The 122,294-nt window shown below is 32.0% G+C and overlaps 8 protein-coding genes and 1 long non-coding RNA gene across 11 annotated transcripts in view; 4 read left to right on the top strand and 5 right to left on the bottom strand.

Annotated features, from left to right (window-relative positions):
* The first annotated feature begins 604 nt into the window (after nt 1–604).
* Nucleotides 605–11,043, top strand: LOC139485433 (calpain-15-like). The gene is made up of 3 exons (XM_071269911.1): nt 605–6,150; nt 7,128–7,306; nt 10,684–11,043. The coding sequence occupies exons 1-3, from the start codon at nt 6,127–6,129 to the stop codon at nt 10,862–10,864; spliced, it is 384 nt and encodes a 127-aa protein (XP_071126012.1). The 5' UTR covers nt 605–6,126; the 3' UTR covers nt 10,865–11,043.
* Nucleotides 11,044–18,827: 7,784 nt separating this feature from the next.
* On the bottom strand, nt 18,828–27,213 carry LOC139485432 (complement C1q tumor necrosis factor-related protein 3-like). The gene is made up of 3 exons (XM_071269910.1): nt 27,024–27,213; nt 21,587–21,661; nt 18,828–19,438 (listed from the first exon to the last, which is right to left on the bottom strand). The coding sequence occupies exons 1-3, from the start codon at nt 27,100–27,102 to the stop codon at nt 19,050–19,052; spliced, it is 543 nt and encodes a 180-aa protein (XP_071126011.1). The 5' UTR covers nt 27,103–27,213; the 3' UTR covers nt 18,828–19,049.
* Nucleotides 27,214–29,016: 1,803 nt separating this feature from the next.
* LOC139485431 (calpain-15-like) lies at nt 29,017–52,877 on the top strand. 2 transcript variants are annotated; one of them, XM_071269909.1, is made up of 13 exons: nt 29,017–29,098; nt 31,964–32,831; nt 34,262–34,461; nt 34,739–34,922; nt 37,863–38,007; nt 40,027–40,099; nt 43,031–43,156; nt 43,820–43,981; nt 46,855–47,013; nt 47,572–47,759; nt 48,580–48,734; nt 51,801–51,979; nt 52,568–52,877. In XM_071269909.1, the coding sequence occupies exons 2-13, from the start codon at nt 31,986–31,988 to the stop codon at nt 52,749–52,751; spliced, it is 2,601 nt and encodes an 866-aa protein (XP_071126010.1). In that variant the 5' UTR covers nt 29,017–29,098; nt 31,964–31,985; the 3' UTR covers nt 52,752–52,877. The 2 variants fall into 2 exon arrangements, with proteins under 2 accessions (XP_071126010.1, XP_071126008.1); XM_071269907.1 differs by lacking the exon at nt 29,017–29,098 and adding an exon at nt 29,981–30,023.
* Nucleotides 52,878–59,156: 6,279 nt separating this feature from the next.
* Nucleotides 59,157–62,138, bottom strand: LOC139484049 (uncharacterized). The gene is made up of 3 exons (XM_071267772.1): nt 61,171–62,138; nt 59,853–60,506; nt 59,157–59,607 (listed from the first exon to the last, which is right to left on the bottom strand). The coding sequence occupies exons 1-3, from the start codon at nt 62,136–62,138 to the stop codon at nt 59,157–59,159; spliced, it is 2,073 nt and encodes a 690-aa protein (XP_071123873.1).
* Nucleotides 62,139–62,598: 460 nt separating this feature from the next.
* On the bottom strand, nt 62,599–63,375 carry LOC139484048 (uncharacterized). Its single transcript, XM_071267771.1, has one exon. The coding sequence runs from the start codon at nt 63,373–63,375 to the stop codon at nt 62,599–62,601; it is 777 nt and encodes a 258-aa protein (XP_071123872.1).
* A 60-nt stretch (nt 63,376–63,435) lies between these two features.
* Nucleotides 63,436–64,245, bottom strand: LOC139484047 (uncharacterized). The gene has a single exon (XM_071267770.1). The coding sequence runs from the start codon at nt 64,243–64,245 to the stop codon at nt 63,436–63,438; it is 810 nt and encodes a 269-aa protein (XP_071123871.1).
* Nucleotides 64,246–70,923: 6,678 nt separating this feature from the next.
* LOC139485429 (medium-chain acyl-CoA ligase ACSF2, mitochondrial-like) lies at nt 70,924–72,845 on the bottom strand. Its single transcript, XM_071269904.1, has one exon. The coding sequence runs from the start codon at nt 72,738–72,740 to the stop codon at nt 71,052–71,054; it is 1,689 nt and encodes a 562-aa protein (XP_071126005.1). The 5' UTR covers nt 72,741–72,845; the 3' UTR covers nt 70,924–71,051.
* Nucleotides 72,846–82,182: 9,337 nt separating this feature from the next.
* Nucleotides 82,183–103,715, top strand: LOC139485430 (calpain-15-like). 2 transcript variants are annotated; one of them, XM_071269905.1, is made up of 13 exons: nt 82,183–82,266; nt 86,429–87,290; nt 87,633–87,832; nt 88,589–88,772; nt 89,639–89,783; nt 90,728–90,800; nt 94,536–94,661; nt 94,906–95,067; nt 96,098–96,256; nt 98,888–99,075; nt 100,052–100,206; nt 101,496–101,671; nt 103,077–103,715. In XM_071269905.1, the coding sequence occupies exons 2-13, from the start codon at nt 86,451–86,453 to the stop codon at nt 103,255–103,257; spliced, it is 2,589 nt and encodes an 862-aa protein (XP_071126006.1). In that variant the 5' UTR covers nt 82,183–82,266; nt 86,429–86,450; the 3' UTR covers nt 103,258–103,715. The 2 variants fall into 2 exon arrangements, with proteins under 2 accessions (XP_071126006.1, XP_071126007.1); XM_071269906.1 differs by having other exon boundaries at nt 82,203–82,295.
* Nucleotides 103,716–122,060: 18,345 nt separating this feature from the next.
* LOC139486982 (uncharacterized) overlaps nt 122,061–122,294 on the top strand; it is a 4,101-nt gene continuing 3,867 nt past the window's right edge. The window contains exon 1 of the long non-coding RNA XR_011655702.1: nt 122,061–122,187. This is a non-coding gene — a long non-coding RNA (uncharacterized lncRNA). The remainder of the gene's footprint in view (nt 122,188–122,294) is intronic.

The raw sequence follows: 122,294 nt of genomic DNA, 5'->3' as shown, positions 1-122,294 counted from the left end.
ACAGGAGAGACATATAACTGGGATCAAGTAATAAAATAAATGTATTTCGAGTATTAAAGAGAGATATACTGATGTTCACTGAATATTATGATCAACTTCAAAAGATTGAAAACTATATGATAAGTCGTAATCATAAACCACAATGGTATCTAAACTGAAAGATGCTAATAAAAAAGTTAGGTTGATATGAGGCTATCCTTTCCTTTGAAAGTTGCATTTGTTTTGAGTGAGAAGGTTGCATCAAAAATTTGAAAATAATATGAAATTATTAGCCCTTTTTTTTTTTTTTTTCTTCAGACAAAATTATTATGTTTAAATACAAACCTAAGATGTTCTTTTTTTTTTTTTTTTTTATCTTAAATCTGATTTATTGCACTATTGCTGTTATAATAAGTACCATGTCTACAGCATTTGACAGGGCACCCCTGTAGTGTTAGTTTTACTGAACAAACAGGGAGATTGTTCAGAAAATTATTAATAATAATAAATGGTTAGATTTACATGTAACAATATTATGTATACAGATTACTACAGAAATTAATTTCCGGAAAAAATTACATTCGTGAACCGCTTTGACTCTGTATATATGCTAGTTGACCTGGTCATGACCTATTGATCAAGGATCACACGATGGAGGCAAATTAACAGTCGAAGCAGTTTGTTATATATTAATTATGTAGGTGTACATACTTGGTTGCGAAATGAAGTACATTATATAAGTTTATTTATTTATGAATATGTGTTATATTACAAGAAGGATACTTCAAGAATAGTAGGGGTTTAATCTTTTATCACTGTCGCTGATCATGATCATGACGAAGTCCACAGCACGTGGTTTTAAGATTAAATAATATTGAGTCACATGTATTGCTGAATAAATATAGCATATAACATATATGCAAGAATAATAATTATATGTACAAGCTTACTTCTTTCAAAATTTTACCATGTTTACCACCTGAAAGTGTCGAAATATTTAAGTAGTTCAAAAAATCTTTTTTGAACAGGGCATACACATCTAAATGTGTAGTTTTATAATTTGAACTGTGGGTGCACTTGTGGATAGAAAATGTTATGAGTGTCACCAACAGATTTATATCATAATAATTAATATCATTGATTTTATATCCTATAATGAGATTTCTGTAGTTTAGGATATGATGACCTATTTTAACTTTATTCAATAGTATTTTGATCTTTTCCCAAAAAGTTTTAAAGTAATGAAATTCTAGAAAAAAATGTTTATAATCTTCTGTTACATTACATAAGTCACAATTACTGTCTTCTTTTATCTTCCATTGAAAAAGCAGTTGTTTACAAGGAAGGATATGATGCAGCAATTTCCATTTAAATATTTTTAATCTGTTATCTTTTAAATAAGTAAATACAAAGTTTAGCATTGATTTAATTGGGATTAAAGAATCTAAATTTAGAACACGTTTCCATTTAAAGAAACCCGAAGGTGTGTCTTCATTTCCACTATTAATGTGTGTGTGTATCTGTTTTGTTTCCATTACTTGTAAACTTATTATCTTATTTTTTTCTTTTGTATTAATGCAAAGGTTAAGTTTATTTTTTACTTTTGATTTTATTGATTTTTCTGATTTAAGTACCTGTAGCCATTCATTTGGTATAGCATATTTAAGTTTTGAAATTTCAAACATTAAATTGGATTTTGAGGATATTTTATTAGATATTATTTCTTGAGAGATATTACCATTTTGGTCAATTATATCATTAACATATATAATACCTTCTTTTATCCAATTTATAAAAACTAAACACTTTCCTTGAAATTTTATCTGTTTGTTTCCCCATAAGATTTGTTGTCTAATGTTTTTAAAATTCATATTGAGTTTGGTATTTTTTAAATTTTGTACTTTGAACCAAGACTTTACAATTTCTAAGTAGAATTTTGGTAAAGTTTTATATAGGTTTTGTATTGAGTAGATGTTGTCTAGATTCATGTAAAGTAGCATGAAATTAGCACCAAATTTATTAAAATAAAATGTCGGAATTACTTTTCAGTTAGCAAAATCATCTGCAGTAAGATTTTTGATCCATGCCATTTGTAGTGCAGTTATATAATTGTCTATATCTGTCATCTTAAGCCCTCCCTCAGTAGTATTTTTGCTTAGTGTGGTTCGTTTGACTTTTTCTCGTTTACCATCCCATATAAAATTGTAGATAAGAGTTTTAAACTGTTGAATGAATTCATGTGGTAGGTTTGTGACTGAAGCTAAATATGTAAGGTTTGGTATTAGAAGAGATTTTACAACTGTTATTTTACCTATCATTGTAAGATTTCTTTTTTTTCCAATTACTTATTAATTTGTCACATTTCTGTATTATTTTTTCAGTATTCAACTTATCACATTCAGCTCGATCTGTTCCAAAATAAACTCCTAGACTTTTTATTGGTCCTTTATTATTAGCCTTTGATATAACCATGCAGTGACATTCACGCTGGAATTCACATTTTAGTAACACCGACAAGTTCTTGTAATGGGGTTCAAGTTAAAATCAGTACACGTTTCCATAGCTGATATAAGAGGTACCAACAAGTTTATAAACACAACTTTGCTTATTCTATTCATTATCATAGAAATATCAACTAACATTGAGATGAGTAGGAGGAGGAGGAGGAGGAGGAGAAGCAGGCCAAAACTCTTTTAAGATATATTTATAACTGTCGTAGTGTCATCATTTAATTTGCCCATAACTAGGTACGGAAAGTATCATGTAAGATAATTAAAATTTGCATATTTAAATGCAAATATTTGTCTAGATATAAATTTATATCTGATTTACCTTTACAACTAAGTTGCTTTAATATCGTTTATTCAAGTACAAATGTAGCCCCATCGTTTGCAACAAGTTGAGGCATTTTTAGGCATTTACATGGCCTTGATTACACTTCATTCCTATACGGACCCAATTATTTTCAACAGTGTTGTAAAAACAAAATATGCAATCAGCATTCATTTTAATTTTTTTTTAACACTAGTTTTGATCCATCTATAAAGAAATATCAATTGCAAACATTATAAAATAACCAGAAGAGCAAATGACTTCCGTGTTATACAAGCTCTCTCCAAAATAGGCAGTCCCTGATGACGTAGATTTATTAACTATATTTACCCCACTGTTTTAAGATATTCTTTGTACTTGCTCCAACTTCCCCAATCTTATAGAAAATTCTTACCAAACTGACAAACAATTCTCATCTAAATTCTAATAATGTGCTTCTGTGTTTCGTATTTGTTTTTTTTTAGTGATAATGATTATAACACAATGTTGACATTTTTACCTATTGTTTTATTCATGCATCGTTGTCAATATAATCGTGTTTGATGCGACTGTCATACAAGTGAAAGATTTAGCTAGCTATAAATCCAGGTTTAATCTAGCCTTTTCTAGTGAGAAAATGCCACTACCAAGTCATGAATATGACAGTTGTTTCAATTCGTTTGATGTGTTTGATCATTTGATTGTGCCATTGGATTAGGGACTTTCCGTTTTGAATTTCCCTCGGAGTTCAGTATTTTTGTGATTTTACTTTATGGAATACTCACGCTAATTCTAGAAGTAAATATTCTAAATTTAGTTTTTGTCAGTTGAATATCTTCATAATAATATGTATTCAACTTCGAGGATTAAAGTATATTGAAATGATTAAACCCTTAATGCTGATACCTTATACATGAACAATTGTTATTGTTTATGCATAGTCACACATAAGCCTTTGTGTGCATTGTCATTAAAGACAACGAGGTTACTTTATATAATAAGACAAACTTATCATATGAATATTGCAAAAAGAAGACTTGAAGTATTTTTAAAACCAAATTATATTATGTTTAGTGTTTTTTTAAACAAAAAACCCGATTTTGGAGCTGCATTTTAAAATTGGGGTTCACTTGTAATACAATTTGCAGTTTAGAATGAGTAATAAACCTTTAAATTCTAAATTATTTTTTTTTAATGTAGATGTCATATTATAATAACAAGATCTTTATTCACATCGTTTGTTTTACTAAGTGGGGTTCGTGCTAAATCTTTAGTCTCCTATATAATTTTTATAACTTATTCATGTTTTTGATGCCATTAATTTTATGTCGCTATGTTGCCTGTATATCTCGGTTTTAAGTTTAAATGTCTTTAAGGTATCTCCCGTTAATTCTTTTTCAGCAAACCACAATTAAAAATTCATCTTTCAGTAAACGATAATGTAATATTGCTAAAATTCGCATTTATAATCTTTAGAGAGACCCTACGATCTGGATTTTCGTATCGCATGAACTGGCCATTATTAATAAATGTATTGTATCTTTAACATTATAACAAGTATCCATCGATCGAGATTATTTGATGATGTCTTTTCCAAAAGAGGATATAGTTGAACCAGGTACATTGAACACTTAAAACCATTTTTGTCTTTGAATAGGAGCAATTCAAATGAGAAAACATTACCATAAAGTAAAAAAATGCAAATTAAAATATAAATAAAAGTTATTACCACTTCTCTAATTGAAACTTCACATAAAATTCATGTTATTATATCCGATTAATAAAAAAACACTTTTAAAGAATGTTATTACATCCGACCCTTTAAATGTTCACTTATGCATTTTCAAGATTCATGATTACAGTTTTTTGTGTAAAGCAATGCTTTTCACCTGTTTTAAAAGTAAAGAAATTTTACCGATAAACATCTTTAAATGCTTCCTATACATTAAAATTTCCATTACCGTTTTTAAATGCATACATTTGCATTCTGTTTTTTATTCGATTGATGTGTTGGAAAAAAATATGTACGACAGTGATTTGGGTCATATAAACTGTTGTTCCATTGAACATATATCCACAACCCTTTTGATTGACAAATCTTCAACTTCAGAGTTGTAGCACAACGCCTCACATTATTTATAAAGGTAAGTGCGTATTTTCTTCATTAATTGCTAACAGTTGAAATTAAAAGGACATACATAAGTGATTAAGCAAAACTAATTATTTCAGAAAGTAAGCAATATGAAAAAAAAGATTGTTCATCTATATTTGTTTTTTCCTTTACATTATATCATAATATCGCGCTATTTTGTTTACACAAATACTAAACTTAATTCTGTTATCATACACACATGCTGTTGGTTCAGTAGAAGATGATAAGCCACAAAAATCTTCAATGGCGTAACATATTACTTTAATTATTTCTTAGATATATTTTCAATTGTTGGTTGAAAATGCTTTTGTAATGTACTAAGCTTTCAAACTGATGTGATTTGTCTAAAGCAAAGTGTCGGAGCACCAGGATCCTGCAGTGACAAAAAATATTATTGACACGCTCATTTCTGGTATATTGCTGTTGATTTACCACACGTAGTTTTAAGTTTTTGATAAGATCAATCTTAAATTGTCAAAATTCCAAGATGATATGCAAAGTCAGCTGTAAATACATTGGCAGTACAAACTAATGTTTTTTGAACTTCTTCTTTTAGGAATTTTGGTCCTCAATGCTCTTCAACTTCGTACTTTTTTTGTCATTTTTAACTTTTTTTGGATTCGAGCGTCACTGATGAGTTTTGTAGACGAAACGCACGTCTGGCGTATATACAAAATTTAGTACTGTATCTATGATGAGTTTATTTATCTTATTTGTGGGGTACCAATTTTTGTCAAATTCGTAGGAAAAGAAAAATAGCAAGATAAGATTTAAAACAGAATATATATTTTTATACGTTATATCCCTTGAAATCAAATATCCATTAAACACAAACCAAAAGTTGGTACACGCAAAAAATTTGTATTTTCCTTAAAGGGAAATTGAAATGGTGGTCTGTACATATTTGACAGAAACAAATTGGTTAAGGGATAATTTGCATTTTTTATAAATAGTAAGTAATTCTACAAGATAAATGTAACAACAATATACGAAGAAATTCATTTAAATTAATACTTGGAAGTGCAACATAAAAGAGATTTTTTTTTAGCAGTTACCAAACCTCCAGTACAGAGATGCAATTATGTGATGTCAATAAAATGTTCAAAATCATTAATGGTAGAGGAAAATTTCACAAAGACAAGGAAATATGAATATGCATTAACTGATGCCATATATAACTTGCTATGAGTAAAGGACAGAGAGAAGAGGTTTGTAGTAATGAAATTTGAAAATATATTTATATAAAATATTAGAAAAAAAAAGATAAATTCAGTGAATGTCAACACAAAATTACACACATAAATATCCTTGAATAACATCTTGTTAAAAACTATCAAATTGACAAGGCCTTAGCTTTCTTCTTAATATAAATGATGATATATCAAATTTGGACTATTTCTCAAATTTAATGCAAAAAAAAAGTAAAATCACCAAAATACTGAACTCCGAGGAAAATTCAACCAGAAAGTCCCTAATCACATGGCAAAATCAAATGACAAAACACATCCAAAACGAATGGACAACAACTGTCATATTCGTGACTTGGTACAGACAATTTCAAATATAGAAAATGGTGGATTGAACCTAGTTTTATAGCGCTAAACCTCTCACTTGTATGACAGTCTCATCAAATTCCATTATATTTACAACGATGTGTGAACAAACCAGACATAATAAATAAAATAGTCAAAACGTCTTAGGGAAATATGAAATTTAAACATATAAGAACTGATATCTTATGTTCAAATAACACATGGTTAATAGATGTGATTTGGTAGAATTATATTAAAGGAACCAAAACAGTGGCATTATAATACCTCCTCCTTCATCTGTAGGTTACAACAAAATCGTACAAATCATTTTTTAGCAAAAGGAGCAGAAGGAATCTAGAATACAAAAAATTAAATCATGATGATATTGATTTAGAATGTTCTAGTATTGACATCAGTATAACTGATATCTATGGAAAACAATTCATTTGACATGAACAAACATTTTACACATTTTTTTTTATTGATATTTAAAGAAACATCGAAGATTCATTTAGATATTTATTTTCCATTTAATATTCAAGGATATATAGAGAATAGTCTTTGGAACAGCAAACAAATGATACAAAAGACAAACAATAAGTCTTCTGTAAACAGATAATTTATCAATTTAATAATAATACTTTATCTTATAGATTCGGGAATCAGTAACAGTGTATTCCCTGATGCAAGGATGGTTCGGTGGTATGTATGAAGTGGAGAATAGATCCCCTGACAAATCTATACATGTGCAGTGTGACTGTAAAGAAAGCACCAATGTTGTATCAACCAGAGGCACCCTGACATCTGTAGATTCTATACCTCCACTTCATAGGTAGGTTAGAAAGGACATAATAAAATAGTACGATTCTTTTGTTTCTATACTATTTCACGTATATATAAGTCTTGTTAGAGCTTTTCCAGAAAAAAGAGTTTTCTTGGGGCCAGAATGCCCATGGAAGTTTTTGGTACGACCGATAGATTTAAATTATGTACTTTGTAGAAATGTACTTTTAATTTTCTTTTGCTTATAAAAATTGCCTCGTTGAACAAAATTTATTAAAATGTTACCCATATTTAATGGTGGCCATCTTGAAAAAGTTTGAATTTCAAAATCACGCCGAAATAAGTAGATCTCCCAAGTTGATTATTCGATGAAAATAAATCAATTGGTTTATAAAGTTTACATGAAAACAACTTTAAAAAGAACCTCCATGACAGACATAATAAGTGTCATATCATGCAAGTGGTGTCAATAAGGAAGTTGTCAGCTCAAATGTTCTCAATTGAAGTTAAAAATATCACACAATGATGGTCAATAAATAAGCTAGTCAAACCACACAACAGCTGTCTTTATCTATTATCTTCTATCACATAAGTATCTACATTGACACAGAATTGTACAAATTAAAACTGCATTCAAACAATTTGCATCATTCTCTGCAACTGTAACCTGTTAATTCAAATTTTATTAATTTAGCGCAGGACTCATATGCTTGCTGTAGCGATGTTCAGAAGGGTTACGATATAGTCCGATCTTTTTTAAACAAATATTCAGATGTTGGTGATACCCTCAAACTTTGCAGAGCTTAAGTTTTGGGTCAAAGGAAACATTATTAGGTATAGACACATTAAAAAGATTTCAGAAAATGAAAATGGTCTGCATTTGGCGGCATTTTAATAGCCGACATGAAATTGATAAAAAAGGTTTAAAAAAACTTCAGAAAAATAAATGGCTCCACCAATTTTGATTACACATAATGCATGTATATTCATCACAAATAACAAGTACTATCATACGACGACTTCATATACTGAAGGACTGGTAGCCATATTGACAACAATGATTTTCAAAATATCACTATTCGCTATTTTCATTAATTTGGATTTTGCATTTATACTTATCTTTTTTTATGCATTTACAATTTGGAACAATTGAATGAAGGCTATGGAACTGCAGAAGCATTCTAGAATCACAAAAGGGATAAGACCATCCTGACTTTCATTCTGTGTCGTTGGATTCTGTCTTATTTCCTTGTTGTACAGTTTTAACAACAATTTAGCATGATCCCGAGGCTCCTGAAGAAGTAAATCTCCAGCACTGAGATTGGCTACGAGAACAATAGTTTGTCGTTTAAATGCATAGTCATGCACTGACTTGTATGTCGATAATAAATGACAATGCTTCTTTAAGATCGTTAGATAGGTCACCACAAAATACTTCCTGCAGTCATTTTTCTTGTTGTTTCATCACAAATAAGTCTGGTTATTTTACTAGTATTTTCAATTGGTGACTCATCTTCAACTTCAGAAATAGGATGTCGTTTTTCCTGACGAAATATTTTGGGATGTGAAAATTTATCTTTGCGATTAAGTTACATTTTGCCATGTGATGCTTGAGTGATGCAAAATAGTAATTCAATACACAACATCTTTATATGCTTGCATCAAAGGACTGATACTAAATACTAACCAGTTCCAATGTTTATATCTGTTTTTTTGGTATCTGCCAAGAATTGAAAATCCTCATGTGTTCTCTTTTGGCGTTCACCTTTTTTCCAGTCTATTTGTTTATTAGATTTTTTAGCTTCAGTGATTTCAAAACTTAATTAAATAATATTAAATTCTGATTCTGTTATACTCGATATAAGCTAATATGGAGTTTAACAAATTTTTTTTTTTTTTTTTTTTAACTAGCATGGTATTTTTAACATGTGCATGCCTGATTTGCCCGCTTTGTGAATATCCCATATAAAAAGCAACAGTCATATAACAATGAATCGCAAAACGAGTTGTAAATGCATGAAAACATTAGTATAAATGCAAATAGCAAATTATCAAAAAAGACAAATAATGATAATTGAAAATTCTTGTTTTCAAAATGGCCACCATTCAAGATGGCCACCAGCACTTACATATCTGAAGTTCTCAGATGATAGTCTTTGTTATTAGTGATTTACATACCAAAGATTATTAAGATTGTAAAGCCGTTTACTTTTTATATTTCTTTTAAATGGTTTATATTGATTTTATGGCGGCAATTTTAAAATGTCCTCCCAGAGCAGCCATTTTGATTTTCTGAATTGGGTTCATAACTATAAATCTTTGCTATGACTATAACTAAAACTCTGCGAAGTTTGAATCTGAACAATGTTTCAAAAATCGACTGGACTACTTTGAACAAATGCAGATTTACCCCTTTTCTTCCCCCCAAAACAATTTTATAATGATGTGCCCCCGGAGACTTTTTCTTGAATAGCCCTTATTTAGCTTGATATGCATGAAGACTATCTGATGAGGGACCTGACTAATTTTGTATGCCAGACCAGTCAACAGTCTGCACAAACACAGGTGGAAGGCTACATAAAAATGGAAAATTGAAAACCATTGAAAATAATTCATTCCGAATAGTTTTGCCAAATACAAATATTGAAAGGACAATATTACTTAATATTTTCTGCTTTATATTACACAAAAAACTAAATATTGAAAGCACTAAAATAGAAACAGGTGTATATACAATGCACGTTAAGTCAACACTTATATAATAAAAAAATGTGTAGACAAATTTTATTTAAAAAATGTACAAATTGAATGATATTCGGATGAACAGGTAGCTGAAACAAATTTAGGACAATATATAGGTAATCATCTATAAAAAAAAATATTAAGGATTATACAGACATAATTTATAGAAAATCAACCTCTTTTTGAAATGTTTATGATTTGTTTTTTAATTCAAATATAATAAAATAACCCATACCAATAATAACCAATGAGCAAACTATTCACTAAAGACTTGAACAAATTAATAAAAGATCAGCAAACATCGTTAAATAATTACAGAAACCCATGTGTACAATATGATAAATGATATAAAACCATGAAAGACAAAATGAGAATGAATTTTTAAGAGACAACTGATGGCCTGAATTTAACGACTTACTTCAAAGCAACCAAAAGCAGACGACAACCAAGAACATCTAACTACCTTGTACAGGCTTAAGACAGACTCGTGTATAAATCAACTGTGTTAACCATAAGAGTTAGAACATCAAAACTAATGTTTGTAGTAAAGTGTATGCAAGTCAAATGCATCTAATCTGCTGATTTAGACAAAGGAATAAATTGATATGGCCAACTGTTATTCCAATATCATATCCTTTTGCATTAAATAGTACTAAAGAACATTTTATATATTTATTTCAACAGACAAGCTATAATGATTTTAACCCAACTGGAAAGAACAACACCCTTCCATGTATCAAGAAGACTTCTCCATTGGATGAACATGACACCAACAGGACTTGGAAACTGGGCTCCAGCTGGTGTTAATCATGAACCATACTTGACATTAGATGTAGAAGGCCTCCATGCACCAAGACCGTTGTAGTGAAAACCTTTGAATATGCAATTACATTATGAACAGTAAAATTCTTAAGAATTGCTGAAAATCGTTGTCTCATTCTACCTGTGATATTCAAACAGAGGATACAGCTAATAGACAGGGCTTCTTGTCTATGATAATTATCTGTTAACAGCAATGTGGAATTTAAATGATTTGTTTCACGAGTAGCGTTATTAAATGGCCGTGATATGCAAATTGAGAATAACAATATCAGCAGTAAAATCTGCCTAAACTTCAGAGAAAAATTAGGAGCAATATATCAAAAATTAGCTCATATAATGCAATTGTGCAATATAGTTCAGCGGCTACAATAAAATTGAGAATGGAAATGAGGAAGCATATTTCAGACGAATTGTGCACATCCTGCTACAAGCATGAACTTTGGCATAGACCTTCCTCAACTATTACTCTTTTATTTCAGATAGGGAGGCATTTAAAAAAAAAGACTCTCTTCCGGTAAAATCCAAAATGGCGGACATCATACTTAAATCGGCCCAATATCGTCGGCTAGTATGTGAAAAGGTATTATTATCATGCTGCTTTAATATATTTGGTACAAACCTTTGTTATGTACTACTTTTGGATATATTATATAGATTAGATGTCTTTAAAACCCTACTTCCGGTAAAATCCAACATGGCGGACATTGTACTAAAATAAGCTTATTTTTTAGGGAGGGTGATTGAAATGTGTTTTGACGTATTGCTACTATCATTAAATTGTACAGGAACCTTTCTTTGATGCTGCTTATGGATACAATGTATAAATAAAGGCAACAGTAGTATACCGCTGTTCAAAACTCATAAATCCATGGACAAAAAACAAAATCGGGGTAACAAACCAAAACCGAGCGAAACGCATTAAATATAAGAGGAGAACAACGACACAACACCGAAACGCAACACACACAGAAACAGACCAATCATCAGACAAAACACCACGAGAATAACAAATGTAACATGAAAACCAAATACATGAATTTGGGATAGACAAGTACCGTGCCACGTCTTATCTCAATATCTCAAAAATAAGAGAAAACACAAACGACTCAACGTTAAAATGCAACACAAAGAGAAACGAACAATATTATAACAATGACCATCTTCCTTAATGTCTTTAAAACCCTTACTTCCGGTTATATTCAAAATGGCGGACATAGAAATATCATTATTTTATTTTGATATTCAACTTCTTTTCAAAATGTAAAGAAAGTGTTTTTTTTTGTGGTGGTCATTACATTTTTGGCTTTAAGTAATCCTCTAAACCACTAATCATATTCTGTAGTTGATATTTAAATACAAAGTTAACACTTCCGGTAAAAAAAACCCCAATATGGCGTAAATGTCAAAAATGAGTTCTCAATCCATATCTTCGATGTAGAGTTTTGGATAGATTGATTAAAACGAAATAAAATCGCTTAAGTACTAAAACTTTTTAAAAATTACCACTATTTGGCCCAAAAACATGTTAATTCCGAGTCACCACAACATGTACACGACGCAGTTCACGGGAGACTTGATTTTCCACACTAACAACAACCGCGGCAAACTTTCTTACATCCACAATGTGCAAGCTTCTGATAAAATGATGAGGTCTCAGAAAGAATTTTTTAAAAGTGATCCTCTTTGTCCCTTCGTCATCCATTAGCGCCTGGAATGGGTAGCATAAGAGCTAATTTCAAGCTCGTCCCCTAAACGCGTGTCTTAGTTTATTGCACGTTTTGCATGCTGGAAAAGACTAGACTAATTTGAGGGAATAGCCACAATTAGCCTTCCCTTTTGCGTAAATAGTGATTTCTTGCATTGTTAACCATGCTAACTCAGTCTGATAAGTATGTGCGATTTTACAGTAAACACCGGTGATTTAGGCGGATCAATTATCATTCTTTATGTTAAAGTGACATCTTCAAATGCCATCAATGCCTCCCACGCAATCTTTTTTCCCCTTTTCAAGCAAACAGAGAACCGTATCACAACCGATAAATACACGGATCACAATATTTTTGTGTGATCACTCATCGCTAGTGCATTTGAAAGGTCATTGAAAGATATTTATTCAAAGCTTTTCCCCCTCCTAAACACAATCCATAGTTCGTCTACCCCTATGTCACCGAATAGCGAAACCGAAATGACAGCATCATCAGTAACGACTGTTCGAATAATGACTCGGTTAAGTTCGTGTTTCACTGCATCAGGCACATGCACCAGTGTCAGCCTTTTAATGTGAATATGGTGCTTAACTTGAAATACATCACGGGGTGGTTAAGATAGAATATCCTGAACATGTGTTGCTACAACTACCATATGCATCCAAGACCTCATCCACTCTAGTTACAGTTTCACGTTGTTTTTAAGGTAAGGGCATAATACCCTATCAGCATACTCGTTATGAAACACATTGAAACTGTAACAACAGTGGATGTAGTCTCGGATGCATATATAGTTATCAAAAGTACCAGGATTATAATTTTAGCATGGTTGACAATAGTTATCAAAAGTACCAGGATGATAGACGATACCGGTAGTTTGATGGCTGCTACAAGAAACAAGAGCTACATTTAGGGGAAAGGGAATACATAGACGAATCCAGGGTAAAAACAAAATTGGCAAAGTTTTCTGAGAGATCACGACATTAAGAAAGAACTTTTTAGTTTTTATTCACAGGGGCTTGCTCAATAGATTTTGAGGAAAAGGTAGTTGTAGCAACAAATGCTCAGGATGTTCTGTGTTATCCACCACATGATGATGTTTCAAGTTTAGCCCCATGTTAACATGAAGAGGCTTATACTAGAATCAAGATACATGTGTCTGATGCAGTGATACACAGACTTAACTGAGTCATGACTCGAACAGTCGATATTGATGTTGCTGTCATTTCTTTCGTTATTCCGTGACATTTAGATATATATCTATTCATGACCTTTCAAATGCACTTTTACTTGAAAGGGAACTTCGTTGTTGACATTGATGGCGTTTGAAGATATGACTTTATGATTTAGAATGATGATTGATCAGCCAACATCACCAGATATGGATTTGATAATGTCATTGATAAAACGATACGTGGTTTTGTAGTAAGATCGAACAAACTTATCAGATGGGGTTTACGAAGCAAGAAACCCTGTGTTTGGAAGAGGAAAGACTTATTGATGCTATTTGAACGACTTGGTCTAGTGATTTTCAGCATGTAAAACGTGCAATATACCATAACAGGTGTGGTTGAGTAACAAGCTTGAAATTGGTTCCTATGCTTACTAGTCCAAATGCTTATGACTGGCGAAGAGAAAAAATGTGATCCATTGGAACATTATTGGACAACCCTTTGTGAGGATGCTTCACCTTATCAGGAGCTTGTACATAATTGATGTAAGCAACAATACACGGTCTTTGTAAATGAGGAAAATCAGATCTCCGATTGTAATAAACATGTATTTGCGGCCATAAATCAGTAATTTTAAAGATGTTTTAGAACTTTAGTGATTTTATTTTATTTTAATTAATCTATCCAAAACTCTACATCGAAGATATGGACTAAGGACTCATCTTTGAAATTTACGTCATATTGGTTTTATTTACCGGAAGTGTTAACTTTGTATTCAAACATTAACTATAGAATAGAATAAGTGGTTTAAAGGATAACTAAAGCCAGAAGTTTAATGCCTAGCACAAAAAAAAACACATTTTCTTTACATTTTGAAAAGAAGTTGAATATCAAAATAAAAAAATGATATTTCTATGTCCGCCATTTTGAATATTACCGGAAGTAAGGGTTTCAAAGACATATGTCTTATACATTGTATCCAGCATCAAAGAAAGGTTCATGTACAATTTAATGATAGTAGCAATACGTCAAAACACATTTCAATCACCCTCCCTAAAAATAAGCTTATTTCAGTACAATGTCCTCCATGTTGGATTTTACCGGAAGTAGGGTTTTTAAAGACATCTAAATAAAGGCAACAGTAGTATACCGCTGTTCAAAAACTCATAAATCCATGGACAAAAAACTAAATCGGGGTAACAAACTAAAACCGAGGGAAACGCATTAAATATAAGAGGAAAACAACGACACAACACTGAAATGTAACACACACTAATCTATATAATATCCAAAAGTAGTACATAACAAAGGTTTGTACCAAATATCATTATAGCAGCATGATAATAATACCTTTTCACATACTAGCCTACGATATTGGACCGATTTAAGTATGATGTCCGCCATTTTGGATTTTACCGGAAGAGAGTCTTTTTTTTAAATGCCTCCCTATCTGAAATAAAAGAGTAATAGTTGAGGAAAGTCTATGTCAAATTTCATGCTTGTAGCAGGATGTGCACAATTTTCACAAAGCTGCCGGACTAATAATTTATAAAATTAGAATAAAAAAAACACATAATCATTTAAATATCATACCAATCAGATATGCAAAGTTCAAATCAGTAGTATTGCAACTTTGTGTGAAATTGATTCAGCAGATTCAAAGGAAAACATTTTTTTTAAAGTAAGCAAACAAGATGAACAAATTGTTAAAAAAAAAAACTGTGGACAATAACTCTTGAGGGTCAATTGACAACTTTGGTCATAAAGTCTTTTTTTTTAAATTTGATTCAGTAGTTGCAAAGGGGCAGTTAGAAAGCATGATATACAATTTGTGTAAGATAGTAATCAAAGGTCATCCTTTTTCGGTCAATTGACAATTTTGGTCATTAAAAATTATTTGTAGATCTTACTTGCTGAATATTTTTGACCTTTACAGTTTATCAGGTTATCTTTATCTATAACAACATTCAGGATAATATCCAAAGTCTGCAAATTTTCTTAAAATTACCAATTCAGTGACAGCAACCCAACAATGGCTTGTTAGCTTTCTCTTAAAATTTCAAGGGTGATAGAACTTGACCTACTGGAAATTTTATTCAAGGTAGGGACTTGTCTCATTTGCAATTACATTATGATGATACTACACCTCTGCTTGGTAGGTTACTGTCTTATTGACGAATATCCATCTCTTTCACAGACATGACAAAACATATTGTAAAATTTTTTTTTATAAAAAGGATGAATTAGAAAGTTAAAAAGTAGATTGTCTTTCATTCAGGTAAATAACATGGGATTAAAAGCAAGATTTATAAACAATAGACGAAAAACTAGTATAAACACAGCAAAAAATATAAGCCATTGCCTGAACCCCATACCCGTTACACCATCGCACTTTAGCGTGTCATACAATCGCACGTCAGCGTGTCATTTGATCACATTTAAAAAACAAACAACCATCCCACTTTAGCGTCTGACAAAATCACACTTTAGCGTAGACCATCGCACAGACGGAGTTTCTTAATCAAATTTGGACAAATTCAAATACTTTGACACTTGATGAATTTTGACGTTTCGCTCTCTTTTTTGGTATACACCTTACTTTACTATCGTCAGTTTTCTATGTTTATAAGAAGTGCTTTGTTCAGTATCCTGACAAAAGCACATTTGTTCCCGCCGACTCAGCGAGATCAAAGGTTTGCACTTTTGTTACTGTGGATGATTTTGTGAGAAAAAACTCCTCCGCATACAAACTCTTCTAGCTCCGACTAAAAATGTTTTGGATCATTTGTATCTCTTTTCTTGTCATGTAAAAAACCTTCATCTCTCAAACATTCTCGTTTACCGGCATATCCATTTTTGTATGTTCAAACGGTTTTTAGCGTCATATACAAACATCCACTCTTGCATTACAAACACACATTCGCGGAAAAACGCACTTTAGCGTACCGCGACATCGGACTTAAGCGTTGTTCATTTATTAGCACAGACCATCGCACTTTAACGTGACAATCGCAGTTTAGCGGCCCCATCGGACTGTTCGTCCTACATATATTACCTAAGGATCATTCAGCATAAATTTGGTTGGTATTAGTTCAAAGAATTGTGCTAAAGAAAAAGATCTTTTGAATAGGTTACACCCGAAGAACGACGGACAACTATGGACACCAAGTGATTGCAAAAGCTCACATGTTATCATCAGGAAAGATGAGCTTAATAAAATATCAGATTCAAATTCTGTATTTTCTTGACAACAACAATTGCATGTGAGACACAGAGTTACAATTCCATTTTTTTTATAAATAAAAAGTAGAATAACAAAAAAAATTAACTCGGAGGAAAATTAAACAATGAAAGTCACTGATAAAGTGGCAAAACTAAGAGCTCAAACACATCAGACGAATGGATAACAACCGATATATTTCTAACTTGGTACCAGCATTTTCTGAAGTTGAATATGATGAATCAACAAACCTGGTTTATAGCTAGCTTAACCGCTCACTTGTATGACATTTGGATAAAATTTCATTTTACTAACAAGAATGTGTGAATAGAGCAAACAGATATAAATGGTAAAATACTGAAAGATAAAAAGAAAAATTCAAAATTTACTTTGGATACTATATATAATAATCATGCAAGTCCTAGTAGCTTTGACAAAGGGATAGATGTATGAAAAACTTTCAACGCTTAACTATAGCTATATATCATTGTTAACAGTATCTGACTAAGTCCGTTCATCAGTAGAATACAAAAAAATCGAAAATTTTTTTTCAAAACTTTGCTTTGGATACTTTCTTAGGGTCATATAAAAGCTTTTGTCCAATTTTCATGCAATTCGGCGAAGATTTGACGTACTTGGTAGTTATTGATTCTAAAAATTGAATGATCATTAAACTGTAAACGTTTGTTAACTGCGAAAAAATTTCCTTCAATTAGTAAAATATGAAAAAAAGAAGAATTTGTTTTTCTTTAATATATTAATCTGGATTCTGTTTCTGAAAGATAACAAAGCTTCTATGACAGCTCCATAAAATACCTGGACGGATTGACAAAGTTATCTAGCAGAATGTTGACCAAACCGTCGCTGACGTTATTGAGGATCTTCTTGTTTATTCCGCGACACACTAATTAGGCTCGCCAAGAAGAGAGTAAACTCATTTGGCATAACCTTTTGGAATTTTTTGTCATCAATGCTCTTCAACTTTTTACTTGTTTGACTTTATAACTATTTTTATCTGAGCGTCACTGATGAGTTTTAAGTAGACGAGACACCCGTCTGGCGTATTTTAAAAATTGCCATCGGTACATTCGATGAATATATTGAATGCAAAAAACAGTAGTTTTGCAAACCTTCGAAGAAGTTCCAAATATATAGGCTATGTCATAAATTGTTTTCACTTTTTCATTATCTTGCCGAATAAGAAATTACAAATAATACAAAAGAATAAGGTGCACATCTGCAGTATGTAGGCAATATTTTTTTAAGATGTTATATTATCTGGGTTAAAAACGAAAAGGTACCTTTTTTGTAACTTTGTAAAATAAAATACTTAGTTTCCATGTTCGAAAAAAATAGAGAATTCTAATATGACGTGCTTCTTTCGCTTTATGAATAAACCCATGCTCCAAATGCAATTATATTTTTTGCACATGCGTATATTGACTACTGCAGAATAATGAATTTTATCAAATTGGCATGCGTTTAATATATTTCATTAATTTAAAACACTTCCAAGCTCTTTAAAGTTGGACGAAAGGTACCAAAGGGACGTCCAAGCTCTTAAATGATGCACATGTTGTAAGACTAACTCATTTATTATTCCGAAATTGACATATTTGACCTAGATACGACAACAGTTCATGCCCGATGTTCCAAACTCCCCCTCTAAAAAAATCACAGTGCCAGCCGTTTGCTTCTTTACAATAAAAAGGGGGGTTCATGGAAGAGCATACTCAATCGCTGTACGCTTATACACATCGGACATAGAAATTACTTTAATTGTCCTAATCAGAATCGAACTAATTGATGCAAGCTTTTCTTTATTGTAGTTTTAACTATCGCTATCACTATCGCTCGGGCAAAAATAATCACGAATATAATGCCTACTCATGTTAAAACTACAATAAAATATAGCTTGCATCAATTATTTCTTAAATAAATCCAAGATGGTAAGATATAAGTGTATCTAATGGTATCATCATTTGATTGAAACCATATCAAGTGTACCATGAATTAGAGTAAAGCTGGGAACGTAAAACAAATCCTTAACTTATAGCTATGAATTTAACACAGACATGAATACCTACATACATGTACAAAACAAGACACTAATTTCACTTAGCTTTTTTCTTATTTTAAGAGGTAACCATTGAAATAAGAACACCGATGTCCGTATAGTTTTTGACTATTCGAAGTTCGGTGCTTTAGGAAAACACGATCACCTTTCTTCAGTTCAAAGACATATGTCTGAGACTGAGAACTACCATTTGCGTGGTTTGTATATCCCGTAGAAAAGACAGTTTCATTCTTTCGCCATTGGTATTCCACTTTTGCATCACCATATGCCATAATCATTGAAGACAATACATATAGGCCACTTATAGGTGCTGTAAACACTCCAGTGGTAGGATTGTAATGGTTTCCAATATTTGTTTCTACATCTTCAAATTTTATTCCATTGTTGGACAGTACTGGAGTACCTTTCACAAAAGCTAAGAAAGCAATCATTTGTTTCGATCCTGAAAAAAATCAGATAGTTTAATTTACTTGGATATATCCGTAATAGTGTGAATTTGAATATTTTATTTGGGCTGGAAAATTTCCGAAATTAAGTTTGAATTGATTTTTACATAACATTTAAAAAAAAATGCATTATATACTGTTTGTATTAATTCTTTTAGGCATCTATTTATGTCACATTCATACGATTTAGAACACACCGTTACCTTTCAATATACTTTAAAGGTTCAAATCGACAAAGTTCTATACATTTATACATTTCAATTGAGTGTAGTGAAAAAGATATGTAAAGAGAAGAATTCAGGTGATAAATAAGAACAATCGCAGTTGTAAAAGAGGGACTAAAGATACCAGAGGGAGAGTCAAACTCATGCATCGAAAATAAACTGACAACGCCATGGCTAAAAATGAAAAGGAAAAACAAACAACCAATAGTACACATGACACAAAATAGAACTAAAGAATAAACAACACGAACCCTACCGAAAACTAAGGGTGATCTGTAAGGTTCTTGTAAATATGAATATATATATATATATGTAAAACCTTCGAAATGAGCGATATTAAGAAATTGTTATCAAGATTATTTGTTCGGTTTTTCTTCCCAACTTCTGTGAAATTGGATCAGGACGACAAATACGCACTATTTAGATTATTTAGCTGAATTGGCTACACAGGGGTTCTCCATTGTTAATCAGTGTAAATATTTCTTTTGTCATTGAGAAGAAGTAGTATTAGAAGTATTATACCGATGTTAATTTCTTATGAATCCAAATGAATACAAATAAAATTAAAACCCAGTTAGAAGGTCTTTCAACATCAATTTTCTAAATCATTGATGAGAAGCTACTTCTGGTTTACTCGAAGTTACTATCGGCGTCAAAGAATAGGTTTCATCATACTGATTCAATAAATAAATGTTTCTATATATTTTTGCCTGAAATAAGAGATATTTGTCAACTTCCGGTTTTAAAAATGTCACTTCAGGTCTCACATGCTAGCTTTATATATACTAATTTCAAAAATGCATGGTTTATATATAGTTTTTCCTGTATTGATAGAGATATGTGGTACTTTCGGTATATTGAAGGTCATTTCTGGTTTCAAATGATAGGTTTATTTATTCATTTGTAAATAACATATAGTATCGGGTACTTTTCCATGAAATAAGTGCAAAAATGGCTACTTTCAGATTACTCAAGGTCCCTTGCGATTGATATTTGTCAAGGTCATATGTCAACCGATAGTTTGCAAAAGATCCTATGGCTTAATCATGTACAACGTTAGAGAAATAATCAATTAACCTTAAATTGAATCATTCCAGGGATAATAATTCCTATAAGATGTCATTGGATTTTTTCATACCAAATATATCATATCTTCATCACAATGAGGCAACATTTTGCTTTAGATCTTTTAAATATATCTCCAAGATTATCAGACGAGATCTCAGAACAATGGACGTCAAAATTTAGAACATGACATTGACCTATGACCTTGACCTCATATTTATATTTTAGAACCGACGACCTCAAATACACCTACTTTAGGTATATATTACTTATCATTCATATGATACATTGACATATCACTTATGTCAAATTCAAAAGGTGAAATAACTGTTCAGTATTTTTGTGATTATACTTTTCACATGGAGTCTATGAATTGATTCGGTTAAAATTTGACAAATTATTCTGAGGATATAACGAGCAATGTAGAAAATAAATTTACCGCTTTCTTTTACGGTTACGGAAAATATCTTATCATAAAGGTAACTCTTACAATAAAGTCTTCGATTTATAAACAGGGTCAGTCCCAAAGGGCAATAACTGTTAAATATCATATGCAAAAATCTAAGCGACATCTTGCGAAACCACAAAACATGTTACTAAATTATAATCCTGGTACCTTTGCTAACTATTTGAAACCAAGCGGAAGAAGTAAAAATATATTCAGAACAGATCCAATAAATCTTTCGACAAAATAGTGGAAAAACCTAATAAAAAAAATGAATAAAGACGGGATGCGTCGAGTCGGTGTTATATATTAAAGTGTCTTCTGCTATGCATGCATCATCTTCCATATTTACATCGCAAACTTTCTGTTTTTTAATTGAACAGTAATATAATAAGATTAACAAAGTATACCTTGTTTTATGTCACTTTGTCTGTTCACTCTTATGATCATCTGGAGTAGATCTTCTGTGATACATGATGTCTTTCCTATAATACAAAATATGAATTACATTTTGAAATTGCAAAAGACATTTAATCATTCACAGTTATGGATTGCTTATGAATTCGTAACAGTTCATGAAGGCATTATGATGATAAAACTGTATTCGCTGCATTGAGTTCTGTGAAGTACTGAAGCACTTATCACAGAAAAATCCCATCTCTATACCTGAAACTGAGGTAAATGTACAGAGATATATTTTTTTCTGAGACAAGTTTGTGCGTGGATGATGAATAAAAAGTAAAATCACAAAAATACTGAACTTAGAGGAAAATCTAATCGGAAAGTCCATAATCACATGGCAAAATCAAATAGCAAAACACATCAAAAACGAATGGACAAGAACTGTCATATTCCTGACTTGGTACAGGCATTTTCAAATGAAGAAAATGGTGGATTAAACATGGTTTAAAAGCGCTAACCCTCTCACTTTGATGACAGTCTCATCAAATTCCGTTATATTTACAATGATGCGTGACAGGAAATTCAACCGCATCGTAATAACAATTATATTGTAGTGATACAAATCAGTATACCTGGGACTATTATACTAATATATTATAGTCTCAGAGTATACACTGGTTTGTTTTTATATATTATATTAATATAACAGTTGCATGTATATATAATTGTCATCCATTTGTATATCATTCTATTCTACTATTCTAATAATAGTGTAGTGCAAGTGCATGATTAACACTCATCTGTAAAAAAAACCGATTTTTCTAAAAGATTGGATGTGAGAAGCCATTCATATTTTCCCGCAAAAACAATTACAGAGTTACCGGTCCTTGTCGAGAGGGTCGCAAACGTTCTTGGGATATTCTTCCGCAAGCTTTAACACAATTTTTCGGTACGTGTGCATAGATATTATCAATGATTTTTTACTTTTATATATGTCGTGTAAAGTTGAGATTTTGTACACAAAATTTGTACATGTTATAATTTATACAATGCAAAAATACAAGTTACATGTATAACATGTACAAAAGTACCTCATACATGTTATAACATGTACAAAATATTGCTTAAAAATGGTTTTAACTTGTACAAAGTTTGAAAATAAAAAATACGTTTCTATTATAACATTAACCTTAATAATATTTTCATCATTTTTTTGTTATTGTCCATTTATGTTAGTTTGATTCCTTTTTGATACAGTTAATGACCAGTTAAATAGTTTTAATAATTATTTAATACTTGGAAAAAAAGGCTTTTGAAATACACATTTAGTCAATAAACCGGCATTATTCGGTATTCTTTGACCTGGTGTTCAAACAGAAGAAGACTTAGAAGCTATATTTGAGGCAAGTTCTGCACTCAATAATACAGACAGTGAGGATCCTTTTACCGATACAGTCTGAGAAACTTAATACTGACACTGAATTTGAAACTGACAATAAAACTGAAATTGATGTTGAATTGAATGGTCATGCTTCAGCCGATAAGAACGAACAAACCATTGGGTTAGAAACAGAAGCAATGGTATTTGAATAAATTTGAGTGATGTTAACATGGCTAATGAAGCAAGTATCAGAATGACCACTGTGTGTCATCGCCATCGGGAATTGGGTACTAACAAAGCGGAGAGAAAGGAAAAAAAATAGTCTATAATTCCTTTAATTTAGTTCATTTCTAGCGGTTTGGTGAGGGCATTATTCTGAAACGATTTACTTATATATTAAGCTTTACTTTTTGAAACCAACAATTAGCAAATAAAAACAAAATTTTGTCTTTTCGTGTCTTTGAGACCTGGTAGTTGTTTTGTTACCCTTCTTTGGACTCCTTCTATTTGATCAATATCGTTTTTCTTGTATGGAGACCATAGTGAAGTCTCCATACTGAACTAGCATAGTCCAAATGAGTTCTGATCATGGTTTTATATAATGGTATGAGTGTCTCAGTACCCGAGTATTTAAAAGTTATTTTGCTAACTTCAAAAATTGAGTTGGCCTTATTCACTTTTTTGCTCTTTAACCTTTGCTATTGTATGATTAAGTAGACTGTGATTTGTTGAGTGGTCAGTGTTATTTGATTTCTTACATATTTTCATGTATTTACATTTTTCAGGGTGAAATTTTAGTTGCCATTTGTCAATTTTCTTCTTTTGTTTTTGATTATTGTTCTTTATTATTCAATAAATTTTAATCTTGCATGTATATTCCGCATTATTATTTTCAAATTTTGTACAGGTTGAAACCATTTCTAAGCAATATTTTGTACATGTTATAACATGTACGAGATACTATTGTACATGTTATAACTTGTATTTTAGCATTGTACAAATTATAACATGTACAAAATTGCAACTTGTTCACGACATATATATATATCTAACGACAAAACATTTTCATATTATTTATTTTTAGGAGTATCCATTTATAAAATGTATTTAAAACAAGCGATAAGTAATGTTATTTTGCACTAGATAATGTCCGCGGATCTATAATATTTATAGATCGGTTGAAAACCCAAAACTAATTTGCATAATGGAAATTTAGGCGAAAGCAATACATCGGAATGACCTCGATGTAAAAAAAACTAGTCTACACGGATTCTTCAATTAGGACATTTTGAGGTCGGCATATATTATCAATCGATTTATCTAATATTTTTGTTCTTTGTAAAATATGTTAGTTACCAAGGCGAATAAATAACCTGTGAATATATTCAACATAAATAAATAAAAACTACCACAAACAACATGAACAAACAAACAAACAATATAAGCTTAACAATAAATACAAGATCCTTCACTTTGAAAATTCACTGTTCAACTTTAAATCGTGTAAGATAAAACAGTCGGAATTAAACCTATTACCACAATGTTGACTGCTGTACCCCTTATTTGACTTATTTTACCCATTTGTTTTGTTCACGCATCGTTTTTAATATAATGAAATTTGATGCATCTGTCGTACAAGTGAGGTTTAGTGCTATAAAACCAATTTCAATCTACCATTATCTACATATGAAAACCCCCCCCCCCCCAAAAAAACAAATTGTAAATTTTAGGAAACGTCCTAATTATAAAGACTTTTACATTGCTTTTGTTTAAATTTTTTGGAATCGTTTGTCAGATTTCAGGAAATTATCCAATAGCAATTGAAAACCTTCAAATACATATGAGTTCCTCTAAAATTATTTGGGGTTTGGAAACAAGCAATTGAAAACCAAAAGAAGACTGATGATCGGTCCATTTAAAAAAAAAAGGTTGACTTTATGATTTATTGTGGGGCTTTAAAAGCATCCTGGGTAATATATTTGTAATGGTAAACTTTCTACTTAGAAGCTTATACCATTTAAATACTTGGATGCTTCAAACAGAATTGTTTCAATATTTAGAATGAATTTAAATGACATTCAAAAAAGTATTTCAAAGACGATTCTGAGTTTTATAGTCTCTTGGAATTTGACTGGGCGGGGGCAAACTAAACAATCAGACACATTTGTTGATGTTAGAAAAACAAGAAATATGTGAAAATAAATTCATTAAATTTGGTAATAAAGCAATTATAATTGTGAACTGGATTAAGAGTGATCAGATTACTATAAATGATATTCTGATGGCAGAATGTCATTATTGGAAATCTACATTCTAAACAAATTCAATTTCAAAATAATTTGGATCTCTGAATTTCATAAATATAAAAGATCTATCCAAGAAAAATAGATCCAAGTTGTTCAAAAAGAAAATACTTTAAAAACTACAGTTGATGTTCAGAGAAATATGATTATATGGAAAACCTTTATACTGTGAATAATTTAAGATATTATTTTTATAACTCTTAAATTAGTATAAAACTAGAGCCATTAATATGGATGCACAAATAGCTTAGAATCCTAGAAAAAAAAAAGAAATTTACATAGGAATTCAGTGTAGTTATTTATTTTTGAATATACAACTGAATATGACTCACAAATATTTAGATGGAAATGATTACAACATATTGTTCAAACGAAAAAAATAGTTTAGACAGATAAGTGCAATTTGTTTATCCAAGAAGAAGTTTATGCACACTACTTTCTGTATTGCACATATTTCACAATATTTTGGTAAACAAACTATGACCTCTGTTAAAGAAGTAAACTACATTTGTAAATAAATTACATCTTATTTTTGGATATAAAATCACAGAGAGCAAATAGTACTATTTTAATTATGTAATAGCGGTACTTGTTTTTTTTTTATATATAAAAGTCATATTATGTATCCCAAAAGAGAGCAAAAAAATGTAGATGTCTTTAGTATTTCAGAAAATGAATTTAATAAGAGAGTAGACACATATATATATAAATTAACATGTCTTATGTTATTGTCAATTACAAAAGAATTTTAGCAATAACTAGTCTCTGTATTGAATAATTGTTCACTTTACATTATTTCTATAAGTTAAAAGTTGGATCACCTGTTTTGCCCATGGCTAATCAGTGAACTGTAACAGGAAAATCATGAGAAACTTGGACTCTTGGTAAATTTGTAACAACCAAGAAGGAAGATTTTATTAATAATATCGTATGTTGTTAATAAAACACAATAAATACAATATCGATTGAAAGAAACATGGCTTATGCCGAAAGACAATTCAAAGTTCTTAACTTGAAAAAAAAACCAATCATACTGTTCTTAACTCTAATATATATATATATAAAGATGGTGGTACTTCAGAGTAAATATATTTCAAAATGTTATAGCACATGAAGCTCTCAAAAATCAGTGCATGTTATAGGTTGCATATCTATAAATATAAACAATTCAATTTCCCATCCCTTTTGCGTCTAAAACTGTGCAACGTTTACTATGAAGTTTCGTAAACAAATGTGTTCTTAAACTGACAGTTGATTTGCATTTCTGTTTTTTTAAGGTCAAAATTTAAGGCTGTGCGACAAATTTCTACACGTATATGCCCCTAACTTATAATAGAATTCTGTACTACCACTTCCTTCACTTCTGGTCTCCCTCAGAATTAAATCTTTGCCGCTACAACGTGTTTCAATACGAAGTTATGTCTTTAAGGGATGACCCGCAGATATCAAACATGTATCTGGGAGCAGTACGTAAAGAACACAATTTCTATAAATATTACAACAGCAACGACAGGTAGAATTGTACAATGGTACTTACAATTGAAAAAGGATAGAAACACTTTTATAAGCTTCGTCAAGAATTTTTATGATATATTTGACAATGGACGTTAAACAAACACTTATTATTTTATTTGCCCTATCAATCTCTTTTAAACTCTTTTACCTTTGGTTGACTTAAGGATTTCTGTTGCTTACCTTTGGGTTTAAGATTTGTCATATTTCACAATTTATACACGAAAAGTAATAATTAGTTTCACCTACCATGAAGAACATCACAGTCTCCTGAAACACAAACACTCGGAGTCAGAAAAGCAAGGATTAACTGTATTGTCATCTTCATGGTGATCACTATAGTTGGATATCATGAATGATGTTGACTGTTTGTCATTGGTTTTATGCCAATGGTACACATCTAATGATCACATTGCATGTCTTATAATCAATACAAACTGTAACCTAATATTATAAAACCAATCATCATGTTATAAAATTTCGTACGTAAGAACCATGTAACAGCATGCATAAAAAATAATAAGAATTATTTTTTTTAAAATAGTTTATTATTTGATATACCGAATTTTTACTTGCCAAAAATACAACGTGAACATTTGACCTTATCACTATACTTACATCTTCGGAATGTTTTTTTATTTCATAAAGACGCGCTTCAGAAATCAACTGTTCCAAATTTTACAACAATAAACTTTAAAAATTAACACCCCCCCCCCAAATTATAAACGGACCTATTTAAAGGTTTCTATTAACTTTGTCTTTATACTTTAGATTTGTCCTTAAATGGAAAGATTTCGTTTTTTCTACACAATACATACTTTACTTTTTATTTCTATTATACGATCTTAATTTTTAAATGTTTCTCTTATCATGTCCATAAAACGCATCGAGCTCAAAATGGTATATCTCCCATATATATGTCTCTTTAATTTCTAGTTCTGTGGGATATGTTAATTGTATATTTCGATATTGTTGAATATTTGTCGTTAACCCAAAAAATGTAAAAACAGAACTTGGATAAACAAATCTATTTATTTCAAATCAATTTTGAAGTTTTCATTGAGAGCCCATAAATCACAAATTCAACAACAAAAATATAGCATACAACTAAAAATGTTCACACATCATAAAGCTTTAACAAAACGATACAATACAAAGTACAACACAATATCTTTAATAGTACTTGAGTCAGCCTCTGTGTTTTAATGGGTTTGTGTTGCTCAATTTATTGTTTTTTTTTTGCAGTATGTCGCTATTGTCATTTGTTTTAATCGTGTTTTTTTTTATACTTATGTAATCGTCGCATTACGGTAAAACTTTTTTTTGTCCATCCAACCATACGCATTTCAAAACTTCATAGAATAACTCATGTTTGCTTGAAACAATTTCAAAACAACATAAGAATATGAAGACGAAATCTGCAATTATATTTAAAAAAATGTTAAGGTATGTCGTTCAAAAGAAAAATAAACATCATTGACTATCAGGTTTTGTGTAAATTTACACATCAACTCGAGATTGCATAATTCAAATTTACTAAAACACTGTTAAATCTGTAAACTGTTGTTTGAACTGTCAAGAAAAAGATCCTTTTCGATTTTATTTTTTTACTTATAGGACTTTTTAAAGTTATGGTACCTTAGCTGTAAGATTTAATTAATGTTTTGCATATTGCGCACTCACTGCCAGTTTGATTCTGAATTTGTTTTGTTTTGTCATTCCAGAGTTAAAAGTCTTCAATACATATCAACTGTTGATCACAAAATTTCTTTAACTGAAATAGACCAAAAACTAAAAACAATTGTTAACTAAGGTTACATTTGATTCCAGAAAAATCTTTCAGCATTATGAGCATTTCACCGTAAGATTTAAGGGGATTGTTTACTTGTCATGTACAAGTGAAGACTTGATATAGTTCTTCATTCTTTATGCCATTGAGTTGTCTATTTGACTGCTGAATCTAGAATGCCCTTTGGCATGTTCTCTCAATTTTCTTTATCCAATCAATGCAAACTACGTATGAGGTGAGCAGGGTAAAACAAAAGTTATCAAAGATTAAATATTTTACTTTAACACGTGTATGTCAATTAAAGTTTACTCATATATATATAGATTTATTTAACAGGTAAAGATTTAATGTTTTTCAAAAACCTAAATTTACTTAGAAACATGAGATAAATCTATAATATATCTTACCTTTTTATACTTTTCGTATCGAGTTCTTAAAAAGCAAATAAAGGTAAATTAAACAAAATCATTACATAGCTTGAAAGGTGAAATATTAGTTTACTTCACAGAAGTTTGAAGCTGTGGATCAAATATTGGTATGTTAACTTATATAACAATTTGTTTTGTTTTGGAATTGTATAAGAGTAAATGTAAAAAAAAAATCAGACCTTTGATGATCTAGCAATTAGCGAGTCATAACTGAAGACATGTAAACAATTTAAGATTTTTTTTATTGAAAATTAAGATAACAATATTGATATAAAATGCTAATTAGGAAATTCAGCAATGCGCCGATTAGATTAGATTTAAATTGGTCTTATAAGCTTTTATTGTGATATATTTTTTCATGGAGGAAATACATTTATTCAAACATGTTTTAACTCTTTATCGAATCTGTCGATAGAACAATAGGAAGACTTTTGAAGAGATGTTTTTAAACAGCGTGTCATATTCTATCCTCCATTGATTTCTATGGGATTAATGAATTTATCTATGCTTTAATTTCTACCATTTGAGCTGTTTTTCCTTTATTTTCACTTCTTCTCACTTTCGCACTGTTACTGTCAGCGTGGTACTGCCAGGTTGTTTTTGTACACTTGTTTGTGTATTTAAATGATATTGAAGTGTATCTAAAATACATACGAAGATATTTATAAAAAAAAATACATACGGATCATTTTCCCATTATCCCTTGATTTATAAATTTTTAAGGGAGTTGGTGTTCATCATTATGCGATACCAATGTTTTTGTTATGTGAAAGTCATTCAAAGAAAACAGGTGATATATTAATATTAAACACAATTAGGTGAATTTGGCCATAAGCATATATATATATATATATATATATATATATATATATATATATATATATATATATATATATATATATATATCTGTCATAGTTTTGTTAACTACCACATTTTAACGTGTGAGCAGGTTAAAACATAGATATACATACCATTTAAAGATTTGTTACACGTATATTTTACACACAAGAAATTTTTATAGATAATTAACAGGTAAGAATTTAACACCAGTATTTTACCTTTAGACCCTGTCGTGTAGAAATATTTCATAAATCTCTTATATATTCTACCTATATATACCTTCAAATAATGGATTTTTAGAAGTGAAACATATGAAAGGAAGATCATTTTCGTTATCATGAAAGGAGGTTCAACGAAGTTTGATCCACAGAAATATGTATAGCATTGATTTAAATTGGTATGTTTACATATCTATTTTTAATATCAACCCTCAAAATGAATACAACCCAAATATTTGAACTTCTTTTATTTAACGATTTAAATGTTGATTTGAAACTGTCACCATAGTTAAAGGTAAATCTTTTTTACTTTATTATATTATTTATCAATGAATGTATGAACAGTATACATATTTACGTATCACATTGTTTCATGGAATACAATCAAAACGAAATTCTTAATTTTTCGACTAAGGTATAGTTGTGAATGTAAATATAACAGCTTATACAGATATATGTTATCTATGTTGAATTAAAAAGGAAATAGTTTGAATAATCGATGAAGAGATTAATTCTTTTATAGTGTACATAATCTTACAGTATTTTAAATCAATCAAGGATGCATCACTTATAATTGGTTAAGAAAATTTCGCTACGGTCGTTTAGATGTGTTCAAACCCAGTAAATATGTGAGGTAGATATATATATATATATATATCATAGGACAAAAATAATCTGTTTGAATTAAAAAGAAAAGCTAGATAGAATGAATCGACTGGTTAAGTTTCTCAAGCAATTTATGCATCCCGCCAATTAAATTACACTCAGTAATAATGCCATAATCAGTCTTGAGGAAACGATGATAGTCCGTCAGAAGGGGACGATAAATGGCTGACCCGTGTTAAGAGAGAACCATATCTCTTGCATGCAAAATACATCCTTGTAAATTTCGAAAAAGAGCAGGTTAATGCCGCTACAAGGCAGCACTCGTACCCTCAAAGTGGAAAGGGATTGATATCAGTTGCAATAACTTGTTTCCCAATCCAGTATAAATAAATATGTTTAAACTCCAGATCAGACGACTATACTGGTCGATGAAATGTCAAATAATTATAAGTGATGCTAAGTAAACCTTTTGCACTGGATATTTTTGCGTGCGGAGCTCGACCATGTGAATGAGGTCGGTATTTTGTAAACATGCACTTGTCTTAAGTATATTAAACTAAGATATGTAAACACCATACGATGGAGCAGTGGGTATGTTGCTGATCAGAAATGGGAAGTTGACAATTGGAAAATGAATATCAAAATAAAACTCCTTATCGAATGGATTTTTAAATTCTTGGTCAGCAGGCAATATATTTCTCTTGTCATATTAATATAGAGAGATAGGAAGATTTCACGTTCTAACGTAACCCTTTAGTTATGTATAATCCTGACTGTTGGTGTTACTAATATGTTGTTCATATTTTGACTAAATATAGAGTAAATATTTATATTCAAAAACCTTCGTTTCTTTTATGAAATTGATACGCACTTTATAAAATTTCTTTTTATACTATAATACACATGTACAAACATGCTTTAAATTTGGGAAACTTTGACGAGCTATCTATTATAAGATTAACGTCTTAATTTACGCTAACCTCTCGAGGTATTATAATTGATGTCACGTGGAACGTTCTATTGCGTTTTTCTCATTTTATAAATTATCCAAAAGTTTTGTATTTAAAATTTCCTTTTCAAATTCAAATTATTATTCAGAAAATATATACCGAAAAGAGAGAAAGTTAAAAACAATCGTATTTTATCATTTTTAAATGTGACATAACATCAACGAAAAAACAATAAATTATTTCAAAATAGTTACAAAAATGATCAGCCGTGAAGTGTATTAAATTTCTAAACAATGGCTGAAATTACTTATATACAGTACTGATTATAGGGTTTTATATATTCATATACATTTTACAGAATAGTCTAGCAAACGTTCAGAATGTCAACAATAGTATGTCCAGAGTGTACAGTAGAAAATCCTTCCTACAAACAGCGATGCGAGGTTTGTTACAAACATTTACATAATCCTGAATGGAGATGCCAAAGCAATGCCTGCCTATATTCGAATCCTGTTTCTGAATCAAAATGCTCAAGGTGTAAAAAGTCTCGGAATGAAAGTACCGGGAAAGGGAAACGTTCACAATCTGCTGATCGCCTGGCTAGGGATAAAGGTAAAAAAGAACCCATGAAGAATAACCTTTTAGGTGTTACGCCAGTTGATGATAAACATAGAAGACCACGTTCAGCCGATAACCGTTTAGCATCAGGATGGAAATGTTGCCAATGCAATCATTCTAATGGTGTAGATGAAGGTGTTTGTGGAAAATGCCACCATGTGAAAGATCGATGTTGTAATGCTGTAAAAGGAAAACAGTGGAAATGTCACGTATGTGACAATCTTACTTCTGAAGATTTAACAACGTGTAGCACTTGTTCAAAGAAAAGAAAGGATAGAGCTCTAACAAAACCTGCAAAAGACTTAGATAAAGGGAAAATAGAACCAGTTGACAAACACTCAAATGATCATGAAATGAAGAGTCCATCGCCTGTTCGGGATAGATGGACTTGTGAAAAGTGTTCTTCTCAAAGCAACATTTCAAGCAAACTGTGTGAAAAATGTGGAGTTGGTAAACCGAGAGTTACTGGAATAAACTTTGTTGACAGACCCCAAACAAAGCCTTTAAGACATGATCGTAGGCAGTCCGTCCGAGCTAAGAATTTGAGAACAATTAAAACAAGACTTGTAGAGGCAGAATGGGCAAACATTGTCTCAAACTGCCGACAGGTTTGTGTTTTATTATACACTAGATACGTAATTTTGGTCTTTTTTATACATTAAAATAAATGGAGAAGTAATACATAGTAACAACAAGTCATAAAAGGAAACCTCACCTGACTATCTGTTGGATACCAAAAGGTCACAGAAATCAAAGTATATTAGATTCGGGGTCATATAGCTTTTCATATTGTATTGAAAAATGTCTACTATCTAATACCATAAATTGATCCCTAGTTGTCATTTGCCTTTTTTTTTAATTTGGTTCTCCTAACCTCGAGAAAAATTCAAACAGGAAAGTCCGTTATCAAATGGCAAAATAAAAAGCTCAACATACATCAAATGACTGTAAATCAATTGTCCTACTTGTAGAGGCATTTCCCTCTGTAGAAAATATAGGATTAAACCTGAGTTATATGTAGCTAAACGTATCACTTTTATGACAGTCACATAACATTCAATGAACGAAAGGAGATTATAAAAAGTAAAAACACAAAAATACTGAACTCCGAGAAAAATTCAAAAAGGAAAGTCCCAAATCAAATGGCAAAATCAAAAGTTCAAACACATCAAACGAATTGATAACAACTGTCATATTCCTGACTTGGTACAGGCATTTTCTTATGTAGAAAATGGTGAATTGAACCTGGTTTTATAGCTAGCTAAACCTCTCACTTGTATGACAGTCGCATCAAATTCCATTATATTGTCAACGATGCGTGAACAAAACAAACAGACACAATAGGTAAAAATGTCAAAAATAGGGGAACAAATTGAGAATGGAAATGGGGAATGTGTCAAAGAGACAACAACCGAACCATAGGGCGGACAACAGCTTTAGGCCACCAATGGGTCTTCAATGCAGCAAGAAACACACGCACCCGGAGGCGTACTTCAGCTGGCCCCTTAACAAATATACATAATAGTTCAGTGATAATGAACGTCATACTAAACTCCGAATTATACACAAGAAACTAAAATTAAACATCAAACAAGACTAAGGAAGGCTAGAGGCTCATTACTTGGGAAAGGCGCAAAAGTGCGATGACGGCCAACAGACCTCGACAACATAAATATACAAAAATGAAAACTGACAGCTGTACTTTAATTTGTAGTAGTTTTAAATGAAAATAAGTTAACAACGAGGGTAAGTAGGAAATAAAAAACTTTTCCATATTGCATTTGCATGTAAAGAGAAAATAGTTTAGACATCACCTAAAAACAAAATTTTATATGACCAAATATTTAACATTTCAGTAAAAATGGGTAATAATGAACTTTAAGAACGCATGTTCAATGACTTCATTTAAAGCTGTTAAATGAATAGGTAAAAATGATTTCCTAATTTTGTCATTGATATCTTTATTATTCAGAATCTGTTTAAAATGACACTTTTGCATAACACTATGTACAACACTAACACATGTTCGCTGTTACAGAATAAGGTAAACTTCACAGATAAGGAATTTCCACCAAATGACCAATCCCTTTTCGCAAACCGAAGAACTGTTGGCAGCAAAATAAACTGGTTGAGGTTAAAAGATGTCAAAGATAATGATGGGAAAGATGCTAAACATTGGAAAGTCTATGACAAACCCACAGCAAATGATATTGTTCAGGGAGAAATTGGAAATTGCTGGTTAGAAAATTAAATTACAAAACAATGCTTTTATTTGCCCCATTGTATTTCTATCGAACAATATTCTGAGAAGCATTCAATGAATAATGAATCAAAATGTCTTATCATTTACAACAGATCAATATTAAAACTCCCCCCAAAAAGTAACATTATATATCTCTCCCCTAAGCTCTTATAATTGTTGTAAATATGTGATTAGTTCTAGTTTATTGGTATTAAAGTGATATATTTTCTTGTGAAAATAGCTCATATAGGAATGTGTCAAATTTATTCATAGGTTCATATGTGCACTGGCTGTTGTTGCTGAGAGACAGAAGCTGGTTGAGAGAATTGTTGTTACCAAAGATTATTGTCCTGAAGGAGCATATGTTGTAAGACTCTGTAAAGATGGCATCTGGAAAACTGTTGTCCTAGATGACCATTTCCCAGTAAATCAGCACGAAAGACTTAAATATTCTAAGGTTTGAATTGTCAAATAATAAAATGAACGAGTTTACTGATTAGTCTGATAAAAATTAACATACACAATATTTCATCATGTTGAAACTTTGAAAGTTTCAAAGATTTGAAAAACGAAAGATTCATTATTATTTGTGGATAATCAATATCACTGAGTATAATTACCACCTGAAATAGATATCCCCGACGAAAGGAAACAATTATATATAGTTTCTATTCTTTTCATTGTACAGTACAACCATACGCCGTACAATTTAAATGTATTTAGTTTTGAAAACAATCATTCATTTCGAAAATCAAGCTTACATTTGATTCTACTTTGTTTTACGGAAAAGTCAAATGAAATGTTTGATTTTACAAGATTGAACTCATCACATGCTTCTTTGCACATGAACACTCGGTCTGATTTTGAAGACACAAACAGGCAGTTAAGAATCGCATTCAGTCCTTAATAGAAGCTACTTTATCTAGAATCAGTTCCATATAACCATACTAGTCAGCGGAGTGTAAAGTATAATGAATTTAAACTTTTATGACTTCACATTTGTCGCGATATATTGCAAAAACCATTACCATATCAAACATAACCATTTCACTCTTCAGAAACATAATATTTCGGAAACACTCAATAGAACTATCATCTACTCCAATAAGTTCATTTCTTCATCTGTTAAATTGAAGAATAAATACCAAGAACAGAAAAGTAATACTACATCTTTAAGCATTTTAAAGGTCGTATAAAAAACTGAATAATAGAATTCAAGATTGTTCTGAAATGTACAAGAATGGTCCAATTTATACATGCTGTGTTCAGGATGAAGAGTATTTCTTTTAATGTCCACTAGTACTTTATCTAATAACTCACATGGTATATTGGAGCTCGAGTCTACAGCTCATTTTCTATTATTTTCGACTGAGCTACATTTATAATGATTGCAAATAAATATGTTTGAAATAAACTGAAACTCTATCGTTTGAATAATCAAATTCAATCAAAACCATTGGTCATATCAATGATATATTTGACTCTTCTACACATTGATGTCATTCGTTAATTGACATTTTTTCTGTTTTTTTTTAATGTGAGTCTTTTATTGAATCTAGCCAGGTTTAAGTTCCAAAAATTATATCTGACTTTGTGCTTTCAATAAGATTTATTAGTTAGCCTTGTTTGTTTCTTATCGATTGAAAGTTGACATTAAATACTAGAAATGAATTAGGATTTGAATCGTCTTGCTCTTTTTCCTTTTGTGATTTCCGTTCTAAGTTTATAAAAGTTAACTTTTGCTGATCTTTTCATTCAATTTTCTTGTTGCTTTCTTGTTAGTTGTTACTTTGATCTAAACTATTGATTCCAACCAAAAAAAGAGTTGTCGTATAATGCCAAAAGATGCAAATGGAATATTGCCTTTAAATATATCTAGTTTATTACCTGAAAATTGTATGACACGAGAGGTTTACGACAAAAGAGATGATTTCAGCTTCCTAATTGTTGACTTTCCGTATCTATGAAGGAAAAGTCCAGCAGTGCCTGCTCAAGGAGTATATATCTTCCAATGTATACGATATTCCCGAGATTGTATTTCCTATCATGATTTCATTGATAGAGGGTTGCTGCTCACAAAGAAGCTATTAAACCAAGAGTTCTTAATGATGAAGTTGAAATCATCCCTTCGTTCATTTCACTTACGCCATCACGAGTTTGTTGACCATTATGGAATATCCTTTTCATATATGGTATCGGCTAATTTCCTTATGTCGTAACTACAATCCCGTTCCCTTTTCACGAATGCGACCTACAGAATTAGACTATATACTGGGTTTGCAATAACATGATTAACACGACGGGTACCACAAGTGGAGCCAGATCTGCTAACCCTTCCGGGAAAAAACTGATACTCCCTAAATTTTGGTGGGTTCGTGTTGCTAAGTCTTTAGTTTTTAATGTTCTGTCTTGTGTACTATTTTTGTTCTGTTTCTCTATCTTTTTAAGTCATGACGTTGTCATTATGTTTTCGATCTATGTCCCTCTGATATCATCTTTTATTTTAATTCTTATGTTCAGGAAATTAAAAAAATTCACGTTTCTTACATTTATTACGATGCTATAGAATATCACCGACAAATTATATTTCATTTAATAATTGTTGATCGCAAGATTATTAACTTCGTATCTGTTGCCTTTGTTAACCGGAAGTTGACATTCCTACACATTTAACACGGGATCATTAGTGACTTGATGGTGCAATATAAATGTTAGTGACTTGATAGAGAAATGTGAATCGTTTTTTTATGTTTCGAATGCATCCTTATTTGATAATCAAACTTTTCAATAATGATTTGGTGTATAACTATTTGTTCTCTAAGAATGGATTATTTCTGTTTACCTTTAAGTGTACGTTTGTTGACATTATCATTCTCATTACGTTTTATTTTCGTACGGGTTGTGCGGTGGCCGATGTTTTAACGAGAGGTCTCGTAGTTAAGGTCATTGCATACGGAAATTTGACGAATCAGAGTATGGGAAAACGATCATTTATAGCAGTATATTCCTGGAGATTTTGATAAAATATGAAAAGGTTCTTTCACAAGAACGCCCACGTATACTTGTTTTATAGTAAAACATAAAAAGAAAATATATAATATTTAAGTATCACATCACTTTATCAATATGAATTAATATATACATTTAAGATTTATGAAAATCATTTTCAAGAAGGGAAATAATAAAAATCAATGATATTTATTTACCATGCACTTTTCTGTCCATTTGTTTAAATCTAAAAGCAGCTATATTTGAGAAGAGAGCTAGATAAATCATTTAGGTTTAGGATTTCAGGTTGTTGCAGTACAGGAAAGAATTAAAATCCGACTTACCAAGGAGAATTGAGATGACATTTTTCTTTTGAAATGCTTATTATACCCTTTGATATGAATTATAGGCAAGAAGAGGTCAATTATGGGTTCCGTTGATCGAGAAAGCCGCAGCAAAAATACATGGGTGTTATCAAGCACTAGGATCTGGAAAGACGGTCGAGTCCTTGGCATTACTTACTGGTGAACCATGTGAACATCTGTCTTTGAATGGTAAAAAAACATAAAGTTCGGATACTTATAATTTATTCTACTTTGTTATATTTCGATATACTAGTATTCGAAACGTTTTCAAGAGAAAAAAAACCAATATTTATATCATTAAGGATGTTCTCTACTCTTGTTCTTGAATTTAAGTCAAATATTCGGAATCCTCTGTCTTGTCCATCTTGTGCTTTTAGAAAAATGTCCCTGCTAACCCCTGTTTTTCTTTTCATAACTATTTTAAAAATAGTTCATAAAGTCATATTTAAATATGCTATAAAATCCTTGTTATTTTTTCATAATTTGTAAATGAAAACAGGTGCCAGTGTTAAATGATGAAAAGTCTAGAGAGAATGCTTTCCGTCAATTTTTAATCGCTCATATCTCGAAAACAAGCACACGGACCCTTCATTTTTTCTGAGTTTTTTTTTTCAATTCTTTTATTTATATACGATTAGTTTATAACAGTCTTTAAAAAACATTGTTATTTTGAAATAGAGTAGCGAAAAGTTTAGGCAACAATAATCTACCAATGTTCAAATCTTGTAAATCAGTAAAAAAACATACCAAGGTAACAAAGATATCCGATTAAATAATAGGAACGACCATGAGGAGCAGAAAGTTGATAAACCATGGGTATATTATAGAACGTCTCTTCCTTTTTCTAAAAAAATCATTGAAAGGTACCAAGACCTTGTTGATAAATATTCCGTATCAACTTTACAAGTAATACACGATGGTCTTGAAGTATAGTTTCTGTGTACTGACGTTGTTTATCATCTTAATATCGTGTTATAACATTCTTTAATTTGTCTTTATTTATATACTTTTACTGTTAAGTCTGTTTTTTGTGATATCCATTTGACGTGACGCTGTACTTATGCATCCCATCATACTTTGAACGACACAAATACTCTATATATACCTGTGCCACGTCAAACGTGAGATTCTACGTCAGAGTTAATGTTAATCTAACCATGCGTCTGTCAGGGTGATGATTTGGTCCCAATACTTAAAATCTTTCAATCCTTTAAGGATGGATTTTACATAGATGAATAAAATCGTATAATAAAAAAGCAAAATGAGGTTGTTAAATTTGATGTATGCATGTGTGTGCTTCTTTGTTACATTTGTTTGTTGTTATAGTGATTAAGAGGATAAAACAATGTTGACTACTAGACCCCTATTGTTCATGCATCGTTGGCAATATTATGGAATTTGATGCGACTGTCTTACAAGTGAGAGGATTAGCTATCTATAAAACCAGGTTCAATCCACCATTGTCGACATAAGAAAATGTCTGTACCACGTCAGGAATATGACAATTCTTATCCATTCGTTTGATTTTGCCATTTGATTAGGTACTTTCCTTTTAGAATTTTCCCCGATGTTCAGTATTTTTGTGATTTTACTTTTTACTGGGTGGGAATCCTTTGCAATGGATTTATCACCCGTCACGCGGGTCAAACTCAGTAAAAATGTCCGAATCGTTTAAATAAAAGATAAAACTACTATTATGATGATAAAAGATCCGAGACCGAGATCAATTGTTAGTTGAGACACTGACACTTTTGTTTTTAATTAACCTATTCGTGATGTCAACCATAAACCTAAGGTTATTTCAATTTCAGTCGTTCTGTTTTGTTTGTTTTTACTTTGTTTCGCATAGTTGCTGTTTAAGGATTACACTCCCGTTGTTGTAGTCCATCCATATGTCTGTAAATATAAACGACAAGAAGAACTGATTTGTGATTTTTATAAATCTCAATTTTATTCACTTATGTATTTAAAATGTATCTAAAACCTTTCTAACCGTTGAACAAGATGACGAATTGAACGAGTAGTTCTTTGTAAACGAAAAAAAAAAACCCGAAGTAAAGACGGTGAAGCTGTATTTTTCTGTAATGTATTGTTGAAATATATTTTCACATTCAATGGCGAAGAACAAGAATAATTCTAAAAATGCATTTCACGATTTCTTTGCTTTTATCAAATACTATAGTTAGCATGCATTTATTGTTTATTTAGACAATAAAGAGCTATCAAAGACCATTGATAACATTTTGATCTGGTCAAAGTTGACACATGCAAGAGATTGTAGGTAAGAAAATAAAAAATGGTCATTACAAAATATAAAAAGATGTACATGTATACAAAAAGTCATGCTTATTAGACGAACATAAAACAGAAAAAAAGGACATGGATATAAACCAATAGGGGTCACTATAACAAGTAGAAAAACTCAATCTGCAGGCCTGATTTTCAAATTGACCTTATTTCATATCATGAATATGTACATTTACCTTATGTCATTAGATAAAAAGACAAAACGACAGCTTAATAATAGTACCCTAACAACTTCTTCATATCTGAGTAAATTATGAAGAATTGCAGCACCAAATAAAAGGATAGTAACCTTTTTTACTATTAGATATAGCTCACTTATAGCTGTAACCAATACTTTTGCTTAGATCAATACATGTACTCACATTTTGATACTGGTTTTTACGATGAGTTTACTGTCTATGTTCAATAACAAATTTGTTTAAAAAACGTTGTAGGCCAACTGACTCGATCCGAAATTTACAAAATCATATATCTTACATCTTCGTTATTAAATATATCTGTGAATATCTGATAAAACCATTAAAATATTCTGATCCAATGTTTCCATAAACACAAGGCAATATACTGTGTGTATATTATGACAAAAGTTTTTTTTTCCATCTTCGGTTTTTATTTTACGAATAACCTCTCTTTTGAATCAATTGATGGTTAATAGAGAGGCGACAGATAGCAAAGAGATATACAAACTTATGAGTCAAAATTTACTGACATCGCCTTGGCTGAAAAAAAAAACAAAAAATCAGTTAATCAACAGAACACACAATACAGCATAAAAAACTTAAAATTTAGCAACCCCAATCACACAATACTGAGTAATCTCAGATGCCCGGGAAAGACTTGCAGATCCGACTCCACATGAGCAACCCGTCGTGTTGCTAATGTTAGTACAAACCCGGTAAGTCTAATTCTGTAGGTCATAATCGGGAAATGATTCTGGATGTTGTAACGACAATCGGAACATCATATGTTAAACGTGTATTCTTTGACGATTAACCTACTCGAGATAGCGTTCGTAACATTTACGAATGATTGATTTCAACTTCACCACTTGGAACTCTTGGATACATAGATTTATTGCGAGCAGCAACTACAATGTATCTTCCAAGGAAATGATCTACTGATATCATCTCGGTTATGACTGGGGTTCCTGTTTTTCGATGGTCTTCAGATTTCTTTGTTGTGATTTGTGTACTGTTGTTTATCTTTTCGTCGATCTTTGTTTTTGCCATGTTATGATTTTGACTTATCAGTTTGAATACCCCATTGGTATAACTACCCCTTTTTTAAATTTTGAGGGTTGTAAAAACATGAACTAATAGACATTTCTCAATACTTCATAGCATCTAGAATGACAAGTGGTAGTATTTAAAGATGCAGTATGTGATTGAATATTTCTAAACATAAATAATGTTAACAGAATTTCATGGAATTGTACAATACTTCCACATTACACTTTCACACTGATAGCAGTAATTGCTTGCAAGACGCATAGTTCGCCAAAACAGTTTATTGTTTTGTATTTATTAGTTAAACATAATTTCAGCAGTTGATTTTTCTCGTGTTACCCTGCTGTATAAACTTCGAAATGAAGGCAAATGTACAACATTTTCTACTTCACAATGAGTAATAGCCGTATTTTATCCAGTTGAAGAAAGGGATATAATTATAGCATGTGAACTGTAAGTTTCTTTCGAAAACTAACTAGTAATTGCCATGAATGAAACTGTCGTTTCATTTTCTTTATAACGAACTTCCTGTAAAAATTTTCAGGCTGCATGTAAACATACTCTAATGTGCAAAGTGTTTTCATATTCCTGGCTCATCAACTAAATTTCACTGTGTCTAAGAAATAAACACATCAAAGGTACCAGGATTAAATTTTGTATTTACGCCAGACGCGCTTTTCTTCTACCAAAGACTCACCAGTGACGCTCGCATTCAAAATACCCCGGGAAAAATGTTTGGACTCAATAGTAGCTAACATCCGGTACGGTGACGGACGATCATCAGACATGGAAAAAGTAGAAAACAAATTCGAGGCCAGGTTCACCAAATTCACAATTTTGATGTGCTTTCTTATTTATTTCTCATTAAGAAGGCCCGAGGGTACAATTTTTGTGATTACAAATTTCATTTATTACAGTATTAGTTGTTACTGTATGATATGGTACAAAAAAAACAACAAAACAAATCTATTCGTTTTGTTCCCAGAAGACTTTGAAAATGTTTATATCAATGAAAAAGCTCGAAATTATCTCACTTTGGTGCTAAAATGCCATTTTTTAAATTAAAATTTCTTTTTTAACTCATCAGTGACATATACTTTTTTTTAAATAAGCTATACTTGAAATAAACAATTGTAAAATTTTAGCGATTTCTGTAATTTAGTTTTTGTTTTATTTTGATATACTCCTTTTAGCTCAACAGGAAAAAAAGTACCATAACAAAAATGCATGCTTCTTTCGAGGCAGATTGTGAGCTTCAATGAACGGTGACCCAATTTTCTTATTTTATTTTTCTATTAAGTATATGATAAAGTTAAATTATAAAAAAATACCGTAATTCTATATTTAACAAAAAAATGAATTCTACCCCCGAGCCCCCTTAAATCTTGAACGGTTGTAGAAAATATTACATCTTGTAATATGTATGTTTATTCTTCAATATCATAAAAATAACTCATAAATAAACAGAAATCCTTTCTCTGTCTGTCTGCAACCGTACCGGATATTAGAAACTATTGAGTCTAATATGTTTGCCTGTTTGTTTGATATAGTGAGTTACCGATTTCTTAAAGAGGGAATATCATAAGTGAGCAGTAGCTCAAGGTTTTGACTGTAACACCGTGGATGTAATGCATTTCTGTCAAATAAACACCAACATTAATTTTCGATATTCTTTTTAGGTATTTGATGTGCACATCATGTGAAGCTAAAGACGGCCTTACTCCGGAATATTGTAAATCCCTAGGACTCATAACTGGACATGCCTACTCTCTTCTAGATGTTTTTGATATGGACACGGGCGAAAAGTAAGTATTCATTGAGGCTTGAGTCGGGGACGAATATTTTGTGGTAAGAAATATCATATTAGTCACCATTTGAGCGTGCAAGTTCAGAACGGAGGTTGCGATAATTCCTTTAGCTGGTATGGAACTTAAAATCACAACGAAATGTCCCTAATAACATGGCAAAATCAAATGCTCAAATATATTAAACGAATGGATAACAACTGTCATATTCCTGACCTTGCACAGTTTTGGTATGAATTTACAGAACAGTAGCATAATGAAACCTCATAAACCTATGTCGAAAAGACACGAATTGAGTGTAATTTCTTGAAAATAAATGATTAAAGACCCTCCTCCCCGAAATAAACTCCCAAAGTGTAAAAATACGATAAATATGAGTTAGAATTATATTCAATAGGAACAACAATACTTAAAATTTATCATTCCAAGATGTTTTCCCTATTTTAGTACATTTTTGTAAAAGCGCATAATGTACATCATTTTCAAATTTGTTTTGGCTATACGTTGTATGTATTTAGCAAAAGAATACAAATAAAACTGCTAAAATCATCTTTCCTTTCTCTGCTAAATTGTTTGCACAACATAGCTTTTTTTGTGTTTTTATATTCACTATTTTTCATAGATATTATGATCAGTATGCAATTGAGGTGTGGCTTTTTTTAGATTGTTAAAAATTAGAAATCCCTGGGGCAGTGAATCCTGGAAAGGTGATTGGAGCGATAGCTCTTCTAAATGGAAAAAAATTAAACCAGAGGTAAAAAAGAAACTTGATCCTGATGGCAACAAACATGGAATATTCTGGATGGAGTTCAGAGATTTCAGAAAGTAAGCAAAGGTCTTTATCTTTATGACATACATATATATGCTAATTTATGGAATTCATTATCCTCTCACTAGTAAACAAAATGTGATCTTAAACTGTCACTTTGCTCTCAAACGCTCACAAAGGACTCAAATGTTATATGTTAAGTCATTGCTAGTCTCTCGGCCAATTTTAAGACTTATCCAATGTGGAAAATTTATAAAATGAACACCTTCAATTTATGTTAACAGCAACTTGCTTTTTAAAGGTTGCCATTTGTGTTTGTGAGCGACAAAATACACATGTTGAGATCTTAAATATGTTATTGTTATGAGGAGATATTTAGTTTACTTTATGTCAATGTGGCAACCTGTGACATAGCAACCAAATAAAAAAAGTGTGGGTATCATGCAATTATCATAAAAAGAGAGGCGAAATATACCAAATGGACATTCAAAGTCGAAAACAAACTCACATTGCCATAGCTAAAAAAGAAAAAGACAAACAGACAAACAACATAAAAAACTAAAGACTGAGCAACACGAACCACCAATGAAAACTAAAAGTGCCATATGAAACTGTTATCACAGATTCTGTTCATGTTTATTTAATTATTTTTGGAAATCTCAACTTCTCCCATTTTGCCGTTATTCCAAAATATTATAGAAAACATGCTACTTAAAGTAAAACATATTTCTGACTTGAAGAATGTTTATAGTACAGTACTGTAACTTCAGTTTGTTGTTAAGTAAATGAAAAAAATTAATGAATTTCTTGCGTCTGAAGCGCTATACATGATTTATTCCATCAGGAATGCTAAAATCTGAACACGAAATTCAGTGATATATAAAAAAAAACCTCTTAAATATTAATTAGATGCTATATTAACAAAAATTGACATAGACTGAGTAGCAAAAAGCATTGAAAGTGAACATTGTCTGATGGAGTTAGAACATTACTTTCATTTATAATTTGATAATTTGCTTAGTAAATAGAATATCGCATTTTAGAGAGTATATGATACCCAGTAGTACATTGATAAGTTTCCCTCCGCAAGATAACCTTTATATGCCACATTTAAATAAGCCGCTAGCAATATGTTCTATCAAACTCAAAAGTACCTTAGATGCTTAAATCTCAAACATTGCATATCCATTAAAAACAAAATCTGGGGATTCGCATGACCACTCTACGAACAAAGAGTGAGAACGAGATCGTTCACAGAGCTAGTGCCTATTGCTATGCATGCATAGCAAATCTACAATTAGTAAAAAAAATAATATCAGTGGGATTCACAGATTGCATACTCTCTGTTGCTTGTTTCGTCAGCATTCCATTTCAAATCAGGGCAATGCTATATAAATACAATTTCATATATGATAGACTTCGAAATTGAAATTTCAAAACAGTTGTTGTCAGATTATACAATATATTTTTATAATAATTTCCACACTCTTTAAAGAATTGCAACTAAGCAATTCGAAGAGTTCATAAAAAGCAATTCTTATGTTCCTTGTCTATATGCCTGTTGGTGTTACTTCGAACACTTGTTTATTGCTTGTCCTTCATTTTTGCTACATGTATGTGCTTTGTCTATATGCCTTTTTATGTTTTTTTGTTACATATATGACGTGGCTCTATACTTACACATCCTATCATTGTGGTATTGTACTATGGTGAATTTGTGTCTTCTTGTCTTTAATTCTATGCTAATGTGGTTGGTATATATATGCCAATTTGTGCTTCTTTGTTACATGTTTTATGTTTTCTGTGATTGGGATTATAGCAGTGTTGAGTGCTGTATTTTTGACATTTTTGCCTATTGTGCCTGTTTGTTTTTTTCACACATCGTTGTCATTATAATGAAATTTGATGCTACTGTCATACAAGTAAGAGGTTTAGCTAGCTATAAAACCAGGTTCAATCCACCATTTCTACATGGGAAAATGCCTGTACCAAGTCAGGAATATGACAGTTGTTATCCATTCGTTTGATGTGTTTGAGCTTTTGATTTTGCCATTTGATTAGGGACTTTTCGTTTTGAATATTCCTCCGAGTTCAGTATTGTCGTGATTTTTTTTTACCAGTACTCTTTGCTGTTTAGAATTTGGACACTGTCCTAGTTTCACTCATAAAATATAAAGGTTTAAGGGCAAAGATTGAAAAAGACTTTGACAATGAAATAAAACTTTTCTCTGTCAACTAGAGCAATTCCATGGATTTAAAAATACAAGTATTGGTTATTTGATCCAAATGATATAACCCAAATGTAATTTAAAACATGGCAGTTACGACTGAAGAGTAGTCGAGATATCCAATATGCTAAACTTAAAATTGTATTTACTTGAACATTTATTGCCTGAGAAATTAACTGGTTGATAATAAAAATAATGCCTTTCTTTAAAGATGTATGCCTCTATCATGGGAACCATTCAAATGTAACAGGAATATAGCTGATCTATCTGAAGCACCTGAATTCATGATGCTCAATCTTAAGTCTTTTTGTACAGTACGATTATGTTGTCGTTTGTCATTTTGTTATGTTTTTTTAAAAGTTTTATTTAGTATTGTATTTCTTTATTTGGTTGCCCCTCTCTGTATTTTTTTAGGTTGTTTATTTGAATAAACATCCTTGTGAATTAGTTTTTGCAGAGGTTTTCGTGGCTCAGTCTTAAATTACTATGGTGGGTTTTGTGTACTGTTGTTGAATATCTAGCTTTTCTTTTGCCAAAGATTTGTCAGTGTGTTTTCGGCTTATGAGTTTGAATGCACTTTTGGTATCTTTCTCCTCCTATACATTGAGATGTATAGGTTTATTCTTTTTTTTTCTCAGGAGAACAAAACCAATACCAATATCAGGTATTTAAATCAAATATTGTTTTTAATTATCAATCAGGCATTTTGATGATGTAGACATTTGCAAAACAAGAGACTGGCATGAAACAAGAATCAAAGGATCGTTTCCATCAACTGCTGATGGACCATGGAAGTTTGTGACGGTTTATGTACAGAAGAAAACCGATCTTTGTATAGGACTACATCAAAGGAATAAAAGGCAAGATTTGTACATACGTCGATTTTGATTTTAAATTAACCTATAATAACAAGCCATACTATTGTGATTAGATAATTATCACCTTTGGATAACTTTGTGGTGAGACTTGCAGCCGACAAAATTGGAAAATGACTCATTCTAGTGACAATAAACTGCCATTTAATGTATCCACCACTATACCTGTATATTCCAAACTCTTTATTATCTTTTTTTCTTTATTGACATTTAGAAATTAGACATTAGACATTTATTTTTCATAACTTTTAAGATAAAATCTGAATAGAATGCTGTATCACACCTTGACCAATATTAGCAATCAGGACCTTCGGCCCTCGGGACTGATATTAGTTTCTCGTGGTAATACAGCATGCGATACGGATTATGCCATGATTATTCTGTATATATTAAATGAAAACTTCAAATACGTATCATTTAACTTCTTAGATTCCTGAATAAAAAAACCCACAATTATTGTCCAAGATAAAACTTGTTTGCTTTGTTTTATAAGAAAGCAATTATTGGTTATTGTATCCTAATCTTTAGAAATGTATGTATTAGAGGTAATAGCAGCCACGAGGACTTAATTGACATGTTAATAGTGGTGATGGAAATATTGGACGGTAAAAAGCTGAGAACTGTTATGCATAGTAAGAGAGATATCGAAAGTTATGTCGGATGTGAAATTGAACATCTGGAGAGGGGAGAATACACTATTGGATGTCTAGCTTTTAAACATTTAGATGGAGGTATTATGCTGAATTAATATGTTTTGTTTTCTAGGGACGTAAAACTATTAAGGTGAAATTCATTCTGATACAACAAAAATATCAAAACGACCATAAATGTTTGAATTGCATCCTCTTTTTTTTTTATGTGGGCCAAGTGTTTTAATGTAATTCTATCAGTGTTACCAATTTTCATCAATCGTCTTTTATTACAGTTAGATATTATCACAAACATTATTCAAGAATAATATTAGGATTTGTTTGTTTGACCAGAAATCACTAATTATGTGAATATGGTGCCTTAGTAACTTTATGAAATGAATACCGGTTACCCGGTGCCAATGTGGCCAGTTGGCTTAGTAATTATTTTTTGGTCAGCATTTATGTGCCTGAACCGGGAAAATGTAATTTCGTATTTGTAACTGGGTTAATTTGGTAAATAAGAGATATATAAAAGCGAGAAAGAGTTTCAGAAAAGGAGAGAGATAATTTGCAGTGATGTGAGAGGCCAGTTAAGTTTATAGTTAAAGAGGAGAACCGGGTAGTGAGCTTGAAGATAGATGCTGTACAATTTTAAACTTGTTACTTTGTTATATAGTCATGATATTTTTATAATACAGCACTAAAATTTCAACCGATTTAGAGTTTATATTCAAAGATTGATTTACCCTACATCATGATTCAGTTGATACACCTGAAACTGAGATACACAACAACACAACAAAACACACACCAAAGTAGATGAATACCAACAAAAATTTCTAAAGTTATATTTATAAAAAAAATAATGATACAGAGGACCAACATAACTACACTCTTATAGTATGTTTGAATTTATTAGGGAAACATGGAAGTCATGTCCAGCGTGAATTTGTCCTTACAATACACAGTACACAGAATATTGTTATAGAGGAGAATGACTCTGTCAATGCTGGGTACACACATTATCTGGCAGATACCTTGATCCAGTTAGCAGTCGACGAAGGAAAGCAAAAGGTATGTATTAACTCAGTTTATTCAAGAAGAGAATTTTTAAAACAAATCCTTCTTTTTAAAGAAAGGTGAAATCTGTATGACAAATACATTATTTGTTCTGGTAAACTGATACAGATTAAAGGGGAGCAGGGGGCGGGCCAACTTTTGTGGAAAAAATAGTATGATTATTCAAGGAATCATTATAACATGACTGGAGTGGCCCCCTCTCAGGGAGTCAAGAGGCGAGCGTTTGAAAATTTGTGGATCCACCAATGATCGTTTAAGGAATTATATTATTGATATAATCATCTTTTGAGGAACGAATGATGACGATACGATACTATAATAATTTTCCAGCCTTTTTTAAGCACCTATAAAAAGAACCATGTTTAAAAAAAGATTGGCCTATGTTTTCTGCCCGAAAATTCAATAGAATCTGCATAGTTCGCCATAAAAGAAAAAAATCAAATAAAAGGGTAAATCACCGTGCTTGAATATGCGATATATTAAGATAGGCGTTAAATATTTACATTTTGGCAGCAGGAATATATTGCTCCAATTCTTCATATATATATATATATATATCCGTATCTGGTGTACTGAAAAAATATTGACACCGTATGTTTGTGGCATAACATCGTGGCCACAAGTTAAAAAAATATTCTGTTTAGTATTAAATTTATATTAAGATCCATTTTGTTACATCTTGTGATCAATTTTATTTGGCAATCGCCCTTGGCAGTCAGCAGGGTTAAAGAACATCAGTTGTTCAACCTGTTAGTCAAATGCGTTTTGTTTAAATATACTTTTTTAATCTTTTGGTCTTTTGGAAAATGTTGTTTGTGCTGTTTTTAGACCCTTCTACAACGAAATTTGTTTTATATGCACACGTATAAAAATTGCGGTTTTTATACAACGCAATCATAGGTTTGAACGTAGTTTTCAATTTAGACTCGTTTATATATATATATATATACAACTCGTCTAAACATCAACCCAAAAATGTTAGATCTGTAAATTTGCTTTCGCAAATTTTTGGTTCTTCCCTCGCCGGGATTCGAACCCATGCTACTGTGATATCGTGACACCAAATCGCCTGCACTGCAGCCGTCCCGCTAGACCACACGACCACCTGGGCTTCATAAAAATGAAGCTTTCGGTGGCCATGTGTTACCTTTCTACGTCAGTTTTAATCTAGCGTCGTACTACAGTACATGATATATAAGGCATGGAGGTGTTATTTTAACAGATCAGCTAAATTATCTATAGTAAAGGATCCTACAAATAAATGTAAAATATAGTCACAGAAAATAATTATATTTATAAGTACGTCTGAGTCAGTGACAACTCTACAACAGATTTATCCATCGGATCACCAGCAGTGATGGTGATACATGGCTGTGTACATTATGTATTTACAACTCGTCTAAACATCAACCCAACAATGTTAGATCTGTAAATTTGCTTCCGTAATTTTTTTGTTCTTCCCTCGCCGGGATTCGAACCCATGCTACTGAGATATCGTGACACCAAATCGCCTGCACTGTAGCCGTCCCGCTAGACCACACGACAACCTGGGCTATATATATATATCTACCTTCCGATAACTTCTGAACAAAGACACGTTTAGAGTTCACGAACAAAATTATTCACCCGGTATCTGGAAATGCCGGTTTGCCATTTCACGAGCATTAAAAACCACACAAAATGAATATATTAAACAAAGTTAAATACAACAACACACAGTGTTATAAGAATAAGACCACATGTCTTAAAAGATGTACTTATAACACGATTAAGAAGAGACAAATCATGACAGCAAACAAATACTGAGAGAATTCCATGAACTCAAAGAAGAATAGAGACCAGTAGCCCTTTTCACATGATAAGATTCTACTTCTTATGAAATACTATCATATAATCTTAAATCAATCCTAATTCTATAATACTTTTAATTAAAGTTTTTCATATGTGACGTCATACTGTTTCTAAATTTCATAAATTCAAATGTGACATAACGTTTGTGCCTTTTCGCCATCGTATGTGACGTCATTTTTTAATTATTTTTTTTAATTGCGTTGATGCCTGAACTGATTCGGGTGTGTCTATTCTGTGCTGGACTTAGCTTTATTTATTTGGGTTAAGTTTTCTGTAATTAGTTAACACTTCAGTTTCATTATGTATATCTGTTTCATATTCATTTGATAAAAATTTTCTGATCCCGGGCATAAAAACAATGCCGTATTTGGCACAACCTGTTCAACTTTTGATCTTCAGTGCTGTACAACTTTGTACTTTTTCACTTTCGATCTTTTATATCTGGGCGTCACTGGTGAGTCTTGTGTGGACGAGGCGCGTTTTTGGCGTATTGAATTTTAAACCTGATGCTTTTTGTTATCTATTAATCATGTTGTTCTTTGTCTAATATGTTCTCCTATTTATTTGTATTGTAGTCCTGTAATATTATGTTGTCATTTCAATGTTATATTTAACTTTGCCATTAAAGTGCGAGGTTTGGCATGCCACAAAACCAGGTTCAACCCACCATTTTTTTCCCCTTTAAAAATGTCCTGTACCAAGTCAGGAAGATGGCCATTGTTATATTATTGTTCATTTCTGTGTGTGTTGCATTTTAATGTTGTGTCGTTTGTTTTTTCTTATTTTTGAGATATTAAGATAAGACGTGGCACGGTACTTGTCTATCCCAAATTCATGTATTTGGTTTTGATGTTATATTTGTTATTCTCGTGGTATTTTGTCTGATGCTTGGTCCGTTTCTGTGTGTGTTGCGTTTCGGTGTTGTGTCGTTGTTCTCCTCTTATATTTAATGCGTTTCCCTCGGTTTTAGTTTGTTACCCCGATTTTGTTTTTTGTCCATGGATTTATGAGTTTTGAACAGCGGTATACTACTGTTGCCTTTATTTATATGTATAGATAAGATATTAAACTTTTACTCAAACTGAAAAGGTGGACAACTTTAAAAAAGAATAAGCATTATATCGTTCATTTAGAGATAAAAAGAAGGAATATACCTTTAATATGCGTCAGACTTAGATGATTAATATTAAATCGTCTGTTTTCTTTCAGAATTTGAAGCAGACTAATGCTAGCACATACTCCCTTTCACTGGACGGAAATATATTTATTGTTGAAAATAAAGACGAAAGGCAGTATACTTCAATACGGGAGGATTTTTCAAATTCAAGAAATCTGATGAGCACCAGGGGTTCTATGCTTACACACGATGTAATACCACCAGGACATAGGTATTAATCATGGAGAAATCACTAAACAGTTAAATGATGATTTGTTAAACAACATACAAGCAATGCATGAGAATAATACATCTATATGCAACATATACATTTATAATTTAATGAGTGCATGAAGTATTTGTTACGAAGGAACAGATTAAGGTCTTGCATAATGTTTTTCTGTTTGATTAGGTATCCCACTTTTTACGTGCAAAACATGCATTTCTTTACTGATCCTTAAATATTAATAAGCAGAAAGAAAGTAATAACGACGAATCTTAACATATGGTTGTAAATTCATGTTGAAGTTGGAATCGTTGCTTTTAAAATATTAAAATTAAAATAGGGGAGGTTAGAATTTGTAGGAGATATGGTACATAATGTGGGTGCTCAATTATATAGACATATAGTATATATTTGTTTAGGGGCCAGCTGAAGGACGCCTCCGGGTGCGGGAATTTCTCGCTACATTGAAGACCTGTTGGTGACCTTCTGCTGTTGTTTTTTTATTTGGTCGGGTTGTTGTCTCATTGACACATTCCCCATTTCCATTCTCAATTTTATATTATACACAATAATATATTCTTTGTTTTTTTCTAGACAGCTGGTATGTTTATTGACTAGAATAGACAACAGAACAGGATACAGTTACCATTCCTCTTCATCATACATAAATAATGATTCGTCAACATTGGAACACTATGGTGACAAGACGAAAAGTCACAAACCAGAGATTTCAAGGGAATTAGAGTGCCTACATATACCTAGACCAATTAGAAAATAGCATTAGTAGATTGCATGAATTGGATTGAAATGAAAGACATTTCCATCTGGTTTTTTCTCTTCCTCCCTATATTATGAAAAATTGTTTACAAAGTCTAGCTTCGAAGTTTTTTTCAAAAAAAGTCAACCCTGCTTCATTTTTTCGACTGTCCAAAAATCAGGAACCTGTAGCCTTTGTTAGTCTTGTGTTTTTTTTAAAAATTCTAGTTCATTTGTATGTTTTGAAGTTTAGTGTATCGTTCATTTGCGCTGAACAAGTACATATTTTTATCCAGGGGCCAGCCAAAGTCCGCCTACGATTTCGGACTTTTCTTGATTTGTTGAAGACAAATTGGTGGCCTTGTACTGTTTTCTGCTCGTCTGTCGGGTTGTTGTTTCTATTACACATTCCTCGTGTCTATTCTCAATTCTATTTATCTATAATAATTTTTCCTTACGTTTCCTTTGCATCAAAGGTGTGGTGGTCAGTTAGTTTTTATTGTTTCGAATAAAACTTTAAAAGAGAGATTCACCAAACAGATAAGACCAACCAATAAATCAACAAAGGTGACTCGTCATAATGACTATTTTTACCAATTTTTGGCTATTACTTTTAAGGTAGATATAAACCACAAACTTCAAGATATTACCCAACAATAAAGTCCACTTGGTTCAAAATCAAAAATCAATGTTCTATGCAGAAAGAAGTTATAATTTTTATACTTTTTGTCATCTTCTGCATGAAATCACAAAGCAAATATGCATTACCGAGGAAACATTAGTTATTTACCCAATTAAAGATGGCATGTCTATAGGGATTCTTGTTTCGTGTTATCAATTCAAGATTGTTTGGTACACGTTGCTTTATTCAAACTTAAGACAGTTTTAATATAATTTATTAACTATTGCATTTAATAGTTTTACAGTCATAAATATGCCTATATTTTGGGGAATTTGGAATTTTTTATGAATTTATATTACAGTTTTGTTGTTTGACACATTAATATAAAACGATTCAATTTCACCTTCAGTGTATTTAGTAAATGATGGTTTCTATTATTTATTCAAAGTGTTGTAGAAAATTTGACAAGTGTATATCTTGCATAAAAGAATAATAATGACTTATATTAATTTTGTATCACATGATAAGTTGAGAGTTAATGATTCTTTAAACGAAATCCTTAAGTCATTTACCTTATGATATTTGAGTTTTTATGGCCTACAAAACAGATTGTGATAGCCCAAATAAGTGTGACAGCTTGACTTTGAACTTGTCCCGAATTTCAAATGATTATTAATTGTGTTTGGTTATTCTGGGTGTGTTCCTTTCGTTCATTTGTTTAACGCTCAATACTTTTCAACTTATTCCTTGTGTGTTCCTTTTGTTCAAATGTTTAACGCTCAATACTTTCAACCTCGTACTTGTTTCTTTTTACATTTTTATTCGAGCGTCATTGGTGAGTCTTTTGAAGACAAAACTTATACAAAATTTCTTAACTATGAATGATGCACACATTCTACCCAAACATGTTTAAATGATGACATGAAAGGTTTGAATAGTTGTCCTATAATTATGCATTTACATCATAGTATCTTCTTAATTTCATATTGGTTGACATTTTCTGACGACTGTAAGTAAAATATTAAATGCATTTAATCGTTTACTCGAATTTCATCATCAATATCACAGAATCACACTTTCAACTCGCCATGCAATTTAAGAGGGTTTGTTTCCTGTTTCCTGTTAATACAAGATAGCAAAAGTCTTTTTGATCTTTAATTCCGTCTGCAACAGCATGGTTTTTTTTTCTTTAGAAAAAGATCGGAAGCTATGATATCTTATGGAAATATTTACAAAAAGGACAAAAAGCGGTAGTTTCTTCTCTGACAAACAATGACACACAATAAAAACAAAGGTATTTTCAATTGTGTTACAGTTTTTGGAATCATTTATAGCAAAAATAATCCTATTTTTATTTGTTACCACTAATAATAGAAATATACAAAATATTGTTTCTATTGTAAAGTCTTGAGAACTTCCTCTTTTAACCTTTTCTTTAAATCTGTCCTACATGTTGTTCTCAGAAATGAGTCAATAGTCACGTGAAAGTTCGAACCAGAATCTCGGAAGTACCTATTTTTTTCTTCTGTTTCTGCATTTGCTCTCAAACAAATGTTTCCAGGTTTTCCAATACTAAACACAACTTTGATATTTAAGGTTTGTTTTGAATTTCCACACATGCATGAATATGAATCAAAATTAATGTTGGCTATAGTTGCTTACACACTCGTTATATATAGTTTGCGGATTAGTTGTCTAATTGGCAATCATACAGCATCTCCGTATTGTTTATAAGGTCAAATTCAGAAATAAACTATAGCTACTCAAAAAGTAATTTAATAACAATAGTCAGAGATTGTAATATTTGTATATATTTACACTCTTATTATACACATATTATCGTAGTGTTAGATAATTGGTGACTGATGTGCATGAGTAAAATACGGCCATTATTTAAGATTTAAAATCTAAAAAGTGTCTTCTAACATTTTTGTTCTTTTCAACCTTTCCGCTCATTGTTCTATGGAACAAGTCAATGAACACGTGGTATTTCGATATACTAAGTCTGCAAATTATTTCCCAAAGGAATTTTAGATAAATCTTAAATGAACATCATGGTCAGAAGTTGTCCTTTTCTAAATTTATACATTTCAATTTCTTAAGGGGACGATTTGTAGTTCCGTATTATTAATTTTCCTTTTATAGACGACAATGTTCATTTGTCTTTAATAGTTATCCCTCAAGGACGCGGTGTGTCAGTGTAAGATCACCCAGAGGGTGATCTAACATTGACACACCAAGTCCGAGTGGGATAACTATTTTACATCCCAGCTGTTTCAGATTAGACGGAATAACCATTTACAATTCCTAAAATCTAGTTTAGAACGCCAAACAACCATTAAAATATACTTTATTTATTACTATATGATGTATACCCTTTATGACCCCCGAACACGATGAGTAGATATCAAACAATGTCAACTCGCCCGACTTGCCAATCGGCCCATACTATATCGCCACTTTACAAGAAAATCGCCCCACTCTTGTTTACCGACTCGCCCAATTTTTGAAAAAGTGTAAAATGAAATTGAACAATTAGTCTGACAACTCAATTATTAACGAAAAAGGTTTAAACCCCACTGAATAAAGGTCTGCCAACTCGCTCCACTTATAAAAACCATCTTGCTTCCTTTAAATATGTTAAATAATTGTTGGTTCGTATCCAGTCGTCCTGGTGTAGTGGTTTGTGTCGTGGCTTGATATGCTAAAGGTCTTGAGTTCGAATCCCAGCATATACACTGGATTTTTTCTACGTGAATTTTGATAGATAGTCTTCTCGTATAATTAATTAAGTTTTATAGTGGATTTGACATTCCCGCCAAAATGTTACAGAACAAAGAAAAGCATGCATAACAAAGAAACTCAAACTGGGGTGATCTGGTAGGGGTGATCCGGCTCAGATCACCCCTGTTAGAACAAAGGAGCTGGGATGTAACTATCATAGTGTATATATATATATGTTTAGACGAGTTGTATATACATTATGTACACAGCCATGTATCATCATCATTGATGGCGATCCGATGGATACATCTGTTGTAGAGTTGTCACTGACTCAGACGTACTTATAAATATAATTATTTTCTGTGACTGTATATTACATTAATTTGTAGGATCCTTTACTATAGATAATTTAGCTGATCTGTAACAATAACATCTTCATGCCTTATATATCATGTACTGTAGTACGCCGCTAGATTAAAACTGACAAGGAAAGGTAACACACGGCCAGCGAAAGCTCTATTATTGTAGAGCCCAGGTGGTCGTGTGGTCTAGCGGGACGGCTGCAGTGCAGGCGATTTGGTGTCACGATATCAAAGTAGCATGGGTTCGAATCCCGGCGAGGGAAGAACCAAAAATTTGCGAAAGCAAATTTACAGATCTAACATTGTTGGGTTGGTGTTTAGACGAGTTGTATATACATTATGTACACAGCCATGTATCGGCATCATTGATGGCGATCCGATGGATACATCTGTTGTAGGGTTGTCACTGACTCAGACGTACTTATATATATATATATATATATATATCCATCATAGTGTTTATATATCTCTCAACTCATTCGTCATGCCCGTGTGGGTAGTGGTCTAAGATTTTAAAGAAACGTCTTCATTGGCTGGTGAATTATTAATTCAGGGATTTCGTTACCATAAGTACCTTAAAACATTTATAAAATTATGTCATAGATACAAAACGAATTTGGCTTTACCTGTAGAAAAATGATTAAAACCGATATTTCATATCCGAAATTTTGCGGTAAAATTGCACTTAAAGGGTGAAATTCGCTTTGTGATCAGTGTAGACTCATCGAACCTTAAAAAAACTTATTTGAATGGTTTGAGACCCTATATAGTTTGCTGTTTGGTGTGAGGCAAGGCTCTGTGATGAAAACCGTACCTTGACCTACTAGTATATTGGTTTACTTTTACAAATGGTGACTTGGATGGAGAGTTGTCTCAATGGCACTCATGCCACATCTTTTTATTATATCTAATTATTAGTAAAGGTTATCTTTTTAATGTGGTAATAAGATCTTTGAATAATGTTTGCATGCACAAACATCGATTTAGTCATCACATATTTAAATGTAACATATTTCGAATGGTTTTTGGAATGTATAAATACACACGGCGTTTAAAACACATCCACGTTTACCTTTGCTTTAGAGTTGCTTTGTCTATATATAACATAATACATATTTCATTTAAGGTTAAATCCTTACGATCGTACTGTACTGCCTGTCGATAATTGACATTGCACGAGTCATGTCTTCTTTGACAGTCCGCGGTATAAAAACAGCAATAAACTCTTGGAATGTATTTTAAATGATTTTAGTCTCTGATGAAGTTACTGCGAGTAAACTCATATCGTATTGTTGTATTAGTTTTACCTGTTGACACAATTTGTAATGCATTTCTGTACTGCAATGTTTACTTATTTTGTGTTATATCAAGTCTATTTTCTATTTGTTTTAGTATGATGATAAATGTTCGTACTGTGAAAAAAAAAAAAAAAAAAAAAAATATCAATCTTGTGAAAAATGTTAACTTCCGTACTACTTATAACAAAATGATTACATCTACATTTACAAGTGTACGTTGTCTTATTTAACACCATTTCGTCCAAAGTCAGAGTTGTCTTTTTAAAACTATTCCTACATCTTTTTTACATTATTCCATAATTTATGGTATCTAGTCCTTCGTGTAGCTCGGTGAATGTGATGAATATATTTTCAACTCTACTCCTCGATGTAGACGCAGTCATGGTCATCGTCATTACACATAACCTACTCTGTATGATGTCTCTATTAATGACCTGCTGCCATTTATACAAAAGCCGTTAGGTATTCATCACATTCGCACGAAAATTTATTCCTTACCTCTTTCAAAATTTCATTCTCTGTTCAATTTATGTTTGGAAACCACTGTTACAAACCCTCATTCAAACAAATACAAACTTACAGCTATCCTTTCGGATATTGCAAGATACAGACTTTTCAAACCAGCTAGCATTGGAAAAGATGAAAAAGAGAAAAGATCTTTTCTTAAATTTTCCGTTGCCAACAAAGTTTAATGTTGTGAAGTATTCGTTACACTAACATTAGATTAAAACACAAACTCAACTGAATAATCTATCCTTTAATAATCCATTTGTATCATGTTACAGCATTTTATTATTTGTTAACATCTAATCAATCTTATCAATGTTCTTGTTTATATTATATAAGATATATCTCCGTTAACTCCGTTGCACGATTTTATAATGAGTTAATAACAAAGAAAACATACAATTACAGGAATCATTAAACAATTAACGGAGTCAAATTATATTATATTCAAACGGAATTACTGGAAAATAAAGAGGAGTCGGAGTTTCCTAACACTCCCGACCAAAGAAAGTGTTTGAACTTTTTTCATCAAAATTGTCACAATAAGTCATTATTCATTACATATTCAATTCATTTACAGTGTTTATGGTTCCTTTTAAAGTTAAAATTAGAATCTGTTCTTTGTCGTCCCAATAAAGTGATATATTCTGTTTTCTTAGTTTTCTTCATCATCAATAAAGACTTGAACAACTCCGTTAAACATCTTAAAGCTCCGTTGCATCCTCAAAAAGCTCCGTTGAAATACACTGTTGAACTTGAAACACTTTTCAAACAGAATTAAATCACAAATTATAATAATATTTACAATTTGTTATCATATTAATAATGATAAACATAACACGTTCATTCCAAATGAAAATTACGAATCAAACACATAATACAAAATCCAAGAAATCCATCTCAGGATGAAGTACTTATTGCTTACATATCGATTTAATTTTCTTTTTTGCAAGTTCTGCACTTAATCGTTTAGGTCTAGCAATTGAAACTGGATCTTTGTCAAATTTCTTGACTTCCTTATTTTCAGTATGACAATCCAATTCTAGCGGATAAAGAAGATTTAATGGTCTTCCTAATATTAGTCTAGTAGGCACTTGTACTTTTGCACTTCTAATTTCACCATCATTAATTGATATAAGTTTCACTATTCTTCCCATTCTCCATGTTGATCTGGGTAAATTGTCTTTTATAAGTACAACATCTCCAATTTGTGGTAGAAATGATGACTGTACTCGCAACTCTTTAACTTTGTTTGCGTTCTTTCTCTTAAACTGAGTAAGTATTCGTTTCTCCATAAATTCCAGAATGAATCTAAGAGTTTCTGTCCTTTTTTCCAAGCTTTTAATAACTTCTCCTTTGAACTTTCTAAAGGTGAATAATCTGGATCTTCAAAATCGAAATCAACGTCTGGTATCCCAGTGGTTGGATTCAACGTTAAAAAATGACTCGGTGTCAACTTTTTTTTAGAATTGATGTCTTCTCCTACGTAAATCAGTGGTCTAGAATTTACAACAGCTTCGATTTCCTTAATAATAGTTCTCATTTGTACATCAGTTATGAGTCTTTTATTCAAAGATTTTCTAAAAGAACGTTTCACAACTCCGACTAACCTTTCATAAAAACCTCCCATCCAGGGAGCTAATTCTGTAATGAATTTCCAACATAATCCTTTATTCATGGTGAAATTTTGAACATCTTCACTTTTTATCACATGATTCCATACTGACTTTAATGTTTTACTTCCTAATTTGAATTGAGTTGCATTATCACTTATTATTGTACTCGGGGTACCTCTTGCGGAGATAAACCTTCGAAATACATATAGGAATTCCTCTGTAGTCATATCATTGATAACCTCTAAGTAAATTGCTCGTGTAACTAAACATGTAAAAAGGCAAATCCACCTTTTGCTGTTTTCACCGTTTGACTTTGTAATCAAGGGTCCTAAAAAATCTAAGCCAGTTGAAGAAAAAGGAGTTGACTGTGAAACCCTTGATTTTGGAAACGGAGGCATATCAGGCATTCGATAAGGACCTCCTTCATGCTTACGACAAATCAAACAGTGTCTCAGAACTTGTCTCACAGTTGATCTGCCTTGTGGTATCCAAAACCCTTGCCTGACTTTGCTTAAGGTCTGTGACATACCACAATGAAGTTGTTCCTTATGAATCTTTTCAATAAATAACCGCGTGAGGTCCTCCCCACGGGGAAGAAGAATAGGTAGTCTAGCAGATTCAGAAATATCTGCATTTTTCAGTCTTCCTCTACAACACAAATTCCATCTTGAGAAATGAACAACCCAAGCTGTCTTTGTAGATTATTTCCTTTGTGCTCGTTTATTGCTTCAAAAACATCTAAGTAATGTTTCCTTTGAATATATTTTATCCAATTCATTTCGGCAACTTTCAATTCTTTGTATGTTAACACTTTTCCGTTACTGCATTTGTCTTTTTTCATCCTTGAAACAAATCTTTGGATCCATGCAGTTACACGTATTACTTTTGTGTAAGACGAAAACTCTCTGCAGTCTATGCCAAAAAGTGGTCTGTTTTCTTCCTCGATCTGATTACAAAAAAGGTACTACATCTACTCTTTTCACGTTTTATCTCAGATTGATACATTTTTGCCACAGACGAATTATCTCCAAAAGAATCATTTTTCCAATTTTGTGTATCATAATTTAACCATTTGGGACCATGCCACCAAAGACTATCATTTTAAGTTTAGAAGCTGTAGTTCCTCTTGTAGCTACATCAGCTGGATTCTCCATTGTATTGACATACATGAATTTGACATTCTTGTGCGCTTTGATTTTAGCTATTCTATTTTTCACGAACACATTTAGTTCTTTCTTAGTAGAAATCCACTTGAGAACGCACTGAGAATCACTCCATAAGTACATTTCCTCAATGGAAATATTTAATTCACTTTTCACAAATACTAAACTCCGAACACCAATCAAGACGTCCATAAGTTAACAGTCGGGGAATACTCATCTCCTTAACTGGTGCTAATCTAGACTTCGAAAAGATGAGATCACTTCTAGATGATTGTCCACAAGTTTGATGTAAATACACCGCTGCTGAATAAGCTCTGGCAGATGCATCACAGAAACACAGAAGTTTGCATGTTTTATCATTTAAGTCTGAATGCAAATACACACATCTAGGAATCAAAACCTCAGAGACTCGTTTCAGCTGAGTACTGATGTTAATCGATTTTGAAAGGTCTTCTGTAGACAGTTCGTCGTCCCATTGCAAATTTCTTTTCCATAGATCTTGTACAAACATTTTACCACTAATGATGATAGGAGAAAACAATCCAATGGGATAAAATATTTCTGCTAGTTCCATTAAAGTTCTGCGTTTAGTTGTCTTTCCTGGACAAACTGTAAATTTGGAAGGTTTGACTGCTATTTTATCATCCTCGATATTCCAGATGTGACCAAGAACACTAACTTGTAAAGCATCTGTCTTATCACTCGCTGGCAATAACTCATTTATAGAACTACTGTTTGAAATCCATTCCCTTAAATTCATTGCCGCTTCCTTAAAGATATCTTTTGCGTCAGAATAGAATTTCAAAGCTTCTGAAACTGATTCACATCCCGAAATGAGATTATCCACATATATATTATTCTTGATTTTCTCTGCTATTGGTGTATTATACATATCAACATGATGTTCTATTGTTGCTGCCAATAGAAATGGACTGGAAATTACACCAAATGGCACTCTACTATATTCCTGTATATTTTGTCTCTCTACATACGTATTAGCACAGTCTTTCAGCCACATTAATCGTGTAACATCTCTATCATCTTCTTGTAATCCTACTTGTAGAAATGCTTTCTCTATGTCAGCGACCATAGCAATCTTGTGTAGTCTGAATCTCATCAATATTCAACATAAATTGTTCAGAAGAACGGGACCTCGGTATAAACATTCATTCAAACTTGGCATTTCCTTGTTGGTTTTTGCCGACGCATCGTACACTATTCTCACTTTTGTTGTTGATTTCTGTGGGGTTATCACTGCATGATGGGGTATATAATGTTTTCTTCCATCAGTCCTAGACTCATTCACTTCTTCACAAACCTTTCTGTATCTGATCTTGTATGATAGTGTCATACTTTGTTAATAGGCCAGGTTTCTTTCTCATACGAGCTACACATGACTTCAATCTACCAAGAGCTAATTCACGATTGTCTGGAAGTTCTGGCGTAGTTTCCTTCCATGGCCATTTAACAAAGTATCTTCCATTTTTGAATTTTAAAGTTTCTTTGAAATATTCCATAGCTTTCTTGTCACTAGATGTCTCCATATTTTCAATAATCTCTATCGACTCAAGGTTCCATCAATCACATATACCTGCTTTGGCAACAATCGACTGATCTGGGTTTTCAATGTCCGATATTTCGAACGAGCTAGTGTTGGAAAGAATAAGCAAACCAGTCTCTGATTTCTCTTCATATGTTTCACGAGTCCTACCAGTTACAATCCATCCAAGTTTTGAAGCTAGAAGATATAATCCTGGTTGAATTTCTACTTTGTTCGAAAGAATCAAATCAAGATAATAGTCATTTCCAATTAAAAGTTCAATGGACGATGATTCATTCTGAAATGGCAATTCATCTGCAAGTTCAACTTCTTTCACAAAGTGTTTTAAATGTTCCATTGTTGAAGCATCTAGACTTTTCCTATGTACACATCCACTAATCACTGGCACAATGTTCGCTACAAGGTCGAAATTCTTCCCGTTATTCAATTTGATCGAAAGATTCGTCGATGAGGTTTTCACAATTTTAGGTTTCTCACTTCCAAACGTAACAAGTTTCAATTCTTCTTCTTTGTCTCCTTTCAGATTCAGCTTTGATGCAAGACTTTGGGAAATATAAGTTCTCTGTGATCCTGAGTCAAACAAAATTCTTGTCTCCACCTTTTCCTTATTCTTTGGATTGACCACATCTGTTTTTGCTGTTTGCATAAGTACCATTTCACTTGATGAAACTAACATAATCTCTGTAGGGTCTTCATTACTTTCCATATTTACAGAAAATTCTTCCTGTCTTCTTAATTCTTCGATAGAACTATGACTGTTTTCTTCTGATAAATGTACACTTGTCATTTTCATTTTGAATTTCTTTGGGCATAAGCTCCGGTGATGCGAATTATTTTCGCCACAATGAACACATTATTTTCCTTTCTTGCAATCAATGGATTTGTGACCATATCTCAGGCATTTAAAGCAACAGCCTTTTAACTGTCGCTTTCTATCTTCAACACTCTTAAATTTTTTACATTCATCACTCCAATGTTGCTCCTGGCAATATCTACACTTATCGAAATAACTAACATTTCGTTCTGTCGAAGCGACTAAGGCTTCTGCTGAATTTATATTTCTATTTTGTGTTCCAACTCTAAAATTTCCGTTTTGTTTTTCATTTTTATTCTGCCATGGCTTGTGGGAATTTAATGATCCATTAAAACTCCGTTGTGAGTTTGAACGATCCTTTTCTGTTTCTTTTTTATCAGATTTTTCTCTTGCTACAACATAATCTTGCAATTTTTCACAAAGACTTGATATTTTCCACTTCGCCTTAGCTCCTTTTTGAATTTCTAATTGAAGCAAAACATCTTCGGGTAGTTTTGATCTGATAATAGATACAAACACGTCTTGGTTCACGTCCTGTTTCAAAACTTCCAGACTTCGAGTATGTCTGTTAAATTTATCTATAAAATCTCTCAAACTAGAAATTTTGTTCGATGGCGTTGGAAGATTTATTAATTGATTATAATGAATATCAATCACATCTTGTTTGTTTCCAAATCTTTCCTCTAATATGTTAATGGCCAAAGAATAATTATCACTAGATAAAGTTAAACCTGACACTGCACGTTTAGCTTCTCCTTGTAGCTTGCTCCAAAGATAATTGAATTTCTCGATATCTGTCAACTTTGTATTTGCATGTACAGAACTTTGAAATGAATCCCAAAACTCCATCCACTTTATTTTCTCACCATTAAAAAAGGAAGATCTAATTTTGGTAATTTTATAGAACACGTAGAATTTTCCTTTTCATTTATCGACTGTTTCTTAAATATTTCATGTTGTTGTTTTATTTGACTTTGCATAATATCTTTCATTTCTCTTTGTAACTCTACAATTTGGCTAGAGAATTCGTTTTCTTTAACTTCTATGCTCTCCTTTTTAATTAAGTCAACTAATTCTTTAAATTGTATCAGATCCAAGTAACAATCCATCACATTTGAACACAGCTCACAATTTTCACCCACAATATCATCTATGACTTCCCCTTCATCTTCCAAAGCACTAGCAAGTTTCCCACTTTGAATTTCTAATTTTTCGGATACATCCTCAGCTTGTCCGCACATTTCGTTGCCTTCAACACAAAACGTTGTTCATCGAGTTTATCAACCTCCGAGGATAAGATTTGCTTCCTGTTCAGTATTTCTGTCTGAATACTGTTCCTGTACCTTGTTCGCACACCTTCGAGGAATCGCACATTTGATATGTTGAATTTCCTGAATTAAGATCCAATTTCGGAATAGACTTAATTCCCGGGTTCCGGCACCATTTAATGTTGTGAAGTATTCGTTACACTAACATTAGATTTAAACACAAACTCAACTGAATAATCTATCCTTTAATAATCCATTTGTATCATGTTACAGCATTTTCTTATTTGTTAACATCTAATCAATCGTATCAATGTTCTTGTTTATATATAAAATATATCTCCGTTAACTCCGTTGCACGATTTTATAATGAGTAAATAACAAAGAAAACATACAATTACAGGAATCATTAAACAATTAACGGAGTCAAATTATATTATATTCAAACGGAGTTACAGGTAAATAAAGAGGAGTCGGAGATTCCTAACACTCCCGACCAAAGAAACTAACCTTTCTTTAAATTGTAACCGGAGAGCATGAATTTCATTATAAAATTGATTGTCTCCACCGGGACTCGAACCCAGGACAGTCTGTGTTACAAGGCAGCGCGCTAACCGACTGAGCTAAAGAAGTACTTCCTTAGCTCAACCGCTTACGGCTGACTAAGTATCTACTAAGTTTTTCTAAGGGAAGCAATCCCGTCACATTTCCCCCATCTCAAGAGTCATTATACTCTATAATGATGATATTTTCATCTTTTTTATATTTATATTTTAACCTGACTATGTAATTCTTCTAACAGTGGGTTATTATTGTTGGGCGCCATTTAATGTTGTGAAGTATTCGTTACACTAACATTAGAATAAAACACAAACTCAACTGAATAATATATCCTTTAATAATCCATTTGTGTCATGTTACAGCATTTTATTATTTGTTAACATCTAATCAATCTTATCAATGTACTTGTTTATATATAAAATATATCTCCGTTAACTCCGTTGCACGATTTTATAATGAGTAAATAACAAAGAAAACATACAATTACAGGAATCATTAAACAATTAACGGAGTCAAATTATATTATATTCAAACGGAGTTACAGGTAAATAAAGAGAAGTCGGAGTTTCCTAACAGTCTCGATGGCGTCAACTTGGGCGATATCCTTCATCATAAATTAGCTCACTCGAAAATACCTCCTTATTTGAAAGATCATACTGTACTAATCATTTCTTATACCTATACCAAACTAATTGCAACTACAATTTTCATTTTCAAACACATTTTGCAGGATCCCAATATTGACGACTTCAAGTCTAAACCTCCTGATTGCACTTCTGCTAGTTTCCAATAATCCGGCTGGCCCCTTTATTGCCGGTGACCTCAACATTGTCAATAACACTTCTCTGCGAAATGTGTTATCAAAAGGTACGAAATATCGTGAGCCTAAATCCATGCAAAATCTCTATGGATTCAGTCGAGGATTATGATAGGCAATGGGCTAAGCGCCAGAATACGAAGGAAGACGTAGATACTCTTTCCGAATGGATTAAGGCTGTGAGGTCGTTGATACAAATCAGAATTAAGAAACTGAATGGGTCTATCAATACCCATGCTACATCAATCTTTAAAAACCCTAATGTTGCAAAACACTTTTTCTTCCTCCATGACAAATATGTTGTTGTCACCGCAGATAAAACCCCAAACAACATTGTTTTTGTGTGCAAAACTCTGTACTGTACTAATCATTTCTTATACCTATACCAAACTAATTGCAACTAAAATTTTCATTTTCAAACACATTTTGCAGGATCCCAATATTGACGACTTCAAGTCTAAACCTCCTGATTGCACTTCTGCTAGTTTCCAATAATCCGGCTGGCCCCTTTATTGCCGGTGACCTCAACATTGTCAATAACACTTCTCTGCGAAATGTGTTATCAAAAGGTACGAAATATCGTGAGCCTAAATCCATGCAAAATCTCTATGGATTCAGTCGAGGATTATGCTAGGCAATGGGCTAAGCGCCAGAATACGAAGGAAGACGTAGATACTCTTTCCGAATGGATTAAGGCTGTGAGGTCGTTGATACAAATCAGAATTAAGAAACTGAATGGGTCTATCAATACCCATGCTACATCAATCTTTAAAAACCCTAATGTTGCAAAACACTTTTTCTTCCTCCATGACAAATATGTTGTTGTCACCGCAGATAAAACCCCAAACAACATTGTTTTTGTGTGCAAAACTCTGTACTGTACTAATCATTTCTTATACCTATACCAAACTAATTGCAACTAAAATTTTCAGTTTCAAACACATTTTGCAGGATCCCAATATTGACGACTTCAAGTCTAAACCTCCTGATTGCACTTCTGCTAGTTTCCAATAATCCGGCTGGCCCCTTTATTGCCGGTGACCTCAACATTGTCAATAACACTTCTCTGCGAAATGTGTTATCAAAAGGTACGAAATATCGTGAGCCTAAATCCATGCAAAATCTCTATGGATTCAGTCGAGGATTATGCTAGGCAATGAGCTAAGCGCCAGAATACGAAGGAAGACGTAGATACTCTTTCCGAATGGATTAAGGCTGTGAGGTCGTTGATACAAATCAGAATTAAGAAACTGAATGGGTCTATCAATACCCATGCTACATCAATCTTTAAAAACCCTAATGTTGCAAAACACTTTTTCTTCCTCCATTACAAATATGTTGCTGTCACCGCAGATAAAACCCCAAACAACATTGTTTTTGTGTGCAAAACTCATTACATAAATTGCTTGATAAATGAATTAGGTATTGACAATTCACTTGGAAACTCAGCATATACTCTCACGATAATTACCAAAGAGGAACTCCTGGGTAATCATAAGTCTCTTTTATGTTCCTTTGGAATTTTAACCAAAGATGAAGATCAAGATCTTCCATCACTGTATTAGATATTTAAACTACATAAATGTCCTTACAAACAACGGTATATTGCTGGATCTTCCAATTGCTCCATCACGAAACCCCTTTCTAAATTAGTAACATAATTTGTATCAGCAATGAAAGCCGGGCTTCAAAGTTATTGTGAAACTGCCTATTTAAGAGGTGGCGTGAATCAGATGTGGATACTAAAAAATTCCAGAGATCTTTAAGAGTATATACAATTTAAGACTCTTTCATCTTGCAATAGTATTAAAACATAGGAATTTTCTACTCTTTACACAAGTATTTCCCTATTCCAATCTAAAAGACAAATTGAAAGAGTTGTTATTGCTTTGTTTCATAAAAAAGAATGGTCAACATAGATACAAGTATCTTGTCTTAGAGAGGGATAAATCCTACTTTGTAAAGGATCACACTGATTCAAACAAAAAATTCTCTGAAATTGACATTATCAAGATGCGTGATTTCTTGATTGACAACATATTTGTTACGTTTGGAGGACATGTTTTTCAACAGACTGTCGGCATTCCAATGGGAACCAATTGTGCCACTCTTCTTGTCGACTTGTTTCCTTATCATTATGAGGCTGACTTCATACAGGAACTTTTTAGGATGAAAAAGAAGAAGTAAGCAATATCCTTTAACTTTATTTTCCGCTATATAGTTGATGTTCTCTCACTAAATAATTCAAAATTTGGTGACTATGTTGAATGCATCCGTTCCATAGAACTAGAGATAAAGGATACACTAGATACAGTTAAGTCTGTCTCATATCTTGACTTACATCTAGAAATTTACAATGAGGATCGGTTGAAAACAAAATTTTACAACACACGAGATGATTTCAGCTTCCCAATTGTGATATTTCCTTTTCTATGTAGCAACATTCCAGCAGCGCCTGCATACGGAGTATGTATCTCCCAATGGATACGATATTCCCGCGCCTGTATTTCCTATTTTGATTTCCTTGATAGAGGGTTACTGCTCAAATGGAAGGTATCAAACCCAGAGTTCCAAATGGTGATGTTGAAATCATCCCTTCGTAAATTTTACGGACGCCATCAAGAGTTGGTTGACCGTTATGGAATAACCGTTTCACAGATAACTCTTTTCTTACGTTGTAACTATAATCCTCTCCCCTTTCATGAATGTGACCTACCGAATTAGACAATTTATCAGGTTTGTTATAACATGAGCAACACAACGGGTGCCACATGTTGAGCAAGATCTGCTTACGCTTCCCGGAGCACCTGAGATCACTCCAAGTTTTTGATGGGGATCGTGTTGCTCAGTCTTTAGTTTTCTATGTTGTTTCTTGTGTACTATTATTTGTCCATTTGTCTTTTTCATATTTAGCCATGGCGTTGTCAGTTTATTTTCGATTAATGAGTTTGACTGTTCCTCTGGTATCTTTCGCCCCTCTTTTATTCGTTCAGTGTATGTTTCTTTTTTTTTAAATATTGTTTTAATCGAGTAAAGTCATTTTAATTGATATTTCCTAGAGCGGTTTTTTATGTTGTAATAAACACTACTGTCTCGGGTAAGGATGAAGATTGATGCCTATTAACACGTTTAAACCCGTTGCATTTGTATGCACCTATCCTAAGTCAGGAGCCTGTTGTTCAGGGGTTGTCATTTGAAGGTATGGTTTTTAAAGTGTTTATCGTCTTGTTTTTCATATTGATAATACTATTGGTTTTCTTGTTCGATTTGTTTTACACTAGTCATTTGGGCCCTTTATAGCTTGCTGTTCGGTGAAAGCCAAAGCGCCGTGTTGAAGACTGTACTTTTGTATCATTGGCAAACATATGATATCGCCTTTATATTATATTGATCTATAGTTTTCTGACCATTGGTCGTAAAACATTAAAGCGGCATCAGCTGTCAAAGTCATATTCAACAATTTGACTCAATTATTTGATTCATAACATACTAAAACGTATATCCAAATTACAATACGTCTAGAATACACAATTGAAAATGCACGAAGTATATGTATCAACATTTTGTGTGATGTTAACTTGGCGTTGTCTTTTTTTTATTGGCGTTACCTACGAATACTACCGATGGTCATATAACATAAACATAAGTATTAATATGATATATAGCGACCACGTGAAACTTGATTTTCGAGATCTGTCTAATTCATAGTGTATGTTTAAAAGCATATTTGTCATCAGTTTTAGCTGTATAAGAATTATTGTTGGTGGATCGAATCAACCAGATTGTTCATCCTTGTTCACTTCTTAGGATGACATTATTTTCCTTATAACTGATGAATACATTCGTTATTCATATCTAGCTATGATATTAAATTGAAGATTTCAATGAGGTCGAATCGTTAGTAAAATTAACGGTATCAATTTTCTTGCACCAGATGCGCATTTCGACAATACATGTCTCTTCAGTGATGCTCGTGGCCAAAATATTTGAAATCCAAAGCTTATATAAAAGATGAAGAGCTATAATCCAAAAGGTTCAAAAAGTATAGCCAAATCCGTGAAAGGAATCAGAGCTTTGCAAGAGAATAATTCATCAGTGATGTTTCTTAGCTAATAGGGTTCTAAAAGTGAATTATTATTTTCCTTATCACTTTTATTAATGATCGAACAAAATATTTGTAAAATGTATATCTAGTACCTTTAAATAGATGAATGGATTTTTTTTAATGTTATCATCCATATTACAGATTCACACTTTTCAATCGCAACTGTATTTAAAAGGTTTTCGTTTTCCTTAAAAGCAAACACAAGATAAAAAACAGATTTAAGAAGCCATCTTTTTTAATCCCTAATTCCGCCCCAAACGTTTGTTTTCTTGAGATTAGTGTGAAAGCTGCGATCTCTTACGAAAAAAGGAAGTAGGTATGTAAAAAGTAAAATAGGCGGTAGTGCATACTTTGACAAACAATACCACACTATCCAAACATTAAGTGGTGTTTACTTATGTGACAATATTTTGAAACATTGTTAACAAAAATAATTCTTCCTCCATTTGTAACCTAAGTTTTAAATCTTTTACACTTATTGTTCTTTAAAATGAGTCAAAGACCACGTGGTATTTGGGAACAAATTTTTCTATTCTGTATTTGATCTCAAAGAAATGTTTTCAGAATTTCAAATTTTAACAAATCTTTCATATTCAAAACTCCTTGTTATTAATGTTATTATACAGTTATTCAACTAGCCCTGCACGAGCTTAAAGCAATTTCAATTTTGGATATACTTGTTTACACAATCGTCATTAGGACTTTGCAGAAGAATTGTCTCATTGTCAATCATAGTTACTACTATTTTTTTTTATATAAAATTCAATTGATCAATGTTATATGGTTTTTCAATGAAGAAATTTATTTACAATGGTCAGAAATTACAATATTTGTATACATTAACAATACACAGATCATTGTAGCATCAAATTGTTTGGAACTTGATTGAATTGGTAAAACTCGGTCATCATTTCACTTTTAAAACTTTAAGAACTTCCTCTTTTAGTTGTTTCTTGTCAACCTTTCCACTGATTGTTCTAGGGAAAGAGTCAATGAACACGTGATATTTTGGAACAGCAAGTCTGTTATGTATGTTTTCTTTTTTGGTGATGCCTTTGTTTGGAATTAAGGCTTTAAGATCGTCCCATGTGGTTGTTGATTCCGGTTTCTTCATTAAACAGGCACATGCTTCTTGGAACATCACCTTGTCTTCAATAGCTATCACTTTGACATCTAATATGTCTGGATGCGCAGATAGTACATTTTCTAAATGTACAGGAGACATTTTCCAACCTCCTATTATGATAACATCCGATAAACGACCACTGACGACAACCTGGCCATCAGAAGTAACGTATCCTATATCATTTGTTTTAAACCAACCAGACTGGTCTAAAACTTCGACGGTTTTTTCTTGGTTGTTCAAATATCCAAGGAAACGAACACTGGATCGAACATTTATTTCTCCCGTGACGTTTCTTTTACAAAGTTTACCAGCTTGGTCAAGAACAGTTATCTCTATGCCTCTGACTGGAGATCCTACTGAATAATCCTCAAAGTCTTCAGGTCGTACTATTTCTTTGTAGCAGATAGATCCAAGTTCGGTTGTTCCATAAACGTTAATAAAACGGCGGGCTACCTTTTCAATTACAGAAGCATAGTTTGTAGATAATGGAAATCCTGCTGTAGTCACACATTTCAGTGGAAAGCTTGAACAATTTATTTCGCCATCCGAATATTCTAGCAAAGATGGACCATATATCCCAGCGAAAGTGCAGTTTTCTTTCTCAATTACTTTTGCTGTAAGTTTTGCAAATTGTCTCGCGGTGCTTATGTTGTTTAAATAACTAGTTACTGTCACCAACGTGTTGCCTAAATTTAACAACGAAAAGACATAACCACCAATCCATATAAATGGCTGAGAATTAAAGATTACGTCTTCTTTTTCCATCCTCATCACTTGGTTGGTCATTGGTAGTACAGATGATACATGGAAATGAGTTTTGGGGATGAGTTTGCTTTGACCGGTTGTTCCAGAGGTCATCATAATTATACAGACGTCATCTGGTAGCAAAATTGGTAGTTCTATACCAAAATTAAATTCCGCTAATTGCTGAAGTGAACCAAAGGTGAATGGAAAATCAGCGGCGTCTTCTGTTCCAACCCGAATAGCATATTTTAGCGATGAAACATCTGTTTTTAAAACTCTTCCATTCTCGTTAGTGCCACTTACAAATTGACGGACTATGTCAATCTTTTCAGCGCTATCTCCGAATATAATAGCTGTGCATTTCTTACTCTGATTTAGTGCTTGAACAATGTTTTGTCCATCATTTGACAAATACGAAAATCCAAGAGTGATTGCTCCAGCAAGAGCAATCCCAAAATGACAAAAAATCCATTCTGGAATGTTCGGTAAACCTAGACCAACAACGTCGCCTGGTTGTATTCCTAACTTGATCAGACCTTGAGCACATTCCCATGATTTTCTATATAGATTTCCAAAAGTCAAAGATTGTCTCTCAAATTCAGGTGTGTAAAATACTATGGCTTCTTTATCTGGTGTTTCCTTGGAGTATCTTTCCAACTTGTCTCTTATAGTTTCATAAACAAAGGGTTCTACCATAGGATTACACAGATAACTTATGTCTTCCATGTTCTAGTTATAATAAGAAAATGGTGTGTCGCTTATACTTACACTTCTTATAAATAAGTTCGGATGTGACCGGAGAATGTGTTTTTCTTCCTGATACATTGTAAAAGATTAACAAAGAAATAAAGTCTATTGTTATATGCGAACAGACACTTGATGGTGCAGTACTTGATAACTTTTTCACACATAATGATGAGGCCCCCACAAGACATTGAAATCAATTTTAACATTGTTTAGCTCGTTGTGTTATTTCAAAGTAGTTTAAATATAATTATTGTATTATTCAAACTGAAGCTGTACAATATGTAAAATTTGGAATATACATATCACTACAAGTGAAATAATTAGTATGACCCGGAAACAAGTTGCAAAGTTGAATTAATCAGTAAACGCAAAAATACATGGAAAAGGTCTTTATGATAATAACTGCCATATGCCTTACTTGGTACAGGACATTTTAGAGAAAAACGGTGCGTTTAACCTATTTGTATGGCTAGCCAAACCTATCTCTTGTATGGTTATGTTTAAAACAAAACGCAAAATGACAATACCTCGTGACAGGAATACAATCATACACAAGCTGTTTCATTCATGATGGTCAGATATGTGTATATTTATATACTAGTTGTATAAATAACAGCTCAACAATGTTAGATCTGTAAACTTGCCTCGCCGGGATTCGAACTCATGCTACTGAGATATCGTGGTACCAAATCGCCTTGTATTATGCCCGACGCGCTAGACCATTCGACTATCTAGGCTCTACAGAAATATTGTTGTGTGTTCTAACGTTAATCTTTGATCTTTTTCTGTTTTTGCCAAAGCGTTGACAGTTTATTTTCGACTAAATAGTTTCAATGTCCTTTTGATCGCCTCACTTTGGTGTCGATGATTATTGCATCAAGTTTATAAGGTTTTATCTCTTGCAACAAGTTTGTTTTTCATTCTGTTGGCTATCATAACTTTCAATATTAGGAGAACATCTGTGTTTCACACTTTGACGACTTGATCCATTTTTATTTTTCGTATGTGGCAAACTAAATACATGAGTTGCATCTAAAACTAAAAAACTGCAAGCATTTTATAGTTCTTTATTTTATGTTTTGAAGATGGAGTGCTTTTACTGAAAAAGTAATGTGGCAATGTTGATTCAAGATTAACGCTGAATATGAAATGCAGGATACTAAGAATAAAGCCCATGTATCTATAAACGGTTTACTTATACGCCTAGAAATCGAAAGTTAGAGTCGGTTTAGAAATAAACATGATGTTGTGATGTTACACTTTTGTTTCAGGTTGGGTGAAGGTTGGCGTCTATAAATTTTAAATGTTTTTAACCCGCTGCATTTGTTTGCACCTGTCCTATGCCAGGAACCTAGTGTTCAGTGGTTGTGGTTTGTTGATATGGTTCATAAGTGTTTCTCGTTTCTCGATTTTTTATATAACTTAGACCGTTTATTTTCCTGTTTGAATGGTTTTACACTAGTCATTTTTAGGATCCTTTTGAGTGAGTCAAGAAGTTCGTACTTTGACCTATAATGGTTTACTTTTACAAATTGCGACTCTGATGAGGAGTTGTCTCATTGGCACTCATACCCAATCTCCTTATATATATATTATGGCAAAAAGATATATATATATATATTCAACTTTCTCTACAATTTTCAACATCCAAGAAACTATAAAGTTTAACATAAAGATGTACCCATAAAACAAGAGTGTCCTGGGTTTGTAATCAAAATTCAATAAATCATTAAAAAGGAAGCACATTTTGAGATGTGCAATGTAACAAGATAATGAAGATCACACCACTACTTCCACCTGTTTTGAAAGAATTAAATCTGTATTAATTCAGGCAAGAGAAAATGCATAATGATTATTTTGTCGATTTTGAGTCTTTTAATAACGACATTTATACAAAATAATTAGCCTGGTATCGCTGATGTTACTTTTTTTCCCCTCACAAACTGTGAATAAATGAGGGAGTAAAAGTTAACAATGTCGAGTAGATTTCGTCAAGGATTGAATTTACTTGAGACGTATTCTATTGTTATAGTATATATATCCTGTGAATAGTATACCAAGTCCAAGTGATTTATTACACTAGAACATAAAGATGTGTTTTGACAATGTTTTTACAATATTATTTGTAACTGCACCCGAACATTTAAAAGAAATGGACTTGTAAGGTTTGAATAGTTGTCTTTTTATATCTCCTAAAGAGGTGGAAGATGAATTTCATTTTATCATAACATGTTCAGAAATTAATAAAACTAGGATCAAAATGTTTAATGAAATTTCTATTATTGTCCCCAGTTTTAATTCAATGAGTGAAGAAAAAAAATTTGATTTTATATTTTCCTGTGAAGAATATGATATTTTACTTATTATTGTTAACTATATAAGTGAAATGTATAATGCGAGAAACAATTATAATGTCATTATATGAACTGTGTAATTGATGTATAAACTTATAATATTATATATGTAGGACTCGGAGGTGCGATGGGGACGCTGAAGTGCGATGGTCACGCTGAAGTGCGATGGTCACGCTGAAGTGCGATGGTCTACGCCGAAGTGCGATGGTTTAGCAGGACTTTTAGTTGTTTTGACGTTTTCTAAACAACACGGATTCGCAGGCAGGTGGATAAGATTATTTAGATTAAGATTTATTGCGAACAAAGGAATTAAAAAAAAAAGAAAAAAAAAAACAAAGTAACGAACAATTCAAGTCCAGAACAGTTTTGAGCATTAGAGGTTGAGGTTACAAAATAATTTATAACTAAGTCATGCTACAAATCATAAGGAACAAATCGGCTAAAAGATGATCTTGGTCTGCAAATTGGTTATCTAGCGTTCGATGTTATGTCGCACACATTTTGTACGACCAATAAAATGTCAGGGTCTTTGGTTCAAGTATGTTTCACTAAATTATATGTGATTTTTTTTTAAATAGAATAAAATTTATTAAAAGCAATCATATTTATCGAGTCGATATAATTTTGCTTTATTATTGAGATGAATTCTGCTTTGTAAGAAAATTCGCACTACTTATAAGTCTAATTGTATTGTTTTTACAGTATAAGTCTTCTGCAACAGGTTAGTCTGCGGAATAGCGGAAAATCAGCTTATTCTAAAGTTTTCACAGAACTCGCGTCACGTTTCGCTATAAGTCAAGCATATATACATGTACTTGATGGCTTTTATTTGTTAAAAACTGTTACGATATTATATAAATGGATAAATGAGTGTCTTATGAGCAATTTCTCGGCTATGATATGACGAGAACAAGTTATATTTGATAAAATGAGATGGACCCTGCGTAGCACTATATAGACCGACACGCTGAACCTTTTTTTTTTGGCGCACTTGACATTTCCTCCAACTCGAATCGCGTATACTAAATTACATCGCACTTCAGCGTAACCATCATCGCACTTCAGCGTAGATATCAACAAGTTAACGTCACAATGTTACCATCGCACTTCAGCGTGTTAACCAACGCACTTCAGCGTACACCATCGCACTTCAGCGTGACCATCGCGGTTCGGAGTACCATCGGGGTTCCGAGTCCTACATATAAGCATAATATTTGAATTGATAATTTTAAAGAGGAGGCATGCTGTCAAAAATAGTATTATAATTAAAATTAATATTCTATAAAAAAAAAAAAAAAAAAAAAATCTTTCAATGCTACATGTTTGTAGTGTTTAATGTCTATCGTTTTGTGATTAATATGCCTGTCTGTCTGTTTGTTTTTGTTTTGTATTTTAGTAACAATCCTACTGTTTGGATTTTATACTAATAAAATTCTTATTCTTATTCTTATTCCTAAAGTTTATATTGATAAAGATATTTTATCACAACTGTTTGTAAAATATAAAATGGATCAAATAGTTTATTCTACTGTTATCATTTATATTACAGAATAACATTTTTTCACTGGGGACGCTATTGTTAAAGAGTGTTAACTTTCCTGTTTCCTTAAAAGTAAATACAAGATAAAAAAAAATATTTAAGAAGACGTTAATCCCTTATTCTGCTCGCAACCGTTTGTTTTCTTGAGATAAGTGTGAAAACTGTGATCTCTTACGAAAATAGGAAGTATGTGTGTTAAAAGTAAAATAGGCGGTAGTGCATACTTTGAAAAACAATGACACAACCTCCAAAATAAAAGTGGGTTTTTTTTTACAAGTAAAACTCGCTTTTTTTGTAGGATTTGTCACTGTTCCTCAAAGTATACACTACTAAAATTGAGAATGGGAATGGGGAATGTGCCAAAGAGACAACAACCCGACCATAGAAAAAAACAACAGCAGAAGGTCACCAACAGGTCTTCAATGTAGCGAGAAATTCCCGCACCCGGAGGCGTCCTTCAGCTGGCCCCTAAACAAATATATACTAGTTCAGTGATAATGAACGCCATACTAATTTCCAAATTGTACACAAGAAACTAAAATAAAAATAATACAAGACTAACAAAGGCCAGAGGCTCCTGACTTGGGACAGGCGCAAAAATGCGGCGGGGTTAAACATGTTTGTGAGATCTCAACCCTCCCCCTATACCTCTAGTCAATGTAGAAAAGTAAACGCATAACAATACGCACATTAAAATTCAGTCCAAGAGAAGTCCGAGTCTGATGTCAGAAGATGTAACCAAAGAAAATAAACAAAATGACAATAATACATAAATAACAACAGACTACTAGCAGTTAACTGACATGCCAGCTCCAGACTTCAATTAAACTGACTGAAAGATTATGATTTCAAATGCACAATCCTTCCCGTTAGGGGTTTAGTATCATACCATCATAACATATATGAGAAGAACATAACCCGTGTCATGCCAACAACTGGTTTTTGAATAAATGTGTTTAGTTCCGATGCAAAGACCCTATAAGTGAATCAATATTAACGCCAAAATATGCTTTAATGACCTGACAACAGTATCGTAACTATATCCCTTCTTAATAAGTCTATTCAAAGGTTTTGTTAGTTTTTGAGGTGAATACTGACACCTTTGTGCTTTATAAAGAATATTTCCATAAAAAATTGGATGTGAAATACCTGAACGTATAAGAAGTCTGCATGTTGAGCTATATTTACAAATGATGTCCTTATACCGATGATAAAATTTAGTAAATGTTTTGACTAGTTTGTGATATCGAAAACCCTGGTGTAATAATTTTTCAGTAATACATAAATTTCTCTCGTTAAAATGTAAAACATTGTTACATACACGAGCGAATCGTACAAGTTGAGATATATAAACACCGTAAGATGGTGACAAGGGAACGTCACCATCTAAAAATGGATAATTAACGATAGGAAATGAAAAATTATCTCTTTTATCATAAATTTTAGTATTCAGCTTTCCATTAGTGATATAGATATCAAGATCGAGGAAAGGACAGTGGTCATTGCTAGTATTAGCTTTATTTAAAGTAAGTTCAGCAGGATTAATTTCTTTAATATACATACTGTATATTTTCCTTTATGTTACAGTTGTAGGATAACATCAGACTTCTTTCAGTTGTAACTAAAAGGGAATATATTGTTTCTATTATAAAGTGTTGAGAACTTCCTCCCTCAACCTTTTATTTCAATCTTTTAACTTATTGCCATCGGCGGACCCAAAAGGGGGAGGGGGGTCCGGGGGTTGGAACCCCCTTTTTTGGCAGAACAATACATTTGAATGGGGACATTTAGCTGGACCCCCCCCCCCCCTTTATCCTGGGTTGGGACCCCCCTTATTTTTAAATGGCTGGATTCGCCCCTGATTGTTATTATGAATGAGTCAATGGGGAGATGGTATTTCAGGTTAGCATGTCTGAAGTAAATATTTATTTGTTTCTGCAAATTATTAAAATGTTGTTTTACTTATTTATTTTTTGGCTCTCAAGGGAATGTTTTCAGATTTTCGAATTTTTACAAAAAAAATATATTCAAGGTTTCCAGTTATATTTGTAACTTGATTAAATGGATAAAATTCGGTCATTATTTCACTATTGCAATCTTAGAACGACCACTTTGTAATCATCGGCTTTTTTTCAACCTTTCCGCTAATTTTACTTGGCAACGAGTCAATAAACACGTGGTATTTTAGAAGAAAAAAATGATACAATAAAATTATAAAAATTAATGCAAATGTTTTAAGTTTCCAGCATAGTTTAGAAAGTCAATTTACATAGGTTGACTTCAGTCCTCATTATCTTTTGTTGATTTTTTTTTATCGTCACTATAAACTATTGTATATCTACTGTTGTTTTTGTCCTTTGTTGAGGCATATTATAGAAAGATTTCATATCGAATGTATTTAGCGTTCGTCGTCCGTAAACTTTTCACCTTTTGACCATCTACTTGAGAACTACCTTAAAGGATCAATATATTATTAACTGTTATTTTTCTCCATTTTTGAAGAAAAGAAATAAACATTTACGTTATAAATGCCATACCTCCATAGCGCTTTTATGGATTAACCTTTACTAAGAACGGTCAAGCCAAATATTTGAAGCCAAGGATGAATAAAACTCAAAGACGGTCGAAGAGCTTTATAACTTAAAAGGACCTATAAAACATTTAACAAAAATCCATTTAAAGCAAACTTTGTCTTAGATGAAGCATATTATAAATGCATTTGAAGCATATGAAAAAATATAACGTGTAATTTTTCATATCAGATGTATTTATAAGTCCTGGGTCAATATTACCCTTCGACCTTTCGGCTCCGTTTGTGATTATAAAACATCTGATATATATATAAAAAAAACCTCTTATAATCGGATAGTCTTGTTACACTAAATGACAAACATACAAAATATACATTTTTAAAGAAGATATGTATATATAAGTATAGTATTAATAAATGGGTGTTTTTATAAAGGCCCTGCTATATGTCCAAGTTCTGTAATAATGGTCGAGGAAGTCTGTAATGGTCCGAGGCAACGCCGAGGGCCATTACAGCCATCCGAGGACATTATTACTGACCGAGGACATATAACAGGGCCATTGTAAAAACACCCCATTTATTAATACATTTATTAACCAACCGCACAAAGGTGTATGTGTTGCTGCCAACAACAAATGGAAGTGTTTAACGACCTTGACTGGCTTTTCAGCCCTCGCACGGTCGGCTCGGTGACCGAAGGCGATTGGTGAGCGTTTAAATATTTTCTGCCGTGGGTCAGGAACAGGTAGTAGAGGACGTCGCCATTTTGGTTTTGGTGAGTTGGTTTTGTTTTGTTAACTATTTTGATCTTATTTCTTCACAACGGCTGCTTTCATGGCCAGTTTGGTCAGCTTGGCAGCCCGCTAACCTCGATGATGGAGTACTGGTAGATGGGTCGTGGAGATAGTGCTAAAGATGACAGGAAGCTTTATCAGGACCAAAGCCGTGAGGCAGTGAAATGAAGGTCAATTATCTAACTCCTTGGATACAGCCCAGCACGTCCGTCCAGCTGTAATGACTGAGACGTGACTGGATTCTGTTGCTGCCAACTTGATGTACTCTATATATATATACCGTTTTTTAAACTTATAGTCTATTTCAAAAATATTGATTTTAAGAAAACCATAGCATTACCGTATTTTACAGAATAAAATTATGATGACTTTTTTAACGAGGCAATCCGTTTTGAAAATCGGCGGCTATGTTAAATTTATTGATATTAACACTATTTTTCTGTAATGGCCCTGTTTTTCTGTAACGGCCCTGTATTGATGCCCAGTTTGTCTGTATTAAGCCCAGTTAGGGTTTATAATAAACAATCATTTTTGGCAATAATGTACTTAGTTGGTTAATAATATAGATGATAACATGCCCTTTTCCATATTGGCCCTGGTCTCATCCCGAGACTCCCATTGGCCTCGAGGCTTTAGAACCTATTATTAACCAACTAAGTACATTATTGCCAAAAATGACTGGTTATTAAAAATAACATATTTTCTGTAATGGCCCTGTTTTTCTGTAATGGCCCTGTTTTTTTTCTGTAATGGCCCTGTTTTTCTGTAATGGCCCTGTATTAATGCCCGGTTTGTCTCTATAAAGCACAGTTAGGGTTTTTAATAAAGTTGATATAAAAATTAAGTTGTAAAGAGTATAATACTTTTTTGTATTTTATTTAATTTAGTAACCAGCAACCAACATTAAAGAACCATATATAGGGATCACTGTTCCTCCTGTTTTTCAACACATAACTTTAATATCTTGGATATTTGGTATATTAACACATACACTTTTATTCAGTTGGTTAATAAATGTATTAAGAAATGGGTGTTTTTATAATGGCTCTGTTATATGTCCTCGGTCAGTAATAATGGCCTCGGATGTCTGTAATGGCCCGAGGCAACGCCTCGGGCCATTACAGACTTCCTCGACCATTATAACAGACCTTGGACATATAACAGGGCCATTATAAAAACACCCATTCATTAATACTATAAAGGCGACGCTTATATGTCTGTTTTTTTTATACATACGTACTAATTTCATTTTGTAAAAATAAGGCATATAATACAAGGAAGAATTAGGTTACTGTACTAATGTAGTTTACAGCTACATTTAAATGGTATTATTAAGCAACATTTTTGTTTTAAAAAAAAGTATATTGAAGCTTAAAAAAACAACATTGTACACATGTGTTTTAAACAAATAATATTTAAATCTATAACGGGGAAGGATTTAAAACTTATATAAGTCGATTAGAAATACGACATAAGTAGATCATATACACATATTACCTACTATATATAATATCAGTTTGCAGTCACTGATCGGTTTCTTTACAGTTGATTAATGGCCTAAAGCACGACTTTTTTTTTTACTTTGTTTGAAAGGAGGCTTTGCTAGGTTGCTCCAAAAAGTATGGAATCAAATTATCAGATATAGTACGTATGTTCATTTATTGTTTCATCTGTATGTATTTCTATGAACATAATGGATGAAGAGAGATTGAGTAAATTTTGCAGACATCGGAATCGGTAAAACCAAGGAATTGTATATATATACAATTCCTTGGTAAAACATATCATACAAAATCGTTCCCTTTGCAAGCAGTGAAAGCGTAATAAGGACGTCATATTAGAATGTATTAATATTAATATAACTTTATATAAGTTCTTTTTAAAATTATTCTAAATGTATGTTTAGAGCCAACATATTTTAATAAACAGCTTTTGACATGGGATTTTTAATTTTAGAAGGTGTGTCCTGACATTCCTGACAAAATGTCCAATTAAGTGCTACGAAACGAAGTCATTAAATTTTACTAATATCAGTTAGTATACTAGTGTCGAAAAAGTAAATTCAACAAGAGAATATGTTTTCTTGTTCAAAACTAAATTTAATGTCTGTTTAAAACACTCTCTATTTAAAGGTAATCCAACTCGAAAATGTTGAACGCCGTGTATTATGAACCCGGGATCGTCAATACCTATTTTAGATACGATTTTAGCCAAAGGCAAACTGAAAGTAGAATTGAGGAACACAATGACCCTGAACATGAGGAGGACGTGCGATGATCATGATACGGTTTGATGTTAAAGTTATAGTTGCAGCATGTATATTTAATGTTCAAAATTCTATGTTTGCATTTTGTCAACACATTTTAAAACATGTGAATTGAAAAATTCATTTTAACATAACTTCATAAGCAAAACGAAAGTAGGAACGAGGAACAGGGGTTGTTTTGTTTGTCCAACATCTTTTTTTTGAAACTCGTTAGTCAGACAGTTTTGAAGTTTGAGTCCTAACTGTCAGAAGATTTTTGCCTAAATTATCCCACAGTCGCCTGAAGATTTCATAATTATAGAGAAAAAAAGAATTATAGTTATCCCGTACCATTGTAAACTCGTACCAACGTCAACTCGTACCAATAAAAAAAAACTTACCAATGCAAACTCGTACCACTGCTAACTCGTACCAACTTATTTAAATGCATTTGATTGGTGTTTAATGATGAATATATACTGTTATTTCACTCTTAAGTCTGTAAAATGTATATAATTTGAAAGTACAATGACCAATTTGTAGCTAATGTTCCTTGTGTATTGGATAGACAATACCGTGGCAGATTTGCTTTGTTGTCTCCCTTGAATACACACTTTTCTAAATTTTTACTTATAATAATTACTGGATTTAATTTTTAATCATTCCTAATCAGTAACATTGATTAGATTTGGGTACTTTTCTTTTGTTTCTCAAAGGAATTTTATTCATTGAAAGAATTAAATTATTGTGTTTTAAAGGTTGTAAATTGTTTATGACCAACAGTTAAAAGTATGAAATTTATTATATAATATTCAGCACACCTTAACGCAAATCCAACTGTGCAAGGGCTGTGTAGCCTGTCGTTATATTCTTCTATATGTTGTTATCATAATATGACTATTCTTTTAAGTTATGAAGTAAAGTCATATTCATGAGATATGCATGGCTTTATGATAAAGAGTATATGTAGTGGCCATTCAGAGGAAAGTAAATGATATATGAAATGGTACCTAAAATCATTCCCATCAACCAATAATCACATAATCAAAGGAATGTATTAATTTAATCACACAATCAAAGGAATATAATATAATAATTAGCAGGGTAATTAAGAAATTACATTTATATTAGTGTCTAAGTTAAAAAAAAACCAAGGCATTTTTGTCTAAGTTTTCATTAAAATCCAGTATAAAATTCCAGTAATTCAACTTTTTTTTATTAAGTTTACAAAGACACCATAAAACATTCGTATTTTTGAATATACTTTTAATGGTACAACTTCCCAGTGGTACGACTTTACGTTGGTACGAGTTAACTTTTTTGGTACAAGTTAACATGGTACGAGTTTCCGGTGGTACGAGTTAACTTGCTTCCAAGAAAAAATGGGGGAAATAAAATATTTTTAGTAGTAAGCCTGAAGATTTCATAATTATAGCGAAAAATATAATACTACTAAATATATTTTATTTCCCCCATTTTTTTGCTATACTTATGAAATCTTCAGGCGACTGTGATTATCCCTATCATACAAAGTGGTCAGGGCACAGGGGAGCATATCATACATGTAGATGTTTTGGGGCGGAAACACTATTAACAAATGTATTATGCTTACCAGTCGACTGGCAAATATTTTCGCCCGTAAACATCTATGATATGCACACCTGTGAGTGTATTCGGAGTATGCCAATGTATGGACACCCACTCCTGACTAGACTCCTAACATTGGATTCTTTCAGCTTAATAGTCCCCTACCGACAAAGTCTAAGGGGAATTTAGGGTTGCGCATCAAATTAGAATTTTATTCTATTACAATGAATTTTTATTTTTTTTTAACTTTTTATTTTTTTATTTCCAATATTACATGAATTACAACATAAACATAACATACATACAATATAATACTGTCATATAAGACATGTAAGATATATACAATGTCATTATTTTAAATATATCTTAATTGGAAATATTTTACGTTTTCTATTGGAAAGATAAATGAAAAAATAAAAAAATAAAAATATAAAAATTAATAAATAAAGCAGAAAGAAAAATAAAACACAAAACACAAAACACAAAAGGATTATCCAGTTACATCCCTATCTATATTTAAATATCCAATATTCATATCGAAAAGATTTTGCAAAATTAATTAGACATATTTCTTTCGTAACAGCAATCAACACACATCAAGTATTTAACATGTCAATGATATTTTCTTTAAAATAGATTATATTGAAATAAACATAAGTAATTGTAACAAAAAAGACATTAGCTGGTTTTCAATAAAAGTTTTTCAAAAACATTCCATCATCATGGTCAAATTCAGTTCTCTTTTGATTGTTTACAGCTATCATACTCTCTAATTTATACATATCTTTCAGCTTTATTATAATTGCTTGCAATGAGAGATTCTTTCTAAAACATCTAGAATTATACACATATTGTTTAATATAAAGAAAATCATGCTGTATGGGTTGCTGGGGAATATCTTGGATAAGTCTCCAAAAAGAAATTTTAATTTATTCATTGGGAGACTTATTCCACTAGAAAGGAACCAGTTATCAATATCCTGCAGAAAATTTTGTACAGTATTTCAATTCCAAATAGGTGTTCTATAGACTCATTCTCTGATTTACAAATGTCAGGATAATCTTTCAATTTTATTTTAACTAAATACTGATTTGTTGCAATAATGCAATAGTTAGTCCTATATATCATAACCACTGTAATTTACTATTTTTAGTAATGTTCAGCAAAAGGAAGTCTGGAAATCTTTTTCCAGTTCAGATTTTGTTCACCTAAAATTTTAACCCACTTAAGCTGTCCAGTAGGAATAACATTATTTCTTGTCAGTACAGAATACATATATCTTTTGATCCTTTACAATGTTTTAAAAATATTGCAGACATGATGGTATAAAAGGACAAAATAATTTGTAAGATTCTGTAGTGAAAGATAATTTTCATGCCTCTTTCACTGCTGAAATAAGACTGTTGAATTTAAAAAAATATGTGTTAATGTTAATTAAAATGAATTTTTATCCAGTAGGGGACTATGTATTGCCATGCAGTACTCACAAAATGCTAGTTTCCATATACATGCATACTTTTATTTAATAAGTATTTACTTTAAACATATTTTATTTCAAAAAATCATGTACATGACATACACATATAAATACAATGATATAATATTACAAGTATTTACTGTTAGGCCAAAGAAAATAATGTGTGTGTTTCTTACAACATCATCAAGAAAATATTTGACTTTAACAGTGCTATTGAAAAATGACAATAAACTTTAAGGGGCCTATTTGTATAAGCTTAAGATATAGGTAGGGAAATAGGAAACAGACATATTTTTTAGTTTGTCCACTTTGGCATTGTAAACCAATTCATTAACTAAAAGGAGATGTGATATACTGGTCTTAGAGTCAATTGAGTTGAAATAAATATGATTTAACCAATTATAAGTCTCTGTGTAGCCTTTAACAATGAGCAAAACCAATCACATACCCTATAATAAGCTATGCAATGGAATAGTCTATTGAATATTCAAATATCTTTATTCTTAGAATCAAAGGGCCATTAAAGAGCATATAAATCAACACAAATCACAAAGTTCATACAATATCTACACAAACAACACATGTACAAAAAAATGTAATCTAACATTCATACTGATTGTTAATAATTAAATATGATTTAGAACAAATATGGAAATATGATAATTAAAAAACAGATGTATATGATAGGAGGGAGCCAGTACAAAGAGGAATAACTCTATTATTTTTTCTTAACTTTTGTCTCTTTTTTTCCTGTCTGATCTGGAAATGTTTATTTTGGTATAGACTAAAATCTGTATTAAAAACTAAATCTTCATGGTCATTATCCAGATAAAGAGAATTTCTAAATTTATGTTTTTCAGATTGGGAAGTTTTTGAAATAAAAATATATATGACAGTGATATACATCAAACCAACACCTTAGAACCAAAAAAGGCACATGTAGGTCAACAAACAGTCTCAATTATAGAGAAGTGCATGTGTGTGTGCCAAAAGTCAATCATATCAAAGCTATCTATCTTAATGTCCTGACATCCCCTTTTAATTGTGTAGTTTACTAAAGGGTATCTAAGTTATTTTGCTCATCTGATAGATGTATTAGTACAATACTAATTGAAATCAAGATTTTGTTTATTTTTTTAGATTTATTAAGTAAGCACTCAGAATGTCAACAACACATTGTCCAGCATGTACAAAAGTAAATCCTTCATCCAACCAGAGATGTGATGCATGTTTCAGACATTTAAAGGATCCTGAATGGAGATGTTATGATATCAACTGTTTTCACTGGAATGATGTTACTGAAAAAAAGTGTGCCAAATGTGGAAAGTCTCGGACAGAGAGTGTTGGGAAAAGGAAACGTCCACACTCTGCTGATCGTCTACCTAGGGATAAAGGTGACAAAGAAACAGCAAAGAACAACTATTTAGGTGTTAGGCCAGTTGATGATAAACATAGAAGACCAAGTTCAGCTGATAATCGTTTAGCGTCACGATGGAAATGTTGCCATTGCACATTTTTCAATGATATAGAAGAGGGTAATTGTGAAATGTGTAGTCACATTAAGGGTCAATGCTGTAATGATCTCAAACTTTGGAAATGTCATCTATGTGATAATTTTACTTCTGAGAAATTTAACAGGTGTAGCTATTGTTCAAAGAAAAAAAAAGATCCAGATTCACCAAGACCTAGAAATGACTTAGATAAAGTGAAAGCAAGACAAGATGAAAAACATTCAACTGATCATGACAGGAAGAGCCCATTGCCTGGAGGAGATAAATGGACTTGTGAAAGATGTTCTTTAGATAACAGCAGTTCAAGCAGACTTTGTGAAGCTTGTCGTTTCAGTAAACCTAGAGTTACTGGGATCAACTTAAACGACAGACCCAAATCTAAGCCATTAAGAGGTGATCTCAGAGAATCAGTCAGAGCTAAAGATTTGAGGACCATTAAAACAAAACAAGTAGAGGCTAAATGGAAACTAATTGTCCAAAACTGCCAACAGGTTTGTGTTTAATTATTGACTCTTAATTTTGGGTGATAAACATTGAAGTTTATAAATGTTAGCTTTTTTAACATTTAGTAAGTGTTATCTAGCCTTATCATTTGCCATCCCATCAATAGCTTGAATGAGACATTTAAACAGTGTGTTATTTAGCCTCATCATTAGCACTTAGCAACTTTTAGGTAAAGAAACAGGAAAACATAGAAATCTTTTACCATGTTTACTTAGATAGAAAAATTAATGCATAAATATTTAGATTTATATCTAAAGGTCATGAAGGTCATCTTTGCATAATACTATTTAGTACACATGCATACGTTAAATGATTACTGACTGTTACAGGAAAAGAAAAACTTTACTGATAAAGAATTTCCACCAAATGACTTCTCCCTCTTCAAACATCCTAGACCTGGTGGCAGTAATATACAATGGTTGAGGTTAAAAGATGTTAAAGATAATGATGGGAAAGTTCCTAAACATTTGAAGGTCTATGACAAACCCACAGCAAATGATATTATACAAGGAGAAATTGGAAACTGCTGGTAAGAGGATAAGCTGGACAAATTGCTTTTCATAATTTGTGTTGAATTATATATTTAAATTAATTATTCAGTTTATAATATGTTGATGACTTAGCTTTTGATATACTAATATTGGGTAAAAATTTGGATTAAGGTTTAGTTTGTTGATTCATCCATTTTTATGATGACTAATATTTCCAGGGATTGAGGAAATTTATTTAGTGGATATTTTATTTCACAGTTTTGACTAAATCTGCTTTTAAACCTATTTTAGATAATTCTTTAAATTCTTGGTATACCTAGGCAGCCTTTACGCATTCAATCCACAGAAAAGGACAAGACCCCTGTTAATGTAGGTCAGTAGGTCAAAAGTCAAAGTCACAATGCTGATTTCACATCATGTAACATAAATTGCATCATCAAAGAAACCAAACCAACAAAAACCTCACTCAATAATCTTTTTTTTCTAAATCAATAAAGATTCTGATTGTACCCTGGTAATGCACCCATGCAAGGCGCTTGTGTAATTTTTAATCACCTGCATGGTTTAAAAACAAGTGATGAACCACATTCTATTATGATGTAAAGCACATGTTCTCTTTAAACAAATGTTGGAGACCCTCATGAAGGGTGGTATATAGCTACCCCCTTAGTAGCACATGTACACTACCTTATATTTGAAGCATGATTTTGTTTAAACAGCAATAGAAATGTATCATATTAGAATTGTTTGTAGAAATAGTACAATTAGATAATTATGTGTGTGATATTTTTTAGGTTTATATGTGCATTAGCTGTTGTAGCTGAAAGAAAGAATCTGCTTGAGAGAATTGTTGTTACCAAAGATTACTGTCCAGAAGGAGCATATGTTGTACGACTCTGTAAAGATGGCATCTGGAAAACTGTCGTTTTAGATGACTACTTCCCTGTAGATCAGTACAACAGACTGAAATATTCTAAGGTAAAAGTAACCAAATAAGGAAAAGGATATCAGCTCATTGATTGTATTGTTCATAGATTTTTAAAATTCTTTATTCTATAAAGTGAACACTTCAAAACGCATTCAAATGAGTAAAATTACCGGTACACAAAATACTTAATACTACAACACACAGATCAAGTTTGAATTATCATCTATGGTGGTGTCACTTTAACCATTTTAGAGTTATGCCCCTTTTCCGTTCTCTAACTTAGCCTCAACCAAATGTTATGAAACTTATACACAATGCTTATAACCACTAAATAATGATCAAATTTGAATTTTGGTTGTGTCACTTATACTGTTCTAGAGTTATGTCCCTTTACAAATGGAAAAATTGCTGAATTTTTCGTTTCGGTTCTCTAACTTAAATTAGCCTCAACCAAATGTTATGAAACATAAACACAATGCACGATCATTATCACAAAAAAAAATATGTATTGGTTCTGTCACTTTAACCGTCCAAGAGTTATGCCCCTTTACAAATGAAAAATTGCTGAATTTTTTGTTTCTGTTCTCTTACCTAAATTAGGCTCAACCAAAAAACATGAATCTTACACACAATACTTATAACCACAAAACACAGATCAAATACAAATTTTCGTATTGTCACTTTTACCATTCTTCAGTTATGTTCATTTATAACTTAATGTGAAATGCAAGAGGGGGCATCATCTGTGTCCTATTAACATGTATTCCTTATTTATTTGAATCTCAAAGCACCTCAATTAGAGTTGCCATTTGACAGCTTGTTGCTGTAAGGAAAGTTTGAATCAACTTATCAAGGAAGGTTAAAAAGCAATTTTTGTACTGCCCTAATATCTTTATAATTCTGAATGTAATTATAGGCAAGAAGAGGTCAGTTATGGGTTCCATTGATAGAGAAAGCTGCAGCAAAGATACACGGATGTTATCAAGCATTAGGATCTGGTAGGACTGTGGAGTCTCTGTCATTGCTTACTGGTGAACCATGTGAACATCTGTCTTTAAATGGTAAAAAATAGCCAACAGTTAAAATAAACTTCTAATATGACGTGCTTATTTTGCTTTGTGAATAAACCCATGCTCTAAATCCAATAAAATTTGTTTGCACATGCTTATATTGACTACTGCAGAATAATGAATTTTATCAAATTGGCATGCATTTAATATATTTCATTAAAATAAAACACTTCTAAACTCTTAAATGGTGCACATATTGTTACTAATTCATTTATCATGAATGTAATGATCGAGTTGCAATTCGAAATTGATATATTTGACCTAGATACGACAACCGTTCATGCTGGCTGTTCAAACTCCTCCCTCTGAAAATCAAGTTGCCAGTTGTTTGCTTTAAAAAAAAAAAAAGAAAAAAGAGGGTTCATGGAAGAGCCTGCACAAACAATTTACACTTATACACATCGAACATAGAAATAACCTTAATTGTCCTAATCAGAATCGAAATAATTGATGCAAGCTATACTATATTGTAGTTTTAACATGGGTAGGCATTATATTCGTGTTATTTTAGTCCTCACTATCACTCGGGCAAAATATATAATATATAATGCTTACCCATGTTAAAACTGCAATTAAGTATAGCTTGCATCAATTATTTCTTAAATAAATTATTTCAATCGTTTTATATTTCTATATACTGGAAACTATTTGTATTGTGCTGATGCTTCAAGGTGCATCCATGTGAATGAAAATCGCAATATATTATTTTAAAAGTAAATATGTTAGGTTGTGTAATTTTCTAATTTTTGATAGATTGAATGGTTTTTTGATTGTATCTGTATTAAAGCTACAAGAAATTGGCAAAGCTATGATTTTCTTAATCTGTTTAAAAGGTGTTATCTCTTTTATTCTTTAATAAGTTTTTTTTCAAAACTGAATTTTACCTTTCTTCTGTTAAATATACATGATATAATTGGCTATGGATTTTTTTTTAGAACACAAGGATTTTTCAAAGACCATTGATAACATGTTGATCTGGTCAAAGTTGACACATGCAAGAGATTGTGGGTAAGAAAAGTTATAAGAAAAACTAATTAAAAGTTCTTTCCAGAAAATAACTTTTTTAATCACAAATTGTTCTCTTAAATCTTAAAAGTATAACTACTTCACAACAAAGAATCCCAAAGAAAGAGCCAACAATTAAATAATGTAATCCATGTTGATTTGTTGACAATATTTGGTTTTAAATTTTTTTTTTTTTATTATTATTTTGTCTTCCAAAATACTAGTCATACCTGCCAACTTTTCAAAATGCCCATGGGGGTTTTACATGCAAGATGGCTCTTACAGTCCTATAAAACCTTCAAGGGGGCCTTCAAATATATTTTAATGTTGTTTTTTTGGCTTCTTCATACTTTTAGAAGCCTAAAGCTATTGTAAAATTAATTGTTTTGTTTTAAATTGTGGGAAAAATTGCTCTTTCGAAATTTCTTTTTGGGGGCCTCCATGGGGGAAATCCACACCAAATAGTGTCCTGTAGGTAGGTATGACTAGTTATCAAATTCAATTACAAATTTGGAAATGTTTTTTAACTAAAGAAATACATTGTTTTCTATTTGATTTTTTCGCTGTTACTCAAATCAGGGTTTTTACCAGCATACTTCCTTCCCAACAAGCAAAAGAACTTTAATTTCTTTAATTTTGATTATAAATCAGATTCAAGTTTTAGGAAGTGAGCTTCTAGGAAGTCCAAATTAAAAACAAACAGTGATTTGTATTTTCTTCTTTTTCTTCTTCTTGTATACAGATACCACTTCATAACATTGATGATGAACTGTATGCATGTAAATAAAAAAATGTTATGAAAAAATGCCAATCAAATGATCGACCACTTTTTGGAAAGATTGGAACTTTTCTAATTCTTTCCTTAGGCACCAGCCTCCCTAACAACATGACATGTTAGCTACTGTTACTAAATGTATTCACACTGAAATATAGTTCTATATATATATATATATATATCAGTCTAAAGATTTGCACAACGGTACTGATATAAGGTGTTATTAAACGAAAATGTTGTTATAAAATCGTGTTGACAAATATTTCGGCTCAACAAATGGCCTTCTTCTTGTGTCACAAGTTTTAACAATACTGATACATAATGTATAAGGTGTGAAAATAGATCAGGTGATAATACAGGTAAGTTTTGGTCGATTGATTTTAATCCTGAATATCATAATTTAAACAAAACACTATAAATCAATATACGTGACTGTGTATATTAACAATAAAAATAAGTGAAAACAAAACTTTTAGTATTTCTTATTGATGCCGTTTGGGTGATGTACATTAAGTTCCTTTATCCAAAAGCTTTCCCGAACCTGTCGCTGTGCATCACTCCAGTGAATGTTCTGTTCAATCACTAGAATTTTCATGCGGTTAAAGTCATCAAGTTTGTGATCTGACTGTCTGAAGTGCTGAGAGACTGGAAGAAGTGGCTTCTTAGATATATCACTCCTATGGCCATTGAGGCGTTTGTGGAAAGGCTGCTTTGATTCACCAACATATTGGAGGCCACAAACCGAACATTCTAGTATGTAAATAACATTCATACTTTTGCAGGTAACATTGCAAAATATCTTATAGTTATTTTCGGTTGCCTTACTGTGAAATGTTGACGAATGCTGCATCTGTAAACAGCATTTGCAGCGTTTTTCTCCACACGAACGACATTCTCCAGAAGTACTTCTATTATCAGACACTTCAGCCCGCACTAGTAGGTTCCGTAGACTACTAGGTTGCCTAAAAGCTATCATTGGAGGCTCAGGGAAAATCTTGGACAGTTTGGAATTCTTTTCAACTGATTTCCAATGCTCACGAATGACACCAAAGCTGTTTTTGAGAGATGGGTGATAAGTTAGAACACATGGAGTCCTTTTGCTTTTCTTTTTAACTTTGTATTCCAATAGTTCACTCCTCGGAATTGACTCCGCTTTCTGAAAGCTTTTTTTGATATTTCTGTGTTTGTAGCCCCTTTTCTTCAAGCGAGTTTCAAGTTTACGCAGTTGTCTTTTAGTTGTTTCTGTGTTGGAGCATATTCGCTTGACTCTAAGTGCCTGACTGTATGGAATGCTCTTGGTAAGATGAGCAGGATGACAACTTTTAGGGGACAAATATTGATGAGTGTCAGTAGGCTTAGAATATAAATCTGTAGATATGATGCCCTCTGTGAGCGAACTTGAAGTATCGAGGAAGGCGATTTTGGATTTAGACTTCTCATGAGTAAATTTGATACTTGGATGTATGTTGTTGGCATGAGTGATAAAAGTGTCTAAATCCTCGTCGCTTTTATTCCATTTCATATCCACATCATCTATAAATCTAAACCAGGAAAGCGGTTTTTCGATGGAAGTTTCAAGGAGTTGTTTCTCTAATTTGCCCATAAATATGTTGGCATATGACGGAGCCATTTTGGTGCCCATGGCAGTTCCATTTACTTGCAAATAATGATCTCCATCAAAAGTGAAGTTGTTTTTCTTAAGTACCAGCGTGAGCATTTTGACCAGGCATTCAGTAGGTGGATATTTCACTGGTCTGGAATTCCAAACTTCTTTGCATGCATCGATGCCATCTGCATGTGGAATATTAGTGTAGAGGGAGGTAACATCCATGGAAACAAGAGTCGTGTCGGAGGGGAGTGGGTTTAAGGCCTGCATTTTTCTAAGATAATCGGTTGTATCTTTGATGTGAGATGGTAAGTCTTCAACATGTTGACGAAGATGGAAGTCAACAAATTCCGATATTTTTTCCGTCGGATGACCGTTCGCTGAAAATGTTACCTGCAAAAGTATGAATGTTATTTACATACTAGAATGTTCGGTTTGTGGCCTCCAATATGTTGGTGAATCAAAGCAGCCTTTCCACAAACGCCTCAATGGCCATAGGAGTGATATATCTAAGAAGCCACTTCTTCCAGTCTCTCAGCACTTCAGACAGTCAGATCACAAACTTGATGACTTTAACCGCATGAAAATTCTAGTGATTGAACAGAACATTCACTGGAGTGATGCACAGCGACAGGTTCGGGAAAGCTTTTGGATAAAGGAACTTAATGTACATCACCCAAACGGCATCAATAAGAAATACTAAAAGTTTTGTTTTCACTTATTTTTATTGTTAATATACACAGTCACGTATATTGATTTATAGTGTTTTGTTTAAATTATGATATTCAGGATTAAAATCAATCGACCAAAACTTACCTGTATTATCACCTGATCTATTTTCACACCTTATACATTATGTATCAGTATTGTTAAAACTTGTGACACAAGAAGAAGGCCATTTGTTGAGCCGAAATATTTGTCAACACGATTTTATAACAACATTTTCGTTTAATAACACCTTATATCAGTACCGTTGTGCAAATCTTTAGACTGATATAATTTTTTCCTTATCTGCATAGTATCGCCTATTCTAGACGATCCGGTACATAGTAAATTTGCTGGTTGGTCCTTTTTATAGACTTTTATATATATATATATATATAGTTCTCATGTATGTGCTCATAATACACATATAAACTGAAAAAATAGGTATTTTGTTATGTTCTTTACCACAAAAGTTCGTCAATTTTGAGTGCCTTTCTGTCCTCAATTACCAGATTCAGGGGATCACCTATATCTCTGCTCCATTAAAGAAATTCAACAAACTCAACTGTTGTTCTTTGAATTTTATAAATACATATGTTTTTTATACTATAAAAATGATCATCAACTACATTAATTTTGATATATCATTTAGGTATTTGATGTGTACATCATGTGAAGCTAAAGATGTATTTACTCCAGAATACTGTAAATCTCTAGGACTCATTACAAGCCATGCTTACTCTCTACTAGATGTATATGATATGGATACTGGAGAAAAGTGAGTATATGCTGAGGCGTAAATCTGGAAATAATATTACTTGTAGTGATAGTATTATTTACTGGTTATAGATTATTTTCATAGGCGGTTCCAATGTTTATTTAGTCTTTAGGTGCCTATTAAACTTCAGACACTTGTAGAATGTACACTATTTGTGTATGGTAGCTAGAAGGGAATATGATTCTTTTCTGATGTGATGTCAAAGGGGAGATAATCTAATGTTTTAAATATTTGTTTTCCATAGTTTACTGAAAATCAGAAATCCATGGGGGAGTGAATCCTGGAAAGGTGATTGGAGTGATAGCTCTTCGAAATGGCAGAAGGTCAAACCAGAGGTCAAAAAGAAACTGAAACCAGATGGAAACAAACATGGAATATTCTGGATAGAGTTTAAGGAATTTAGAAAGTACTGTATTTAATAAAATGGTTACTTTTTTTTAATTGTTAGATTAGTACAGATTTTACGCATCAATCTCTGGGCTTGCGGTCATAAAACTTTCGAGCACAATTTTTGTACTCAGACTCAAGAATCAACCAATCAAAATACTGGATTTCAGGTTTCGAGCGTGATTTTTGTGCTCCGAGCACTGAGCAAAGTTTTATGACTTCAACCCCTGGTCCATGTTTTCCCAAATGTCAACATGTGAAGTCAACATCTGGTATTTAATAGAATAATGCGTGTTTAAAAAAAAATCAAAAGCGTATTTGTTATCAGCATAACTTTCCACAAATAAATAGTAAAAGAAAGACAACACATGTAGCAGGATGGTGATGCACACTTTGAATGAAGCCAATTGAACAGTTTGCATCAGAACATCAAATCTATATCAAAAGTCAAGTTTAGATTAAAATTGTTTATGTGTCAATCATTGTTCAAATTGGTGCCTTACTGATTAAAATGCTTGTCTTTTGTTACTTATTCGTCATGAATTGAAATCGGAATAAGACAAAAAAAAGTCTGAGTGGCTCAAATATATTTTGGAAGCCCTTGTACAAAGTATATAAAACAAGAAGATGTGATATGATGACATAGATGATAGATACAATAGGTCACTGTACAGCCTTCAACAATAAGCAAAACCATTACCACATAGCAAGCTTTTAAAAGCTCTCACTTGATAAATTGTAAAATAATTCAGACAAGAAAAAGAAGGGCATGTTAAGTATACCAAAAACTGCTGTAAATTATTGTGTGCCTTCATTATTCTGATTATGTCATTATAGACTAAAATGTTATTTATACGATATTGAGAAAAACCCTGTTTTATTCATATAGAATAATTTCAAAATATGAGTTCAAATTAATGAGATTATAACCCTGGTGCATTTTTCACAATAAAACAACATCGCAATATTTTCTGAATTTACAGTGACCAAAAACAAGTATGATTTACAGCAGCAAACACTCAAAGAACAGTGCTTTTAATTAATTTCAGGTATTTCGGTTCTGTAGAAATTTGTAAGACAAGAGACTGGCATGAAACAAGAATCAAAGGATCGTTTCCATCAACTGCTAATGGACCATGGAAGTTTGCTAAAGTTTATGTACAGAATAAAACAGATCTGTGTTTAGGACTACACCAAAAGAATAAACGGTAATCTTTTTTGAACTGCAAACATTTATTTGGGGCATAATGATTAAAATTGCCTCCTAATATATGTTTAATAAATTTATGAAAACATTATTATTTGAATTCTGGTAGGATAGTAGTTGGTCAATAGTCATGGTAAGTTGGCATTGAAATGACCTGCTATTTTGTGGTAGTTAGGACGGAATTACTGTACATGTGCAAATAGCCTGAACAATTGATAGGTGATCTGTTTATTAATTCAAATTTGATTTGACCAAGGTTCGGTTATTATGTCAAGATTTAAAATCTTGCATTTTTGTAAATTTTGAACTTATTTACAACATATTTGTTTCAATTTGAATACTTCCAGTAATTTGCAAGCAATTGACTCTATCCCACAATGCATCATTATTACAACCAATAAACATAGATATTACATATGGTATATCACGCATGCTACTGTTTTCATAGGATATTACAATCAAGTGTTACAAGGGTTATTTTACGTATCTGTCAGAAGCCTTGTTTCCATTTTTAAGTATATTGACGCTATGTTTCTATTTATATGTATACTGACAGTCAATATAAAAAAAAAACTTGCAAAATTTAGATTTCTGACGCCATGACGTCACACATAATAACCATGGAGAAGCACTGTAGCAGATGAAAAGAAAAGTTGCAAGATTATCAAATTAAAAGTAAAGTACAGACGCTAAAGAATACAAAGAAAGCTAATACAAGAAGCTATGAAGTTGTTTGAAGAATATTGATATTTTCAATAACGTCTTAAATTTCTTGCAAAATACAATTTGAAAATACACAGAAAGGGCACTGAAAGCCATTTTCCTAATACATTATTCATATGATATATATAAATTAAGGACTTTCACTCAGCCAATACGTTATATATGGACCTGTTATATTATATTGACACTCGTACGTCAACCTAAGTCAATATAATCTGAACAGGTCTATATATAACGTATTGACCTTGTCAGAAGTCCATAATTGATAAATATTTGATGATATTTCAAATAGCTCTGCTATCACTTTCATTGAGCCACTATATCAGCCTAGCTTTTGGCAAAATTAGTGTATTATTGCCACTACTCATCTAATTCCTGAAGGTCACCATTTCCATAAAAAAGATAATAATAGATAAAATATACCTTACAAACAATTGTTTGCATATATGTAACATGTAAATTAATTTTAAAGCTTAATAATAATTACGAATACATGTAACTGTTTTAGTCGAAGCTTGTATTAACTTATTTGTAGAAAACAAATCCTCTTTTCTAACAAACTTTATATGTTTAGTTGTTGCTCACGCTATTAATGTTGTGTTGCTTAAACTCTCTTTTCTGTACTTTTTAAAATCATTTAATTTTTCTAGGGGTGAAGACTATGCATATTTTTTTTAACTTCAACCTTTTAGTTTATAGTTCATTTATTCAAAATATTATTTGAGGTTTTGATTAATATTCAGATATGAATAAACTTGTTTCATATTTTATGTATATTTGACAAAAAAATATTACTGTATGTTAATTAAATTATTAGAATTTTTCTAAGAGTATAAGTTCAATTCCAAGGAATAGGCATGGCTTCACCCTGGGAACTGTATATCTAATGTTAATATACATGTTTCTGCTTCACCATACTGTGTATGTAAATGCTCTTTTGTTCTGATGTTGGAAAGTTCTGGGCAGAAAGAACTAACAAACCGAAATTTCTGGAGGAACTTATTAATAAGTTACTTTGTTCTTCCTCTGGTTTAAAAGTTCCACCAGAACAAAGTGACTAGTTGAATAGTTCCATCGGAACATATCAACTAGTTAGAAAGTTCCATTTTGCAAAATTAGTCAAAACCAGAACTAAGAAACTAGCCCAAAAGTTCCAAAGGAACTTATCAACCAGACAGAAAGTTCCATTTGGAGAATCAATGCAAAGTAAAAGCGCAACATATTATATTTGAACCTTTCAAAGGGAAACCAAGATACTGATTACAAAAGTCAAAAGGAAGTTATCAACTAGCCACAAAGTTCCTCTTTGTCAAATAAGTCAAAACCGGAACTAACAAACTAGCCCAAAAGTTCCAAGGAAACCTATCAACCAGTCACAAATTTCCAATTGGAGAATTGATGCAAAGACCAACATCCTCTCTTGAGGGTACTATGAATACCTAATTTGCATGATAATGCAACTTATTCCGTTTTATTAGAGCTATGAAATACAACTTAAATTTTGCTTGGGGAGTTTGTTCCCTTACAGTGCATTGGGTATTCTTGTAAATTAATAATTTGCTCTTATACTGATACTCACCCTCATTATTCCCCCTCTTTCTACAAAAAGGACAAAATATGGTATATTCTGAATGATGTAACTAGTTGTTCTGTTCTGCCAGAACTATTCAACTAGCTACATTGTTCTGGGACTTTTCAACTAGCTACTTTTTTCTGGAACTTTTTGACTGCACTGGGAATAAAACAGCTAGTTTGAAAATTTCGTCTGAACGAAATAACTAGTTGAAAAGTTCCGCCAGAACAAAGTAACTGACGGCACATTGTGGGTGTTACATGTACATGTGTGAAAATTTATATTGCAATCTGATTGGTCATCTGAAGACTGTGATTACAAAATGTTATTTATTAGGGGTAACCATGGTAACGAGGACTTTGTTGACATGTTGATAGTGGTAATGGAGATTCTGGATGGTAGAAAGATGAGAACTATGGGTAGTAGTAAGAGAGACATCAAAAGTTACGTGGGATGTGAAATTGAACATCTACAAAGTGGAGAATACATCATTGCATGTCTGGCTTTTAAACATTTAGATGGAGGTATAAGGTTGAATAAGTAAAAAATAAAAAATTGAGAAAGGAAATGGGGAATGTGTCGAACCGACAACAACCCGACCATAAAGCAGACAACAGCCAAAGGTCACCAAATGGGTCTTCAATGAAGTGAGAAGCTCCTGCACCAGAAGGCATCCTTCAGCTGGCCCCTTAAAAAATATGTATACTAGTTCAGTGATAATGAACGTCATAATAAACTCCAAATTATACACAAGAAACTAATATTAAAAATCATACAAGACAAACAAAGACCAGAGGCTCCCGACTTAGGACAGGCGTAAAATTGAGGCTGGGTTAAATATTTTTATGAGATCCCAATCCTCCCTCTATACCTCTCTTCTATACTGTGTGAAAATCTTTTTTCTTTATGAAAGTAGCTTTAAATTTTATAAGGGTGAAATTGACACTATTATTTCAGTTGCAATAAAATTTCAAAGATTTAAGGCAATAAAACACTTTGCCAACCATGCTGATACTTTTATAGAAGCACTATTTCACTTTCATAATACATGTAGATATAATTAGTTTTTACAATTTTTACTAATTTTCAGACGATTTGCAATATGTTTGTCTGTATGCTTGTTTATTATTCTGCTAGTCTATCTGTTTCTGTACCTTTCTTCTGTAAGGCTTAAATAAGATTTAGTTGATATACATGATATACACATATATCATAAGAATATGCAGATGAGTTTGAATTTGTTGAGATATTTTTTTTTTGTAGAAGTTATGACTTTAGAACATAGAAAATGCTTGAAAATATCGTCTTCGTATATAACTTCTTTATAACTAACTCCTAAAGATGTGTTTGTTTTGACATTAGAAATTTGTATTTAAATATGGCATTGATGTATATGATATCCTGAAAATGATAAAAAATTAGGAAAAAAGTCTAAAAGTGTAAAAATTGTAAAAAAGCAAATATATCTTAAACTTGTTTTCATTGGTATCAATTTTTCAGGAAACCATGGAGTCAATCTTCAGCGTGATTTTGTCTTGACAATACACAGTACACAAAATATTGTGGTAGAAGAGAATGACTCTATAAATGCTGGGTACACACACTTTTTAGCAGATATCTTGATACAATTAGCGGTTGATAAAGGAGACAGAAAGGTATAAAAATATATCTTATAAGATGAATTTTGTTGATGATTTTGATGGTCATGCTCACATTAATTTTAGTTTTTTTGTCTCACCTCAAAAAATTAATGAAGAGGAGACTAAGAAGTGTGGTAGTCATGGTAGTGTCAGCAATACATCAGTTTGTTATATTTTAAAGGTTATTTAAAGTATATGGTTAGTCAATGCTATTTGTAAAGCAGTTGTATTTGCATATTATTCTATTCTAGATAATAAAAAAATGCAAAAATTTCTGAATTTACATTATAAATTCATTTTGATGGGTACACTTATTTAGTCATTCTCATACAAGTTTACTCATCCCATAAGGGAAGTATTATTATAGCGGTATTAACTGGCTGTTTCTGTATTTAGCCTGGTATAGATTCAAGGTTTGCTGTATTGGACCCGATACTGGAAGAGTTGAGGCCAATACAGCTAATGGAGAATTCAAACATTAAACTAAGAAAGATACACTGACGAAGATAAAGAAATTCATATCTGAACTTGTCTTTTCACTTTCACGATGTCGATGTTTTTTTGTCAACATTGTCAGATGTAATTTCTGATTATTTTGTCCAAATACTTAATCTGATATATGCTATTACAAAATACATTTTTTCTAGCAAATGCAGAGTGGCTGGGTAGAATATTGTTAAAACAGTTTATCCATTCTTAATCTTGAATCGTCTGCTTTATAATGATTGAACCATGGATTCAAAAATAATTTTTGTTATGATATTAAATTAAAAAAAATGATACATGCATAACAATACCTCCAAAGTTAAGAAAGCTTAGGTGTAAGGAAATTGAAACCAGAAGTGAATGTCCAGGTTTTGCCCATTAGACTATAGGTACGGCTTTTTCCATATTGGCTCTGGGTGAAAAACCAATTTTTTACTCCTGATTTATATTGACAGGGCAAAGTCATCAGTATTGCTCATAATGATTAATCTGTACTAGAGCTGAATTGTTCATATCATTTAATAATGTCACTTGGTGTCTGCATGTTCTCTTTGAGTAGTTGTTGTCTGTCTGTTAATTTGAAAGGATCTTATTCTCTAAACCATACTTATGCACATATTAAAACAGTGTTATAAAAAATTATGAAATATCAAGCATATAATCTGAGTCATATTTTATATGAATACAAAACATATTGAAGATGATTTTTTTTCAACATTCATTGATGAGAAATAGAATTTTATCATGTTTATTACTTAAATTGATGATAAACTTAAATTTTTATTTTTTATTGATTTTATTATTCTAAATGCTTTCAGACTTTGAAGGGCAATACTGGAACCTATACTCTTTCATGGGATGGATTAATATTAATAGTTGAAAACAAAGACAAAAAGCAGTATACTGCAATACAGGAAGATTGTTCCAAATCAACAAATCTGATGAGCACCAGGGGTTCTATGTTTACACAAGATGTTATACCACCAGGACATAGGTACTTACTTCTGAAAAGTCACTTAAATATAAAAAAGAAGATGTGGTATGATTGCCAATGAGACAACACTCCATAAGAGACCAAATAACAATTATAGGTCACAGTACAGTCTTCAACAATGAGCAAAGCGTATACCGCATAGTCAGCTATAAAAGGCCCCAAAATGACAAATATAAAGTTTACATTTTGTAGAACTATTTTAATATAATCTTCAAGTAATCTTGGTTATTTTTTTTAATAAATGAACAACTCATCTAAAAGAATTTTCAAGTAGCAAAGTTGAATTTTTAAGATAAATGTTATGGATAAAATATCATGATTGTTATTATGTTTATAGCATGCTGTTTCCACCAGATAAAAAATTGTTGAAAGTTTATGGTATGGGAAACCCCTAATGTTAAAGTCAATGATGTGAAATTTACAACTTACAGTCATAGTCTTCTAAATCTTAAAACAATGTTGTTACTTACATCTTTCCCATCACTATTCTATGTCAGAAAAGGGGCCTAGGTGGCAGAGTGGTCTAAGTAGTTACTACTGTAATCACTATAAAATCAACCCTGAGGTTGTGATTTAAAACCATGCTCGTGAAGGGTGTACTTGACTCCAATCTTTATTGACTAGGATTGTCAGTTTTCCTATTGAAGGTCACTGGTTTTCTTGGGCATGCTGGCTTCGTTCCTCCACCAATAAAAACTGGCTGCATTGAAATAGCCCAAAAGCAGTGCTTAAAAGATGTGTTAATAACACATAAAATCAAATCAAATCTATGTAAGATGAAATACAGCTGACTGTCTACGAATAGTCTGTCTTTATACAGCAACATAGTAAGGCATACATTTGAATGGTAGTTCTCCATTATTTTAAGAAGGATAGGGTCAGTGTTGAATGAGACATGTGTTAACAAAATGAATGTTCCATCATACAAATATATATACAAGCTACAACATAAAATTGAAAATCTATGCGAAAATAGTTAACAGTACTGTAAATACAGAAGTAATTTTGTAGATTTGTTGTTGCTATTTTGAAAAATTAACCAAAAATGAGAAATTATTTATTACGAATTAGGAAAATCTGCATACAAGATATCTGATATCAGTATGCAAGTTTCTTTTTATTGCGATATTCACATAATTCCATTATTTGCATTAATAAAAACCTCAAAATTCAATCTGAATTGACAGTTGTCACTGCAGAGCATGATTCATATTACAAAATCATCTTTGTCTCCACTGGGACTCAAACTCAGGACCTCTGTGTTACAAGGCAGTGTGTATACCGACTGAGCTTAAGAAGTATTTTCTTAACCTTACCGCTTAAATAATGACTAAGTATCTACCACATTTTTCTAAGAGAAGCAATCCTGTCACACAGTTAATAACTTATTATTTGTATTTTCCAGACAGCTGATATTTTTATTGACAAGAATAAACCAGAGATCTGGATACTGCATCCAATATGCTTCATCATACATCAGTAGTTCTTCCTCAATGTTGGATTACTATGGTCACAAGACAAAAAGTCATTTACCAGATATTTCAAGGGAACTAGAATGCTTGCATATACCTAGACCAATCAGATAGTGTACTTTCATATGATTTACAATATTGAGACTTTAAATCACCTTTTCAGAATGTAAACACGAAAGGACCATGAGTAATTTCATTCTGTATACCCCATGATGAATATAACTTGTCATTGATTAAATTTTCTTTGTTTAGGATGTTTTTAGCCAATCACTACAACTTGTTGCATGCTTTCATTCAAACAATATTGGTTAAAAAAACTCTTAATAAAATTGAAATTAAAATTACCTGTTGACAGAAAATAATTAATCTCTTTTCATGTGTTTGGATGTAAAATAAGCTTATAACAATTAAATGAGAACAATGAAATAGATTACATCTATAAAACAAATCTAATATTTAGATAGAAATCTGAAAAATCTGATTTTTTTTTTATTAAATATCTATGCACACTTTTGGTAAAAGATGATATTGAGTTGCAGGGTGTTTGTGATATTAAAAATTTGTGAATTTCATTTTTATATTGATTTTGTCTTTTAACAGCGTCAGAGTGCTGTTGGAGAAGTGTAATGTTATTAGTTATACATTACATAATTTATTAGATATGATAAAAGGTTCCGGGGACACAATTATTGTCCCTTTTTTTTCTTGTCTACAAATATAGTCCCTACATAGTGTGGACAGTGGGATACTTGCCATTTTTGGTACCCTTTCCAAATTTATTTCATCTTGTTTTGTTCCTCAAATTGCAAGAAGGGGGATGAAATTAAATGGTTAAATCATTTTAGCCATGCACTTTCAAGAAAAGTAGTGATTTGGTCCAGCTAAAAAAGGTAAAAGATTATTATTTTTGAAGCTGTCAAAAGAATTCAAGACCCCTTACCATAAAATTGTCCATACTGCGAGTTAGAGCCGATGAAGCTTTCTATAATTTTGATATAATTTGTCTCAAATGTAGTACACCTCACTAAACAATTGTTATTGAAAAAATGCTGTGTGAGGCTGAGATTTTTTTTAAATTTTCATTTATTGTATCAAAGAAATGCACTACAAAATAACTGTGTTATAGGGCCTGAGATTTCAGCCTTAAATGTGTAATAGTTTAATAAAAATTCTTAACTTTTTTACTTGAATACAGATACTATGTACCTCTGAGTCAGTTATGTTACAGAATTTTGTCTGCAATTTGTTATTTATCTTATTTTCCTGGTTCAGGCTTTAAAAACTTTGTATCACATTTTTTCTCACTTACTATGAGTGATAGGGTAACTAAACAATCTAACATGTACATAGTAATCTTTCAAGGGTTTTATGTCTTTCAAACAGGGTTCATCTGACCATGACATCATTTTTATGGCTATGACTGTTTTTCAGATACTATACACATTGAATTGGTAACTATATTAATTGTATAAAATGATTGCAAGATGTTCATGTTTGTCTGACAGGATTCATCTGACCTGTGTTTATCTGTTAAGATTTTGTGGTTAATATGAAAAAGAAGATGTGGTTTGATTGCCATCTCTCTTTCTGCAACAGTAAGATACTGAAATAGATTTCTTCATCTGCCCAAGCAAGTTTATTGAAATATTAAAATGTTGAAGTTTAATCGCATAATATTTGTTATATTGAGTATACAGGGTTTATATTTTTTTTTATTGGATCAGTTTTATTGTTTTAGAGACCATTTTAAATGTAAGAATCACTACAGGTAACAGCCAGATAATAAAAGTATATCATAATCTAATTTCTATAATGAGTATTTTGAGAAAAGTATGGGAAAGGGTATACTTTTGTGTGTTGTTCTGGTCTCATAGCATTATAAATGTTTTTGTTTCTGTTTTGTGATATGACATTCCTATTTTTTTTTCAAGAATATTTATATATATTTACATTAATTTTTTTTTTTATTATTATAATATAATTATTTAAATTTGAATTTGTTTGAAATCTTTAATAGATGTACATGTACATGTACAAGTTAGAACCATCCAGGTTAGGCAAGGTAAAGAATTTTGATGCCAAGAATCTTGTTAATGTATCCAATTGAAACCAATGTTCTGATTTTGAATATGTGAGAAGCATTAATCAGTACTACATATACCAAGGAGGTTATACCTCATATAAACGAGGCCCCTCATGGGGGGGTCCTAGTAATCACATAATCACCATTTTTTTTGCCAATATAATCACATAATCATTAAATATTTGCTTATCTTTAGTAATCAAATAATCATAAACTAAAAATACAGTCCTAGGTAATCAAATAATCATGAAATATTTGGCTTAATAATCAAATAATCATTAAAAAAATGGCCAAGTAATCACATAATCAAAAACCCCATGAGGGCCCTCATAAACTCCTTGATATTACCAGTTAGGGTATCATGTGAGCAAGAAAGGGTATCTACTCCCTAGAGCCTTCTATTTTTGATTTGAATATACATTAGTAAATATTTTGCTTTTTTATAATTAATGATGATATCAAAGTTTTGTAATGTTAAATTAAAAATTTGATATGCATTATTTACATTATCACAGTTTTGTAATGTTAAATTATAAATTTAATATGCATTAGGCCAATTAAAATTAATAGCTAGATTTTCATCCCCGCCCGCCCCTCTGAAATCGTCCCGCCCCGATTTTTTTTAATTAACAAAAATACGATTTCCGGATTTTGTTCATGTCCGTTACCGGGAACCATCGATAATTTCGTTTCATTTAATACTTCCTGTTTCAAATTTCGTTTTGGTATTTCTTCAAGTAATCCTGAGACTACTATAACTATGTTATAGTAGTCTCAGAGTAATCTAACGAAAATGATTAAGTCGACATATTCTGCTGCTCTATGATGACAACATCATCTACCGAGAATAGAGATTGATATCGAGAAGGGCATGAAATATTCGAGTTACGAGTAAAACGCCTTGTCCTTGAACGCAAATTGCGGTAGTCACAAGTGAATCGCAAACAGTGTTTTTTACTTTATTTATACAATGACTTTGTGTCAGGAAATTTGGACTGAATGATATCCAAAGCGCAAGAATTGTAGAACAAATAGGTACAAAAGACATGACTTGATTAAAGAAATTGACACAAGCACGAACTTGTTGGATTAATGACCGTATATTGAGAAAAAAAAGTCGACAAACACGCATTTTAATTATAACAAGCCCTTATATTTACCCATGGCTGTTGTTTTTGTTGACAAACAGCAAACACCCTCTGTTACTGTCCCAATACCCTCAATTTAGTCATTAAACAACAACTACTTTTTGGTTAAGTTCATGTTTTACATGATATAAATTACTTTCAACACTGAGTTAAAATTTTATTCTGTACTCATTATACTTGTGTTGCATACAATTGTACCAATACATTTTATTGATTTTATGGGAACTACAAACCATTGCTTAGAAAACAAAATAAATTTGGTGTAGGTATAGTCCAACTGAAGAGAGCATTTCTCTTCTTTTTGATGTATACTATAAATAGGTTTCTAAAGCGGCAATTACATGTATAACAGTTGTTGCCAATCAGGGATTTTTATTTAAGAGTTTAAAAAATAGTGTAGGATTCCTTATACAGCATGTATATACGTTATACAACTTGATTTCCACTAGCATATACTCCGCGGTATGAAGAACTCGTGACGAGGGTTTTATATGAAATAAAATTTAAAAAATAAAATCCTCCCACCCGCCCCATTTTAAAAAAAAAATTGGATGAAAATCTACTTATTAATTTTAGTTGGCCTTATTTACATTATCACAGTTTTGTAATGTTAAATTATAAATTAATATAATATGCATTATTTACATTATCACAGTTTTGTAATGTTAATTATCAATTATACAACATGCATTATTTAAAGTAATGTGCAATTTGTAATGCATATTCTGTATGACTTAGTTTTTTTTTTGGATATTTATATAACCATAAATATACATGATATATTTTAGAAGAATAATTAATCTCATATAATTAGTGTTGCTCTTTGATATTATAAATCAAAACAAAGCATTACAATTACAATGTGTGTTAAAAAGTTATGATATACTAGTAAACTGCTATTAATTTAATCTCTGCTTAAATTAATTTCACAGTTGTATGTCCTGCCTACCAAAAGCATTATACTGTCTCATATTTATTACCTTATGTCCGATTAAGGTTGTGTATGTGTTATGAGGTTAATTCCCTAAAACATGCATAAGTGATCATCTTTTTGTTCATAATTTTTTAATATTTTCAAGCATAATAAATTCAACACATCAAACTTACATACAGTAATATTAGTAATACATTATGAATATGTATTTATCCATATTATTTATATATCATAAGTGATAAACCTTAAAAAAATCTGGCAATTTAAATAGTTTCTAAGACAGATTTGTAACCTATTCTGACATTAGGCTTAATAAAATTGTGAATAGGAATGAGGAATGTGTCAAAGAGACAACAACCTGACCATAGAGCAGAAAACAGCTGAAGGCCACCAAAGGGTCTTCAACACAGCTAGAAAATCCCCCACCGGGAGGTGGGCGTCAGCAGGCTCCCTATTCTGACATCGGACTTGGACATCTTTTAAACTGACTGCGGTGTAGTGCTTTCTGTTTGTTTTTCTACATTGGCTAGAGGTATAGCAGGAGGGTTGAGATCTCACTCATATATAACCCCGCCTGTCCCAAGTCAGGAGCCTCTGGCCTTTGTTAGTCTTGTAGGATTTTCTATTTTAGTTCATTTACCAGGTATATGTTTAGTATGACATCCATTTTCACTGAACTAATAAACATTTTTTTAGGAGCCTGCTGACGCCCACCTCCGGGTGGGTGATTTTCTAGCTGTGTTGAAGACCCTTTGGTGGCCTTCAGCTGTTTCTGCTCTATGGTCAGGTTGTTGTCTCTTTGACACATTCCTCATTTCTATTCACAATTTTATTAAGCCTAATGGTATATGTATAGATTGATAAATAAAATCTTCGCTTTTTTGGTATTTTTTAAAGATTTTTTCTTCTAGTTTGTTGATTTTAGCAAGTTTAAATACACACCATACTCTTCATATCATTAGTCACCAGAATAATAATTGTTTTACTTAATATCCAACAAAACCTCAAAACAACAGACTATTAACAGCTAATTCTTCTGACAGGTAAAATTTAATTTTGTTTGTTTGGTGTGATTAGACAACAGCAATTTGAAATATATTGATATTTAAAGGAATGTTTTGACCCAAGACAAGTTAATGTTGCTCTTTGTCATTTTCAATTTTTATGCCCTACCTACGATAGTAGAGGGGCATAATGTTTTCTGGTCTGTGCCTCCTTCCGTCTGTCCGTTTGTCCCGCTTCAGGTTAAAGTTTTTGGTCAAGGTAGTTTTTGATGAAGTTGAAGTCCAATCAACTTGAAACTTAGTACACATGTTCCCCATGATATGATCTTTCTAATTTTAATGCTAAATTAAAGTTTTGACTCCCATTTCACGGTCCACTGAACATAGAAAATTATTGTGCGAAGTTCAGGTTAAAGTTTTGGTTAAAGTTTTTGGTCAAGGTATTTTTTGATGAAGTTTAAGTCGCATCACTTTGAAACTTAGAACACATATTCCCTATGATATGACCTTTCTAGTTTTAATTCCAAATTTAAGTTTTGACCCAAATTTCATGGTCCACTGAACATGTTAATAGTGCGAATGGGGCATCCATGTACTATGGACACATTCTTGTTTCAAATCATATTGTAAGGGTACTTGTTACTTACTTGCTTTTACAGTTTGTTGCATTGATGATTTATCCCTTACGCTAACAAGTAGGGACTTCAATTTCTTTTTTAATGTGTACAAAGTAGCCTCGGTGACATTAGAGGCAGGCAGGGAGTTCAAAGGGTTCAATACTGTAAATTCGGAAATGATTGCTTGGCATGCATTTATTATTGCGATTTTGTCATTTTAGGCTTAAATGTGATTTAAATGTTTTCAATATTGAGAAAACTCCCGTTTAATTTGTTATGACAAAAAAATAAAAATGCAAGTTAGAATTATTGCGATCATAATTCTGTCGCATTTTTCGCAAAAATAAAAACATCGCAATAATTTCTATATTTACAGTACTCGATTTGAGAAAGAAAAAAATCTTACATCACTTCTACAATGGTGACCTCTAGTTGACAATTCACTCCTTTTGAATAAATTGTCAGTTTTAGAAATATATTTGTTGTGTGTCTATTTGTATATTTCACACATATTCTGTTTTCATCTTCTAGATTTGAGTGACTCTAAATTGAATGAATTGCGGGCTATAGGAGTACACCTACGCAGGACTTTCTCTAAAGCTTCAATATTTAAAATAAAATTTAAATTCAGTGACCAAATACTTGATCCATATTCGAGAATCATGCCTTAAATGTATCTCCTTATGAATATATTTAATCCTAAATTGGGATAAATTATATTGCTTTTCAAATACCGTTTCGATTCCTAACATCACTGAAGAGACATTTGAAAATTGTCGAAATCTGGATATATTGTGCCAATTTTCGCACCTCATGTTTGCGGTACACCATCTTTTCCGCTTATTGTTTTCTGTTTGGTATTAAATTAATGATTAAGTAAAATTGAGAAAGGAATTGGGGAATGTGTCAAAGCGACAACAACCCGACCTTAGAGCAGACAACAGCCGAAAGCCACCAATGAGTCTTCAATGTAGCGAGAAACTTGAACCGGAGGCGTCCTTCAGCTGGCGCTTTAAAAAAATGTATACCAGTTCAGTGATAATGGACGTCATACTAAACTCCGAATTATACACAAGAAACTAAAATTAAAAAACACAAAACTAACAAAGGCCCGAGGCTCCTAACTTGGGACAGGCGCAAAATTGCGGCAGGGTTAAACATGTTTATGAGATCTCAATCCTCCCCCTATACCTCTAGCCAATGTAGAAAAGTAAACGCACAACAATACGGACATTAACATTCAGTTCAAGAGAAGTCTGAGTCCGATGTCAGAAGATGTAACAAAAGAAAATAAACAAAATGACAATAATACATAAATAACAACAGACTACTAGCAGTTAACTGACATGCCAGCTCCAGACCTCAATTAAACTGATTGAAAGATTATGTCTTCATCATATGGACATGAGGCACAATAAAAAGAAAATTTAGTTAAAGTTTTGACTAGTTTGTGATATCGAAAACCCTGGTGTTATAATTTTTCAGTAATACATAAATTTCTCTCGCTAAAATCTAATACGTTGTTACATACACGAGCGAATCGTACAAGTTGAGATATATAAACACCATAAGATGGTGACAAGGGAACGTCATCATCTAAAAATGGATAATTAACAATAGGAAATGAAAAATCATCTCTTATCATAATTTTTGTATTAAGTTTCCCGTTAATGATATAGAAATCAAGATCGAGGAAAGGGCAGTGGTCATTGTTGGTATTAGCTTTATTTAAAGTAAGTTCAACAGGATAAATTTATTTACTATACAAACTGAAGTCGTCATAATTGAGAGCCAATATATCATCCAAATATCTAAAAGTATCAAATGTTGTTTCGATGGATCTATGCTAATTTTAGTCATAAATTGTAACTCATAACACTACAAAAATAGGTCCGCAATAGGTGGTGCACAGTTAGTCCCCATTGGAATTCCAACAACTTGACGATATACGGAATCTCCAAAGCGAACAAAAATGTTATCAAGTAAAAATTCAAGCGCAGATATAGTATCAAAGCATGTCCAGTTGACATAGTTCTTTTGTTTATTGCTACTAAAAAATGACCTAAGAGAGTTTGAACATATGTACTCACATTCTGACCTTTTAAATGCCCAGTTAATTATGAATGTGAATTTTTTCTTAATAAGAATATGAGGCAAAGTGGTATATAGGGTAGAAAAATCAATGGTTCGACTCTTTCAAAATTCAGGAGTCTACCCTAACTTGAGGTAAATTATATGGCCTCTCAAATACCGTTATGATTGCTAAAATCACTAAAAAGACATCAATTATTGAAATCCGGATATGGTGTTCAAAATTTTGAACAGATTCAAAATCACCAATATATGCATGCAACTTATCAAACACTTCCAACGAGTTTTGGCACTCCAAAAGTCATTTATTCCACTATTTTCAAAGGCCTTATTTGAACAATTTATTATCAGGTTTTGTATTGTACCAAGTGTACTAGTAAGTAGAATAGACAATTTAGGAGTGGAACAGTGGCTTGAAGATGAAATAAATCTATATTTGTAAGGTTTTTTGTGTAGCTTCGGAAGCCAGTACATAGTTAGGACTTTCATTGTATTTGGTTCGGCTTGTAAAGAAGTAGCTAAACGTTGGTGTTTGTTACAGATGTCATTTTCTGAAAATGAAGTCAGTTGGAATGTTGATGAATTCGTGATTTCCTTTTGCAGAACCTCAATATAAAATTTACGTCAAACAATAATGATATTATTAGCAGCTTTATCAGCCGGGACAATTACAAATGCCTTGGCTAGTTCTTTTAGTTTATGTTTGATACGCGAAATAGGGGTTTTGTGGTTGTTGTTAAGAGTACAATGTTCTTTAAAATGTTGTATACGAATATTTACTGAATGAAAAAAAGAGTCCAAAGATTTTTTATCAGCCTTTTCCCGTTTTACCCATTTCAACCAGTAGGTACGGAGTGAGTCGTAGATTATATTACGACACTCATTCCAATTAATAATTGACGGGGGACGATATTTAGGTCCTTTACTGAGGAATTACTTTAACTCTCGGTCGCAAACGATGTTAAGGTCTCCTGTTATGACATGGTAAATGGGGCCATAAGTGTAAGATCCATTTTGCTACATCTGGTGATCCTTTTTTTGGTAATCGCTATGACAGTCATTAGATTTAAAAAAAAAAAAAAGAATCATAATTAATAATTGATTACCAAACAGAAAACAATATTCTTTCGGAAAAGATGGTAGACCACATATGCTAGTCAAATTCATTTTGTTGAAATATACCATTTCGCTTTTTTGGTCTTACATATTACGTATACCATCTTTTACGCAAGAATATTGTTTTCTCTATGATACTAAATTAATGATTAATTTTGTTAAATCAGGTGAACATCTGTTTTCGACATGCTGGTCTAATTCGTATTGTTGAAATATGCTTTTTCACTTTCACGGCCTTATGGAAAATGTTTCGATCCCTCTACCAAGAAATTTGTTTTGCATGCACACGTATAAAAATTGCGGTTTTATCCAACGCAATCGTAGGTTTGAACGTTGATATCAATTAAGACTTGTTTATATTTTTTCGTTTGGGCTTGTATTATATTTGCCTTCGGGTTACTAATGATCCGTTCATCCTATTTCGACTCTTTCAAAATTCAAGAGTCTACCCTAACTTGAGGAAAATTATATAGCCTCCCAAATACCGTTATGATTACTAAAATCACTAAAAAGACATTAATTATTGAAATCCGGATATGGTGTACAAATTTTTGCACTTCATGTTTGCGGTATACCATTTTTTCCACAAGTTTGTTGTGTTCTGTTTGGTAATAAATTAATAATTAGATTGATTTTGTTACCTCTGGTTATCCATTTTTTTGGCAATTGTCAATTGCAGTTAGCGTATTAGTTGTTCGACATGCTAGTTTTGCTAAAATATACATTTTTTCACTTTTTTGTCTTTTGGAAAATGTTGTTTGTGTTGTATTTATAACCCCTAACAAGAAATTTGTTTTGCATGCAAACGTATAAAAATGCAGTTTTTATCAAACGCAATCATAGTTTTGAACGTTCTTTTCAATTAAGATAAAATTGAGAATGGAAATGGGGAATGTGCCAAAGAGACAACAACCCGACCATAGAAAAAAACAAACAGCAGAAGGTCACCAACAGGTCTTCAATGTAGCGAGAAATTCCCGCACCCGGAGGCGTACTTCAGCTGGCACCTAAACAAATATATACTAGTTCAGTGATAATGAACGCCATACTAATTTCAAAATTGTACACAAGAAACTAGACTTGTTTCTAATTTTTGCTTTTGGCTTGTATTATATTTGCCTTCGGGTTTATATGATCGGTTCATCGTATTTCGACTCATTAAAAATTAAAAGGTCTACCCTAAATTGTGGTAAATTATTTGACCTCCCAAATACCGTTTCGATTGAGAACATCGCTGAAGAGAAATTAATAGTCGAAATCCGGATATGGTGTACCAATTTGTATATGACAGCAAAAATTAAAATTTTTTGGCCGTATATTGGTTCGAAGACAGAGATTTTGGGGGTTATGATCCCAACTGTTTAGGCATTAGGGCCAAAAAAGGGGCCCAAATTAGCATTTTTCAAGTTTGCAGACAATAACTTGTGTGTAAGTGTATGGATCTCTCTGAAATTGTACCATAAGGTTCCGAACCAAATAAGGAAGGTTCGGATAGATTCTTGGGGTCATGACCCTCACTTTTTAGAAATTAGGGGCAAAAAAGGGGACAAAAGCAATACTTTACTATATTTCAATAAGGTTTTATTCTTGATTTCTTAAGATTCTTTAATATGCTGAATCTAACAGACAGTGTATTAAGTTTTTGGATTTTGGGCTCCGTTTTTAACTTGGTCCACATTGAGGTCTACAGGATCCAAAATTAAACTTTGTTTGGTTTCATCAAAAAAGAGAATTCTTGGGTTCTTTGATATGCCGAATCCAAATGTGTATTTAGTTTTTTGAATTTTGGTCACGTTTTCATATTGGTCTACATTACGGTCCGACGGGTTAGAATTAAACTTAGTTTGGTTTTAACAAAAATTGAATTATTGGGGTTCTTTGATTTGTTGAATCTAAACATGTATTTATATTTTTGATTATGGGCCCAGTTTTCAAGTTGGTCCAAATCGGGGTCCAAAATAAAACTTTGTTTTATTTTAACAAAACATAAATGTATGAAGTTATTTGATATGCTGAATCTAGCCATGCGTGTAGATTTTTGAATTTTTGGCCCGTTATCATATTGGTGTACAGTGAGGTCAAAAGAGTCCCAAATAAAACTTTTTGTTCGATTTCATCTAAAATTGAATTCTTGGGGTCTTTGATATGCTGAATCTACAAACCATAATAGGTAAATGTCCAATTTAAAAAATTTAAGTTCTTAGACCACATTCATTCTGTGTCAGAAAGCTATATCAAAGCTGTGTCAAATATTTAATCAAAATCAAAATTCAGAGCTGTATCAAGCTTGAATGTTGTGTCCATAATTGCCACAGTTCAGGGTTTGACCTCTGCGGTCGTATCAAGCTGCGCCCTGCATTTTATTGCACTTCATGTTAAATATTGCGGTATACCATCTTTTCCATATGTTTATTGTTTTTGTTTGGTAACACATTACAGTTACTTGACTGTTAGTATTGCTCTCCACCTTATGCAACTCATTCAAAATTCTGACCAAATAGCAATTTGTTTTTCAAAACCAAACTGTTTAACTGGTCAGAATTTATAAACAAACGGTTGAGTCAAAATTTTTAAAATGCAAGGTGACAAAATAAAACATTCTAACAATCCTACTTGATTTTCGTCCACTTTCTTGTTGTTGTGAAAGACCAATCTTACAGTTTGTATAGATATTTTACAGTCATTGTCATGCTAAAGGTGAAATGTTTTAAATTGCAACAAAATGGAGGACGACGTGAGATTGTTCGACATGATAATGAGGGCGACTTTATGTTTTCCTCTATCATACACATTGTAGAGAGAACATTTTTAAAAATTTTGTTTTAAAATCAAATGCTACCTTAATGAATATTTCCGTAAGAAATTGTATGAAAAAATTATTTGGTCATCGGATTCTTTTTTTCAGTCTATATCATTTAAAATCTGGATGATTCCATATGAATCCAGTGACCCTACATAAACTTAAATCCTTAAACTTAAAATGTTTGTAGCAAGAGAACGTAACAATATTCTGAGGACAGGTTTTCGAGTTCAAAATGAAGACAACAAATAACATTTAGGCGTTCGAAGTGCTTTGTTTATCTCCTAAGTTTCGTGCATTTGCTTTCACAAGTGATGCAGGACGATATCAAATTAACAATAAATCAACAAGATATGTTCTGAGAGTCAAAAAGAATAAAAAGATTTCACAAAGCAGAGCCTACATACAGAATGACACCTGGATTTATAGTAAATGCAGTTACCCATTTCACATTTTCTTTCATATTTATTTAGGAACGTCAGTTAACTTGAAGTTTGTTCGATAAAAAAACATCAAAACTGTCCCCCCCCATAAATGATAGGCCACAATTTGTCATGTTTTCCGATGAGTAACTAATTTTAATTGCAAAATTAATTTATTCTAAAAATAAGTAAGCTATTCATCTTATTATCAACTTCAATAAAATCTATCATTTTGAAGGCGTTCACGTAAGTTACAAAACACTTATATATTTAAGGTACGGAGTAGATTTTTTTGCGAACAAAAAATAACCGGATTTACTTTTGAAGGACTAAGTGATGTAAAATAAAGCAGTTATTACAAACTTTTTAAGTGCCATCACAATTAAGTGTCTTTCAAAGATATCACTACCAAACACTATTTATTCTTTTTTTTATTTTTTATTCTGTTTGTGTCTGAAAACTGATCGTATCACACGAAGCAATAAACGTAAAGAAAATAAAATGGGCATACAAGTTTTTTTTAAAGCTGTGCATAATTGATTGAAATGTACTTTTCATTCGAGGTGAAAACATATGCATTTGCGGGGACATAAATATGATCATTTATGCATATCCATATCCATATAAGGTAGTGTTTACAACCTTTTTTAAGAGATTGAACTTTGACTGGCCGGTGAATTTGGTACAATGTATCTTTCAAGGACATGAAGGAAAGACCTGTTAGACACGGATCCATCTCGAATACTAAAAACAAATCAGCTACGGACGACTTACGCTGGGATTTAATCAAAATAGTTAAGGTGGTACATTATACTACAGAGATTTTTACTCTGTAAAATCAACTGAACGTTTTAATCACGTTCGAAAATATGAAGCTTCTCAATGATCAAAATAAGTGTTTGCCAAACAGCTATATATCCAACCAGTTTTTTCCGATGATGTGTCTTGATCAAGTTTTTTTTTTAAATTTTATTATTTGTGTTAAAGGGTCAAAGTAAATACTGTGTAAAAAATTATGAAAATTAGACGAGCCGAATTAATTTAATAATAGATAGGAACCACCTTAAACAAATATTACATACCTAGTAGTGTAGCTGAATACTAAAGGTTACATAGACAATAACTGTTTAGTGTCTTTAAATATCAGCTGTATTTGTACGAGGCTAAGAAACAAGGTGTATGCGAGCTTTTAGCGAGCTACTACACCTGTTTCTAGCCGAGTCCAAATACAGCTGATATTTAAAGACACTAAACAGTTATTGTCTTTATCCTGCAATTAATTCTGTATATTGTTTGTGTTTTGAAAGACACAAAAACTATCATATTTAGCATTTATTTTCGATTTGTAATCCCTTGAGGCCCGCGTAGTAACATCAAAATCACACATTACGATGAAGACGGGTTCGCAAAAAAAGAATCTCGAATGGTCATTAATAATACATCGCTCAATGTGAATAATTATCTATTTTAACATTACATTTCAACAGTAAAAATAAAGAACAAAACATTGTCAAATTTGAAACAGAAGTGTACAAGTTGTCCTATGCTTCAGACTTGACATTCACTAAACATGCATGCTGAAATTGACATGGTTGATTTTGTAACACAATCATACACATTCAAGTTTTGAAATCGACAATTGTCATCGTCATTGGAATGCAACTGGAATACACATTATGAGGTCACACAGGTTCAAACAATACTCAGTCCGGCAGTGGGCGGAGCTTTAAAGCGATATCTGTATAGTATACAGATACAGCATAGCGATATCTGTAGGGCTGTATCTGTATAGTAGGACACCCAATTGCAGGATACTTTTGGCTTTATGTGCGATGTTTTAACTTTGGTGGTTATCTATGCATGATAATATAAGAGTTCAGACAAAAAAAAAACGCTATTTGCATGGCAAGGGAATAGCGATGGGGAGGGTTGGGTGTGTGTGTGTGTGTGTAAAGTTATGAATTGACTATCGAATTTACGCCTCAATCATGTGCCAAAAACAAAAGAGAGTTGATTTAGTTCAAAGTATTCAAGAACGCTCTCATATATACATATACTTTTTGTTATTAATGGAAAATAAGTTTATTGATGTCTAAATGATAAACGCTCTGACTACCGGAAAAAAGCTAACCTTCAAATTTTCCACATATTTGTCAATAGCTCATTATCGATGAGGGCATTTCTAAAAATGTTACAAATATGAGATTTGACATAAAGTTGTAAAAATGTATTATGAATGTAAATAGATATAACCAAAAAGGTCAGGAAAGGGTATTACAGATTTACTTATCTTTTCAATATCATTTGAAACAAAAGTATATTCTAGTTGACACACTTAGAAGTTCGTGTTTTGATAAAAACCGGTATTATATCTTAGAAGTAAAACGAGTTCCTATAGCAAATTGCATTGTCTATATCTAGTGGAGTGCAACCTATAATCCGCAAATAAACAACCTTAATGTCCAAGAAAAGCTGTACTCTGTGTATTACTTTCATAACATGTTCTTGGTACTCATTGACTTGAATGACATCGTAGGTGTATTAATCAGTTTTGGTTTTTGTTATACATGAACAAATATTCAAAAATTTACACATGAATGTTGATATAGTTATTACTGATACGGCCTCTAATACATCAGAATCTTGTAATGACAGAAAGTAAATTGAGAGGTTTACGTCTGAATGATAGTTCATCGTATTGGTAATAGGGTTTATACATAGCGTTTTGTAGCTGTTTTGTGGACAATTCTCATCAATAATAATAATGCCTATACTTCAAGTAATCCAAACATTCGTTTCTTTACATAGAAACAACAATTCGTTAATCTGAGCATGGAACGAATTCTTTATATGACGAAATATAAATGTAATTACAAAAGAGGAAAAAACTAAGCGAAATTAGTCATCCCACAATGCACAAAAAAAGAGGTGGTTTTTCAGCAAATAACACGTGTTCTCGGTTCATCGTAAATACGTAGTAGTCTATTGCAACCCATTAGTTAATTGGTAAAAAACACAGGTTTAAACAATGTCGTCACACGTAAATACAAAATATATTTGCAGGGACATTAATATGATAATTTATGCATATCCATATAAGGTAGTGATCCCGACCTGTTTTAAGTGATGGAGTTTTGTCTTGAATGCTTGGTACAATTTGAAAAGGATATCGAATTTGCGTCTCAATGCCATGCATAAAACAAAAACAAAAGAGAGGTGATTTAGCGCGAAGTATTCTAAAAAGCTGTCATATATAAACATATACTTTTTGTTATTTAAAAAAAAATATCAGTTTATTGTTATCTCTTTAATGATAAAATCTCAACCTACCTGCAAGAGGTTTAACCTCAAATTAACCATATATTCGTATTAATAGCTCATTTGTGATCAGGGTGTTTCTATAAATGTAACAAATATGAGATTTGATGTAAAGATGTATAAAATATTGTAATGACCGAAACAAAATTCAGAGGTTTTGTGAAAGAAATCTATTGGAAATTTTTGATTTTATTCATGTGGTGTATTTTCTGTTTATGAAGAAGAGGGAAAATTAAAAGTTTCTTGAATCAAACAGTAACCTTTTTAATTCAGAAGCCCATAGTAAAATATTTCGACCTTTCTGTTTAATTCTCCGGGTAATCCATGACAGATTCAGTCATACGAATATTTGTCTTATACATGGTACATCCGCAAACAATATAGCTTAAAGGAAGCAGTTTACTTGTTAACCTTACAAAATGTTTTCATTAATTTCTAGTTTAACATTTCGAGCTTGCCTTTTTAGCGTAAAAATAACAAAGCATACGATACAGTTTTGATCCCATGGTGACCGTATTCCAAAAAGATCCAATAATACAGTCGAGCTATTTGTTAATTAGTTCAAATATGTTATAAAAAATCTAATTTCATATGCTAAATTAAGTGTTTATAATAACATGAACGGTATCAGTTTTTCTGCACCAGATGCGCATTTCGACAAAACATGTTTCTTCAGTGATGCTCGTGGCCAAAATATTTGAAATCCAAAGTTTATATAAAAGATGAAGAGCTATAATCCAAAAGGTCAAAAAAGTATAGCCAAATTCGTGACAGGATTAATGACGTTGAAATTTAGAATTTTACTTGAGATTTCTTAGACATTTCTATCTTTCAGACATTATTTTTTGTTACAATAGATAAACACTTGCGGTATTTTGTAAACAGATAATTTAATTCATTTAATTTGTGTGAAAATTCTTATAAAATTATTCATTTGTAATAACCTTTCGTGATTATAGAAAAAAAAGCCGAAATTTTTTGGCTGCGTATTTATCTATTGTTGTTGAATTTTTCATAAAAATTGGAACAAAAGACATTAGTACAGTGTCAAGTTAAATGTCATTTTAAACCATGTGCCCGTTTTTAAGCTAATTATTGAAATCATTCGAAAAACTTATCTTTCCCCCATAATTTCGCAGTTTGAGGGTGCCAAAAATTACAGTTAACCTTAGAAACGTCACTAACTCCCCTGTAACTGTATCGTATGCCTTTAGGTTTGCATCCAAACTTAAATGACTCAATTAATATTGTCAAAACCGGAATAAAAAGCAAATTCAATTTCAAAAGCAATGGTTAACATGGTTAACCACAAACAAATATACCTTGAGGTTTATCCATTGTAATTTTGTTTGTCAACACCTTAAAATAGAAAACATGTGATATTTCAGTAAGAAAATCAATGTATTTAGAGTATAAACAGGATACATAATAATATCCAATGAAAAAAGGATTACTGTAGTTTTTATTTTAACAGAAGTATTGTACATGTATGATCGTGCGAAAGTATAATGTGTGTAGGGGACTAGATTTTTTTAATACTTAACATAAACCAGAATGGTTTAAAAACTGAAAGATGCTATACAAAAAAGGTTATGTTGTTATAAGGGTATCCTTTCCTTTGGAAGTTGCATTTTTTGGGGTGAGAGGGTTTCATTAAAACCTGGGATATAATATAAAAATATTTGCCTCTGCGCGCATAGTTATTTTCAAGCTAGAATTCACAGGGTAGTAAGACCTACAAGTACCAATGCACACTTGCATAGTTTACAAAAGGGGTACAAACAAGTTTATAAACACAACTTTATTTGTTCTATTCATAACCAGAGTAATATATACTAACATTGAGATGATGACGAGGAGGACTAGGGGAGGAGAAAGGGAGGAGAAGGAGGAGGAGAAGGTGGAGGAAAAACTCTTAAATATATTTATAACTATCGTAGTGTCATCATTCAATTTGCCCTTAATCAGTTTTGATCAATCTATCAAACAATATGTATTTTGTCAACGTTATAAACCGACAAGAGGAGCATATGACTTCCGTGTTATACAAAAGCTCTCCCCAAATAGGTGGTCCCTGATGACGAAGATTTATTTACAGAATTTACCTCCCCCCTTCTTAAAAGTGTTTTCTTCCTACTTACTCCAACTTTAACAAGCTTATAGAAAGTTCTTAATAAACTGACAAACAATTCTTATATAAATTCTCATTTGGAATACTCACGCTAATTCTAGAAGTTAATAATCTAAATTTAGTTCTTGCCAATTGAATATCATCATGATAGTGATATGTATTCAATTTCGAGGATTAAAGTATATATAAATGAGTAAACCCTTAATGCTGATACCTTATACATGGACAATTGTTATGGTTTGTAATTTGTTTTAAATACTATGACTTAACTTTAAATAATACTATACATTTCAAAAAGAAATATTTGCGAAAAAACTTGAAGTATTGTTTAAGGAAAATAATATTATTATTTTTTTTTTTTTTTTTTTTAAATAAATCAAAACAGGGGGGCCACCCGATTCCGGAGCTGCATTTTAGAATTGAGGTTGACCTTTAAAAAAATGCAGATCAGAATAATGAGTGATAAACATTTAAATTAAAAAAAAATATTTTTGAATGTAGTTGTCATTTAATATTAATTGGCTTTTTATCCAGATCAGCTTTTTACTTAGTAGGGGTTGTTTTGCTAGATCTTCAGTTTCCTTTATACTTTTTATAACTTGTTCTTGAATTTGACGCCGTTAATTGTATGTCGTTATTTTCCATGTATATGAGTTTGAAATATCTTCAAGGTATATATCGTTGGTTCTTTTTAAGCAAATCATAATTAAAAAAAAATCATTAATAAGTAAACGATAATGTTTTATTGCTAAAATTTGCTTTCAATTTGATAATCTAAACAAAGACTCCACGATTTCGACATTTGTATCGTATGAACTGGTCACTATTAAAACTGTCTTGTAGCATTAACATAAGAAAAAGTTTCCATTGATCGAGCTGTTTTGATGATGTCTTTTTCAAAAGAAGATAAAGTTAAACCAGGAAGAACACTGCGATTCAAATAAAAAAAAAATTACCAAAAATTTAAGCAGGGGACATTAAGATATCAATCAAAGTTATTACCCCTTCTCTTTTTGAAAATCAAAATATACTTCATGTTAGAACATATTTCCCTTTAAATGTTCATTTATGCATTTTCATGATTCATGATAACATCTTTTGGAGTAAAGCAATGCTTTTCACTTGGTTTAGAAGTAAAGACAATTTTACCGATAAACATCTTAATATACTTCCTATGCATTAACATTTCTATTACATTTTTTAATTGCAAACAATTGCATCCTGCTTTTTATTCATTTGATGTGTTAGAAAAATGAATATGCATGACATTGATTTAGGGTATATAAGCTGTTGTTCCCTCATACATGTATCCACACATCTTTGATTGACAAAACTTCAACTTCAGAGTTGTAGCAGCAGAGCCTTATATTATTTATAAAGGTAAGTGTGTGTGTTTCGGTAGGTATTTTCTTCAATAATTGCTGACAGTTGAAATTAAAAGGACTTACATAAGTGATTTAGCAAAACTAATTATTTCAGAAAATAGT

This window comes from Mytilus edulis, chromosome 8 (assembly GCF_963676685.1).
Source record: "Mytilus edulis chromosome 8, xbMytEdul2.2, whole genome shotgun sequence".
Classification (NCBI taxonomy): Eukaryota; Metazoa; Mollusca; class Bivalvia; order Mytilida; family Mytilidae; genus Mytilus; species Mytilus edulis.
The sequence above is the reverse complement of the archived record's forward strand: the minus strand, read 5'-3'. Positions and strand labels throughout refer to the sequence as shown.

Coding starts and splice junctions, on each gene's coding strand:
- LOC139485433 (XM_071269911.1), top strand. CDS start 6,127: ATGAGTAAAGGACAGAGAGAAGAG. Junction 6,151..7,127: donor GTAAAGGACAGAGAGAAGAG/GTTTGTAGTAAT, acceptor TTTATCTTATAG/ATTCGGGAATCAGTAACAGT. Junction 7,307..10,683: donor TCTATACCTCCACTTCATAG/GTAGGTTAGAAA, acceptor TTATTTCAACAG/ACAAGCTATAATGATTTTAA.
- LOC139484047 (XM_071267770.1), bottom strand. CDS start 64,245: ATGGAGTTTTGGGATTCATTTCAAAGTTCTGTACATGCAAATACAAAG.
- LOC139484048 (XM_071267771.1), bottom strand. CDS start 63,375: ATGAAAATGACAAGTGTACATTTATCAGAAGAAAACAGTCATAGTTCT.
- LOC139485430 (XM_071269905.1), top strand. CDS start 86,451: ATGTCAACAACACATTGTCCAGCATGTACAAAAGTAAATCCTTCATCC. Junction 87,291..87,632: donor TTGTCCAAAACTGCCAACAG/GTTTGTGTTTAA, acceptor TGACTGTTACAG/GAAAAGAAAAACTTTACTGA. Junction 89,784..90,727: donor TGAACATCTGTCTTTAAATG/GTAAAAAATAGC, acceptor ATTTTTTTTTAG/AACACAAGGATTTTTCAAAG.
- LOC139485432 (XM_071269910.1), bottom strand. CDS start 27,102: ATGAAGATGACAATACAGTTAATCCTTGCTTTTCTGACTCCGAGTGTT. Junction 21,662..27,023: donor AGACTGTGATGTTCTTCATG/GTAGGTGAAACT, acceptor TTTGTATTATAG/GAAAGACATCATGTATCACA. Junction 19,439..21,586: donor ACAAAGTGACATAAAACAAG/GTATACTTTGTT, acceptor GATTTTTTTCAG/GATCGAAACAAATGATTGCT.
- LOC139485431 (XM_071269909.1), top strand. CDS start 31,986: ATGTCAACAATAGTATGTCCAGAGTGTACAGTAGAAAATCCTTCCTAC. Junction 43,157..43,819: donor GATATGGACACGGGCGAAAA/GTAAGTATTCAT, acceptor GGCTTTTTTTAG/ATTGTTAAAAATTAGAAATC. Junction 43,982..46,854: donor GAGTTCAGAGATTTCAGAAA/GTAAGCAAAGGT, acceptor ATTATCAATCAG/GCATTTTGATGATGTAGACA.
- LOC139484049 (XM_071267772.1), bottom strand. CDS start 62,138: ATGAGATTCAGACTACACAAGATTGCTATGGTCGCTGACATAGAGAAA. Junction 60,507..61,170: donor GAGTTTAGTATTTGTGAAAA/GTGAATTAAATA, acceptor TTTGTGTTGTAG/AGGAAGACTGAAAAATGCAG. Junction 59,608..59,852: donor ATGGGAGGTTTTTATGAAAG/GTTAGTCGGAGT, acceptor ATTCACCTTTAG/AAAGTTCAAAGGAGAAGTTA.
- LOC139485429 (XM_071269904.1), bottom strand. CDS start 72,740: ATGGAAGACATAAGTTATCTGTGTAATCCTATGGTAGAACCCTTTGTT.